The 144,179-nt window shown below is 38.5% G+C and overlaps 1 protein-coding gene and 1 pseudogene across 2 annotated transcripts; one reads left to right on the plus strand and one right to left on the minus strand.

Annotated features, from left to right (window-relative positions):
• The first annotated feature begins 46,018 nt into the window (after positions 1-46,018).
• LOC143631612 (prohibitin-3, mitochondrial-like) lies at positions 46,019-78,707 on the plus strand (annotated as a pseudogene). The gene is made up of 5 exons (XR_013153392.1): positions 46,019-46,210; positions 46,916-47,101; positions 47,179-47,440; positions 76,312-76,977; positions 78,361-78,707. The product of XR_013153392.1 is annotated as a prohibitin-3, mitochondrial-like (transcript).
• A 3,880-nt stretch (positions 78,708-82,587) lies between these two features.
• Positions 82,588-121,003, minus strand: LOC143631615 (glucose-6-phosphate 1-dehydrogenase, cytoplasmic isoform-like). Its single transcript, XM_077100322.1, has 14 exons — positions 120,744-121,003; positions 120,600-120,666; positions 120,301-120,487; positions 85,625-85,782; positions 85,471-85,539; positions 85,306-85,364; positions 84,642-84,678; positions 84,494-84,565; positions 84,262-84,409; positions 83,940-84,035; positions 83,782-83,852; positions 83,587-83,702; positions 83,377-83,422; positions 82,588-82,886 (listed from the first exon to the last, which is right to left on the minus strand). Exons 1-14 carry the CDS (start codon positions 121,001-121,003, stop codon positions 82,719-82,721), a joined length of 1,554 nt encoding a protein of 517 aa, XP_076956437.1. The 3' UTR covers positions 82,588-82,718.
• Between the last annotated feature and the right edge of the window lie 23,176 nt (positions 121,004-144,179).

Below are 144,179 nucleotides of genomic sequence, written 5' to 3' on the forward strand. Positions count from 1 at the left end.
GACCGCCATCACCACCAGTTTCCAAGTAGTATTAAAATATTTATATATGTTTTATTGGGTGAATTTTGACTTTTGAAGTTAAGCCAACAAGTTTAAAAAGAAGATAACTATTAATATAAATCTTGTTACTTAACTTCTAGAGTTCACATGATACTTTAATGAAGAAAATGATAATATAAGCTTTAACCTTGATGACTCCTCCTGTCACACCCCAACCTGAGTTGTTACACCTACTGCCAAATATGAAGATGAAATTATGACTCATTTATAAATAGCCCATTACAAAGCATGATCACCAAGAAATTGTGTATACCTGTTGTATCTTCTTTATCAGAAGAATTATATTTTGAGGATACAATGGAGCTAAAATAGCATTCATTTCTACCAAGGTATTCATAAAACTCTGTTAATGTTAGATCGGACTGCGCAAACCCATTAGTATGATTACAAAAACAAAATGCAATAAATTTTAGGTGACTTTTAACCCGTGTGACCCATATGACCCTTTTAGAATTATGTTTTATTCTCTCTTCTAGTAGTGTTAATTAGAGCTTGTAAATGTAGAAAGTTTTCTAAAAGTATTTTTATAAATATATCTATAATTACTACTCTAAAAATATACGCTATTTATTATAACTTCTAGATGTATTTCCAATCAGCTTACATGCTAATTTAAGCCTATAAAAGAACCGAACATTAACGAACTGTTCGGCTGGAAGTTCATCTTCGTTTATTTAAAAAAACGAAAAAACATGAACATGCATTTTGTTTGTTCATTTATGTTCGTGAGCATCACGTTATGTTCGCTTATTTATGTTGATGTATTTTCGTTCGTTTATGTTTTATAAACATCTAAGTAGTTATATATATATATATAAATATATATGTATATATATGTGTGTATATATACATATATATGAAAAAAGGGCTCGTTAAAATGAATGAGGTAAACTTAAGCCACTAATTTAGATGTGTTTTCCGGATAAATTTTGTTGTATTAAACTTGTTCAATTCCATTGCAAACTGTTCATTTAGATTTTAAATGAATGAACATGAATGGACACGGACATGCCCTTATTTTTTATGAATGAACATGAAAAAAGTAATGATAAGGTACCTTGGAATACCAAGGATTCCACTATGCCAATGGCCTAGTGTTTCCCATTTTTTGAAAAACAAAGCTAAATATTTTGGTCTAAATGTAAACAAAATATGTAACCTCCATTATGACTGAATCTCAATCAAATACGCTTCTTGTTAACACTGGGCCGTTTATGATTTATGACCCACATCAGTTGAGAAAGAAACCAACCCCTTAAACGTTAACTTTCTGAACTTGTTGTATTAGATATTTATTCCAGAATTGACCTTGTTTTCAACATGCTTGATATCTGATGATATAATATCAGTAGGTTGCTACTCGCTACCCAAAACAACAACACCAATGTTTTGAAATAATATTTTTTAATCATGTCAAATGCTTCAACATTTGGGATTCTTTTGCAATAGAAAGTTGGTATTACCTACAAGTGATTATTTTCTTTTTAATTTTTTAATAAATAGATTATGGTAGTGATCATACTATTGTTGTAACAAAAATATTTATCAAAGGTAAAACAAAGTTGCATACATTTCCTTTTTACCTAATTATAGATACTTCATTCTCGTCTCATAAAACATGTATTGTCTCAAAAAAATGTATTCTTTGCTCATTTTTGATGAATTTCTCCGAAGATAAAACACACGTTTGACACTACAATTATTAAAAGATTAACGTAAAAAAGGTTTTAAACTACATATTACCAACATGCAAAGGCACACACACACATACGCAAGAGCACATCATAAAAACATATTACATATAGAGTAGAAACAACTGACCTTGAGTATAGTACCAAGACACTCTCATAAGATTGTTACTTCAAAGAAATAGCACGCAACTCAAGCTGCAAGAAAACTTCTCCATTTGTAATATGAGAAATTATACTATTTTTTTATTTATGTGCAAAACTGCAGATAACATCTTCGTTAAAATTGGATACTTAAACTTACAAATAAGTAAAACATGTAGTAATATTGAGTTGAAAGTGAAGTTTCAAACACCAATAATATCGTTATCTAAAAAATATATTATTAATCAAAACCATATAAATACAAAAGACAAACAAACAAATGTGAAAAAAAAACAAAAACGTTGCAAATTAAATCAGCGTCTAAATTAAAGTGAGTTCTGATATGCAAATAAATCAGGAGACAAAACAATTTACAAATCCTTAAAATAAGTTATATCGAATCTGTATAAAAGAAATTAATTGACCATGAAACCCAAAGTTTAATGGAATACCTCATTGAAGTACTTAAGTAAATTAAAGTGAGTTATGTATGTATGTATGTTTAAAAGTATGAAACTATGTTTTTATCAAAAATAGTTATGATTTATAACTTGACTATAATAAATGATAATTAATAAAATGTGTAAGAGTTTTTTAAGACTTTGTAAAAAGCATGTTTATGGATAAATATTTATATTTACCAAAATCATTACAATATGAATATATAATTGTTGTGACATGATGTGGGAAAACCGTTAATAAATAATTCACAATTAAAACACGCAATTCACATAAAACTTTAAATTTATAAAACCAGAAAATTCTAACTTTACTTTCCACAAACGACAAGTGTACCGATCGCGTAACAACATCTTTTAATGGAAGTCTGGATGTCGAACACAAAGAGACGTAAAAACGGCTCAGATAATTAACCCTAATCTATGTTTTACCTAAAAATATTTAATAGACTTTATATTTATTTTAACTAATTTAACCTAAGTAACAAAATTAAGTAGAAAAATTAACGGGATTTAACGATAATGGGAAAACGAATCACCTAGGTAAGATGACTTAACGGGTATAGGATGGTTTAGGTGTTAACAAGAGTTTGAAACCGGCTTCTAAAGATGAACTAAGATAGATGCAATCAAATTAACTGGGTCCCCACGATCAGTTTTACCATAAAACCCTAACGACGTCTACTTAGCTTTTAATTCACGGTTGTTTATTTACGTACCTTAATGATTTATTACTTGGTCCGTATCAAAATCACAATCCTCACTAAGGCTCGAGCTAATAACAAACCTAGGAAGAAAGGGGTAATTCACTAACAAGGACAAAATAACTTAACATACAAACTATTTTAGCCGAAAGCTAGAAAACCGCACGTGGTTTCGCAACGGGTAACTAAATCAACTAAAGTAGAGAGATAAGCTAACCCCAAAGGTCTTGGTCCAACTCAAAGAGGATGATCCTGTTGACCCAAATGATTCAAGAAACACAAACCATAATGGCACACGTCTGCCACAATCAATCAACACACTCAGTATTAACCGAACTAGCAATTAACGATTGCACGAAACAAATTCATGAAATAATCAACTACCTGAAGTTCATGGAACCTAAAATACATCTAATGGCAGAAAGGTTCATGGAATAATGTCACTAGTTATGAACTTTACAATAACTAAAAAATCAAACACAAGATTAGCACCTAAAAATTAATAAAACCGTTAAACATCAAATCTAGGTGATTCAAACAAGTTTAGCCAAGCATAATGATAAAACAACAGATAAGATAGATAAATATGATAAACATGTTCATTAGAATCTGATTACAACTTGTTTGAATGCCTAAAACTCAAAAACGAACTCACAATCGTTAAAATACTCAAAGCCGACAACCGGGTGATGAAACTCGAAACCGGTAGCTCCTCCTCCTTGGTATTTCGTTTTGAACAAATCTCTGGTGGGTGGAATGTTGGGTCCATATTTGGTGGTTTGTACTTAGTTATATGTTTTGTGGGTTTCGTATTGGGCTATGAATGTAAACCGAGATCTTTATGGATCTCAGTGGGCTTTGGGCCTTACTTGGGCTTGGTTGTTAGCTTCCCTATATATAGAGAATATGTGTATAGGGTTTAGGTTGTTCACATTAAGAGAGTTGGTGAGTAGAAACTAGAGAGGGTTGTTAGTTCACTTGTTATTTTGAGTATCGTGTATTGTAAGTGCTTAAGCACCCGACGTATTTTAATATATGTGTGTTTTGATGCAATATCGTGTTACTACCTTGTGTTTACTCGTGTTCTTGAATCACCAATTATCGTTATTTCGCACCTATACTTGTTATATTGATATCATAATTGTAGTGATCCAAATTCGGGACTTACAATTGGTATCAGAGCCTTGGACGAATTCAGGCTCGTTGTTGTGATATTAACAGATTCAAGATCTTGATATTTTGGTGGTTTTAAATTGATTTTCGGCGAAGTATTGATCGGAGAAGAAGGAGTATTATTTTGGCTGTAGATCAGGTAACTTGGGAAAGAATTTGGATTGATTTTGGATTTAAATTCAAATCCCATAGATTTCGGATTTTATTTAGTTACCAAAATCAGCTGGTCAAACAAGTGTTCTCTGCCAAGAAAGAAGGATTTTCGGTCAACTGTAAAGGGTTTTCGGCCATTCTTAAGAGTTCTCGGTAATCAAGTGTTTTCGGCCAGCAAGGGTTCTCGGTCAGCATCTGTTCTCGGTCAACACCTGTTCTCGGTCAACATCTGTTTTCGGCCAAACTTAGTTCTCGGTTAAGGAGTATTGATAAAAAAAGGTATTTTGGCGGGAAAAATTTTCTTGAACGAAAATTTTTCTGAATACTCCTGATTAGCGAGACTTCATTCTTGAAAATTTTGGCGAAAACATTTTATTTCGGGTGATTTTCGGTGAATTTTTGGCGGGAAAATCGGAAAAATTTGTCTTGAACAAAATTTTTCCTAGACTCTTTCTTTAAGTGAGACATCTTTCTTGAGAATTTTTGCGATCATTTTTTTTTCTAAAAATTTTGGCGGGAAAATCATATTAATTACTCAATGGATTCTCCACAACTCGTCTTTAAACCATGTTCTTTAAATTGTGGTGAAAAAATAGAAATGTTTAAGCTTCATAACGATAGCCTAATTAGAGATATGGAGAGAATAAAATCAGAAAATTTCAAACTTAAGAAAAATGAAAAAGGTTTTTTAGATAAAATAGAAGCTCAGAAGAAGGACATTTCTAAGCTTAAGTCTGATTTTAGTGTAAAGTCTTGTCATCATCTTGATGCCAAACACGAAATCGTTGAATTGACTGCTAAACTGGAAGTCTCCAAGTTAGAAATTTTAAATCTAACTAGTTAATTTGAAAGGGCTTAACTAGATTTTAAAAAATTTGATGGCTCCAATAAAGTTGTCAACTCAATGATTGAAAATCAATTGTGGTGGAAAGAGAATGAAGGTGAGGGAATATGATTCAGTCAAGTTCCTCCACCCTACAACCACAATTATGTCCCTACCCCTGTTTCCAAAGAACAGGAGGAAAAGATAAAAGACATGAAGTATGGTAAACAGGTTCAATCTGAAACTGTTGGATCAGGATCCCTAGAGGAAATCAAGCATGCTTTTAAATGTGTGAACAATTTTGATGCTTCTACTTCATGTGCAGATATAGTAAGCGATGTTGCTTCTGATAGTAAAGGGGTTCCGGCTAGTGAAAATGAGTCTTATTCTAACGTGTCATCAAATTCAGATGACACCACAACTCAAAATTGTACTAATAATAATACACAAAGTTGTGGTAACAAAGGGAAGGCACATAAGAAATCAGCACAACAAGGACATTCTCGTCCTCATAGATCCTCCAGATGTCCATGTGTCGATAAATCATTGGGTGTTTTTTTTATATCAAGAGGCCAACATGTTACCATTGTGGCACGCCAGGACATATAGCCAGAAATTGTGTTCATCGTCTATATGTTCCCTATTACAAGCAAAACCAGAAGGCTGTGCCAAGGGGCAAGAAGAATGGAAAAACCTTTCTTAAGAAGGAATTCCAACATGAAGCAAGTGCTTCAATTGACATTAGAAGAAGGATGAAGGCGTGTTTCATCTGCGGGAACAGTGGGCATTTGGCAAATGAGTATCACTACCGTGCTGTTAATAGACAAGCTTCTCAAGTGAAAGGTAACAGGTTTCAACCGAATCCAGTGGTTAAACAAAATGCTTATTTTAGAAAACCACATGTATTTGTACAACGGGTCACAGATACTCAAGGATTCAAAGTTAATATGACAGGTTTACACTCAAATGATTTAGAAACTGTTAAAAGAAAAATAAATTTTCAGAAGTCAAAGAGTGTTGAGAGTTCTAAGAATTTGAACTTGAATTCTAATTACTCCACTCCAAAGTCTGTTCTTTCAAAATTCACTAAACAAAGACAGACTTGGAAACTTAAAACTCAGCAAACAGAATCTGTATTAACAAATGATTCTGTTAAAGATGGAAAAGATATGAGTTGGCAAGAGGTCACATATGTCGATGCTCAAGGAAACCCCAAGAAATTTATGACTTGGGTTCCTATGTCCAATTAATCCCTCTATGCGTGTAGGAACAACCACAAATTCATTGTTTATTAAATGGGTTGTTCCAGGCACATAACAGGGCAAATATCCTTTGTTTTTAAATCTTTAAACCATAAAATGGATTATTTGTTGCATGGACGGGATTTTGGAGTGATAGAACGTTTTTAATATGCTCTCTAAGTGTGTAGGAACAAATTAGGGAATACATTGCATATTAAAAGGTTTGTTCCAGACATTCAACTCGCAATGATGCAGAATCTCAAAACAAGCTTATTCCTAGGGGGAGATTCTCACAAATGAAAAATGATGTCTTGAAGATAAAAAGGTAACCGTATCACTTTGGTATGAAAGATTGATCAATCAAAAAGATTTCAAAATTTTAATTATTTTTTTAAATACAAAAATATGTTCACGTATAGTTTTTCAAGTATAGTGTATTTTGTTTCTCAAAAATTGAGAAAATGACTTGAACGTACATGAAAAATGATAGTACATCAGTTGGATGAATATCACACTTCTTTTTTATTAAATACTTCGTTTCGACGATTGAGTCTTTTTGAGGTTAAATTTGTACATAAAAGTTTTTGCACAAATTAAGGGGGAGAAAATTAAAAAAATCAAAAAGAGTGTGTGTGCGTTTAATAAAAAAAATTATAATATTTTTATTTTTAAAAGTTTTGTCTGTGTCTTTCAAACTTCACTCTCGCTTAAAATTATGTCGGTTGCTTTAGTTTGAAGAACATATACTTGTATATGTTTGATCCGATGATCTACTTGTAGATTCACAGAATATCCATTTATCTAAAGACTGAAAGCATCTGGGCGTTTGTGATGTGTTTTTATCTTTTGAATTCTTTCACTTAAAATTATGTCGGTAATTCCAAGTTGGAGGGATACGTATTCTCATATGTGTTTAGTCCTGTTAACCACTAGTGGTCATACGGGATAGCCATTTACCTAAAAACTGAAGAGTGATCGGGGTGACTGAGTTCTTAACATATGTGTCTTCTGTAATTTTCTGGGAAGTGATATATTTATTCAGTTAACAACTTTTTAGAAGCTTCAAAATATTTTCAAATGAAAATTGATCCAACCTTTGGAAAGTGATAGATAAATTGTTTCTGTGTGCCTAACGGGTGATGTTATTAAGCTTAAAAGGCTCTAGAACAGTCATTGATATTGTATGGTAGCTTTCCATGATGCGTAAAAGTTGAAGTGATATAAACTAAACTTGCTAAACTAAATGTGGAGAGTCATTTTGAAGACATGTGCATGTCTCCGGATACATCTCTCCGAATAATAGGCAGAAAAGCAATTACCCAGTCATACACGAGCCCGTTAGTGCGTTGATCACCAAAAATATTATGTTTCTAAGTTTTTGCTGAAAAAAGAGAAAAATATATAATATAAAATAAAAAAAGGGATTATTGTGAAGCAAAAAAAATAAAAAAATTTGTATTTCAAAAGCTTAAAGGGTCAAACTAGAACTACATAAATGGGGGCACAAAAGTAAGTCCTGTCATGTCTCGAATGAAAGGCCTGTAAGTCTGGATGGATTGTAAGTCCAACGTTCAACCTTAAAGCTTAAATTATTGTTTGTTTATCTATAAAAAATTTTGATCAAGCACTAGGGGGTTGGAGTTAAATTGGGGTGATCTGGGGAAAGCCAAATATGCTTTGAGAAGAGATAGGAGGCATCACAGGTCCATGAGTGATGTCCATCTAAGCTTTATGCTAAGTTTGTTATACCTGCTATTAACCTGTCTCTTCATGTCATAATAACGCTGAACATGAATCCTTGTGACAACACCTTAAATAATATGGTTCCATATTCGGATCTTTTCATAAAGGCGGCAGTTTTATCAAAAACTAAAATTTGATCCCAAATTTTTGCTAAATTACAAGAAGACCGGGTGATTAAATTTATCTTATTTGTTGTTTTTGGTTTATTTTATTTCATTTATTTTATTTTTACTTCTTTATTACTATTGTCGAAACAAATGTGTTAAGAAATCGTCTTAAATTTGTCTTCTGCTAATGAAATATGATTTCGGTTATTGTGTTATAGTTGGTTTAGCTGGTATGATCTCATTTCAAGTCTTTTAAAGAAAATCATAAGAACTAGAAAAATAAAAAATTAAAAAAAAATATGTCTGTCTTATTTTGTTTTATTTAATTATCTTCAAAATATTTTGGTTGATCCTTCTATCAAAGTTGATTGTTCTTTCAAGACTAATTTCTTGCAACGGAAGTATATGAAGTATCTGAGATTCAAATTGGATGATGCTATAAAAAACGGGGAGATGGTAGAGTACTGGATGCAGATGCTGATGTTGTTGATCATGTTCAAGTAAAGAGTCTAAAGGTTTTGAAAGCATCAGTCTAAGGGGGAGATTGTTGGGCCATAATTTGGTTAGACTGACGCATATCAAAAAGCCATGACATGATCAAGACTAAAGTGGCATAAACAAAGACGAGTTGAAGAATTGCATTGGTGTAATACCGAAATCCCTATGGATTTCGGTTAGGCTAGTCTGAAGTGAAATAAACAAGAACGAAGCTACAAACCAAGGGGGAGATTGTTGGATCCATATTTGGTGGTTTGTACTTAGTTATATGTTTATTGGGTTTCGTATTGGGCTATGAATGTTAACCGAGATCGGCCTTACTTGGGCTTGGTTGTTAGCTTCCCTATATATAGAGAATATGTTTATAGGGTTTAGGTTGTTCACATTAAGAGAGTTGGTTAGCAGAAACTAGAGAGGGTTGTTAGTTCACTTGTTATTTTGAGGATCATGTATTGTAAGTGCTTAAGCACCCGACGTATTTTAATATATGTGTGTTTTGAAGCAATCTCGTGTTACTACCTTGTGTTTACTCGTGTTCTTGAATCACCAAGTATCGGTATTCCGCACCTATACTTGTTATATTGATATCATAATTGTAGTGATCCAGATTCAAGACTTACATGGAACGGTCTCAATTTTGTTTGTAGGGTTAAAACCATTTATATATATGTTTAAACACCTCCTTCCTAATATAAAATAAGTTAAAACAAGCCCACAAGGCCCACTAGAAGACAAAATAGACGGGGTAGTTGAATTTTGAACATTCTTGGCAGTTTTGGGGACATGTGGGACGCCACCACATGTGGCCTGAATGGTCAGACCTGGTCGCGTAGCTCGGCCAGGTACTGGGTGCTCGTTTCTTCGTTTTCTGACTCGTTTATCTTATTACACGCATACCGGTTTCATTTGATTCCCGTTTGAGCTAATTTATTCTTCATTCAGACTCGTTTTTATCTCTCTTCTACCATTGAATATACACATATCACAAAAAATGTAATTTCATGCAAGAATAATCAATAATCATTAACGGTTTACCGACAAAACAACAAAAAAATTAACAAGAAAATATGTGTGTTTTACAACACATCAAACATCCTTACATTTAAACCTTTTTCATCCTTTAAAAAGTAAACTGCACAGGATCATACCCAAGAAGAAAATAACAACTCTCAGTCTATTTATTTATTTTATTTTATTAAAGTATCAGAAACAAATTAACGTATTAACCGCAGTTGCCAATATATTGATCAACTTTAAACCCAGCCACCAACCCATCGAGCCCCCAATCGTATTTAGCATTAAGTTTTAAGTAATCATTAGTAAACTAGTCACACTTAAGAGTGGCAGCTCAGGTTAACCGTATCTTAAACATACAGAGCTAGCTAGGCTAGAGTCGATGCAAAATGGTCCGACAAAGCACCATAAGAAAATGACTCTTTAATGGTAAGAAGAAAGTGCACTAGATGGAATTATGAATGATTAGTCATGTTATGGCCATACGAGCTGATCCTAGATATTATTGGCCTTTGTCCTATATAAACCTAAATTTTATTTATTGACTAAGAACTTTCAAGCCCCAATAGCGATAACGTCAGAGTCATTATCCCCTTGGCAACACGTAAATTCTCAGCCTTGTCTAGTATGGACAACTTTGGCCTCTTTTGCTATTTTTTGGATGTTTTTTGCATATTTTATTTGCACTTCTAGTTCTAAGCTTTTGAAAAGACGGACTTTTGGCGGGCACCACCACTCAATTTATTTTATAAAATGAATGATGTGCTAGATTTTAAATTCACACTATTCACACCACATTAAAGTAAAAAAAAATTACGGTAATCCTCCCTGTATCCTATTGAATTTTTTGCTTCGTCGCTTCCCCTCATATGAGAACCCATAAAGTTTATGAATTTTTTATAGTACAATTAAAAATATTAGTTGTACAATTGAAAATTTTCAGTATTAGTTGGTCCTACCGACACATCCCAAATTAGATACACAACTGTTCACATTTACTATTGTTATTATATATATACCAAGAGATTGTCAAGAACACTCGGTAATAATATCATTTCCTGCTTAATGCAAAAAAATTTGAAACAAGGGATAAAAAACTTAAAAATCTTTTTGGATTTTTGAACAATTTTTATATTTTTTATTATTATATCTAGAAGGTCAATTCCCCATCCACAAACTTAAATTTCACATTGCCCTCAATGTGAGACCGGAAAAAGACAAAAATAAAATAAGAAAAAATGGTACAGACTCCCCTTGTAAATAGCAGTGAACATTTGTCTTGAGTCATGTTCCATGCCCATCAATACGAAATCGTCATGTCAAATCATGAGGCATTTGGCATCCCCACACTTCCTTCAAACCCTAGCTCATCAACCATCTCATAACCAACCACGGAACCACCGGTTGCCTCCCGGACAACGATAAGTTTACACAAAAAGTCTTCAGCCAGACTTTCTCCCAATACCTCAATCAGGAGGCTTCTCCTCTATCTGCTTTCCATCAATACTTCTTAACACTTTCCTTTTACAATTGGTCGGGAATAAACCAACTGCACCGCTCTCTTGGGCCCAAACATACGACTTGAACTTGGCCCACCAACTCGTAGACTCCTCCAAAAATGATTCCCTGAAGTGAAACTGGAGTGACGAACTCTTCCGCACACCATGATCTCTGAGCCTAGATATCCTCCTTCCTTTCCTTTTCGTTAACTTTTTAAACCTCGACACGTCCCGAATGGATATTAATTGCAGTTCATGTTCTGGTTTTTCATAAGCGAGGTGTTTTTTCAGAAGGACTGAATCATCAACTACCTCATGGTTCTCCTCACAAAGTTTCTTCTCGATCCCCACACTTGGCTCGTAATATAGTAAAGCTTCAAGAAACTTCAAATCACCAAGTGGGTCAAACTCTCCTTCATCCATCACTGTTAAATCCACCAACTCGTCACCAAACTCACCCCTAAGCTCGTCTTCCCACGAGATAACACATTCCTATGACTACTTTTCCATCCCCGCATCCTCAAATTCGATAATCGGATCACTAAGTTGTGGCTGACTCATTAAACCAAGCCGAATTCCATCTAAAGCTTGTTGGGTTATAATTGGGGCATTTTGATTTGTATCATGGTGGATACGTAACCAATCAAACATTACCTCATCCGGATATGGTATTTGCTCAATGAATTCACCGGATGAGTTTTCATAACCCAGAAGATTCCCCCTTAAATCATACATCAAACGTAACCAAGGTTTCACTCAATTTTTTTATTTGCTATACAAAATCCTCTATATCTCCATCTGCCAAATGGTGTAACGATTTTGTTCTTTGAATCCATTTTCGTAAGTCTCCATTACTGCAAACTAAAACAGAAACAGATCACGGGCACCAGATAGTAGTTGCGAAAATTTATTAAAACTAAAATTTAACTAAAACTAGACAATTAATAATAAGATAAAATAAAAACTAAAATACCTATATTAATCTATATATATTCAAAAATACAAAAGGCAAATCCCCAAACTTGGGTCGTTCTCTAATCGCCTCAAATCGTGTCCCCGGAAACGGCGCCGAAAACTTGATCTGGGGAAAGCAGTTAATAAATAATGCACAATTAAAACACGAATTCACACAAGCTTTAAATTTATAAAACCAAACAATCATAACTAAGCTTTCCAAACGGCAAGTGTACCGATCGCGTAACAACATAGTCTAATAGAAGTCCGGATGTCGAACACAAAGACATGTTAGTGCACGGTTTTGTTGTCTCGAGTCTTTATAAATTATCGTCTGTAATTTATTATTATTTTAATATTAAGGGTATTTATGGAAATTAGGTTAGTTCGTTAATGTAAGGCTAATTCGTTAAGGATGTTTAACGAATTAGCTAGTTCGTTGTAAGGTCCATTCGTTAAGGATGTTTAAAGAATGGACTGTAATTCGTTATGTATGTTCCCATTCGTCATGGAATGTTGACGAATGGGGGCATTACGAATTAATGATTCGTTATGCTTTCCTTTTGAGTCTTGTAAGTTAATGAACTGGAGCCAATTCATTACGGGATGTGTAACGAATTGGTCTCCATTGTCTATATACAGGGTGTTCAGTCCCTCATAATTTATATTTTTAGTTTAACGTATCGAACCTCTGCCAGAATACTCTCTCGCTCAATTCTTCATTAATCTATTACTAATATACATACTACAATTACTAATACATATATATACACATAATTAATAGCATATCATAAACTAGATCCTTAAGGTATTAGATCTAATCCGATAATCAATATTGATTAGATCTAACGTATTTACAAGTGGTATCAGAGCTTTTAGGTGTTAGATTGCTCTTAATTTAGTTTTATTGAATAAGTAATTGATATTTATTTGATTAATTTTCGGTTTTATTAAGTATTAGTTGAATTTGGTATAATTGATAGTTGATACTGTTTATTATAGATTGAGTTTGATTTTGGATTGTGTTTAGGAAGGTTTGAGGAAAGTTTGTTAGAAATAGTTGTGAATTTAGATTGATTAGACTTGTTTTGGTTTGGATCTATAATTGTACGGAACAGTGGAAAGGTTTTGTATTAATTGATGTTTGTTTGATCGATTATAGGATACAAGATATGTGTAATTGGGTTAGTGAGTTGTTTACGAGTTGATCGAGCTGCGATTTGACTAATTTGGTGGTGATTGAAGTTGTATTACATATTTTTAATTTGGTTTTTGGTTGTTTGTGAATCTGGAAAATTTCCAGATTTCTAGAAAAATCGCTTAAAGATTTGATGATGGCTTTAATTCGTTATTGCTGATTCATTAAATACGTGTTTAATTCGTTATGTAAACCTTAACAGATTCGTGCCACGTGGCGAGTTTGTTACAACTGTCTAACAACCTTGTTCGTTATCAAGTGTAGCTGATTCGTGCTTACTGTTTCCAATTTGTGTTCACTAATTCGTTACCTTTAATCACCGATTCATTATCAATTCGCCTTTTGATTCGTTCAGTGATTCGTTACTAATTCGCTCTTGATTCGTCATCTCAATTCGTTCAACTATTATTTCTTAAGTCGCTATACTGATTCAACAGTGATTTGTTGGTAACGTGTCTTTGATTCGTTTTGATTCGTTACTAAGTTGTTATAATCTAATTCGTTACTAGTTAGTCAGAGTACTAGTCCTGATTCGTTACTGGACCTGATTCGTTACTAGTCCTGATTCGTTACTGTTCCTAATATGTTATTGTTCCTGATTCGTTACAGAATTTGCACTTTTAACCCTCAAGTTTGAGTTTTTGTTAAATTTGAATTTTTTTTTTAATTTCAATGGCTGATTTTACGCGTTGGCATCCCAGAACGTACTTATGCAACAGATGTTACACCTTGTTGCTAAATTGGATCCCATTCAAAATGCCCACGACTGATGAAATTCAGTGATTTTGCAAAGTGGGAACCACGGTTTCGAACACATCTTGGTTTTGTGCATCCCTATTATTCAAGATGTCTTGATGATGTCTACATTGTACCAATGCTTGGTTATGAGACTACGGGTTTTACTCTTAAAGCTTTTACACAGTATTCACAAGAATAGAAGAAAGCTTTAAAGATCGAGACGAAAGCATATTCAACTCTTACTATGGCTTTACCCGATAACATATTCCATCAAGTTGGGAGTATCAAGATTTGTGCTTCATTGTTTCAGCATATTAAAATGAGAAGCATGGGTAATACTGAAGAAAGTAAGAAACTAATGTTAAAGTTCCAATTCCGAAAATTTAACTTACCAAAAGGAGAAACTGTTAAGGAAATGCTTACTCGTTTCAATCACTTGATAGCTGAGATGAATAAGTTAAAGATGGAACCTTCTGAATCTAATAAGATGGATACGGTTAAAAATGGTTTACCAAGTTCATACTCAACATTCCTATTGTTGGTTTTTGTAATCAACCTTCGGTTGCACAAGTTTCTGCTAAAACGTCACGTGAAAGTGTTGACATGTGGACATGTTTTCTCTGTGGTGAACAAGGTCACGTAGTCAGAAACTGTGGTCTGAAGAAAGCCCAAAATCTTCATCCATTTATCAAGGAACAATCCAAACCCGTTTCTTTGATCAAGGAGATTTTGAGAATACCAATGTCTTTCGATGATGAAACTCATATTGTGTTTTCTGATGTGAATCCTCGAAAAGTGGTTCATGTTAGTGAAAATGTAAGTAATGTAAAACCCAAATTCGTTCCAACGAAACCAATTTGCAAGAACGTGAATACACATATAGTTCAAGCTACATACTTGAGACGAAAGTCGAAATGGCCTGTGACTTATTCACAAGCGACTAAACCACATTTGGATTCACTAAATGTTAAGACTTCAAGACAAACTCAAAAGGTGCCCAAGACTGAGGCCTGGGCTGCCTTTTTGAACTGATCATTTTTATTTCATGTGCAAAGTTCATCCAAGACAATTTCTGGTGAAAACTAAATAATGGATAGTGGATGCTCTCGTCACATTAATGGAAACATCAACCTCTTAACAAATGTAAAAAAAATATACAAGGAGGGTATGTGGCATTTGCTGGTAATTCGGGTGGAATGATCACTAAGGAAGGTGATGTGTCAAATGGGTGCATTACATTTGAAAAAGTTAATTATTGTGATAAAGTTGATCATAATTTATTGAGTGTGTCACAAATCTGTGATAAGAAATACACTACAATATTTAATGATAAGGAGTGCATAATACTGAAATCGGGATACGTCATTCCCGAGGATATGGTAGTTATGAGATCTCCTCGATCGAATGATATTTATGTATTGAACATGACTTCTAAGGTATCAACTTCTGTAGAAACGTGCTTTGTTTCTAAGGCAACTGAAAAAGACAAGATTTTGTGGCACAGAAGAATGCGTCATATTCATGTCAGGAAAATGAACTATTTAATGGCAGATGACCTGGTTGATGGTGTTTCCTTGAAACATTTTTAAGTTATCTGACCACTGTGTTGCTTGTAAAAAGTGCAAACAAAAGAAGAAGTCCCACCCTTCTAAGTTAATCAATACCATTAATACTCCACTAGAACGACTTCATATGGATTTGTTTGGTCGTGTGAATCGTGCGAGTATTGCTGGTGATTGGTATTGTCTAGTCGTCACTGATGACTATTTAAGATATTCATGGGTTTTCTATATGAGTTCAAAAGATCAAACACCCATTCATCGAGTATACAGTGTTCCTTACGTACCATAACAAAATGGGGTGGCTGAAAGGAAGAACATAACACTGTTTAAAGCTGCAAGAACAATTCTCGTAGGTTCTAAGCTTCCTGTTCAATTTTGGAACGAGGCTGTGAATACTGCTTGCTACACGCTCAATCGTGTCCTGACTGTGAAGAAGCTTCAAAAGAAAAGTTATGACTTCTAAACACGTGTAAACCTAACTTAAAGTACTTGAAACCTTTTGGGTGTCCTTGTACTATCTTGAAGAAAGATGCGGGAAAATTTGAACAAAAAATGTTTGAAGGCTGTTTCTTACGTTACGCATCACCTAAGAAACGAGTATTTAACTTTACCCCGGGTTGTGTAGAGGAGTGGTACCATGTTGATTGCCTAAGATATATCACACCTCCTCAAGGTAAATGACCTGATTGGATGTTCGACTATGAGAGTTTATTTAATTAATTCACTCAAATAGTTGACCAACCAGATGAAGACTTGGTGCGTGCGTCTTTAGAAGATCAATTCTTACCACCAAGATCTTCTGCTTCTAATTATGAAGATGCTCCACAAGATGATCTCCCTGATACATCCGATGTGATTTCTATCTCGTCGGATGATGGCCATTTTGTTGATTCCTCCTCGGCTCCATTTCTAGAAACACATGAGATCGGTGAATCATCTCATGATGTTGAGGAGAATCTTACTAATTTAACAGAAAATGTTGTTTTGGCTGAGAATCCTGCTCTTCGGATTCATACTTATCATCCACGGGACAAAATCATTGGTGACCTTGATGTAGGTGTGCAAACACGTCATCAAGTTGCTACTTCAAATGAATCTAACATATTGTGTGCATATGCGGATACGCATTCCTCGGGAATCATGAATCTCGCGAAATACACATGCTTTCTATCTCAAGTGGAACCAACGAATTCTCGTATGGCACTTGAAGATCCATCTTGGGTAGAAACTATGCCTGAAGAGTTGCAATAGTTTAACCAACTAGGTGTATGGGATCTCATTGATAAACCTGTCAGAGTGAAGAAACCAATTCCTACGAATTGGGTATTTAAGTGTAAGGAAGACGATCGTGGTGTGATCGTGAGAAACAAAGCAAGATTAGTAGTTCAAGGTTTCCACCAGCAAGAAGGCATAGATTGCACGAAAGTATATGCTCCAGTTTCACGATTGGAAGCTATTCGAATATTTTTGGCTTATACGGCTTACAAGAATATTAAGGTTTATCAGATGGATGTGAAATGTGCATTTCTCAACGGAGAATTACATGAAAAAGTGTTTGTTTTGCAACCTCCTGGTTTTGAAGATCCAGATTATTTGGACCGAGTTTACCGATTGAACAAGGCCTTGTATGGTCTACACCAAGCCCTGAGAGCTTGGTACGGCACACTTGCTGACCATCTTACTGATAATGGCTTCAAACGGGGAAATGTGGACTGCACTTTATTTTATAAGAATATTGGTGATGATTTGCTCCTTGTCCAGATATATGTCGATGACATCATATTTGGATCAACAAATGACAAGTTATGTAAGGAATTCGAGAAGTCAATGCAAACGAAGTTCGAAATGAGCTCGATGGGGGAGATGAACTTCTTTTTAGGGTTACAGGCTCATCAGTCTAACAACGGAATCTTCATTCATCAAACGAAGTACGTGAACGATGTCTTGAGCCGATTCAAGATAACTTCCAGAAAAATCACTTCAACACCTCTTCCCGTGGGTCACAATTTGTCACCAGACGAATTGGAGGATACCGTAGATCCTACCGAGCGATGATAGGTTCTTTAATGTATCTAACTGCTTCTCGGCCTGACATAATGTTTGCAGTTTGTTTGTTTGCTAGGTACCAATCTAGTCCCCGAGTGACTCACCTTGCTGCGGTAAAACGTATACTTCACAATCTGAGGGGTAATCCTGACACTGGGTTATGGTATCCCAAAGATGATAGTTTTTAATTCACTGCGTTTTCCGATTCAGATTATGGAGGATGCAAGATCAACTTTAAATCAACCACAACGGGTTGTCAATTCCTAGGAAGCCGGCTTGTTCCTGGTAGTGTAAGAAGCAGACAGCGGTCTCCACTTCAACCGCCGAAGTAGAATATGTGGCAGCCTCGAGTTATTGTTCACAGTTTCTTTGGATCCAGCAACACTGGCGGGATTACGGTTTGAAGTTTCTTACTACTCCCATCTATATTGATAATTCTGCTGCTATAATTATTACCAAGAATCCCGCGCGACACTTAAAACCGAAACATATCAAAATTAGATATCATTTTATACAGGATTGCTTTGAAAAAAATTAATCGATATTGAGAAAGTGCTAGTGATTTTCAAAAAGCCGATCTGTTTACCAAGGCATTTGATAAAACACGTTTTATTTTCTGCTTGGTCTTATTGGATTAAAAACTCTTGCTGAAGTCCTTAAATAAGGATAACTATCTTTATTGCATTTTTGTTTATTTTTATTTCATTTATTATTATGTTTTGGGTTTTAGGGGTTAAAAATGAAAATACAAAAACATTGCAATTTCTGTATGTATAGAGAAAATCCAAAAACATAGAAATATTTGAAAAATACAAAAATATTGTGATTTCTGTTTAAAATATTTTGAAAAATTCAAAAACATTGAAAAAGTTGAAAAATCAAATATATTGTGTATTAGTTTGTATAGAAAATTCTGAAAAGGCAAAAAGATTGTGTTTTTAAAGTATGTACAGATAAAAACCAAAAAGATTTTTGCATACTTTCGCTTAAAATTATGTCATTTACTCATATTTGAAGAACATTTACTTGTAGATGTTTGGTCCTCATATTTACTTGTAAATGTTCGGGATAGCCATTTACCTGATAATGGAAAGTAGTTGCGGCGACTGTTGGGCGTTTTTATGTAATTCTTTCGCTAAAAATTATTTTGGTTGTTTAAGTTTGTGGAACATGCTTGATTGTTTTGGTCTTGTTACCTACTTGTGGATTGATAGGATAGCCATTAGTCTATTGACTAAAAGTAACTAGAGCGATTGAATTTCTTTTTATGCACCTCAAAAAATTTTGAGTTTTGAAGCAAAAAGAGAAAATAATAGTACATTGATCATCTGGTTCCATATCCAGAAAAATAATAAGCTTAAAAGACTGAGTGCTTAATTGCATTGGTGCATTGATAGGTCTTAAAAAAGCCGTTAGAGTAAAGTATGTGATATAAACATAAAGAAACGCCAAATTGAAAGAGGTGTTAGACTCTATAAAAAATCTCGGTAATGATGGCAGAAATGTAATAGCCTGTCATACTCAAGCCTTATGTTTGTTTGATCACCAAAAACTCATAAGATTGAATAACAAGCATTCGGGTTCTTGAAACCGTGAGTCTTTATGTGGCTTAATCATCTGGGTATTCATATGCATGATTATTTCAAACGCTTTTAGAGCAAACCCAAAGTCATTAAACATTGATCATTGATGTACATCGTACAAATTGAATTACTGACTTGATCAAAATCCGTTGTTAGTCATACATTGCTCCTCCCTTGCGTGCCTCTTTATACCAATAAGAAACGGACCCCAGGGGACACAATGTACGTAAGCCGACATATGAACTCGTGCATACTCACTCATGGTAAAGGAATCTTGGTGCATCAATCAAAATTATCTTTAAATTTAAAATTTTGATCGACGGCATAATGGTTTAAATCAAGTTAGGGTGATACGGTAAAAATCAAATTAAGCTTTAACCGAGATTAGAGGTTGATAGTTTCTGATATTATGTGCTTTAATTGAACATTTAATCATAATCACAAAAATACTTGAAAGTTTGTTATAAGATTTAAGTGGACAACAATATCAATGACCGACTTAACACTAGTCATAATATCGCTGAAATATAATACTGCGATGGAAAGACAATTTGGTCAATATTCTTTGCTTAAACTCACAAAAAATACAAAAATATGTACTGCTTTTGAAAAACATACAAAAACAAAAAATATTTTGTTTTCTATTTTTATGTTTGCTTTTCAGGTTTAAATATAAATATTTGACAAGAAAATGAAAAATACCAAAAAGATTTTATTATTTTTATTTTACATATTATTCAATTAGTTTTAAGTTATGCGTTTTTAAGCTTAAAACACGTTAAGGTATTACATCTTACCACGCCGGGTAAGGTTCGTAAGGTATAAGGTCATCGGGACACGGGTTTCAATGATTTATTTATTCATTAATTATATTCTTTAATTATTAATTCTTTTAAAATTAAATTTTATTTTTATTTTGAAAGTTAAAATTGAAATTGTAAAGGACTTTAATGGTCAATTCCTTATCTTTGGATAACAAATGGGGTTATTCTAATAACGAATTACTTCAATTCGTTACCATTTAATTCACTTCCGCCACTCTGTAACGAATGACCCAAATCGTCATATAATAGTTAACGAATTAAGAATGAATTACCCTTAGTTCGTTATTACTTTGTGATAAGTTTTAACGAATTACTCATTTGTTGCCACGTGTTACGAATGAGATAACGAATTGGCTAATTCGTTAATTTTGAATTAACGAATCAGCTGATTCGTTGTCTTGGAAAATGTGCCTATTCGTCTTATATAAGGAACAGTGGAGAACGATTCAACTCATTCGTCCAATACTTTTTCTTCTTCCTTAAGCAAACCCTTGCCAAAATTTTCCACAAAAATCTATCATCACAAAACCATATTTTGTTCATCAATTAAGATTCGTAAGGTAATGAGGATCATAACGCAATACGTTTCGTTGGATTTCATAACCAATTGATGGGTCTTTTAATCGATTATCATGTCGGTTTTAACTTATAAATATAAACTTTAATAAACCTAACTTATACTGAGTTTTTGTCAAATAGGAATCATATATCGGTTATCAACGAGTTTCCGAGATGATTTGTGTAATTTGTAGATCATTACATCGTGTTACATGGTGTAATTGATTCTGGGTTGCATGTTTGACCTTCAAAGTTCATCCCAATTTTGACTTTGACTCCTGATTAGTCAAAATTGTAAATTATTGGTGACCATTTGTTATGTGCTAACGAATTGACACTCATTCGTGTTCAATTCGTTACAGATACCATAACGAATAAACTCTTTCGTGATTTTGATAACAAATTACCCCACATTCATTCTTTAACTCGTTATTCATTTAAGGGTGATTCGTTATGGCTAACGAATTAAGCAATTCATTATAACAAAGTACCTAATTCGTTATAACGAACCAATCACAAATTGTTAACGAATCACACTTAGAATTATTTTGAAAATTTAAATTAAAATTTATAAAAATATTTATTTTATTTGATTTTCGGTTTTACTAAATCTCGGGTGTTATGTATTCTCAGCTATGGCCGAAGAAGTTATCAGGAAGTTCCCGCTGCTGAGCAACAACAGGAGTTGGAAACCCCGTTGTTGTCGTTTGACAAAAAGCATAATATATGTGTTTTTGTTGGAACAAACTTTGCTGACGAAGATTTGTTTCACGATATGATAGCTTTTATACGCCGATCCTGTATAAGGTATGCCGTCACAGCAAACCCAGAGATGTGTTTCAGTATTATACGACCATTTAAGGAATTCAGCTCATTACATTGAGTCTGAAAACCACATTGTCTCCAAGGTGAACAAGAAGCCAGTTGTTATTACAACTGAGGTTATACGAAGGGTGCTGCGATTTGATAATAACATGGACAACTCGTGTGAGTTTGATAAGGGGTTGATCCGAGGCTTGTTTCGCCGTGTGTTTTATAATGGCGATCTTGAACGTTCCATGTACAACAAGGCTTGCATGTGCCCAACGTACAAGTATTTATTACATGTGCTTATACACAGCCTTGAGGTTGTAAAGGTGGATTCGAAGAGTGTCGTACCATGTTACAATAGGCATTTGTAGGATTGATTTTGAACAAACCGTTCAATTTCTTAGAGATGATCTTCTATCATCTTAAGGAAAATTACTTAGTTAAAAACCGACACAATAAATTCCTTATGTATCCACGGTTTATTCAATTAATCATTCAAGATGCCATTCCTGATTTGGCGATTGATTCGACGCTTCGCAACGACGTGTTGAAGCTGGAGCATATGACTACTGATACATTAAAAAGGATGAACCAGTATCGCCAAGAGACGTCGAGGACTAAACGTTTGATTGGTCATATCTTGAATCTGGCGTATGTATGTCCTTCTGATGATCGTCGGATCCACGATGATTCGGATTCCGAACGTGAAGAGGTTCCAGGTGGGAACGAAGGAGGTGATGATTGAGATGATGGTGGTGATGGTAGTCAATGAGGTGACCAACGACGTGTTGACATTGTGGCGGCAAGTTCGTCTGTTGCACAGCGAAAACATAAGGGCAAGGAACTTGCATCTGATCAACCGCCCAAGCGTCGTGTGGTTCATGGATCTGGGGTGGAAATAGGTCCACGTGAGCCTAGGTCGTCCGATCTTCAACGTACGGCAATGCTGCTTGCTACTAGCACCCCGTAATTAACATTGACGACTACACTTACGTGTGATCCTAGGCTTCGTATGATTCCTCAATCCGTTCTATCTTCTATACCAAGGCCTTCTGCTGCTACTTCGGTGGTTCCTCCAACACCAACCATGATGACGACTCTTCCCATGGACATCTCGTTCATGAGAATTAGTCGTCCTCAAGGTCCTGTGCAGCCGATACCTCAATCGTTTCATGCTTTACCCCCGAAAAATCAAATGAACATGCTCTTGAGTTTGCCCCCGGTACCTCAATCGTTTCATGTTCTGCATCATTAAGAGTTTTACTAGCATAGTAAATTGTGTGAAAATGTTTCTCTTTGCGTTGTCCGAGTACGACTCCAACTGTAAATTCACTTGCATCGCACATGATTTCGAATGCAAGGGTCCAATCGGGTGTAGTCATTATTGGTGCGTTGACAAGTTTGTCTTTTAATGTGTTGAATGATTCAACACATTCTGTTGGTGCATAAATGTCAGTAGTTCATAGTCTAGTGTCTGTAATCGAGTCTGTAATGTTATTTATGTTTTTGTTCAAGCGAAGTTGTCAACAAGTTCGCCTAGGCGAACTTGTTGAACAAGCGAAGTTATGGACAACTTCGCCTGAGGCGAAGTTGTCGTGTATTTATATTAGATGTTACGTCTTGTTTAAGAGAGATCGGTTTAGGTTGTTCGAGTGTTCGGTTGTTTGGTTATTCAGCTGTAACGTGTCTGTAACTGTGATATTCGTCACGTGTGTTTGAGCTAATATATAACGTGTGTTTGACATGTGTTCGTGTGATTTGTGTTCTACGTCCGTAACGATCTACACAGGGATTCCGCACCTGTGTATATCGAGATATCTCGTGAGATCCGTCCAGGGAACCATCAATTGGTATCAGAGCATTTGCTCGATTGTGTGGTTCGGGATATTCACGCGGGTGTAGAATTCGTCCCGTTTCGACTTTTCGCGGGACGTGTTTTCGGTGTTTTTGCTCATTCTAACCTCCTACCAGTGTGTTCAAGCCTTTAAACCGTCAAAAACCTCGTTAAAATCCGTTTTACAGATCTGCAGAAACTGTGTTGTTCGTCAGGCGAAGTTGTTGTTCATCAGGCGAAGTTGCCGTCAGGATACGTAGGGTTTCGGCGAAGATATAAGGAGAGGCGAAGTTATTCACAACTTCGCCTACTTTTTCAAGTTCGCCTAACTCAGCGAAGTTCTCTTCAAGTTCGCCTACTTCCTAAGTTCGCTCACCCTAAGCGAAGTTATTCTCAACTTCGCCCGGTCACGCGAATTTAAAAAAGATCCAGCGAAGTTATTACTTAAGCGAAGTTATTCTTAACTTCGCCTACAGTACTTTATTAAATAAAAAAAAAAAATTATTTTTCAGGTTTCTTCTCTTCAAGAAGGATGTCGTCGATCAACATCTCGGAGCTTGTAAAGATGGAAGTTGAAGCGGGGTCAGCTACAAAGTCCCCAAGGTTGCTGAAGGGAACCAATTTTGTCGCATGGAAGGATCGGTTCATCCAATATGTAAATTACTAGGATGCGAAAATGTGGGTGTGCATCCAAGATGGCTATATTCCACCTGTAATGGAGTACGAAGGTAGGGACCAGATCAAAAAGTACAGTAAGATGGAAGAGGAAGAGAAGAAGATGTATGAGGCCGAGAGCAAGGCCCATGCTGCAATCACAATGGCTCTTCCACAGGAGATCCTCCATACATTCAGAAAATACACATCAGCTAGAGAGCTTTGGGAAGCTCTTGAGAACAGATTTGAAGGGAATGTAGGAATTCGAGCTTCAAAAATCAAATTGCTCAAAACTCAGTTTTCCGTCTTCAAATTTTTGAAGAACGAATCTCTAGATGATATTATCACCCGATATTATCATCTAATGACTGAGCTGAGCAACTATTCTATTTCCTACCGAGAAGAAGAAATAGTTGAGAAGCTTCTCGATGCCCTCCCACCAAAATGGGAGATGTATACTGTACTGATGAGGGAAGACAAGGACTTCCCTACTTATGATCTTGAAACCACTGTCAACAAGCTCAGAAATTTTGAGCTTAATATGGTAAGAAAAGAAACATCTATGGATCAGGTTCAAGATCCAGGCATGTACGGTGCTAAAGTAAACTCCAATTCAAGTTCAAAGACTGATTCTGCCGCCTACTACACGAAGGGCGAGTCGAGTGCCAAGTCTTCACAGGAGGGGCATGTGTCAGTAAACTCAAATGGGGATGTTTGCTTTGTAGCCGGTGGATCAAGTGGTACTAAACAGACAGCAAGCCAGAGTAGTGGCTCTTCAAGTTCTTCAAGCAATAACTACTCTAAGATGCCAATGAGCGTCAAATCTGCTGAAGAGCAGTTTGGCCTCTATGCTTCGTTTATTGCTTCATATGAGAACTATATCCAAGGGAAGGTTGTTGATCCAGCGATGCTGGATGAAGACTATGACCAAATAGATGCTGATGATATGGAAGAGATGGATCTACAATGGCAGATGGCCATGATTGTGAGGAGGGTGAAGAGGTTTATGAGGAAGACAGGGAGAAAGTTTGTTGGTGGCAGGCCTGGGTTCGACAAGACTAAGGTGAGGTGCTATAACTGTCAACAAAACGGCCACTTTGCTAAAGAGTGCAGAAACGAGAGAGTTGAACGTGGTCAAGGCAGGTCTGCACAGTACAATGGGAGTAGTAAAGATTTCAGTGCCATGATGTCTAGAGAAGCAGGTGAATACAACTGGAACCTGCATTCGGATGGAACTTTTGAGCAGGCAAATATGGCTAAGGTTGAGAATGAAGAATGTGAGAAGGTCACCGGAGAAGTGAAAGCTACTGGAGAGGAAAAAGCTTTCATGGCAGATCTCAAGGACCAGTCCTCCGAGGTATGTTCTAAACCTATATGTACTAAATGTGAGAACTTGTCTGAGCAACTTGCTACCATAACTGATCAGTATGTTCGTTTAGATGCTGAATTTAAAACTCTTAATGAAGATCATCACTTTATGAAAGCAAGAGAGAACGGTTACAAAATTAAAATAAAAGCGTGTGAAAAAGATGTTAAAAGCTTAAAAACAAAACTTGCTGAAAAAATTGAAGTGATAGATCTAAGTTATGAGGTTTTGGAAGAAAAGACCAAACTTATTGCTGAACGAGAAAAACAGATTGCTGACCACCAGGTGAAAGTGGTGGAACTGAACCGAAAACTTGAGCAGTTCAGAAATTCCTCAGCTATTCTTGATCACCTTGTTAGTGATCAAGGTACCTCTGCGAAGAGGGGAGGAATTGGTTATCACGAGGTTCCACCACCTTATAACCACAATTATACTTATAACCCTAGTGTTCAGAAATCTGTTGATTTTGAAGTTCCTCAGACAGTTCCAATCAAGGTTTCGAGTAAAGAACCAATTGTTAGTAAAGGCGAAACAAGTTCGCCTGTTTCAAGTGTGAAAATTTCTGTTGCAAGTCCAGTCTCATCAGATTCGGAGAAGTCGTCCGAATCAGGTAAGACAAAAGAGGAGAATGTGTTACCCAATGGTGGAGAAAAAGATAAAACTAATAAGAAAAGTACTCCACTAAACCCGTACATCCCACCTTATGTGAAACGAACGGCCGGTAACACAGCCTCGAGATTCAAAACAACCTTTGAAAAGAAAGTGGAGCATAGGTGTTGTTTTAGGTGTAATAAATTAGGACATCTTGTTGCAGATTGCCCTCTGAAGCCGCGATTCAGAGGTGTGAGGCCTAATAAAACTGAGAATAAGACTAATACTATTAAAAATGAAAACCATTCAAAATTTCGAAATGTAACTAATTCAGGTTTTCACAGAAACAAACCTCAGTTTTACAATGCAAATAACCAAACCACAAGATATAATTCATTCAATTCACTTAGGTTTGGAAGGTCCCACACTCAATCTCCAAGGTGGTTTCCTAATAGGGCTTACAGAAATTTTGCGAATACTAACTGTGAAAAGCCAAAGTTCGGGATGTATAGATCCAAGACCAATTGGTCTTGGGTCCCAAAATTCTAATCTTTTGCTTTATTGTGCAGGAACAGTTGAACAGGGCTGCCCACAATCTTTGGGTTGTAGATAGCGGCTGTTCCCGGCACATGACGGGTAACAAATACTTGTTACACGATTTAAAACCTGTTCAAGGAGGGAGAGTTAGTTTTGCCGGTGAAAGTGGTGGCAAAATTACTGGAAGAGGAACGGTGTCGAATGGAAAGATGACTCTTGAGAATGTGAACTTTGTAGAAGAGTTGAAGCACAATCTGCTGAGTGTATCACAGATTTGTGATAAGGAGTATACCGTTCATTTCACGAAGAATGAGGCAATTGTGTTAAAGCCTGGTTTTCAGATACCAGAAGAGTGGATTTTGATGAAGGCTCCACGTGATAGAAATACTTATACTATGGATATGAGGTCTACTGAAACAGCCACGGAAGTTTCATGCCTTATGTCAAAAGCGAGCGAAACGGAGTCCGAACTGTAGCACAGGAGAATGGGACACATTCATCTTCGGAAGATGAACCACATTATCAGGAATGGGCTTGTGCTGGGTGTTCCCTTAAAAAGTTTCAATTTTGAAGACAAATGTATTGCGTGCAAAAAGGGAAAGCAGCACAAGAAATCCTATCTCACCAAGAAGGTCAACTCTATTGCCAGTACTCTAGAACTGCTTCACATGGATCTCTTCGGTCCCGTGAATGCAAAAAGTCTAGGAGGTACTTCTTATTGCTTAGTGATCACTGATGACTACTCACGATATTCGTGGGTGTATTTCCTGAAATCGAAAGATGAAACGGCTCAGATGGTGAAGAATTTGATTACCAAAGTTGAGAACGTTATGGATAAGAGGGTTAAGTTCATCAGAAGTGACAATGGAACGGAGTTCAAGAATTTTGAGATGGAGATCTTCTGCCTTCAGAGAGGGATTGAACACCAATACAGCGCTCCGTATACACCGCAACAGAATTGAGTGGCTGAAAGGAAGAATAGAACGTTAATAGAAGGAGCCAGAACAATGTTGGCTGACTCGAGGCTTCCTGTGGTGTTCTGGGCTGAAGCTGTTGCTACAGCCTGTTATGTCCTGAACAGAGTCTTAACGGTTAAGAGGCATAATAAAACGTGTTACGAGCTTATGCATGGGAGAAAGCCCAATTTGAGTGGTCTTGAACCATTCGGGTCCCCTTGTTCGATTTTGAAGACAAATTCTAAATTTGGTGAAGTAGCCGATGAAGGAATCTTAGTCGGTTATGTTGTTGGGACTCCTAACAGACGTGTCTTCAATACATCGACCAGCAAGGTTGAGGTGGTGTGTAACACCGACATCACAAGTTACTAACCGCCAAAACCAAGCAACGGACCTGCTGAGTTTTTCGACTATGTTAAACTCTTCAAGTCTTTTAACGTACCGTTTTTGGATATTGCTGAAGAAGAAGAGAGAGTTGCAACGAAGATGATCCTTGATGAGGAAGACATTCTATTACAAAGACAGCTGATTGATAAATGTCAACCTTCCTCATCAAACACTATCGGTACCCCTGCTGCCTCGACTGAAGAAGAATTTTTCAATCCATTTCACTCTCAGCATGAAACAACCATTGACGAGCTCTCTTCTAACTTGGAAGACAATTTGCATGTCGGTTCTGTACCAACCACGAGAATTCATAAAGATCACCCTTTGGAGAATGTGATTGGTGATGTGTCCTCCGGTGTACAAACTAGAAGTAGCTTGAATGAGCACACCTGTGTTTATATAAGCATTAAGGAGACAGGAATAATCAATGAATGCCTGTACACCTGCTTTATCAGCCAGATTGAACCGAAAAATTATCAAATGGCTTTAAAGGACAGCTCGTGGGTCGAAGCCATGCAAGAAGAGTTGGCTCAATTCGAGAAGATGGAAGTTTGGACTTTGGTTGAAAAACCAAAGAATGTGCATGCTATAGGCACAAAATGGGTGTTTAAGTGCAAGAGAGATGATAAGGGGATCATTATAAAGAATAAGGCGAGGCTAGTCGTTAAAGGTTTTAATCAACAAGAGGGGATTGATTATAATGAAGTGTTCGCTCCTGTCGCCAGGTTGGAAGCCATAAGATTGTTTTTGGCGTTTGCTGCTTATGAAAAGATGAAGGTATTTCAGCTAGATGTGAAGAGTGCGTTTTTGAATGGGAAAGTTGATGAGGTTGTGTATGTTGAGCAACCTCTGGGTTTTCCTGACCCAGACTTTCCAGATCACGTGTACAAATTGAGCAAGGCGTTATATGGATTACATCAGGCACCTCGTGCCTGGTATTCAACTTTATCTGATTACTTGCTCGAAAATGGTTTTGAAAGAGGGAAAATTGATAGCACGTTGTTCTTCAAAAGAGATGGAAGCGACTTCCTGCTGGTGCAAGTCTACGTGGATGACATTATATTTGCTGCATCAAAAATCTCCATGTGTCAAGATTTTGAGGCCGTCATGAAGAAAAGGTTTGAAATGAGTGCTATGGGTGAACTAACTTTCTTTCTAGGATTGCAGGTTGATCAGAAGAAGGACGGGATGTTCATTCATCAGACGAAGTATGTTCATGATGTGCTCAAACGCTTCAAGATGGAGGACAGTTCTCCATATGAAACTCCAATCTGCGTCAATCACAAATTGGGTGCTGAATCAGTCGGTGATGCAGATGTGGACCCAACTCAATATCGGGCTATAATAGGTTCTTTAATGTACTTAACTGCTTCTAGGCCTGATATAATGTTTGCTGTTTATCTTTGTGCACGTTTTCAGGCAAATCCAAAAGAATCTCATTTGAAGGGTACGAAGAGGATACTGCGGTATCTCAAGGGCAAGCCGAAGCTGGGGTTGTGGTACCCGAGAGGAGGAGACTTGGAGCTGGTCGCTTACACGGATTCTGATTATGGAGGGTGCAATCAGAGTCGGAAGTCTACAACTGGAGGATGTCAGTTTCTTGGTGGCAGATTGGTGTCGTGGCAATGCAAGAAGCAGACTTCAGTCGCAATTTCAACCTGTGAGGCAGAATACATGGCAGCATCCAACTGCTGCTCTCAGGTTCTTTGGATTCAACAACAGTTGCGCGACTATGGTCTGAATTTCTTACTTACTCCTATTTGCATTGATAACACAGCTGCTATCTCAGTAACTAACAATCCCGTGAAACACAGTAAAACTAAACATATTGACATACGTCATCATTTTATACGGGATTGTGCTGAGAAGAAACTGATTGTTCTTGAAAAGGTGGATACGCTTGATAATTTCGCTGATTTATATACTAAAGCATTTGACAAATCCAGATTTCAAAACCTTATTGAACTAAATGGGATGATCAATCCCGAGTAACCATGCTTTTTGTGCAAAAAAAAAAAAAAAAAAAAAAAACGTCACTATCGCTTAAAATTATGTCGGTTACCTCAGTTTGAAGGACATGTCTTAGGATATGTTTGGTCCTCATTTCTACTTGTAGAATATAAGGATAGCCATTAACCAGATGACTGACAGTGACCGGGGCGGTTTATGATGAGTTTTCATTCTTTCGCTGAAAAGTTAGTCGATCATACTTAGTTATAAGGACACATACTAGTATGTGGTCGGTCCAGCTGATCCATTGGATCTTCGGGATAGCCGTTTACCTGAAGACTTTGTTTTGGTCGGGGCGATTAATGTTAAATTTTTTTTTAAAAAGGGAAATGAAATTATTTTTCAAGTCTTCTACTTCGCAAGAAGTTCGTTTGCTATGTTTAACAGAAAATTGATCCAACCTTGGAAAATGATACATATACTGATTCTGTGTGCTTAACTAGTGAAGTTATTAGGCTTAAAAGGCTTTAGGACAGTCATTGTATGTCATGGTAACTTTTTATGGTGCGTAAAAGTAGATGTGATACAAACTAAATCTACTCGATTTTACGTGGAAACTCCTTAAGAGTTTTGCATGTCTTCATATATATCTTTCCGAATGATAGGCAGAAAAGCGATTACCCAGTCATACACGAGCCCATAAGTGTTCTGATTCCCGTGAAGATAGCGTTTCAAGAAACTGCAGTGATCCAGATTCGGGACTTGCAGTTGTTTACTACTCGGAAATCTACAAGAATGTTTGACGAAAAAAAAAAAAAATTATTATCAGTTATTGAGACATTCTAGAGTTAAAGATATCAAGACTTCTTAATCATGGAATAAGAAAGAGAACGGGAAGCAGATGAAGAGTAATTACAAACTAAGGATCGAAGTCAATTCGAGGTGACTTGGGGAAAGCCAAATACGCTTTGAGAATAGATAGGAGGCATCATAATCTCTGAGTTGTTGCCCACTTAAATTTTGAGGCTAAATTGAACTTAACTCGTATCACAGAAACGATGAAAACCATCTTAAGTTATTTACCTGCTTACAACCTGTTTCCTTATGTCATAATACAGCTAAACACGGATCTATGTGACAGTCACGTAGTTAGTATGATTCCTGTTCGGATCTTTTCTAAAACGTAGTAGTCCCTATCGAGACTGAAATTTGATCCCTTGTACTTTAATTCTTTAATTTTTTAAAGTTTTTCGTACTTAGGTAGTTTATGATTTTATAACTGGTTACTTGGACTTGATCGTGTTATTTAATTCTTAAAGGAAACCTTTAAAAGTTAAATGCAAAATGTTCAAATTTTAATGGTTGATTTTGTAAATATAGGCGATGTTGTTGAACAGGCGAACTTGTGAATAACTTCGCCTAGGCGAAGTTATCCGTAACTTCGCCTGTATAACTTCGCCCCTATATAAGGATTTTCAAGAGTCACAGTTCATATTTTTCAATTCAGCGAACTTATACCCAGCGAACTTATCCGGAATTTTTCATCCGATTATCCTTTTGTTTCCGATTTCATTCATTGTTCAAGGTGTGTTCGGGTTCTATATGTTATACTCGATGTTCGATGTCGTCATTCCTAGGTTGTTTCGACACCCGGTTAACGACCTCGGACGTTCGAAACCTATACCCGATTTCAAAACAAGCTTTTACGTGTTCATGAGCAAATTGATCGTCCAGATTGCCTTAATATCATGTAGTCTAGTCTACTTAATCATCTAAACTAGCCGAAACATCAGATACTCGATGTTCGATAACCTTACTGTCGCCGATTCAGTTTCAGGCGAAGTTAAGGTTTAGGCGAAGTTATCCGTAACTTCGCCTGATGCTCAACTTCGCCTGAGGTGATGTTGTGGTGAGGCGAAGTTGTCATTAACTTCGCCTGGACCTGTTAAAATTTTAAAATTATTAGACGAACTTAAAGATGAAGCGAAGTTGTTCCCAACTTCGCCTCAACTTTAACTTCACCTATACAGATTATCACAACTTCGCTCATGGTAACAAAGCGAACTTGTGCTATGTCTTTACGTTTATCTAACTTGGTTCGTTTGTTGCAGATATGGCTGCAGTAGCTGGTGCTGGAGGTGCAGGAGGAGACGATGGTGATAACCAACGGAAATTCTTCCCGGGTCACAATATGTACATTACCTTAGACCCGGAGGCAAGCGGTGTGGAAGATTACCGCGATATCATAACTTTCCTCATACGCTCGAGGATATTTCATGCTATCCCGACGACTCTGCCGATATCCTTACCGAATATCGAGGATTTCTGGCAGACGGTAGAATACGATTGTCGTGTTGAGCCCCCGGTCATGCGAGCGACTGTGAACAGTCAAGAGGTTCGGTTCAATTCTGAACAGATCCGAGTGGCGTTACGGTTTGGAGAAGAGACGAGGGACGACCCAACTGAGTTTGTGGCTCCGTTTCGTGATGGAGCGTTTCTCCGAATGGGCTATTCTGGTCCATTAGGCGATACACAGAGACGGAAGGGTTTTCTACTTGATCAGTGGCGCTTCCTTATGCACGTCATGATAGTTTGCATGTCAGGAAGGAAGGCGGGCACTGACGGTATGGGTGCGACCATGCAGTCCGCAATGACTGCACTGACTTACAATAAACGCTATAGTTATAGTCAGATGGTCTTTTACGAGATTGACAGACAGAGGAGGGCGATGGCTCGTGAGCGGTTCATTATGTATCCACGTTTCATCCAGATGATATTGAACCATGTGGCTCCGAATCTACCTCAGAGACGACCAATCAGATACGTGGAGTCTGTGAGCAAGCGTATCTTCGCTCAATGCCGCACTTCGAGTGCGAGGAGCAAGCCTGAGCTGCGTCCAAGGCATACTCCACTGTTTGGGTTTTTAATCAACCCAGAGTATGTTCCTGCTGCTGGGAACGAGTTCAGAGATCCTCAACCACGACAGGCAAGAGCAACTCAAGCTGCCCTTGCTGTGCCTGTTGTGTCGGCTACAGAGGATATAGATCTTGATGTTGTCTTTGGAGGTCAAGGTTATTTCAATATGGATCAATTTGATACACATGAAGAGGTGCAGGTCTCTGCTGCACAAGGTTCGGGTGTGAGTGTTACTAGAGCAGCTACGTCGATGGCTGACTCAGATTTGGATGAGATCATGGATGAGGGGAGACGGTTGATGGTGTCTCGAGAGAGAACTTTTGGGAAAAGAAAGAGGACGGAGGATGATGATGAGTCAGAAGAGGAAGAAGATATACATAAGCTGATACGACGTTCAAGACGGGAAAGGACAGGTGCATGTATGGGAGCTGGAGAGACTTCAAGGATGGTACATTTCGCTCCGGCTGCACTGTCTGGTATGTCTATCGTTCCTACTTCTGTACAGGTTACAAGTATAAGCACTGCGGATGTTCCCGTGGTGGCTACATCATCTGCTGGCATTCCATCTACCACTACTATCCAGATGTCGACTCCGGAGATTGTGTCTCTACCACCTCCAACGCTTACTCAGTCGGTGGTTGCTGCACGATTTGTAGAGTCAACGGTCGTCACTACTGCAGGGTTATCAGGTATGGTACCACCTGCGGTTACGCCTGCTTCTGATGTCTCGCCTACGCCTACTTCAGACTCAGAGAGAATAGCTTCACTAGAGCGGATCGTGGCAGAGCAATCTAAGACTATTCAACGCCTAGAAGAAGCAAATCAACTACAGTCATCCCTCCTGGTTGAGCATGGGAAAATTATAGATACCTTGAAGGAGTTCTTGGCATCTCAGGGGGAGATGAGCTGTAAAGGCGACGAGCTAAGGACGAAAAGAAGGAATGACAAAGACGATGATCCCAATGCATCGAAAGATGCAGGTGGTGAGTTGCCAAGAACTACTCTAGCTCTTGGTACTTCCACAGCTCAGGGGGAGTCTGCCGACGCGGCTGTTGGTTCTGGTGGTGATGATGTGGTGTTGGTTGATGATGAGAATATAGGTGATGACGTGATTGATGCGTTGAAAGAACTAGATGATGATATGTTCAGCAATGATATATTGTTTGATGAGGATGTGCTGCCGAGTGATGTGATTGAGAAGATATTTGAGCAGATTGAGATTGAGAATGAGATTGAGGAAGGAGAGATAGTAGAGGAAAATGTCGAACATGACATTCCAGAGGTTGAGAAGGCCGATATGGGTGATCAGACGGCAGTTGAAGATACTGAATGGGAAGAGCAGCCGAGGTGGAAGGAAGGATACGCTCAATGGTTCGTCAAAACGAAGAAACCGGCAGTCCCTACCATGTTCAAAAAGAGTTACAATATTAAGGGCTATGCTGAAGCAAAGAAAGGGATTATATGCTGGATTTATGATGAGCAGTTGCGGCTCTTCGTGATTAAACGATATGATGGAGTTCAGTACCTTAGAAGAATGTTGAGATCGTTAAACACACTGCCTGAGTGTGAGGTTAAAGACTTAGCCAGATTGGGGTTGATCAATCGAAGTGACGATAATATGGCTAGAGTCATAGGGAAAATCGTATGGAAAGAGAGCATAAAGGAAAAGAAGTTTGAGCTGTTGAAACCACAGAAAGGGAAACTTGTTGAAGACAAGGATAGAGGTTTGAGAGCTGATGGAAAGCCTTGGATGGTTATGAAGTATAAACCAATCCGGTGCCTTAAAGAAGTACCGATGAAGCTTATGCCCAAGGATGTGCTCAAAGACCTAAAGTGGTGGTTCGTTGATTGTGAGACAGCGGAGGCAGTGATGGAAGATGAGGATGAACAAGAGATTCTTAGAGTTTACGATCCGATGCATCCTGTTAACTTATCGCAAGCTGATCTGAAGGTGCTTAACGAGAAGAAAATCTTTTATATTCCAGCTTGGAAGGACGAAGCAAGAAAGTATCAACGAGTTGTGTCGGTGTGTGTTAGAGAAGGAGTGCACGCGTGAAGATACAGGATTACAAGACAGATGCTGAAAGATCAAGATATGAAGCTACTGCCAAGGGGGGAGTCTGTTGGTGCATAAATGTCAGTAGTTCATAGTCTAGTGTCTGTAATCGAGTCTGTAATGTTATTTATGTTTTTGTTCAAGCGAAGTTGTCAACAAGTTCGCCTAGGCGAACTTGTTGAACAAGCGAAGTTATGGACAACTTCGCCTGAGGCGAAGTTGTCGTGTATTTATATTAGATGTTACGGCTTGTTTAAGAGAGATCGGTTTAGGTTGTTCGAGTGTTCGGTTGTTTGGTTATTCAGCTGTAACGTGTCTGTAACTGTGATATTCGTCACGTGTGTTTGAGCTAATATATAACGTGTGTTTGACGTGTGTTCGTGTGATTTGTGTTCTACGTCCGTAACGATCTACACAGGGATTCCGCACCTGTGTATATCGAGATATCTCGTGAGATCCGTCCAGGGAACCATCACATTCTTTAGAGAAGACGAATGGTACATCTTTCTCTAGAAGTTTAGTCATAGTTCTAGCAATTTTGGAGAAGTCTTTATGAAACGACGATAGAATCCTGCATAACCTAGTGTTGAAACCTACCAAGGATCTAGCCGCGTCGATACTTCAATTAAACAATACGAACACGAGATCGATCAATTACGTTAAATACATACTTTATTGATAATTAGAGGATGAATACATTATGGTATAAATAATAACTTATGGCGAGCATAATTACTAACTTAGATCTCTCTCTATATATGTACATGTTAAAATATGAGCATGAGCAACATATATATAGGCCATATTCTCTAGTTCGTTAAGTTAAGTCTAATTCGTTATATCTTAGTAACGAATTAGACACCATTCGTTATGCTTCCATAACTAATGGGTAATAACTTAAAGAACTAGCCCTCATTCATTATGCCTCCATAACAAATGGGCTCATACCTTAACGAACTAGTCTAGTTTTACAATAAATAAACAACCTAGACTATCGATAACTTATTCGATTGCTACGGACACCAAAACCGTGCACTAACACCTAGAAAACTTTTAATGGCTTTGACTGAAGTTGGTGGCGAAAGTTTAGAGATGGTTTTTATTTTTATCCTATCAACTTCTAATCCTTCTTGAGATATCTTATGACCGAGAACAATGCCCTCTTTGACCATAAAGTGGCATTTTTCCTGTTGAGTACTAAATTTACTTCTTCACACCTAGCTAACATTCTGTCTAGTTTTTTAGACAATGATCAAACGAGTCTCCAAATACTGAGAAGTCGTCCATGAAAACTTCCATAGAGTGTTCGATCATTTCATGAAAGATGGCCACCATGCAACGTTGGAAGCTGGCCGGAACATTACATAGCCCAAATGGCATCTTCGGTAGGCGTAGGTTCCATACGGACATGTAAAGATAGTTTTTTCCTGATCTTCAGGAGCACTGGGGTTCTGAAAGTATCCGGAGAATCCATCAATAAAACTGTAGAACATTTTTCCAGATAAACGTTCAAGCATTTGATCGATAAAAGGAAGTGGAAAATGATCTTTTCTTGTGGTGTCATTAAGTTTTCGGTAATCAATGCAAACTCGCCAACCTGTGATGGTCCTCATCGGGATTAGCTCGTCCTTCTCGTTCATTACAACTTTCATTCCTCCCTTCTTGGGGACTACTTGAACTGGACTAACCCAAGGTGAATATAAGATTGGGTAGATTAATGCGGCATCAAGGAGTTTTATTACTCTTTTCTTCACCACATCTTGTATGCTGGGATTGAGACGTCTTTGATGTTGGACCACGGGTTTGTATTCTTCCTCTATGAGGATTTTGTGAGTACAAAAGGAAAGGCTGATGCCTTTGATATCCATGATCTTCCATGCGATGGCCTTCTTATGGTTTTTGAGAACCTTAAGAAGTTCGTCTCTCTCTTCTTTAGAAAGGTGAGATGAAATAATTACTGAGAGTTGAGAGTATTTTTCTAGAAAGGCATATTCGAGATGGTTTAGGAGTTATTTTAGTTCTAAGGCTGGTGGTTCTTCGATTTATGTTTTTGATTTTTCATTATGTTCGGTGATCTCAAATACTACTTCTAATGTTTCTTGATAGTTATTGATAGTATTGAGATTATCATGTTCTAAGGTGGGGTTAATGTTTACATCAGTTAAGATCTATGTTTCTAATGGGGTGTTGATGGAAGATTTCCGCACATAGCAACTCACGATGGAATCGATGATGTCGACACAATATAATGTGTCGTCATGATGTTGTGGATGTTGCATAGATTTTCCTATGTCAAAAGTGATAGCCTCTTCATTAACCCTGAGAGTGAGTTTGTCGGTGCAAATGTCAATAATAGCCTTTGTAATGGCAAAAAATGGTCTTCCTAAAATCAAAGGTACACTTTTGTCTTCTTCCATATCTAGAATTACAAAATCTACTGGGAAAACAAATGTGTAAATTTTGACAAGCATGTTTTCAAAAATGCCCCGAGGATATTTAACGGATCGGTCAGCTAACTGAATGCTCATGCGGGTGGGCTTTGGTTCTCCTATCCCTAGTTTTGCAAAAACCGCATAAGGCATTAAGTTAATACTAGCTCCTAGGTCGGCCATGGCATTGCTAACAGACAAATTTCCTATGAGACAAGGGATAGTAAAGCTCCCTGGATTGGTCATTTTCGGTGGCAGCTAGTTTTGGAGGACAGCTGAACATTCTTCACTCAGGGTGACATGTGATAGCTCCTCCAGCTTCCTTTTATTTGTCAGCACTTCTTTGAGAAACTTAGCATATTTTGGCATTTGAGCAATGGCTTCGATAAAAGGGATGTTGATGTGGAGTTGTTTGAAGAGTTCTAAAAACTTCCCGTACTGAGCTTCCAATCTTTCATTCTTCAGCCGTCCAGGGTATGGAATAGGTGGAACATAAGCTCGGACTAGTTCTTTAGGTTGTACGATGCATTTTGGAATCAGTACCTCATGTGTTTTGTAAGGGGTTTCATTCTCCATATCTGGTTCTGAATTTGGTGAAGCAACAATGGTTATGCCGCTTCTGAGTGTAACAGCATTAGCCGTCGAATTCGGATTGGTGATTGTGTTGCTTGGAAGAGCTCCAAGTGGTCTTTCAGATAATTGTTGGGCAATTTATCCAATTTGGGTTTCTAGATTTTGTAATGATGCTTGTTGACTTTTTAGGTCAGCTTCATGTTTCAACAATACTCCACTGATATCAACAGCTCTTGAGTCGGCCTTCTTTTCTGCTTCGTTTGTTTTGGTCATGATTTGGATCAGCATTTCTTTGACTTTAGTAGCTCGAATTTTTATGGCTACTGGAACTTTGGTCTTGGAATTGTGGTTTAGGCTGGAAGGATTGATTCATTGGTCTCTTTTCGAATCCGGGTAGGGTTTGAGTGTTACCTCCGTCCTTCCAACTGAAATTTGGGTGGTTTCTCCATCTTGGATTGTAGTTGTTGCTGAAAGTGTTGTTTTGACGAGAGATTAAATCGACTTCTTTCATGGCTATAACGAATTCTTTGCAGCCATTTGTCTTATGAGTTCCCCCACAGGTGTCACAGGTGATCTTGGTTTTAAATAGTTCGGCTTGAAGCTGTTCGAATTTTTTTAGAAAGGGCTTCAAGCTGTGCGGTGACAAGAGTGTTGGAATCAACGTGGTGCGATCCCTTATGTGTTGGTGTAGAACTTGGTGGGTTATGAGTGAAATTCTTCTTTGCTGCATTCTCCATGATTTCAAATGCTACATTAGGTGATTTGGATCCCAGGCCTCCACCGGCGACTTGGTCGATGGCCTGTTTGTTTTGACTGGATTGTTCGTCAAAGAAAGTGTGTACTTGCAACCATACGCTTAGTTCATGATGTGGGCATATTCTCAGTAGAATTTTGTATCTCTCCCATGTTTCGTGTGATGACTCATCATCATCGGCCCAGAATCCAGTGATGCTGACTCGGTATTTGGCAGTTTTATCAGGCAGAAAGTATCTGAGGAGAAACTGTTCAACCATCTGGTTCCAGTTGGTAATGGATTCAGAAGAAAGGGATTCTATCCATTCTAAGGCTTGACCCCTTAGAGAGAAAGGAAAGAGTTTGAGTTTGATCTGATCTTCTGAACAGTTTTGAGTTTTAAAGGTTCTGCAAATTCGAAAGAATCGAGATATATGAGAAAGAGGGTCTTCGTCGAGGAGACCATGAAATTGAACTGAAATTTCCATTATATTAATGGTGCTTGATTTGATTTCAAAATGTTCGGTGATGTCAGGTGGAGCCACTCCAGTGTCGTAGCCTTCGAGAGTTGGCTTGGCATACTGGCTCATGTTTGGTTCATTGATTTGTGCTCCCATCATTTCTTTGGTTTGATTTCCTCCTGATGTCGTGGTGTCTACTGACTCGTATTTGATAGTTTCGGCAGTTTTTCTAGTCCGTTTACGCATTGATCGACGAAAGAGTCGTTCCGATTCAAAAATTGAAAAAAAAGCACAGGTCCGAATATAGAGGACATACATGTTTGGTTCATTGTTTTGTGCTTCCATCAAAATTTAAACTATTTAGATTAAACTAAATGTTAGGCTAAAGTTAAGATAAAAGTTAGTCTAAACTATTATAAAACTAAACTACGGTATAAGTTAATTACTAAGAGTAAAGGTTAGGCTAACCTTCAAAATAATAAATTCTAATATAGTAGGTAAAAGAAAATAAAAGTAAAAAAAAATTTTTACTATTATGAACAATGATTAAATTAAAACTTGGATCATTCTTAGAAACGTACTGTTTCCCCGGCAACGGCACCAAAAATTTGATGTGTGCTGCGCGTGAGTGCTTAAATTGATAACGGATTGAAGATTTAAGCTTTGCACAAGATCGTGTTTTAAATTTATAAAAGTGATTTTAACTAAAACTAAACACACACAAAATAGGCAAGTGCACCTATCGTATATGTAGGATAGTATTGGTAAGAACCAAGTATCGATCCGTGGACACAAATGTTTCTAATAATGAATCTTCTTCTTACTTTAATCAAAGGGTTTAATCATTTTTTAGACTGATTTTTAAACTTTTTATAAAATAGAAATACTTATATATAATATATAGGTGACAAGAAGAGAATTTCTAAGTGAGTAATTCAATTATATGAAGGTTCACCATCTAATATCAAGAATCCACTCCATTATTCCTTAATGATTATTAAATAAACATGTGATAAACTTGTCTTAAGAATATATGATAGAATAGTCCCTCATCTCTAAGTGAACATATTCTATGACATAAAAGAAAGTAGCATGCGCATTTTAAAGTCTATCCTTTCCTAATGTCATACTACCACGAGAATGTCAATTTAAGTAAGCAGTTTGGTATAGTAGAACGATTAGGATTAACTTCGATTTCTCAAATACCAATCCTAACAACTTCGAGTGGTTGTAGTTAACTCACACAACCTCCCATTGGTTGATTTAATTAGATTATAATTACATATTCCATTAACATATGATTTCTTTAACTAGCATGATAACCTAAGCAATCGTGTTAACAATGTTATTTCAGACTTTATCAAAACTAGAGAAATAGATCATAGCGTATATCTCATCATTTCTAAGTACAACATAAGGATCCATGTTTTATCTTGAATAAGGTATCAAAGTATTCTTTTTACCATTTCTAGTTTCCAAGAACATGAGTTAACATGAATGATTATAAATCATCATCTTTGATGTATTGAGTTAAAGTGATAAAGCATTTCTTCATCTATGGATAATTGCATAATAACCATGTACTATACCAAACTAAACCACATGTTTCACATAATCATCAAGTAAAACAAAGCTTTTTCATAGATTACAGATGGTAATTGGAGTTTAGCTCATAATGAGCATTGTTATGAACATATAAAGAGATGATGATAACAAACACATGATTAAACTAGAACAATCTAACCAAATGTGGATGAATCTCCCTTCTTAATGATGATGGATTATGGTGATGTTGATGATGATAGATGATGATGATAACATACAAGCCTTCAACTCCTCACGAGATCTTCAATATGAGTGTAATGTGGGTGTTTTTATAAGAGAAAACCGTTTAGATATCTTCTTCGAGCACACCAAATGAGTGCAACTTGAGCCTCAATTTATAGGCTATCTGGAGAGAGGCGCATGGCCCCGTGAGTTAAGAGGCACGACCCCGTGTCCAGCTGTCCCAGTTGCATGTTGTCAAATCATACATGATAACTTACCACGTGGGCGTGCTTTTGAGGCACGGCCCCATGCTTTTTAACAACATGTGCTTAATTCCACGTTTTCTTATCTGAAGATGACCACGGCCCCGTGGTTGATTGGCACGGCCCCGTGCTTTTGTGTTCAATATTTGACTTTTCTTGTAGAAATTTGTCTTTCTTGTGTTCAAAAGCATGGGGGCGTGGTTTAAGGAGCATGGGGGCGTGGTTGAGGTATTTCTTGGGTTTTCTTTCGTTTTTCTTCGTCTTTTCACTTTTTTCTTAGTTTAAGGCTTGGATTTACCTGAAATTGCATTTTAGTGTGATAAGTAGCCTTCTAAGCTAGTTTATTTGATAGAAGTTGTAGTTTTTAGAGATTATTTGATGCTAAAAAGATGTATAATTTAATATACATCATATATTCATGGTGTTTGGTTAATAATAAAGCTAATAATCTGATAAATAAATGGTGAATAATAATATTGATTTCGCAATAACAACAACTGTAGAGATAAATCGTTCAATCAATAACATCTCAATCCCAAACATAACGCAAATCACATCGAAACTCTAATTCGTTATATGTGTCATATCATTTGTAATTTAACTCATAAAATTATCATTATTATTTAACTAGGAATCCTTGACGGTAAATCCAAAAGGTTCAACATTATCACACCATCTCTTGATCTTTTGTTCATCTAATCAGGTGAGTAATCACTCCCCTATTTTACTATGTTCAAATGCTTTTGAGGACTTATGCGTACCTTCTATCAAACTTTATTTTTACATTGCACTATTAAATGCAAACGGTTAATATTTGTGTTGGGTATCAACGATATCTAGTTCTCTATTTTATATGGCCATTAGTTGCGTAATTGAAGATCCGTAAATTTATTCTTTTGGTAATGTGTAGGAGATGAAATAATACATATAAGCTATCTTAAAACATCAGTGAGTAAATCTGAAATATGCAAGAAGTACCTCAAATGTCGTATGACAAAGCTGGTGACTTCATTGTTGTCGCTGATTTGATTTGTATCTCAAACAAAGCTTACAAAAGAAGTGAAATTCGTGAAATTGGTATGTTTACTATTTTTTTCTTGATTTTTTTGTCTCTTTTTTTTTTAATATGGTTTTTGTTTTTTTTTCCTTATTTTATACAATTTGTTTAAATATTTTGAATTTGTTAAATTTTTACATGAATCTTTAATAATTTTTCAAGATTTATATCTTAATGAGGAATTGCGAAAAAGTATTAGACAACTTGGAGGTTTATTCCCATGTATAGTTTCTTCTGTGTAATACCATTTAGTTAATTATTAATTAAATTATTAATTAAGGGAGAATTTCCTTTTCTTTTTTCAAAAAAAAATGATTTTGAATTTGGTTTGGATCATGTTTGAATAGAGATCTGAGAGGAAATAGATCTAAGGTCTTCGTCCATTGTAATGCTATTTGTGCTAATACAAATATTCGAAACTTCGATTATATTTAAGGTAAATGTCTTTAAATAAGTGCGTCTAAAATTATAAATAGAATTCTTTAAGGTTTGCGTAAGTCTTCACGTCTTAAGCATCTGGATCCACAAAAGATAACCCATTTCTACAGATTGATGCCTATTTGCCATCGAAGTGAAGAAATGTATGTTTTTTATTTTAGTTCTTTATGTACAATTTGGAATGACAAGTAAATTAAACTTAAGGATTTTAGATAATACTTTAAAAGATAGGGACAAACAGGTTAAAAGCCATTCAAAGTATATTTTTTGATAATAATAATATGTTTTTATGAATGTTCTTTTTTGGTAATTTAATATTTTTGGATCCATTGTAGCAACTTATACCACAGGCCTATATGTATACATCTCGGAATTATTTTTTCGTTCAGTAACTGAAGAAGCACGGATCTAAACCTGGATAGGCTAGACAGATGATTCCACATAATACGGGTCAAACAATAAGTAAATCAGTAGTACGGATAACAATTCAACAAGTCTGGTGACGGAAACCTGCAAAACAGAACACCGTGAGCTCGATACGGGAAGGACGAGAGTGGGGGTCTTCGCGTAACCAACCTCTGGCGTGATAATAAGTACGATTCTTAGATAGAGAAAGCACTTTAAGTGATTGATGTAATATGTGAAGTGTGAATGTCCACCTCATGATGATGGAGAGGGTATTTATAGCCGGTGGTTAGAGGGAATATTATTGGTAAACTGTCCTCTTCTAGAATATGCTTTTTGTAACAAACTAGACATGTGTCCGCACATGATAAGACAAGATAACTGGCCATGTGCACGGTTATAGCAACTTTGTCAGCTGTCCTTCCCTAATTTGTTGGTACATCACGTGCTTTCTAAGAAAGAATCTTCACGTAAATCTTCTATAAGAAAGTTGGTTACAACTGATCTACTAATGTCACTCTTCTGTCATCTCTTGTGTGACAGGAACCTCCTGCGAATGACTTCTGAGGGAGTCTTGAGTAGCCCGCGGATAGTCTTTTGGAGTTATTCGTTATTCTTCCTATGACTTTAGTTATGCGGGTGACGGGAATGTTTTGCGGGTGACTTCTGAGGAAGTCTTTAATGACCCGCGGATGATCCTTTATGGGTATTTGGGTCTCTTTATTACCCTATACCTCTATAGTAGCGTTTTGATATATCTACAAGCAAAAAGGTTTGCCAACATCTAAATATATATTTGACAATTATGCAGGTTTTGGTAATGATACCCTGTTTCAGCATGCCAGTTTTAAGCAATTATCTGCATTTACAGCCACGGGGTAAACATTTCTGATCGATCGTTTATAGCAAAAAGTAAGAAATTGGCTAGACTGCTAGAGGTTGTGAAATGGGTTGATTTGTGGTTGTGATATAAATTGATCAAATTGTGTTATAATTTGACATATTTTATGAGGTTTTTTAATGGATTCTTTATAAGTTTACAAGAAATGTCTATGGGTATTATGACAAAAACAAAAAAGGAAGAATCGCATTATTATTTTTTTAAATTCATAAACTCTTCGTCATTTGAGATTTACCGCCAGAAATGTTAGCTAAAGTTTAAGACTTTTGAAATGTAATGGCTTTTTGTAGTAGTTATTTTTACAATTACATGAAATAAGAGAGATAGGAATGACAAAAGGAGTGAATGTCAAACACTTCTTTCTGGAGACCAATGTTAACGGGCGTACATTGAGCTTGATAATACTAGAAAAAGCAATATTACATTAAGTAGTTACTTTTTATATTTTTAGTTGTTTTTAAATGCTATAGATACAAGTTGCTTAGTTTCAAATATTAAAAGTTATCCTTCTCACACTGTACTGCGCCAATTGGATATGTTTTTCCGGCATGCTCAACTTTGGTAAGGTCTAATTGTATGGTTATGCAATGCATTACCAGTTTGTTTGGATTGTTTCGTAAAAGAATAGTGTGCTTTTAGATTATTTGTTGCATTTGCATTTGAAATTCTCATAAATTGGATTAGTTATATTTAATTTGTATAAAGAACATGTAATATTGCTAATTTTTGAGGTTATTTGGACTCAGACAAGGAAACGTTATATAGGAGAATGGATAATGTTTTGAGCTTCTTTGCTATTTGGTTTCCATATATCAAGTCACAACCAACTTTTATTAATTTTAGGGCACTGATCAGCTTATCCCTTAAATTATGTGAGGGGAATTTGCAAATTATAGGGTGTGATGCGAGTGCAAATTATAAGACGGAGAGAGAAAATGTAGTGATTTTTTTTGTAAATTTGAGAAAACTTTGTTTGCCCTATGTATTTTTTAATATTTGTTGGTTTTGGTTGTGAAAAGAGAATAGAGAAACTATAATGCTAAATGTATAAATAAATATTATTTTATTAAACATGAAAGATAAATATAGTTTATTTTAGTGTAACTATAAAGATAGGGACGTGGGACGGGTTGGGAATGCTCTTAATCAATGTTTTTAAACCCGGCCCGGACGTTGACCCGGACGCCTTACCGGGTCAAAGGTCGGAACGATCCGGGAGGACAGACCGGTGTTTGACCCAGATGACGTCATAATAATTTATATATATATATATATATATACATATAAAATATAATAATTGTTTTGGTCAAAAATAGGCTAAGGATATATTGTAACCAAATTAGTTTTGTGAGGTTTAGTGCTAAGGTGACAATAATGAATATATGAGTAAAATAGAGATGAACACTGTGATTTGTTACGTGGAAAAACCCCTTGATCTTGATTAGATCAAAGGAAAAAAAAACCCCGGGTGATGACAAATCGTTTATCACCAATTTATTAATATCAAACTCGGGTTACAACGGGTGGAGTTTATGATCAACGAATACAATAAAGCTAAGTCTGTGTGGTTACAGAGAATTCTGAGCTAATGTATACGAGTGTAAGCAAGTAAGTGTGTGTGAAACCTAGTTGATCACAACTCGTTTATAAACAAAAATCACAACTAACTATAATTCCTATAATCACGTCACTCTTCCCACTAGTCGTTCCATCTCTTTTGACCACGTGCGGAAGTCGTCCTGTAGCATAAAAATAGAATGACCAGGTCGTCCAACCGTTATATCTATCAAACACAACACCATTCAAACACAATCATTAGTAAACAAATAATACCGAGAATCCTTGATCCTTTATAACCTGAAGCATATCCTAAGGATAATTGATCCATAAATTATTCAAGGATAGAGGATCCTCAGCATAAATTCTATGCCCTAACAATTGCCCTCAAAATGGCGGGTGATTGTGTAACACAGCTGTCATTTTGAAATTTGAAACCCTGCAAAAAGTAGATGATTAGACGGGTATCAGCGATAATTATGATCAAAACCCTTATTATCAACTATAGCCGCCTATATATGTGATCCCTTCAACCATTTTATAAACACATAATCCAGCAGTCAATAGGTATCCTTCTCTTTCTCTCTGTTTTTATAATATTCTTCTAGAGATGTCTGTCGCTTCTTCTTCTTCTCCTTCTAATCGTTCCAACCAGTCTGAGGACTCCGAGTTATCAGAGATGCCACCTCAGAATCTCATTGCCAATCCGTCCATGGAGATCTGCAAGTTCACCGACCTGGAGATTGACGAATTCCGGTCACTGTTCCCACCGGAAACCGTTTTCCGATCATACGACTCCTTGGTCCGATGCGATGTTTACTCGCAGACCTAGGTTTGTTTTCCGGCCTACCCTTTTCTCATCGGCTACACATACCCGTTTCCTCCTTTTACCCAGAGTTTCTTCGAATCCACTGGCATGTCTTATATTCAGGCCATGCCCATGGTTTGGAGGGGTTTAGGTACCATCAAAAGAATCATAGAAGAGGAAAAGATCGATTCCGGCGTCCAAGAGTTGTCACATCTTTATACCCTAACTACCCATGGTTCGAACCAATTTCTTTTGAAGTCTAAACCTCGACAACCCAATCCGATTTCAAAAGTAACCTTGAACGATCCTTTCGGAGGAATCAATTCTTCTTTGTGAATCGAAACTCCATACCTTGTGGGGCTGATTTGCCTCTAACTTGGGTTAAAAAGGGTAAGATCCCGAATCCTTAACAGAGAAACAATATGTGATACTGATCTAACTCTTAATATTTTTTCTTGTTTATAGTCGAAAATTTTGCTTCCCTAACCAAGCTACCTGGAACAGAAGAAAGAACAAAAAGATTTCTTGCCATGGATTCCGAAGTTAGGACCTTCCAAGCCAGATTCGTTGAGGCTTTTTGTGAAATTTCCTCAGACTCCGACATGTCAAGTAAGATATATATTTGTATATTAAATAAAATAAAAATAAAATAGAATACTTATCTGTTACTTGGTTTCTGTAGGTGCTCAAAAATCTTAGAAATCCGCCAACAAGTTTTCCTTAGAGGACATTGATAGTATGATCACTCCTCAAACTGTCAAGAAGGAAGCTTTGAAGGCAGCCACCACTTCCGAGCAAAGGACCACAACTACCAGGGCCAAGTCGGCAGCTTCCAAGAGAAAAAGATCTTCAGAGCCCGAAACCCACTTCGATATGATCCTCACTGTAAGTATCCTCTATCTTGATATTTAGAATTTTAGGATCCAGTATTCTAATAAACTTTACACATTTGTTGGTCATAGGCTGTGAATGCTTGCAAAGATCACTATGAGAAGATTGTGAGCCAAATCAGTGATAGCTTTTCAGGAATGGGAAGTGCAGCGGTCACCAAGGACAAAGCCATAGCCCAGCTCAGCAAAGACAAGAAGCGGTTGGAGGATCTGTTATCCACCACAGAAGCCCAACACCAAGAGGAAGTGAAGCAGGCCACTGAGGAAGCAAAGATGTGGGCTGCAAGATCAGTGTTGCAGGCCAGGATCAAGATGACGACAGAAACCAGTGATTGTAACATTCGTTACTTTTCAAACCCGAAAACCCGACCCATTTTAAATTTTCGGTTTTATTCTATTTAAGTTTATATATATATATCAAATTCGTTTATGTGTTTTATATTGATTCGTTAAACTGACCCGTTTCGTTGTTTCAATGTATTCGTAAATATCATCCGATAATTTAATAATAATTATGGCGTTTTATTGTCATTATTAACTCATTTTCTATTTCGTATAATTCATTAATGAAATTCCAAGTTCATCGATGCAAACTTAAACGAGTCCCGAACTATGAAGTATAATACGAAAAAAAATTTATTAAACTTATTTTTCCATTTCTAATACATTTTAAAGTTCAAGGTTTATTGTGTAAATATATTTTAAATTCTACTTAAAAGAAATATGAAACTTGGAGGGCCAAAGTGTAAAATACACTTAAATTAAAATAATAATAATAATAATAATAATAATAATAATAATACAGAACATGTAGCAGCAGCCTATCCCGTTCCCTGTTCCCGTTTTTCCGGCCAGCACACCTCCGGCGACCCCATGCCATCTCCGGCCAACCTTAAAAGCCGTTAAAAACGCGTATTAACCCATTTTAAATATCGTAACAGCCTAAGTCTTTAACGACAAGCCTTAATCATCAAATAATAACGTGTTTTAATGATTAAGCCGGGTTTAATTAGAGCCGTAATGGGCGGTTCTCTCCAAACGAATTCGTTTAATTAGAACCGGGACTGTGTCCCATGTACATGCCGAGTTTATTTGATGTTAAATTTTACACAAATTGTTTTGTTTATTCTTGTACTTCTCTTCCACACAATGTTTTATTTGAACCATTTTATTGTTCTTGATTTCATCAATTTAAGACAAATACTTTATTTTAATTTCGAAATTCTAATTATATACTTGATAAGCACAAAGTTACTATTGGAAAAAAAAATTTTCACAAACTTAATCGATTTCAATATTTTAATATTAAAATTTTTGTTTATCCATTTCATTTCAAGTTATTATCAAATTTACATTTTTGTAAGATATAATTGTTTATTCATCTCAACGTTGCCATTGGTCATGTCGATGTTTTATTGGAGATTTTCATTTTTTTTAACATCATGATATTTTGATACTTAAAGTTTCGTTCATTTAAGCAATTCTCGAACCCAGTGCGTTATCAATTCACATGTTCATATTTCGTTGGTAAAATGCTACGTTTACTTATCACTTTATTCTCAACCCCATTATTTCAAATACATGTTACGATATTCATAATTCAAATGTTTTCATTCTTTAATTTCATTACCTCATTTATTTTGTTTTGCAACCTCGTTTACCTGGTTCAGTCTACGATGATTTCATTTACTTGACTTAGTATTTTCGTCTTGCTATTGGCCTGAATGGTCAAACAATGTGTTTTGTAATGTTTTTACCATTTTAATACATTAGCTTTAATTTTCAACGTCCTATATGATAATTTTATTTATTTATCAAAGGTCTATGTCTTAAAACCACACAATAGAGCAAGTTATATGGACCATCCGACGATAGAGATAATTATGGGTCGACACATAATTATCGAAGTCCTCGCATGGAAAATATAATATGTTCGGTTGTGTGAAATAACTCGGAACTTGGAATAATTTTGAGGGAACGGGGCAAATACAATATGATAAGGGCATGGTGGATACGCCTCTGGTACATCCTATATATAAGTGTCATTGACATATTTCTTATTTGTGACGTTCTTTCGGGTCATTCAAAGATCAGCGTTATCTTATTTTAAATATGTATGTATAAAATTGTTAAAATTTCTAACAACTCCGTATATTATTGTTTTCTTTTAAAATATTTATTTTTATTTTAATTTCGGGACGAAATTTTTAAAAGTTGTAAGTCCTGTAACATTCGTTACTTTTCAAACCCGAAAACCCGACCCATTTTAAATTTTTGGTTTTTTTCTATTTAAGTTTATATATATATATATATATATAATATATATATCAAATTCGTTTATGTGTTTTATATTGATTCGTTAAACTGAACCGTTTCGTTGTTTCAATGTATTCGTAAATATCATCCGATAATTTAATAATAATTATGGCGTTTTATTGTCATTATTAACTCATGTTCTATTTCGTATAATTCATTAATGAAATTCCAAGTTCATCGATGCATACTTAAACGAGTCCCGAACTATGAAGTATAATACGAAAATAAATTTATTAAACTTATTTTTCTATTTCTAATACATTTTAAAGTTCAAGGTTTATTGTGTAAATATATTTTAAATTCAACTTAAAAGAAATATGAAACTTGGAGGGCCAAAGTGTAAAATACACTTAAATTAAAATAATAATAATAATAATAATAATAATAATAATAATAATACAGAACATGTAGCAGCAGCCTATCCCGTTCCCTGTTCCCGTTCCCTGTTCCCGTTTTTCCGGCCAGCACACCTCCGGCGACCCCATGCCATCTCCGGCCAACCTTAAAAGCCGTTAAAAACGCGTATTAACCCATTTTAAATATCGTAACAGCCTAAGTCTTTAACGAAAAGCCTTAATCATCTAATAATAACGTGTTTTAATGATTAAGCCGGGTTTAATTAGAGTCGTAATGGGCCGTTCTCTCCAAACGAATTCGTTTAATTAGAACCGGGACTGTGTCCCATGTACATGCCGAGTTTATTTGATGTTAAATTTTACACAAATTGTTTTGTTTATTCTTGTACTTCTCTTCCACACAATGTTTTATTTGAACCATTTTATTTTTCTTGATTTCATCAATCTAAGACAAATACTTTATTTTAATTTCGAAATTCTAATTATATACTTGAAAAGCACAATTTTACTATTGGAAAAAAAATTTTCACAAACTTAATCGATTTCAATATTTTAATATTAAAATTTTTGTTTATCCATTTCATTTCAAGTTATTATCAAATTTACATTTTTGTAAGATATAATTGTTTATTCATCTCAACGTTGCCATTGGTCATGTCGATGTTTTATTGGAGATTTTCATTTTTTTTAACATCATGATATTTTGATACTTAAAGTTTCGTTCATTTAAGCAATTCTCGAACCCAGTGCGTTATCAATTCACATGTTCATATTTCGTTGGTAAAATGCTACGTTTACTTATCACTTTATTCTCAACCCCAATATTTCAAATACATGTTACGATATTCATAATTCAAATGTTTTCATTCTTTAATTTCATTACCTCATTTATTTTGTTTTGCAACCTCGTTTACCTGGTTCAGTCTACGATGATTTCATTTACTTGACTTAGTATTTTCGTCTTGTTATTGGCCTGAATGGTCAAACAATGTGTTTTGTAATGTTTTTACCATTTTAATACATTAGCTTTAATTTTCAACGTCCTATATGATAATTTTATTTATTTATCAAAGGTCTATGTCATAAAACCACACAATAGAGCAAGTTATATGGACCATCCGACGATAGAGATAATTATGGGTCGACACATAATTATCGAAGTCCTCGCATGGAAAATATAATATGTTCGGTTGTGTGAAATAACTCGGAACTTGGAATAATTTTGAGGGAACGGGGCAAATACAATATGATAAGGGCATGGTGGATACGCCTCTGGTACATCCTATATATAAGTGTCATTGACATATTTCTTATTTGTGACGTTCTTTCGGGTCATTCAAAGATCAGCGTTATCTTATTTTAAATATGTATGTATAAAATTGTTTAAAATTTCTACAACTCCGTATATTATTGTTTTCTTTTAAAATATTTATTTTTATTTTAATTTCGGGACGAAATTTTTAAAAGTTGTAAGTCCTGTAACATTCGTTACTTTTCAAACCCGAAAACCCGACCCATTTTAAATTTTTGGTTTTTTTTTCTATTTAAGTTATATATATATATATATATATATCAAATTCGTTTATGTGTTTTATATTGATTCGTTAAACTGACCCGTTTCGTTGTTTCAATGTATTCGTAAATATCATCCGATAATTTAATAATAATTATGGCGTTTTATTGTCATTATTAACTCATGTTCTATTTCGTATAATTCATTAATGAAATTCCAAGTTCATCGATGCATACTTAAACGAGTCCCGAACTATGAAGTATAATACGAAAATAAATTTATTAAACTTATTTTTCTATTTCTAATACATTTTAAAGTTCAAGGTTTATTGTGTAAATATATTTTAAATTCAACTTAAAAGAAATATGAAACTTGGAGGGCCAAAGTGTAAAATACACTTAATTAAAATAATAATAATAATAATAATAATACAGAACATGTAGCAGCAGCCTATCCCGTTCCCTGTTCCCGTTCCCTGTTCCCGTTTTTCCGGCCAGCACACCTCCGGCGACCCCATGCCATCTCCGGCCAACCTTAAAAGCCGTTAAAAACGCGTATTAACCCATTTTAAATATCGTAACAGCCTAAGTCTTTAACGAAAAGCCTTAATCATCTAATAATAACGTGTTTTAATGATTAAGCCGGGTTTAATTAGAGTCGTAATGGGCCGTTCTCTCCAAACGAATTCGTTTAATTAGAACCGGGACTGTGTCCCATGTACATGCCGAGTTTATTTGATGTTAAATTTTACACAAATTGTTTTGTTTATTCTTGTACTTCTCTTCCACACAATGTTTTATTTGAACCATTTTATTTTTCTTGATTTCATCAATCTAAGACAAATACTTTATTTTAATTTCGAAATTCTAATTATATACTTGAAAAGCACAATTTTACTATTGGAAAAAAAATTTTCACAAACTTAATCGATTTCAATATTTTAATATTAAAATTTTTGTTTATCCATTTCATTTCAAGTTATTATCAAATTTACATTTTTGTAAGATATAATTGTTTATTCATCTCAACGTTGCCATTGGTCATGTCGATGTTTTATTGGAGATTTTCATTTTTTTTAACATCATGATATTTTGATACTTAAAGTTTCGTTCATTTAAGCAATTCTCGAACCCAGTGCGTTATCAATTCACATGTTCATATTTCGTTGGTAAAATGCTACGTTTACTTATCACTTTATTCTCAACCCCATTATTTCAAATACATGTTACGATATTCATAATTCAAATGTTTTCATTCTTTAATTTCATTACCTCATTTATTTTGTTTTGCAACCTCGTTTACCTGGTTCAGTCTACGATGATTTCATTTACTTGACTTAGTATTTTCGTCTTGTTATTGGCCTGAATGGTCAAACAATGTGTTTTGTAATGTTTTTACCATTTTAATACATTAGCTTTAATTTTCAACGTCCTATATGATAATTTTATTTATTTATCAAAGGTCTATGTCTTAAAACCACACAATAGAGCAAGTTATATGGACCATCCGACGATAGAGATAATTATGGGTCGACACATAATTATCGAAGTCCTCGCATGGAAAATATAATATGTTCGGTTGTGTGAAATAACTCGGAACTTGGAATAATTTTGAGGGAACGGGGCAAATACAATATGATAAGGGCATGGTGGATACGCCTCTGGTACATCCTATATATAAGTGTCATTGACATATTTCTTATTTGTGACGTTCTTTCGGGTCATTCAAAGATCAGCGTTATCTTATTTTAAATATGTATGTATAAAATTGTTAAAATTTCTAACAACTCCGTATATTATTGTTTTCTTTTAAAATATTTATTTTTATTTTAATTTCGGGACGAAATTTTTAAAAGTTGTAAGTCCTATAACATTCGTTACTTTTCAAACCCGAAAACCCGACCCATTTTAAAATTTTGGTTTTTTTCTATTTAAGTTTATATATATATATATATATATATATATATATATCAAATTCGTTTATGTGTTTTATATTGATTCGTTAAACTGACCCGTTTCGTTGTTTCAATGTATTCGTAAATATCATCCGATAATTTAATAATAATTATGGCGTTTTATTGTCATTATTAACTCATGTTCTATTTCGTATAATTCATTAATGAAATTCCAAGTTCATCGATGCATACTTAAACGAGTCCCGAACTATGAAGTATAATACGAAAATAAATTTATTAAACTTATTTTTCTATTTCTAATACATTTTAAAGTTCAAGGTTTATTGTGTAAATATATTTTAAATTCAACTTAAAAGAAATATGAAACTTGGAGGGCCAAAGTGTAAAATACACTTAAATTAAAATAATAATAATAATAATAATAATAATAATACAGAACATGTAGCAGCAGCCTATCCCGTTCCCTGTTCCCGTTCCCTGTTCCTGTTTTTCCGGCCAGCACACCTCCGGCGACCCCATGCCATCTCCGGCCAACCTTAAAAGCCGTTAAAAACGCGTATTAACCCATTTTAAATATCGTAACAGCCTAAGTCTTTAACGAAAAGCCTTAATCATCTAATAATAACGTGTTTTAATGATTAAGCCGGGTTTAATTAGAGTCGTAATGGGCCGTTCTCTCCAAACGAATTCGTTTAATTAGAACCGGGACTGTGTCCCATGTACATGCCGAGTTTATTTGATGTTAAATTTTACACAAATTGTTTTGTTTATTCTTGTACTTCTCTTCCACACAATGTTTTATTTGAACCATTTTATTTTTCTTGATTTCATCAATCTAAGACAAATACTTTATTTTAATTTCGAAATTCTAATTATATACTTGAAAAGCACAATTTTACTATTGGAAAAAAAATTTTCACAAACTTAATCGATTTCAATATTTTAATATTAAAATTTTTGTTTATCCATTTCATTTCAAGTTATTATCAAATTTACATTTTTGTAAGATATAATTGTTTATTCATCTCAACGTTGCCATTTGGTCATGTCGATGTTTTATTGGAGATTTTCATTTTTTTAACATCATGATATTTTGATACTTAAAGTTTCGTTCATTTAAGCAATTCTCGAACCCAGTGCGTTATCAATTCACATGTTCATATTTCGTTGGTAAAATGCTACGTTTACTTATCACTTTATTCTCAACCCCATTATTTCAAATACATGTTACGATATTCATAATTCAAATGTTTTCATTCTTTAATTTCATTACCTCATTTATTTTGTTTTGCAACCTCGTTTACCTGGTTCAGTCTACGATGATTTCATTTACTTGACTTAGTATTTTCGTCTTGTTATTGGCCTGAATGGTCAAACAATGTGTTTTGTAATGTTTTTACCATTTTAATACATTAGCTTTAATTTTCAACGTCCTATATGATAATTTTATTTATTTATCAAAGGTCTATGTCTTAAAACCACACAATAGAGCAAGTTATATGGACCATCCGACGATAGAGATAATTATGGGTCGACACATAATTATCGAAGTCCTCGCATGGAAAATATAATATGTTCGGTTGTGTGAAATAACTCGGAACTTGGAATAATTTTGAGGGAACGGGGCAAATACAATATGATAAGGGCATGGTGGATACGCCTCTGGTACATCCTATATATAAGTGTCATTGACATATTTCTTATTTGTGACGTTCTTTCGGGTCATTCAAAGATCAGCGTTATCTTATTTTAAATATGTATGTATAAAATTGTTAAAATTTCTAACAACTCCGTATATTATTGTTTTCTTTTAAAATATTTATTTTTATTTTAATTTCGGGACGAAATTTTTAAAAGTTGTAAGTCCTGTAACATTCGTTACTTTTCAAACCCGAAAACCCGACCCATTTTAAATTTTTGGTTTTTTTCTATTTAAGTTTATATATATATATATATATATATCAAATTCGTTTATGTGTTTTATATTGATTCGTTAAACTGACCCGTTTCGTTGTTTCAATGTATTCGTAAATATCATCCGATAATTTAATAATAATTATGGCGTTTTATTGTCATTATTAACTCATGTTCTATTTCGTATAATTCATTAATGAAATTCCAAGTTCATCGATGCATACTTAAACGAGTCCCGAACTATGAAGTATAATACGAAAATAAATTTATTAAACTTATTTTTCTATTTCTAATACATTTTAAAGTTCAAGGTTTATTGTGTAAATATATTTTAAATTCAACTTAAAAGAAATATGAAACTTGGAGGGCCAAAGTGTAAAATACACTTAAATTAAAATAATAATAATAATAATAATAATACAGAACATGTAGCAGCAGCCTATCCCGTTCCCTGTTCCCGTTCCCTGTTCCCGTTTTTCCGGCCAGCACACCTCCGGCGACCCCATGCCATCTCCGGCCAACCTTAAAAGCCGTTAAAAACGCGTATTAACCCATTTTAAATATCGTAACAGCCTAAGTCTTTAACGAAAAGCCTTAATCATCTAATAATAACGTGTTTTAATGATTAAGCCGGGTTTAATTAGAGTCGTAATGGGCCGTTCTCTCCAAACGAATTCGTTTAATTAGAACCGGGACTGTGTCCCATGTACATGCCGAGTTTATTTGATGTTAAATTTTACACAAATTGTTTTGTTTATTCTTGTACTTCTCTTCCACACAATGTTTTATTTGAACCATTTTATTTTTCTTGATTTCATCAATCTAAGACAAATACTTTATTTTAATTTCGAAATTCTAATTATATACTTGAAAAGCACAATTTTACTATTGGAAAAAAAATTTTCACAAACTTAATCGATTTCAATATTTTAATATTAAAATTTTTGTTTATCCATTTCATTTCAAGTTATTATCAAATTTACATTTTTGTAAGATATAATTGTTTATTCATCTCAACGTTGCCATTGGTCATGTCGATGTTTTATTGGAGATTTTCATTTTTTTTTAACATCATGATATTTTGATACTTAAAGTTTCGTTCATTTATGCAATTCTCGAACCCAGTGCGTTATCAATTCACATGTTCATATTTCGTTGGTTAAATGCTACGTTTACTTATCACTTTATTCTCAACCCCATTATTTCAAATACATGTTACGATATTCATAATTCAAATGTTTTCATTCTTTAATTTCATTACCTTATTTATTTTGTTTTGCAACCTCGTTTACCTGGTTCAGTCTACGATGATTTCATTTACTTGACTTAGTATTTTCGTCTTGTTATTGGCCTGAATGGTCAAACAATGTGTTTTGTAATGTTTTTACCATTTTAATACATTAGCTTTAATTTTCAAAGTCCTATATGATAATTTTATTTATTTATCAAAGGTCTATGTCTTAAAATCACACAATAGAGCAAGTTATATGGACCATCCGGCGATAGAGATAATTATGGGTCGACACATAATTATCAAAGTCCTCGCATGGAAAATATAATATGTTCGGTTGTGTGAAATAACTCGGAACTTGGAATAATTTTGAGGGAACGGGGCAAATACAATATGATAAGGGCATGGTGGATACGCCTCTGGTACATCCTATATATAAGTGTCATTGTCATATTTCTTATTTGTGGCGTTCTTTCGGGTCATTCAATGATCAGCGTTATCTTATTTTAAATATGTATGTATAAAATTGTTAAAATTTCTAACAACTCCGTATATTAGTTGTTCTCTTTTGAAATATTTATTTTTATTTTAATTTCGGGACGAAATTTTTAAAAGTTGTAAGTCCTGTAACATTCGTTACTTTTCAAACCCGAAAACCCGACCAATTTTAAATTTTTGGTTTTGTTCTATTTAAGTTTATATATATATATATATATATATATATATATCAAATTCGTTTATGTGTTTTATGTTGATTCGTTAAAGTGACCCGTTTCGTTGTTTCAATGTATTCGTAAATATCATCCGATAATTTAATAATAATTATGGAATTTTATTGTCATTATTAACGCGTGTTCTATTTCGTATAATTCATTAATGAAATTCCAAGTTCATCCATGCATACTTAAACGAGTCCCGAACTATGAAGTATAATACGAAAATAAATTTATTAAACTTATATTTCCATTTCTAATACATTTTAAAGTTCAAGGTTTATTGTGTAAATATATTTTAAATTCTACTTAAAAGAAATATGAAACTTGGAGGGCCAAAGTGTAGAACACACTTAAATTAAAATAATAATAATGATAATAATAAAAATAATAATAATAAAGAACATGTAGCAGCAGCCTATCCCGTTCCATGTTTCCGTTTTTCCGGCCAGCACACCTCCGGCGACCTAAGGCCATCTCCGGCCAACCTTAAAAGCCGTTAAAAACGCGTATTAACCCATTTTAAATATCGTAACAGCCTAAGTCTTTAACGACAAGCCTTAATCATCTAATAATAACGTGTTTTAATGATTAAGCCGGGTTTAATTAGAGCCGTAATGGGCCGTTCTCTCCAAACGAATTCGTTTAATTAGAACCGGGACTGTGTCCCATGTACATGCCGAGTTTATTTGATGTTAAATTTTACACAAATTGTTTTGTTTATTCTTGTACTTCTCTTCCACACAATGTTTTATTTGAACCATTTTATTTTTCTTGATTTCATCAATCTAAGACAAATACTTTATTTTAATTTCGAAATTCTAATTATATACTTGATAAGCACAATGTTACTATTGGAAAAAAAAATTTTCACAAACTTAATCGATTTCAATATTTTAATATTAAAATTTTTGTTTATCCATTTCATTTCAAGTTATTATCAAATTTACATTTTTGTAAGATATAATTGTTTATTCATCTCAACGTTGCCATTGGTTATGTCGATGTTTTATTGGAGATTTTCATTTTTTTAACATCATGATATTTTGATACTTAAAGTTTCGTTCATTTAAGCAATTCTCGAACCCAGTGCGTTATCAATTCACATGTTCATATTTCGTTGGTTAAATGATACGTTTACTTATCACTTTATTCTCAACCCCATTATTTCAAATACATGTTACGATATTCATAATTCAAATGTTTTCATTCTTTAATTTCATTACCTTATTTATTTTGTTTTGCAACCTCGTTTACCTGGTTCAGTCTACGATGATTTCATTTACTTGACTTAGTATTTTCGTCTTGTTATTGGCCTGAATGGTCAAACAATGTGTTTTGTAATGTTTTTACCATTTTAATACATTAGCTTTAATTTTCAACGTCCTATATGATAATTTTATTTATTTATCAAAGGTCTATGTCTTAAAACCACACAATAGAGCAAGTTATATGGACCATCCGACGATAGAGATAATTATGGGTCGACACATAATTATCAAAGTCCTCGCATGGAAAATATAATATGTTCGGTTGTGTGAAATAACTCGGAACTTGGAATAATTTTGAGGGAACGGGGCAAATACAATATGATAAGGGCATGGTGGATACGCCTCTGGTACATCCTATATATAAAGTGTCATTGTCATATTTCTTATTTGTGGCGTTCTTTCGGGTCATTCAAAGATCAGCGTTATCTTATTTTAAATATGTATGTATAAAATTGTTAAAATTTCTAACAACTCCGTATACTTGTTGTTCTCTTTTAAACTATTTATTTTTATTTTAATTTCGGGACGAAATTTTTAAAAGTTGTAAGTCCTGTAACATTCGTTACTTTTCAAACCCGAAAACCCGACCAATTTTAAATTTTTGGTTTTGTTCTATTTAAGTTTATATATATATATATATATATATATCAAATTCTTTTATGTGTTTTATATTGATTCGTTAAATTGACCCGTTTCGTTGTTTCAATGTATTCGTAAATATCATCCGATAATTTAATAATAATTATGGCATTTTATTGTCATTATTAACGCGTGTTCTATTTCGTATAATTCATTAATGAAATTCCAAGTTCATCCATGCATACTTAAACGAGTCCCGAACTATGAAGTATAATACGAAAATAAATTTATTAAACTTATTTTACCATTTCTAATACATTTTAAAGTTCAAGGGTTATTGTGTAAATATATTTTAAATTCTACTTAAAAGAAATATGAAACTTGGAGGGCCAAAGTGTAGAACACACTTAAATTAAAATAATAATAATGATAATAATAAAAATAATAATAATAAGGAACATGTAGCAGCAGCCTATCCCGTTCCATGTTTCCGTTTTTCCGGCCAGCACACCTCCGGCGACCTCAGGCCATCTCCGGCCAACCTTAAAAGCCGTTAAAAACGCGTATTAACCCATTTTAAATATCGTAACAGCCTAAGTCTTTAACGACAAGCCTTAATCATCTAATAATAACGTGTTTTAATGATTAAGCCGGGTTTAATTAGAGCCGTAATGGGCGGTTCTCTCCAAACGAATTCGTTTAATTAGAACCGGGACTGTGTCCCATGTACATGCCGAGTTTATTTGATGTTAAATTTTACACAAATTGTTTTGTTTATTCTTGTACTTCTCTTCCACAATTTTTTTTTAAACCATTTTATTGTTCTTGATTTCATCAATCTAAGACAAATACTTTATTTTAATTTCGAAATTCTAATTATATACTTGATAAGCACAAAGTTACTATTGGAAAAAAAATTTTCACAAACTTAATCGATTTCAATATTTTAATATTAAAATTTTTGTTTATCCATTTCATTTCAAGTTATTATCAAATTTACATTTTTGTAAGATATAATTGTTTATTCATCTCAACGTTGCCATTGGTCATGTCGATGTTTTATTGGAGATTTTCATTTTTTTTAACATCATGATATTTTGATACTTAAAGTTTCGTTCATTTAAGCAATTCTCGAACCCAGTACGTTATCAATTCACATGTTCATATTTCGTTGGTTAAATGCTACGTTTACTTATCACTTTATTCTCAACCCCATTATTTCAAATACATGTTACGATATTCATAATTCAAATGTTTTCATTCTTTAATTTCATTACCTCATTTATTTTGTTTTGCAACCTCGTTTACCTGGTTCAGTCTACGATGATTTCATTTACTTGACTTAGTATTTTCGTCTTGTTATTGGCCTGAATGGTCAAACAATGTGTTTTGTAATGTTTTTACCATTTTAATACATTAGCTTTAATTTTCAACGTCCTATATGATAATTTTATTTATTTATCAAAGGTCTATGTCTTAAAACCACACAATAGAGCAAGTTATATGGACCATCCGACGATAGAGATAATTATGGGTCGACACATAATTATCAAAGTCCTCGCATGGAAAATATAATATGTTCGGTTGTGTGAAATAACTCGGAACTTGGAATAATTTTGAGGGAACGGGGCAAATACAATATGATAAGGGCATGGTGGATACGCCTCTGGTACATCCTATATATAAGTGTCATTGTCATATTTCTTATTTGTGGCGTTCTTTCGGGTCATTCAAAGATCAGCGTTATCTTATTTTAAATATGTATGTATAAAATTGTTAAAATTTCTAACAACTCCGTATATTAGTTGTTCTCTTTTAAAATATTTATTTTTATTTTAATTTCGAGACGAAATTTTTAAAAGTTGTAAGTCCTGTAACATTCGTTACTTTTCAAACCCGAAAACCCGACCAATTTTAAATTTTTGGTTTTGTTCTATTTAAGTTTATATATATATATATATATATATATATATATATATATATATCAAATTCGTTTATGTGTTTTATATTGATTCGTTAAATTGACCCGTTTCGTTGTTTCAATGTATTCGTAAATATCATCCGATAATTTAATAATAATTATGGCATTTTATTGTCATTATTAACGCGTGTTCTATTTCGTATAATTCATTAATGAAATTCCAAGTTCATCCATGCATACTTAAACGAGTCCCGAACTATGAAGTATATACGAAAATAAATTTATTAAACTTATTTTTCCATTTCTAATACATTTTAAAGTTCAAGGTTTATTGTGTAAATATATTTTAAATTCTACTTAAAAGAAATATGAAACTTGGAGGGCCAAAGTGTAGAACACACTTAAATTATAATAATAATAATAATAATAATAATAATAATAATAATAATAAAAATAATAATAATAATAATAATAATAAGGAACATGTAGCAGCAGCCTATCCCGTTCCATGTTTCCGTTTTTCCGGCCAGCACACCTCCGGCGACCTCCGGCCATCTCCGGCCAACCTTAAAAGCCGTTAAAAACGCGTATTAACCCATTTTAAATATCGTAACAGCCTAAGTTTTTAACGACAAGCCGTAACCAATAAATAATAACGTGTTTTAATGATTAAGCCGGGTTTAATTTGAGCCGTAACGACCGGAATATTTTTAAATCGCAATAACAATCATTAACGCTTAAATCCAATTGATTGTATAAATAGGACCATAGACCTCGACTAAACATGCGAAAATCATCAAAACACTTTAAGTTGCACTCTGAAATATTAATCCGCTCGTCCAAGTTTCCTTGCTTCGGCCGCCGTCGTTCTTCGTCAAACATTAACATCTACAGGTAATTATTATGTGTATTATGATTGTTTTTAACCGATTAACAAAACCCCTAACCTAATTCGACCAAAGATGGAACCAATTAAAGGATTTCAATCTAGGGCTTATTTGAGGATGATGATGAGCATGCGATATAATATTTAATTAACTGTTTTCGTATATTAATCAAATATCAAGCTAGTCTAGATGGTTAGTTCTTGTGGGTGTGGGCAGAAGGACCCGGGTTCGAACCCGGGTCAGCCCGTTTTCTTTTTCTTTTTATTATCTTTTTTTAATAAGCACTTTCTTTATATATTGAACTAAATAAAATTTATAAAAAAACTATATTAAATCAATAAAAATTATGTTAAGCTAAATAAAAATAGTTATGATCTCTTTTCACCTATAAACCCGTCTTTCGTTTTTGTTAAGTTTTCATTAGAACCCGATTAATATTAAATTAATAAATATTATGTCGGTAACTTTATATCACCCTAATATACATATTTTTCAAAGCTAAATTACGTGAAGACCCATAATGCATAAACGTTATAGATCTCAAACCTGTCAAGTTAGTTTAAAACTAGATTAACTTATATATATGTATACATTTGTTTCCCGTTCGTTAGACTTTAAAAATGGTTAAAGTTTTCACTTTCAAAATAAAATATACTAATAATACTCAAAAACTCCGTACCGTCCTAACTTGATATTAATCTCGTAATGTAAACTAATATTAAATTAATAATTAATAAATTCGTTAAAATTCATTAATGTATAAAATCATATTATAATATCCAACTCCATAATAAAATATACATTCAACACTTCTAAATACCGACAATCCGAGTTCTTTACTTTTTATATGTCGATAGTTAATATTGATTTTGTACTTTTAATTCTAGTTCGTGACGTTCAATTGCTTCGGTTTCATTTACGTATTTTGGTTTTATTTCGAGTTGTCTTCAACTTCAAGGTCAGTTTCTCACACCCCCTTTTTAACGCTTTCACATATTTTGGGGGTAGCATATATATCCTATCAACATTACGATTTCGTTTATTCATTATTTACAAACTACAATTTGTTACATGGACTTGTGTGTTGATTTGCTTACTTGCTCAAAGATTACGTGCTCATGGTTTCCTCATTAAGTATGATCATACGCCCCCCTATGCACTCAGGACCTCGATGTTATGAGTGGAATAGGGACCCTCGATCCGAGTACGTTGGTTGTTACCAACAGAAATGACACTTACTTGCGCTATTATCCGAGTACATTAGTGCACAATCCCAACTGGAAAGGACCTTACTTGCTCATTTACACGTGTTCATGGAATTGTGGATTTTTATGTACTTATATCAAAACTTGTGTGAACTCACCAACTTTTCATATAGTTGACATTATTTTATATATATGCTACAGGTACATCTATTCGAAGTTGACACATGAAGAAGATATTAGAACTTAGGGAATATCAATAAATGGATAAGTTGTGAAATTGGTCTTGTAATTTTCCATGTATTTATTGTTACAAGCTTGTGTACTTGATGTTTAAATCAATTAATGATAATATTGTCACTTAATAGTGTCACTGTGTTTTGGGCAATCTGTACGTCACACTCAGGCGTTTCCGCTTTAGCCGGGGTGTTACAGTGATCCTGCTTTTGACAAGGCTGCTTGGGATGTGAAGAACTGGAAGATGGCTCTGGTGGCTCTCAATGGTGAAGAGGATGTGGTGATGACAGATGGGAATGAAGCTGGAACCAGCGGAGCAAAGGAGGTGGTCGAGACTTAGGAAGGAAAGGGTGCCGCATATGGTGAAGAGGCTGCTTGAATGGGAAATGAAGGATATCAAAGACATGGCCAGAGCCCGTTTTTTATTTTTGCTTTGATTATGTTTTTATGGATAATGGTATGTAATAGACAATAGTAATTAGGGGAAGGTTCAGTGATCCTTAAGACAATTTCAAGGGGTAGCAAAGGTGGATGGATCCTCTGTTTGTGGGGATGAAGCCTTTGATGCCAGTGACTTTTATTTTCCTGCACTCAGTGAAATTGTTAGTAACAACTTACTTTAACCCGGATGGATGGTCCATGTTTTAAATGGTGAATTCCGGGTTAACTTTTGGTGATCTTAAGTTAGTTTTTAATAAATATTATCTTTTGATTATTTACATGTTATCATCTGTTATTCTCAAATTAAGTTTAATATAATTTTAAGCTTTATTGAGAATTTTAAGAAATATCTTTGAATAAAAATTTTAGGATAGAATATCCTTGTAAAAATAGACTAAGAATTTTATATCACACAAATTTTAACCAAATAAATGTAAATTGATAGGTGGAAATCATACCATGAGATCTGATTAGACCTATGTTATCATAAATAATGATCCTTCTGTGATCCTTGTAGAAATATTTTAAGGATTTTGAATCCATAAGTGTTGATCCTCGTAGTTGAACTTAGGACATCTGTTGCAAATGACTTATAAGATCGATTGGGATTAGACCCATCAAACTGGGGACAAGCTCATAAATAAACTGGGGACAAGCTCGTGCAATTGGGGACAAGCCCGTGAACTGGGGACTAGCCCGTGTAACTGGGGACAAGCCCAAACTAGGGACAAGCCCAAACTGGGGACTGGCTCAAAGATACGGATGTCAACTGGAGAGTCGCCCAAACCGGCATTTAGCCCAAACGTAAGATAACATGAAAATGTTACAAACGGTGTTATGGTACGTCTACCACAAATCGTAGGATCCTCCATATAGCCGAAGACAATGAAATTGTCAGCCACTAAGCGTGTACTAGTCCCGCTGCCTCGAACTATACGTTGGATAGCGTGCGCTCCAGGCGAGAGTGTAGAAACTCTAATTTATAAGAAAGGTGAAAACCTTTAAACCTTGGAAGATATGACCATCGGGGTCATAGCTTAATTGTGGGCTAGGCCAAAGGAAATAGTAATATACCTTAAATGCGAAGGAGAGGTGGCCAACCTCTTAGACATTAATCCTCTAACTAGAATCCTGCACAGTTATTTGATACTTGGAAAAGGCAACTGTTAAGATTATATTATCCTTAAATTAATAAAAAATCTCAATTAAATAAGTGATCAGATAGATATTACCAATTTTGGGATCCTTGATCCTTTAAGGATACTCGATCCTCATAGGATACTTGATCCTGATTAGAAAATAGTACTTCTTGAGGTGGATAGCATTCCATGATCTTGGTAACCTGTTGCCTTCCATAGTGAGCAAATGATATGCCCCCTTTCCTTCTTCTGACTCGACCAGATTAGGACCTTCCCACTTGGGTGCTAGCTTCCCATTTGCCGGATTGGTTGTGTTTTGGAAGGCTTTCCTCAATACCAGATCTCCTTCTTGAAATCTTATGATCCTTATACTTTTGTTGTATGCCCCAGCTACCCTTTGTTGATATGCCGCCATCCTGATCTTGGCTAGATCCCTCAGTTCTTCAACAGTGTCCAAATCTTCAAAAAGGATTCCACTATTGGCTTCAGGATCACGGATGCTTGTTCTGGCTGTGGGAACCTTCACTGTAGGGATTACCGCTTCTGATCCAAATACCAATGAGAAGGGTGTTTGGCCTGTTGCATTCTTGGGTGTTGTCCTACCAGCCCAAAAAATATAAGGTAGCTCTTTGCCCCACTTGCCTTTCTTGGATCCTAATTTCTTCTTCAAATTGTTGATGATTATCTTGTTACTTGATTCCGCTTAGCCATTAGCTTGAGGATGCACTGGATTAAAGGTAATCATCTTGATGCCCCAACTGTCACAAAGTTAGTGGTTCTTTTCCCGATAAACTGGGAACCATTATCACAAATAATTTCTGAAGGTATACCAAATCTAGTATTAATATTTCTTTTAATGAAAGATATCACCTCTTTTTCGCGGACTTGAACAAAAGCTTCTTCTTCTATCCATTTTTAAAAGTAGTCAGTCATTGCAAGCATGAATACTTTAAATCCTGGCGCTTTAGGTAGCTTGCCAACAATATCCATTTCCCATTTCATGAAAGGCCATGAAGAGGATATAGGATACATAGGTTCTGCTGGTTGATGTAGGATGTTTCCATGCCTTTGGTAAGCATCACACTTCTTTGAGTACTCCATGGCGTCTCTCTTCATGGTTGGCCAGAAATATCCTGTTCTTAGAATCCTAGAAAATAGAGCTCTGTGATTACCACCATCTCCTTCGTGAAAGTCCTTGAGCACCTCCTGAATTTTAGGATCTTCGATACACCTCAAGTATGGACCTGCAAGAGATTTCCTATACATAATATCATGTAATAAAATGTATTGTGATAGCTTAAGTTTGAAGGACTTCGGATTCTCTGTGGCTGGAATTTCTCCATCTTGAATGTATTCTAAATTGGGAGGATCCAGGATCCTTGATTATTTGAGGATGATGGATCCCAAAGTACAATTTGTTTGTCAGTTGTTATCTCCTCAACTTCTTGTTCTCCTATTGCTGGCGAGGGTATATGGATGATTGGGATCTTCGTGTCTTCTGGATTTTTCAAAGATGAGGCTAAATTTGACAAAGCATCTGCCCCAGCATTCTCTTCCCTTGGTACCTGAGCAATACTAAACAATTCGAAGGATTTTGCTAATTCTTTCACAACATCTAGATATTTGATTAGTTTTTTTACCTTTAACAGCATATGAGCCATTAAAGTGGTTAGCTATCAACAATGATTCTATATATACTTGAAGATACTTGATCCTCATGTGTTTAGCTAATTGCAAACCTGCGATTAGAGCTTCATATTCTGCCTCATTATTTGTCGCTTAGAACTCACAGGCTATAGACTGGAGTAATATGTCCTCTTGTGGCGATTTCAGTAGGATACCTAATCCTGTTCCTCTTACATTGGAAGCTCCATTTGTGAAGAGGATCCAAGGATCCTTAGTTTCTTCTAATTTTTGAACCTCCAAGTCAGCATCCTTTTGCATGTCACTGCTGAAATCAGCCACAAAGTCTGCTAGTGCTTGCGATTGATGGTTGTTCTAGGCTCATACTGAATATCATATGCACTCAGCTTCACACCCACTTGGCCATCCTTTCTGACAATTCTGGCTTTCTAAAAACATTCTTAACAGGATAATTAGTTCTCAAAATAATAGTATGCATTTCAAAGTAATGTTTCAATTTAGTAGAAGCCATAATAAGTGCAAAAATTAATTTTTCTAAATGAGAATACCTGGCTTCTTCATCTAAAAGACTTTTACTTACATAATAAACGGGATGCTATTCACCTTTGTGATCCTTCATGAGGACGGCACTTACTGCATTTCCTGAGACAGCTAGGTACAGATATAAGGATTCTCCATCCACAGGCTTCATCAAAGCTGGTGTTGAGGATAAGTAATCCTTTACGGCTTTCAGTGCAACTTCATGCTTCTCCGTTCACTCGAACTTCTTATTTTTCCTTAGGATGTCATAGAAATCTTTGCACTTCTCGAAGGATCTGGAAATGAATCTATTTAGCGCAGCTATTCTTCCCGTCAGCCTCTGGACATCCTTAGCATTCACAGGAGACTTTAAATTGATGATTGATTCTATCTATTCGGGGCTCGCTTCTATTCCTCTCTTGGTCACCATGTATCCTAGGAACTTCCCAGCTTTGACACCAAAATGGCATTTTGATGGATTCAGCTTCATATTGTATTGATCCAGGATATTGAAAGCTTCTTCAAGATCTATGAGGTGATCCTCTGCCCTTTTTGATTTCACCGCCATGTCATTTATGTAGACCTCCATAGTCTTGCCTAATTGATCTTTGAACATCATGTTGACTAATCTTTGATATGTTGCCCTGCATTTCTTAGTCCGAATGGCATAGCAGTATAACAGTATATGTCGGTAGGAGTCATGAATGTTGTATCCTCATGATCATATGGTTCCATATGAATTTTTTAAAATCCAGAGGAAGCATCCATAAAGGTAAGCATCTCATGTCCTACCGTTGCATCCACCATGGATTCTATATGTGGTAATGGGAAAGGATCCTTGGGGCATGCCTTGTTTAAATCAGTAAAATCAACACACACCCTCCACTTTCCATTCTTTTTAGAAACAACAACCACATTAGCTAACCATCGAGGATACTTAACCTCTCTGATCATATCGGCCTTAAGAAGTTTTTCAAATTCTTCTTGTATGATCATGTTCCTCTCAGGAGAGAATTTCCTTTGCTTCTGATGGACGGGTTTAACAGATAAATCAAGGCCTAACTTGTGAGTAATTACCTCCTTAGAAATACTTGTCATGTCTGAAGGCAAATATGGACTTTCTTCGCTTTAGGAAGGATATTAGATCCTCCTCGAACTCACTAGAGATACTGGATCCTAGGAACACTTTCATATCTGGATCCTCAGGATTCAAGGATACTTCCTTTATGTCTCGCTCCCGAGCTTCCAGCACGTCCCTAGGATGTTGCTGTGGTTGCTATGCTATCGTTTGTTTAGTTGTTGGCTTCATCAATGAAGAATAGTAATTCTTGGCTTCGACTTGATCACCATCTATCCTTACTACTCCCCAAGGATTCGGAAGTTTAATGCATTGATGGTAAGTAGAGGCCACCGCCTTCATCCCATGTAGCCAAGGCCTGCCCAAAATAACATTGCAACAAGAAAGGTTATCAATAACACAGAATTTCTGGTAAGAATTTAACCCTTCGATGTATATTGGAAGTTTGATGTCCCCCAATGTTTTCTTGGTTTCGCCACTGAAATCAACTAACACCGACGTCCTTGGGATGATCTCCGAGTATGGGATATTCATCTTCTGAAGTACATCGTGTTGGATGATATTGACCGAGCTTCCACCATCGACTAGGATCCTGCGTACATAACGGTTAGCAATAAACAAAGTAACAATCAAACCGTCATGATGAGGATCTTGGATTTTTGATTTATCTTCTTCATCGAAGAAGGTCCTTTTGCCAGTCATCAAAGTGGTGGATATAACCGGTCGTTCCCCGCTATCCAACTTGGTTTCCTTGGCGAACCTTTTAGCTGCGGAAAAGGAAGTTCCACATATGTCTGAGCCGCCAGAAATGAAGTTGATCACTTGAGCATCTGGTGGGGGCGGAGTAGCTTTTTGAGGAACCTCTTCAGGATCCTGGATCCTCGACTTTTTTCTTCCCAACAGTTTCTTAAAATGGCCTTTGCTTAGGAGGTATCCAATTTCCCTCCTCGAACCAATGCAATCATCCGTCATATGGCCAAAATCCTCATGGAAGGCGCACCATTTGGAATTGTCTCTGAAGGCCGTTGACTTCTCGTTATTTCAGGGCCACCTTGCCTTCTCTCCTAGATCCTTCATGGCACAAATCAAGCCATCAGTATCCACAGAGAAGCAGTATTCTTAGATGTTGTGGTAATCTTCATCATCATCATCTCCTTCTTCAACTGTTCGGACATTTTGATTATTGAATTTGGAGTATGGCTTCGAGTTATTGTTTCTGAACGAGGATCCTTGTTTCTTGTCAAGAGATTCTTGCTTCATTTGAGCCCCTAACCGTTCTTGGATCCTTTTGTCATCTTCCAGCCGTATGAATCTTAGTTCTCTGTTCCTTACTTCATCTAAAGACCTGCAAGGAGTCATCATAAAATCATCATAAAAAGGGGAGCCCCTCTGAAGTCTCATCTTGAATGCTTTAACAGCGTTAGCCATGTCAAGATTGGGGATTTACAGGGCTTCCCTGCCAAACATTGTAACAAAATCCCTAAGGGATTCATCATAAGGTTGGATAACTCGGTACAAATCACTAGTTAACTTCTCAAATTTCCTACTACAAGAAAATTGACTGTTGAACAAGTTAACTAAATGAGAAAATGAAGTAACAGAGTAAGGAGGGAGACTTAGCAGCCATTTGAGTGTAGATCCTATTTGTGTGGATCTGAAACCTTTGCATAGACAAGCCTCCTTGAGTCTTTCAGGGATTAGATTAATTTCCATCCTTTCCCTATATTGAGCAACATGCTCCTCAGGATCAGTGGTCCCATCATAAGTCTTCATGTCGGGGGTCTGAAATCGCTTTGGGAATTCAGCATCACAAATAGGTGGAGTAAATCTGGATAGCTTATGACTCCCTTAGGGTATTTCAGGGATCGGTCGGACCACCCCTGGTACGCTGGATATCATATCCTTAAGCTTTTGCAGTTCCTTAGCCATAGCTTGGTTAATACCTGCATCCTGCATGGAACCATGGTTAGCATTTATAGAAATAGGATCATGCGTGTTACCTCCTTGTTGTGTGAAGGTTGGTATTCCATAAGAGTAACTGAAGTATGAAGTGTCCGCTATAGGAGTTGGTCCACCAGTAGCGATAGTTTGCATGGGGATAATATATCCTTCATGAACTTCCGAAGATCTCTGATGCTGAATTCCGGAGGATCCCTGATTCTGGAGGAAGGATCCTTGAGGCTAGAAGTTATAGGACCCTTGGTAGCATAACCCAGAGGATTGTGGTTGAAGGATCGATGATCCTTGATGAAACATTGAGGATCCTTGAACTTGTTGACCCATGGACCCCGAGTTAAGGATAGATGATCCTTGTTGGAAAAAAATTGAGGATTCTTGAGTTTGTAGATTCATAACTCCCGGTTGAAGGATGGATGATCCTTGAGTAGGTTGAGCCAATGATACTGGAGTGGTAAAATCCAGCATCCTAGGTATAAGACGAGTTTGATCCTCCGCCGGCCTCTTAGTCTTCTTCAAGTATTCTATCTCTCGAAGGATCCTTTGGTTAGTTTTGTTCTGCTGCTCCATGTATGCTTTGACCTGTGAAAACTTAACAGAAACATCATTGTTAGTATTGACCACCGAAGTGGCAGCAGAGGTTTTCGAGCTCTGGAAGACTGGTAGTTGAGTCTTGTTTCCAGCCGCGGTCGTTCTTGGAGTTGTTGCTAGCGAGAGAGGCATCGGTGGTAAGGTCCTTGATGAGTGAGAAATGGATGAAGGCATGGTTGATGAAGCAGAAGATAGTTGAGAGGCCATTGAGAGTGGTATTGATAGAAAAGGTTGAAAATTGATTGGGTATTTTCTTGATTATAGCACCAATTGCCCCACGGTGGATGCCAAATTGTTTTGGTCAACAATCGGCTAAGGATATTGTAACCAAATTAGTTTTGTGAGGTTTAGTGCTAAGGTGACAATAATGAATATATGAGTAAAATGGAGATGAACACTGTGATTTGATGCGAGGAAAAACCCCTTGATCATGATTAGGTCAAAGGAAAAAAATCTCGGGTGATGACAAATCGTCTATCACCAATTTATTAATATCAAACTCGGGTTACAACGGGTGGAGTTTATGATCAACGAATACAATAAAGCTAAGTGTGTATGGTTACAGAGAATTCTGAGCTAACGTATACGAGTGTAAGCTAGTAAGTGTGTGTGAAACCTAGTTGATCACAACTCGTTTATAAACAAAAATCACAACTAACTATAATTCCTATAATCACGCCACTCTTCCTAGTAGCTGTTCCATCTCTTTTAACCACGTGCGGAAGTCGTCCAGTAGCGTAAAAATAGGATGACCAGGTCGTCCAACCGTTATATCTATCAAACACAACACCATTCAAACACAATCATTAGTAAACAAATAATACCGAGAATCCTTGATCCTTTATAACCTGGAGCATATCCTAAGGATAATTGACCTATAAATTATTCAAGGATAGAGGATCCTCAGCATAAATTCTATGCCCTAACAATAATAACCAAAAATAATAATTATAACAAACTTTAATGTTTATATTTGTTTTATACACCACTTTTTAAATATATATGATTTATGTTTGATCAACAGAGACATCAATGAAGTTTGGTTGGTTGGCTAATGAGGTCATTATTAAAGCTTATATCTCCAAAATGACTCAAGTTCAAATCCCGGCATGCACATTTCATTTTGGATTTAATGAAAAAATGGGTTTTGCCGGTCCACCCGACGGGTCAACCGGTCCGGGCCGACCGCCACCCGCAAAACCCGGCCAGGTTTTTCGAAACGACCCAAATACACTGACCCGACCCGGTATGGGGACCGGGTTCCGGTTGGACCAGTGGCCAGCCACACGTATATAAACAACTAAACAATGATACAAAAAACATATGTTTTATGTGTTTTAAGTTGTTTGGTATATCAAAAGGTGATGCTCTAAATAAGTAACTATATCAAATATGTGCTCCATAAAAGATCCTTTATAGAACGACTATAGATCTGTGGGCAGCCACACAAAAACATGCGCACAGACATTAATATCCGGGTATGCGAAAAACCCGGGTTTCGGGTATACCTAGAACCGGGTTTCGGGTATTATAGAGTTTAGATCGGGTACGGGCTCGGGTTCGGGTTTCAACATTGAAAGTCATACCCTATCCGTACCCTACGGGTAGGGTCGGGTATTAGAAACCTAGGTTTGAAAATAACCTATTTCGGGTTTTTTTTCGGGTCCAATTCCGGATTCGTTTTTTTTTTCACCTCTACACACGCAACTAGAGGTGCACAAAATCAGTTATTCTTAAAACCCGGAACCGGTTTTTTTTAAAACCTGGGTACAAAGTGTGACCGGTTCCAGTCAGGAACCGGGTCGGTTCCGTACCCGACCCGATGGACTAAAATGAGAACTTAGTGGAACCGGTTCCGGTAGGAACCGGGACCGGATTTTACGTAAAAACCAGTTTTACCGGGTTTTTTTTTTTTGAATTTTAAACTAACTAGCCGTTAGAAACCGGTTCCAACGGCTATATAGCCGTTTTTGACCGTTGGAACCGGTTTTTTTAACTATAAATAGGTTACCAACATTCTATAAATAGCAAGGTATTGTGTGTACTTGTTAAACCACTTTCAAAACTCTAAAACACACTCTAAATCACAATTAAGCTTAAACGAAAACAAATGGCAACTAACGACGACGTTGTTATGGTGATCGAAACAACACGATGCTCCGATGTTTGGGTTCATTACGATTTGTGTGTCATGACCGACTCACAAGAGATAGCACGGTGCAAGTACTGCTCAAAGTTTCTGAAAGCGGGGTCGAACTCGACCTTACGCAAGCATACCAATAAGTATTGTAGTGAGAAAAAAATATTGGATGCCAAGAAAGCGGAAGCGGGAGAGTCGTCCGACTCTACAACTCAAGCACCTACCGCTTAATCGTTGTAGAACGCCGGATTAAAACGACGGATGTTGTTTTTTAGTTTAAGTTGTTTTTTAGTTTAATAGTTTAAGTTGTTTTTTAGTTTAGTATCGTCATGTTTTAATAATGTTTGTAATATTTTGTTGTTTATATAATTAAGTGTTCGTCGTTATTATAATAATAAATAAAACTCTACTAGTAATAAGCAAAACAATAGTAGTTAATAAACAAAACTAAATATTACTTGAAATTTGATCGTGTTACAAATGATTTTACTAAAACAAATAAAAATTACAAGTTTTTTTATTCTTCACCACCCAAATTCCCGGAAGAAAGCCCTTCCTCCACCTCCTCTTCATGAATAGGTCGCTCTATTGGTATTTCGTCTTCAAAGTTTGCTTTGTGTTGTACACGATCCACCGCATCCAAATGATCCTTTAGGCAAATGCAAACCTCTAAAGACTCAAGACTTAGTTTTGTTCTTCGCATTGATAGTACCCTCCCACCAAGTGAAAAATCCTATTCGGAAGCAACCGTTGAGGCTTGTACGCTAAGCAAGTCACGAGCCATGGCAGATAAAATAGGAAATTCGTTTTGTTTTCCTTTCCACCAAGCCAACAAATCAATATTGCGAATTTCATCGACCGATGCGCTCTCAACATAGTTTGCTCCACTACATCGACCAAGTTCACTAGTTGGTGTGTTTCCTCTTTGCCTCTTAGAGGCCGATTCACGAACCGCATTCATCAAGTATATAAGTTTGTCCTTGCACGGCTTACTAGCCGTTGCTTGCCTCACAAAATACGACTTCGTGCTTGGACCATAAATTTTAAAATAATGGTCATAAAGGTCTTGAATGTGTTTGTTAAACTTTTCCATCGCTTTGATCGAGAAGTTCGGGTCGGTCTCGTGCATACCCATGTTGTCGCATATTTCCTCGATCAACGTCTCAACCCCATGAACATTCCAATAGGGGTTTAAAGTGGCGGCACAAGTAAAGACCGGCGGTATGTCTTCAAAATATTTTAAGAACTTTGTGTTCATTACGGCAACAATATCCTTGAAGATTTGGTTCTTATCCTCAAACTCTCTAAAAGTTGAAGACATGTTGTACTTGCAAAACCCAACAACTAGTAGGATAATAAACTCCCGATAACTTAGTTGTTGCGGTTTTGAACACATCAAGATATTCCAACAAATAACCGACATGGACCCAAACACTTTCGGGAAGCATATCGGCCTCGCGTACATCAACAAGATTATTATGAAAAGATTGTAAAGTTTGGCGTTGGGCAAAAGCGCACTTTAGCATATGACAAGTTGAGTTCCAATGTGTTGGAACGTTCCAATTCGGCCCCAAATACTTTCTTTCAACCGACTTGCAATAGTTCTTATATTCAAGATGTCTTCTTTTACCACTTTTGAAAGTATCTTGTAACCTAAGTCTAAAGAAAGTTAAATCTTGACGAATGTTTCCATTGTCGAGACCTTGTTGAACAACCAAGTTGATGATATGTGCAACACATCGAACATGAAAAAAATTCCTGAAACTAGGTGGTGAATATTTTATTATAAATTTTTCGGCCGCCTTTGTATTGTTTGATGCGTTGTCAAAGGAAATCGAAAATATTTTATGTTTCAAGTTGTAAGTCGTTATAACTTCATCAACCAATTCAAACAATTTTTCGGCCGTATGTGGGTACGGGAAGTTTTCAAAGGCGATGGTGCGTTTCATCAATTGCCATGTCACCGGATCAACCCAATGCATGGTGACACAAATGTATGAGTCGGGTAACCCGTGTGGTGCCGACCATACATCGCTATTTAAACTCACCATCGATTCTAAAGTATGAAAAAACTCGATTAACTCTTTTTTTGCACACTCCCACAACTTGATACAATGACGTCTTATGGTAGTACGACTTACATGTGTGTATCGCGGTTGTAGAGTTTCTCGAATCAACGAAGTCAACTCCGGGTCGTCAAAGTGGTTAAACGGCAAACCTCGTTGAATAACAAACTTTGTCATTCTATCTTGAACATGGTTCGTGTTGTAACGAAATAGTGTACCATCTTTACCCAAGTCCACTTGATCGGTTGAGCGAACGCCTTTCAAGGCCTTGCAAAATGGCCTCTCAATATGCTTTCTCAAAGTCGAGTTTGAATCGTGCATTAAGAAAGTTCCACAAAGTTTGCATCGAGCTTTTTGATCACCTTCAACATTCACAACCAAATCCCAATTCTTCCAAACTTCTTTATTGCGGTTATGATCGACGACCGCAAGAACTAGTGGGTCATCTATCGCACGAACCGATTCAATAAAAACGTCCTTGTTATGGTGGGTGCCATAATATTTTTGAGTCGGATGGTCGGGTTTGTAAACGAGAAGTATATTAGATTGTTTTTGAGGTTGGTGGTGAAACAAATGGTGAAAAAACGATTTATATAAAGGATTTTGGCAAGAAAAACCGGTTCCAACGGCTATAATATCACTTACAAACCGGTTTCAACGGCTATATAACCGTTGGAACACTAGTTTGACCTACAGTTGACTATTTTAAAAAAAAAACCGACGGAACCGGTTTTTCCGGGTAGGAAACAGAACCGGGTACAAATTGGATCCGGTTCCGGGTCGGGTACGAACCGATTAAGGGTATAAAATGTGGAACCGGGTACGGATTTCGGGTATATAAATACCCAAACCGGGTACGAACTGGAACCGGTTCCGGGTCGGGTACACCGGTTCGGGGGTCAACTTGTTTCAATTTCATCTCTATTGAATTTGAATATCAGAATAGCGGATATGGTCATAATTCAATGGGTCATGTCCACTTATTTTTCCTTTATTGATTTCTAATCTTTACAATGGATTTCATTGGCCTAATTGAAAATAGGAATTTTTGGTAATTAAACAGATGACTTATCATAATTTGTGATAACTAATCTATACTATATATAAAACATGAGTGAGAGACCTCTTAATTTTTAAGAGGTACCAAACTTGTTGCTTTTAGTACAAACTATAATACATAAGTTTAAGATACTTTATGGGCAATTTTGTCTTTTGACAATTTTGTCTTTTAGTAAAAGCAAAATCTTATGGTTTATTTTTAATTTATTTAATAATATTACATGTTTGATCCTTTAACTTTAATCACATTTTGTTGATTTATATAATAGTTACATATATAACCCTTATTTTAAACCAACTACCCCAACGACGTTTAAACATTTATAACTTTTTCACACGCTAATATTTTTTTAAAAGCATCGTACCATAAAAAAAAGTATTTTATTCTCTTTAATTTGAGTATGGTGTTACTATATTTTTTTCATTTAAAAAACTTAGCGTGTTACGTGATTACCATTAAAGACTGGCAAACGAATCGGGCGGGTTCGGCCGTTCGGGTCATGGGGGTTGGAATGAGTGACCGTGGGCGAGGGCACTCACTTCCTTGTTCCATGGCTCCAGAAACCCTACATCTTCGACATCCGCACGAAGCCCTCGGTGTTCTCCTACATGTCCGGCACCAAGGACCTCCAGATGGTCAGCCTCTCCTTGCGCGTCATGTCTCGCCCCAACGTCGCCAGCCTGCCCTCCATCTTCAAGACCCTGGGCCTCGAGTACGACGACAAGGTCCTGCCCTCCATCGGCAACGAGGTCCTCAAGGCCGTCGTTGCCCAGTTCAACGCCGACCAGCTCCTCACCGAGCGCCCCCAGGTCTCCGCCCTCGTCTGCGAGAGCTTGGTCAAGCGCGCCAGGGACTTCAACATCGTGCTCGATGACGTCGCAGAGTTCTCCAAGGCCGTCTAGCAGAAGCAGGTGGCGCAGCAGGAGGCCGAGAGGTCTAAGTTTGTCGTCACCAAGGCCGAGCAGGAAAGGCGCGCCGCCATCATCAGGGCCGAAGGGGAGAGCGAGTCCGCTAAGCTCATTTCGGATGCCACTGCGGCTGCCGGGATGGGGCTGATTGAGCTTAGGAGGATCGAGGCGTCCAGGGAGATTAGTTCCACTTTGGCTAGGAGTAATAATGTGACTTACCTTCCGGGAAGTGGTAGCCAGATGCTTCTCGGCCTCAATCCTGCTCGCTAGGCTGGTAATTTACGCCCGTTTTGGTTTACTTTTGCACTATGTATTTGCATAATTGCTCCTCGTTTGTTCCATGATGCATACATGTTCTGTTACTTCATAGTTTGTGGAAGATCGTGTTTAAAACAGCATATTGCTTTGAATGTGGTACATGACACTGTTTTGTATACGCCTATGTTTTTTCAGCATATTATTGGTTCTATTTCTAGTTATGCACAAAGATGAACATCTTATTGTGTGTTATTGCTTGGTTTGAAGACACTTTTGGACTGTATTATTCAATTGCTTCATCAGCTTGTCTTAATTATGTTTTTAAGTAACTTAGTTTCATCATTAATGTGTCTGTTAACCATGCCTGTATATCTTATTATTTTATTTGTTGCTGTATTTTAGGAAAGATCACTTTTTCACTTGTTTGACTGCTAAAATGACTAAATCAATCATGTTTTCATTACAATAATCACTAAATATACTTTTGTGATAGATCTACTACCAGAGTTTAACTCATATTGGTTTCTTAATAGTTGTAAGCAATATATACAGTTATAAGATATCAGAATCGGCGATATGTTGAGAACAGTGAGAATCACATAATCTGTTTGTACCTATTGCTTTGTATTTGATACACAAGACTGTTATATAAGTGTCTCTGTTTTTTTCTCTTATGCTTTTAGTTATAATAATTCATGCACTATGTACAACTGTACAAGTGCAGTATGTGACTTGAATTCTGCACAAAGTTGAACATCTTATTGTATGTTATTGCTTGATATGGAGTCACTTTGGACTGTTTGATCCAGTTGTTGCATCAGCTTACTTTGATTATGTTTTCTAGTAACTTTAGTATCATCATTTATGTGTGTCAAATAACCATTCCTGTATATCAATTATCAATTAGTTTGTGATTTATACATGGCCTCTTATTTCATAGTTTGCTATGGCTATATTCCAAATTATATTGTGAGAAAGATGACTTATTCAGTTTTTTGAATGCTAGATGACTAAATGAGCCACACTCTCATTTGAATGACCATCTAGGTTTCTTAATAGTTGTAAGCAACAAATGTCAAATACTAGTATACTATAATCATTTTAGAACTAATAATATGTTGATAACCACATAATGCATTGTACTTATTGCTTTGAATGTGATACACGACATAGTTATGTATTCATTTGTGTTTGCACAAGCGTGTTATGCAGTTCTCAACATGTTATTGGCACTAAATCTGCACAAAGTTGAACATCTTATTGCATGATGTGAAGCCACTTTGGACTGTTTGATTCAATTGCTACATCAGCTTATGTTGATTGTGGTTTTTCGTGACTTTATTTTCAATATTATGTGTGTTTATTCTCTCATTTGCTGCTTATTTTTTTGTGCCAGCAGGACTGGTTAGCTTCAAACTTCAACGTCATCTGCTGCGTTATATACTTTTGCTTATTTTTCAAGTTAGAAATATGCTGCTTATCTTTTGAGGAAGAATAACTGTAAAAAACTTTTCTGACTTGCCAAAACTTCATTTCTGAGTTAGTATTTTAATATACCAAGTGATTGGTGTATTATGAACTATTTTCTGTTTCATTCACGTTTATAATGCAAGGTCACTTTATTAGGATTTCTATGCTGATCTATTATTACTCAAGCATTTGGGTTTGTGGTTTCTATCATTAGGAGTACGATAAGGGCAATTTTGGTTTTAAAATGCATCACATGATGCAGTAATGAGATTGCATCGCATAATGTGATTCTATGATGTGGTCTCTGTTATGCATGATGCGATGCTTATGCAGGTTACCAGAATTTGAACAAGTTGGAATATCGATTGCAATGATTGAATTTTTCAAATTTAATTGAACAAAAGTAACTCGATATAGAATGTGTTTTGAGTATTTGAGAGTTATTTAATGATTACGTCTTTCATAGATTTTTATATGATATTTCAAAGTGCAGTAGCGTGGTTTAATGCTCATTAGCTTTTACAATCTTTAAAATTCTTTAACTAAAACCCAACCTTGTCCCCAGTATTATCTCGTTTACTTTATATAGACCAGACACGAATCATCTAAACTTATTATACATAATATGATTAAAGGTTTTGAGCTCTTTACTAACTAAAACAATATAACCTAACAATGGCTAGTCACCTCGTAAGAAACGATGATCGGGGCAGGTCACCGAGTCCATATAAGAGAGAATGGGCCAGACAGAGGTGGGGCTGGAGGGCGGCGTCGGAGGTGCGGGTGGAGGGCGGCGCCGGAGGTGGGGAGAGGAGGTGACGTGAAGAGGGGTGGGAGATATGGGGGCTAGGGCTTGTGGAGATAAATGTCTGATGTTATTGTGAACAGGTGAAAGAGTTTAGAGGAAGTGAGAAGTGAGTGGTCCATGTCTGCGCCAAGAAGAGCGCAGACCTTTTTTAATGAATTGTCTTCTGAAAAAGAGGCCAGGAAGCTCTTTTAGGGGAAAAAAAAGCAAACAAACACCCCCTTAGGGCTGCTTGTTTACATCTGAATGGAACCATTTAGATGTAAACATCTGATTCATTCAGACTTCAAACTGTTCGGTTCAAAACAGAAAAAACATCTGAATAGTTAAAATTAAGTCTGAATCATTCAGACTTATTGTTGTTGCTGAATGAGGCATATGTTCATTCAGATCTGAATGAACCAAACAGTCCCTTAGTGTTTAAAAGTTAAGGAGCTCAAACATCATCTAATAATAATTTAGTATGTTTCTAATAAGAAATACCCTGCATGTGTTTCGTGCATCTCACATTGGATTTTGTTTTCGGATCAAAATGCGTTGGATAGCCTTTTGAAACCACGGGAATAATGTATAGAAAGTAGGTTGTTTGGCGAGCCATTCTCATGCTAAATTAAGAATAACAAAAACCATTTATGCCCGGATCAAATCATTTACCCAAAATTGTGAGCAATGGAGAGCCAAGAAAACAAAAACCAAAGTAATTAGACAATTAGTATTTAGTTCTTCCTCAAAACAACTCCAAAACCAGGAAGCTGAATCTATCCGTGCACATTGCAAATATGACTGAAATATTGTCTTCAAGGTTTGGCCATATGACGGATCAAGTCAACAACGCGGTTACTGCAACATGCATCCAATAATAATCAACTTATGTCTGAATATATTCACAATAAAACAAATTCAAAATAAGAAAGGTACTTGTATAGTTGTATCCTCATTCGTTGTCATACCAAGAGACAATTTTCACAAAATTGTTGTTGAGGGCAATACCGGCCTTTGCATCAAATATGCTAGAGCTGCAATCGCCCACAAAGTCGGTTGACACAACATCATCCTCGGTGTAACCTGGGATTCCCTTTAAACTTCCCTACACAACAATTATCCCAACAAAACACAAATCAGTCTGCAACCTTATATTACTTATAATGTTTAAATGGTTGGTGTTCTCAAAAAATTACTATTCATAATGTTTGAAGCACTTAGAACATCTACAACAACAAACCGCCACGTCAATGACACATCATATTTTAATCTTTTCTCAAAAACCTCACTTTATTCTACAACAACAAAATTCCACAAACTCATCACATAATATTAAAGAATTAAGAAATATATATATATACATGTTATATATATGTGTGTGTGATTGAGAGTCCCCCCCCCCCCCTCCCCCTCAGTTTTTGACACATATGATGTTTGGATGAAGTTTGTAGTCACAAACTTTGTGAAGCAAACTTTTAGCCCACAATAATAAAAGTTGGTGTCCCTCTTATTTGAAGTCATTCACATCATTCAAACATTGGGTTCCACACCCCGTTGTACAAGTGATTTTAGGATGATTTTTTTTCCAATGTGTGTACAAAATATAGAATTCAAGTTAAAATATGACCATCTTAAGTGTTTACACTCTATACTCTATACAGTACCCTTTGTTTTTATTTTATTTCTCTAACCAGGTTTTTGACACGTGGCACGAGCTTACATGCTGTCAAAATTGTATAAGGTTTTTATTTATTAACTAGGTTAGAACCTGTGTAACATACATGGTGGTACAAAAATAAAAAAAATAAAAGCAAATAATATTATAATATAAATAATTTAAAATGATTAGCATCTTTGTATACTACATGAGCTGAACCAAAACGAATGTGTGTTTGTACAACTGAATAACAAATTCATCATTTACTTTTTTGTCACTAAAGTAATAACATTCTATATTGAAAAACATTGATCTCATATTAAAACGTCTACAACTGTTGCAAAAATCAATACAATAGTAAACTAATAACATTTATATTCTTAAATTAATACTATTAAAGTGTAAAACTTGCTAATAACTAACTCATCTGAATACAACATTGGTGTATCTTCTATGTAATCCTTTGTTAAGTTTCTTCCATACTTTCGAACAACATGCATGATGTTGTAATACATATAATTACAAACCATTAGCATCCACGTATACTACACGCACTAATATTATGGGAAAAAAAAACATCCACATCTGAGTTAGCTAACATGGTTGTGGCTTTTAAATCATCTCGGATATCAGAAGTCGACACTCCACCATTATCTTCTGCTTGCTTTTTTGTAGTGCAAGTTCTTTAATTATCTTAATTGCTTTAATAGCTTCAATAATAATCGTTCCTACAAAACGGCAAATCATGAAAATGGAAAGTTAGTAAATGATGTTTTATACATATATATTGCATAGATAAACAATGAAAAGCTACATTACAAGTATACAACTCACTTTTACATGTCTAAAAATATAATTTTATATATTTAAATCACCCAAAATGCCCTTTATTGTAGCAGTGTCTTCTATTAATGTAAAGAAAATGGTAAAAGTAAAACTTCATCAAGGTTTTTTCAAGAAAGATGGGAAACTAACAAAAAAACAGAAAAAAAATAGCAGGTCACTCAACCCGCCCCGTTGTGCAGTATTTTTAAAATTCAAAGAAAATTGAGGAAGGTGTTGACGGATCAATAGTTTGCAAGTACTTAAGGTAGCAGTAATAAAAAGAAAAAAAATTAGCAAGTCACTCACAACATATATGCAAATATAAATACGATTTATGACTTATTCAATTATAATAAAAAAAATAATTTGACAATACTTTTCTTCTCTATATGAAAAAGTATTTGAACACTTAAATGAAAATAACGATTAGTATCATACATTACTATTTGTTTTTTAAGAACAAAATTATGTATTTCAAAATAGTAATCGTTTTAAATTTAAACTTTGCCCCCCCCACCCCGAGGGCCATTTTGGATGTCAACGTTTTATATACAATGTGAGGCTGACTCGAATTTGAGGATTTTATTGTGAGAGGGGGAGGAGAAAGAGGCGTTTTGGATTTTCCCACTACACTCACTTTTTGCAGAATGCCCAAAAGTTACACCACATTGCCAAAACTGCACATGTATGCATAGTTTTAACTACACATGGTCTAATAATGAAAGACAATTCATAAAGAATACAAATGCTATCGATTATGATACCTCGCAACTCGCGAGGCAAGTTAATCATTGGGTCTCAGCCTGCCAACCAGCGATTGCCAATGGCTATAACCAACTTTTATTGTGAACATGCTGATATAACATTATACTTAATTGTCGTCACAATATACTTTTATTACACCCCATAGTGATGGGTACAAAACCATTCTGTCCAAATGTTACAAAAAACAGCAAATGGCACACACATAATACATCAAACATCATGACATACAGTCACCAGGTGGATTATCGATACCCTACAAGGTTGGAGGTATCCATATGTATCCATGAGTTTGAACATATCCCACATTTTCAGCCAGCTTATCCGCTGCCTCCGGGCCTCTGCTTCCGGGCTTGTATGGAAGCGGTTTCATTTCACCTCTATCGATTCTGTGCAGAAGCGGTGTAAAAATCTCCCAAGCCGCCTGCCCATTCGATTAACATTAGTTTCAATTTTAAATTTAGTAGAGCTGTCAAAATGGCATCATCGAGATATAATAAATCAATAACTCATAAGAATGTGAACAAAGAGGACGTTATATTTGACATTACAATTATTAAGCAAAACAAAGAAGGTAATGTTTACTACAAAATGAAAAAGTATAATACTTTTCATGAATTATGATATGAAATATTGAACTTTTAAGAGGATGCATATGACCGAAATTAATCCTTTAAAAAATTTGTATAAATTGTGATGCAATAAATATAATTACCATAATATAGTATTGTAACATTAATGATCCTCTATTTAAAAAAACAAAGTGATTGAAGAGAGTGTGTATGTAAGAAATACGCTTTGGTCAGCTTTCAACTAGTTTGACTTGTACCATTTTAAGTCGAGTTTTTTTTATGTCCTTTCACATAATCTAAATCGACCCATTTGAAAGTTAATTGGTTTATTCGTATTTGTACCTTCAACTCATCTCTGCGGACAAAATGTTGTTGGTCGCCTCTTATCCTGTAAATCCAAATAAATACTTTGTTAAACTTCTACCAACAAACAAAATATATAACTTTCTAATTGTGTGTATATAATTTTCTTGTCCTATTTAAGACGCATAAAGGACCTAGCTTTTTTATAACTACTTCAGCAATTAGATTTGTATGCATAGATATACTTACGTGTCAAGAATCAGACGTTCATAAGCCTCGGGAATTATGGTTCCTTGATACCGCTGCCTATACGACAAATCCAATTCACTCTGAACCGTCTTCATTTCAAGCCCGGGTTGCTTAACCTAAATAAGAAATTTATGCTTAACACCCACTGTCAAATGTCTAAAATGCCCTTTACAGTGATGACAAGAGGATACTTACAGTTAGCTTCATGTACATGGCCTCTGAAGGTTGAAGTCTAATCACAAACTCGTTTCTGCCTTGTTTTTGACCTGAACATATATACAAATATTGTTTGAAACTTTAATCTCCTTTTTTAAAAAAAAATCATTTGTTTTTAATTAAAAATGATAACACACATTTATATATGTCACCAGGAACATCCTTAAACTGCACCCGGATTTCTGCCTTTCTTGAATTCAAAGCTTTCCCTGCCTTAATAATAAAAGGAACACCTACAACACATCAAATATTACATATCAGTGACATTTAATTAAAAAACCATCTCAATGTAGAATCGGAAAGATGTTACATTTTACGTCATATTATTATCTCAAACGGGTTAAATTATAAAACTTTGCTCAAAAGTCAAAGCAGGTCAAATGAGTTGAAAGCCAACTAAAGTATATTTCTAATCTATTCAAATTTGAACTTCGATAATATTAAATATTAAAGTCACACCTTCCCATCTTTCATTATGAATTCTGAGAATCATGGTTGCAAAAGTGGGAGTATTTGAGTTATCGGGAACCGTTGGATCATCTGTATATCCATCATATTGCCCAAGCACAACTTCACTGTCTTCAATTGGAAGAACAGATTGGAGAACCTAAATCATAAAAGCATCAGTCACTGAGTAGACTTTTTCGAGTCAACTGGTCAATGTGAATTACAAGAAAAGCCAAAGTATCACCTTCACTTTCTCGTCTCGAACATTCTCTGGTTTTAAAGAAACAGGCTTCTCCATAGCAACCAGGCAAAGGACCTGCAATGCGAAGGGCGTTTTAGTCATTTCAAATGGGATATAGAAAAATTATATTGGAAAAATGATTTTTTCTTACTTGTAACAGATGATTTTGGATGATGTCACTGATGATTCTGTTTTAAGAAAAAACACACGAAAGTCAATGATTAGTCAACAAGAATGTCATAGATAACCGCTGATTTAGGCCTGTAAACTAATCAAACGTTCTGTGACTCGTTTATTTAATAAACCAACGAACAAGAACATGTCTCGTTCATTCATTTATGCTCGTAAATATTCGTTTACGCTTGTTTATATTCATTTAAACTTTTAGGCCCATTACAACTTAGTCTAGTTTTAATAACTCTGTAGATCCAACACATAGTTCTTTAATTTAGTTTTATTTGGTTACATTCGTCCATTTACATTTGTGAATCGTTTGTTTATGCTGGTAACAAACAAACATATACTAACACAAGCACACTCGTTTTCTTAACGAACAAGAACAACCCCGTACGTTAATTGTTCGTGTTCGCTTGTTTGTTCGGTTAAAGTTAAACAAACGACGTTCCTTTTGTTAAGGAACGGACATGAACAAGAAAACCCAGTTCGTTTAATTGTTCGTGTCCAATTGCTTGTTCGGTTAAATTCCAACGAACAGACACGAATATGACCTCTCGTGTTGGTTCGATTTGTTTACAAGCATACGCTAATTATTATATTTATAACATCATAGATATATAAATAATAACATAAATTACCCGTATTGATCAAAGTACCCTCCACGGCCATCAGTTCCAAAATCCTCTCTAAACACAATCTGAAAAGAGTTTCAAAAAGATAAGATAAAATAAAGTAAAACAAAAGCATATCAAGTGATCAACTATAAAGTTAATGAAGTAACAGAATTCATGTAAAATTATCACCTGTATATTAGAGATGTTGTCACGGTTCCATAGTGGCAAGAAGAAACGATTCGCAAAACGAAGTACCATCTGCTTATCATTAATAAACAAAAGTTACGCGGGAAACTCTATTCGAAAAAACTCCAGAAAACTAGGTAGTTAGTGCTGTTATTACCAGGTTTTGCACCAATTCTTTTCCTAAATAATGATCAATACGGTAAATTTGCGGTTCATCAAATAATTCTCCAATTTGAGAGCTGAGTTCTTCAGCAGAATCCAAATCCTTACCAAACGGTTTCTCAACAACAATCCGAGTCCAACCACCAAGATCCGCTATAATAATAGCTTAAGTTATATAAATCTGGTTGACACGTATATATAACAAGCATAAAAGCTAAATAACATATAACATATATTTTCTCATATAGGATCCTGAAAGAGGCCAGTTAAGATGTTCTTTTTTTTTTGGAAATGGGTAAGGTTGAAATATGCAGGGGAGGCTCAAACCGAACCAAATTCAGTTTTTGAGTTGTTGAAAACCGTTCAGTTTCGGTTTAGTTCAGCTTCAGCTTTTTCAGTTTTACAATATAGCTTGATAATTTTGGGGTGAGAAAAGCATGGTTTCTGAGAAACAAAACTTAAATTAAATGTCAGAAAACTGAAAAATGAGAAGTAAAACTAAAACTTGTTTGTGTTAAAATTTTCAAATTCACACACCCAAGTAATTAGACTATAAAAAAAAGTTAGATTAAAAAAAAATTGGACATGAGGCATTGAAGAAACACTAATCGACCCCGGCAGATTACGGATAATCTGGGGGTTAAATAGATGTTTCCCACGAGGGTTAGGTCCGGCAAAGATGGTTATTCTTCTAATGATCTGCAAAACAGACACCGTGAGCTCGTCACTGAGAAGGGGGGGGGGTTCCTCCTTGTGACCACCCTCCGGCGTGAGAATCAGACTAGATTGCTCTGAATATGTGTATATATTGAGAGAGATTGCTAGAGAAGATGAGATACCGTTCCAAGGTGTTGGGGTATTTATAGCCGAAGGTAGGTTTCCAAGCAGGTACAGCCAGCTGTATAATATTCCTTTTCTACCAACTGTGGGCTACGCACGTGCCATGCTGGTAGTTGGTGGTTAGGCAGCGGCTGATAGTGACATGGCCGGCTGTGTACTATTCCTTTTCCGCCGGCTGTGTACCATTCCTTTTCCACCAACTGCAGGCTATGTACGTGCCACGACAAGGGTTGGTGAGTAGGCAGCGGCTGATAGTGACATTTTGTACTAAAGCGTGCTCCTCGTACTGTTGTCGGTGAGCTGTCACCCTGTGATTGGTTCATGGGCTGCTTTGGTCAGATCTTGTCTATTTTGTCCATACCTTGGCAGGTATAGTACAAAAGATCTTGCAGAAGCGTACGGACTGGCTCATTTGGGCGGGAGTATTCCCGCCTTGCTCATTCCTTCAGGTGACACTGAATTATTTAGTTAGTGCCTTGTGCGTGTAGCCTTGCTATTAGTGCGGGTAGCCTTCCCTGATGGCTTGTATCCGCAACTGCGGGAACAGGCGGGGTACTTTACCATTGGGAGGATTTTCCTGCGGGAACAGCTGGCGTACTGCGCGTAAGGTCTTCTCTGAGCATGGTTGGTCCTGCGGAACCAGTTGGTCCTTGCGCAGACGTCCCTCTTCAAGGTGAGTCTTGCGGGTCCAACTGGGCTCTGCTGGGACCTACCTCTTCAAGTCCCCCCAGTCCAATGTTCTTCTCATGAATTGTTAATGAGGTGAACTTTTGGACTTAAGCAAGGGGTTTTGAAAAGGGTTTTTAGTTTTAAGGTTTTCCGTGGGGATTCTTCCCGCGGTTTTCCTAATGTCACGCAGAATTTCCCACTTTTTTGCTTGATCTTTGGGTATGATGCGGGTAGGTGTGTAACCTCCTCGCAAGTCAGGAGCGTTGAGTTTCAGTTGTATATGTTCTCCACGAGGTTTTGGTAGTTTGACATAGTGATCAATTATGTTTAAACAACCAATTCCATCTTGGAGCATCAAACAATCTAGTTCTCAATGTTCTCGCTATGCGGGGATGTTATATCCCTTTCCACAAGCATGGCCCAGAAGATCCTTCTTGGTTTCAATTCCCTGCGAGTGCTAAGTATGTGAAGGTTTTCGCCTTGACACTGTACCCGCACTCGTCTTATAGTTACTTGACTTCCAAGGTATTCTTGGCTTCAATTCCCTGCGGGTGCTAAGTATGTGAAGGGTTTTGCCTTGACACTGTACCCGCACCCGTCTTATGGTTACTTGGTTGCCAAGGTATTCTTGGCTTCAATTCCCTACGGGTGCTAAGTATGTGAAGGGTTTTGCCTTGACACTGTACCCGCACCCGTCTTATGGTTACTTGGTTGCCAAGGTAAGGGGGTGTATTCCCTCTTATTTTTGAATCTTTTTGAAATTCGAAGAGTTGGTGAAAGGATAAGAACAGTCCAAACTGTTGAAGGGACGTTAGCGTCGTCCGACGGTTTCTTCTGACAGTTTCAGGACGTGCAAGAAGTTATGGTGACGTGACGGTATATGGTCATTCCAGACGCTTTTTTAGGCGCGTGGGCGCGAGTTTTCGGGCGCGTGGGCGCGAATTTTACGGCACGCGTCCTTTCAACAGCTGTTGCCAGCTTGCTCTTTCCACGTGTCATAGTTTCATTGCACCTGCGCTCTCTCTCCTCCGCATTAAATTCATCGCATTCATTGCGATGAGTATATAAAGGGGGAGAGGGTGCATCTTAATCCACACCTTCACTTCACTCTTCTTCTAAACGATTTCCGGCGAATACTCTTAACTTTTGTCGAGCATTCTCCTGAAATCGTTCATTCTTTGCATCCAAAACATGTCTACTCATGATCTCGAGGCTACCGCCGAGGAGTCTGACGTGTATGCCGAGAACCCATCGTCCACTTCTGACAAGGACGATAAGAGTACTGCTGGCGAGTGCCAGTGTGCTCTTCCCCTCTACCTCTATCAGTACATCGTCAGGAAGTTCATGCTCGAACCTTTCGAGCCTGAGTTTCCTGCGTCTCATCCGACGGTGTACGATGCCCCCAAAGGCAAGATAGGGGTATATGCTGCATTCTTCGTCTATGGGAATCTCAGGTTCCCATTGACGAAGTTTGTATACCGTGTTTTAAAGAGACACGGTGTGCACCTGACGGAGGTACACCCAATGACGATCGCCAAGATCCGCCATTTTGAATGGGTGTGCCTCATTCTGGGTGTGGAGCCCCATGTCGACCGCCTGATGACCTTCTACTCCTGGAGGTGCATCCAAGGCTGGTACACCTTGGTCACCCGGATCAAGGGTTTGAAGATTTGTGCTACCGAGCGCAGTCTTCGGTCTTGGAAGCGGGAGTTCTTCTACATCTCTGCCCGTGTCGTCCCTATTGCGATGACATTCAAGAACGGGAGAGCACTCCCCAGCCTTCACGCCTCCAACTACCAGGAGGCGGAATGGTTTGCCAAGATATCCCGGATCCAGACTCCGGTTTACCGCTTCGCGGAGTCTGGGATGGTGATGCTCGGTATGAGCCGGGTGTGGAAAGATGCCGGGGTGGAAGCGCCACAGATTCCCATCGTCCTCGAATACGGTTTGAACTCTATCCCTTACGGTATGCTTCATATTGTTTGCTAATTTAGGGTTTTTGTTCTAACCAGTTCTCTTTATTTTCAGAGGGAAACAACTTGCAGTCTCTTCTACAGCCGCGGGAGAGCGGTGGTCCCGCTCGGTTGGGTACTCGTGCTCTTGACGAGAACGAGTTGCCCATCCTTGAGCAGACGGCGGATCGGTTTGTGGAGGCCTATCCGCCAGGCCACGAGATACTGAGCGCCACGCGGCCAGGTAAAAGATTATTTAACCCTCGCCCTCTCAATGCTGAAACCTCTGCTGGAATTCCTCTAATTTTGTCATCTTCTGATGAGGAATCCGCAGATGGTCCTTTCTTCGCGAGGAATAAGAAGGCTGCTGGCGGGAAGGGCAAGGCGAAGGTTGCCTCCACTGCCGATCAGGGGAACCGGTCTGAGTCGGAGACCGAAAGTGAAGAGGCGGCGTGTCACACCCCGACTAGGTAGTTGCGGAAGCGTAATACGGGAATGTAACAGATAACACTGGTATCAACCACATTGTTTATAAAAAAATTCAACAGCTAAATTACATCATATTACATTGGTAGGTACTAGGTTTACAAACTAGGTGAAAAACACATAACCGGTTTATGAGCTTCTTATTCAGTATTATATCAGCGTCTATTCACAGCTATTCAACTTTCTTTCTAACACCAAGCATGTAAGCAAATCATTCCACTTTTGCTTTACCTGAAAAGCATGTTAAAACGGGTCAACTACGTCTAGTTGGTGAGTTTCAAGTTTCACGAGTATCAATGAAATCAGTACACGAGTTCGTAAAGTTTACAGTGTGTATGTATATATGTCTGTGTATGATGTATTATACTAAGCCACAAGTGAAACCGAAACGAGCTAAAACACATGGCCTCCACTGCCCATGCACTCCCGTTGGCATTTAACAGCCACTTTGCCTCAAGTATGTACTATGTCTAAAACCACATAGCAGTATGTAAAAATATAATGACAATGTGCAACTGGGTTTACATATGTTCCGGCATACCCCTCCGGCTCTGTCAGTTGGGTTTGTCAAACCGATAGTACTATCCACACGTCACCGGCACGAAGTTAATCACTTGTGTTTGTGGGGACTTGTCAAGTATTAGTACTTAGATAATCCACATCATCACACGTTTTCAAGTATATCAGTATATGTAAACATGCTTTTCACCCCAAAAGTTCGTAAAACAGTTTAGAAAGTGAGGGTCATGAAACTCACCTTATCGTAGTTCGCACAGAAATCACGTATCAATAAGTCAGATGCCTCGTTTATAGCCTGATTCCTATAAACGGTATCGTATCGTTAATACTAGTACAGTGTTCAAGCTAAATTGGGCTGTATAGATAATCTGGGTATAGCTGTTAGGCCCAGAACATGACCATAGTCTTAGATTGTGACGTTGTATACTATGAAATGTTTAAAACTGGATTTGGCTCAGTTTCACCGTTTCCCGAGCCTAGCTCAGTTGATCGTTTATACGTTTCGGGATTAGGTATGATCACATAAAACTTAAGTAAATACATTGATTGATAAAATGATTTGATTTATGAAAGAATTTTAAGGTTTCGGTGTCTGGTTTGATCGCAGGGTTCGTTTCCGTTTTCACACGGGTTTGATTATACAAAACGCGCACAATCCACCCGATTTGTCCGGAATTCTCGTAAAAAGTTCGTTTTTATCAATATCATTCAAAAATATGATATTTGACCACGTTTGACATTTTGACATACCAGTCAGTCCGTTAAACACAAAACTGCCGGTTTCGTTAAAACAATTATAATTTAAATCTTTGATTAATCATAACTAAATATGTACTTATATATAAATTATGTAAATTTTTGTAAAAATACATTAAGACATGGAGAATTTTATAAAAATATTTTCAGAAATTTTATGATTAATTATTTATTTATAAAAATTCATTTAATAGGTTATAATCGTGTAATAAATGGCCCGTTTATATCAAACGACCTCCGAAAAATCCGATAATTTTTAAAAATGGCCTCAATGTTATTACATAGCCCCTGTAAAATTTCCAGAACCTAACTCTTTTGACAAAATGCCTTTTTGTGCATTTTTCGGCTGTTAAAATTCGGTTAAACCATGATCGCACAAACCATACTTAGGCATTTCAAATGATTCCCAAACTTTACCAGTGATCTTAACATCACATATTAAACTCGAAAACCAAGTTTCATAATTTTTCAATATGTTTAGCTATTTTTCCCAAATAAACGCTCATAAACGGAAATAAATTCACTAAATATTCTCCGTTTATCGAAAAATTACCAAATTTGAACAGGGACTCATTTATATGATCCCTAATGTCCCTGCAAGTTTTCACAAGCTAACAACAAGCACGTCACAACCTAATACTAAACAGCCCCTAAACGAGTGTTACAGGTTTACCTTGTCGGTTTTCGATGAATTTTGCTAGCTTAAACGACTTTCCGGGTCTCGGGTTGCAAACTCAGTATATCTAAATATCATATAACATCAAACCAAGCATAAATAATCCATGTAACAGCCTTGATAATTAGGGTTTCGGTTTTGGGTTCAAACCGAACTTTCTAACCATAAAAACGTTGTATTCATGTTCTAATCCGCGTTTTTGACCAAAAAAGTATATGTTCCTGGTTTGTAAACATGTTTAACATCAAAACATGGTTTTACTTGATTTTTAGGGTTTTTGGATGGTTAAACATGTTTAAAACTAATCAAGGAGTAATTTTTCATGGTTAAACTATGTTAATCATGGTTAAAACTCAAAGAAAATCACTAATTACCTTAGGTTTTTGAAAGTTCCTGGAGTTTTACTTTGCAGCTGCTTGGACTTCAAAATTTTGAGAGTTGAAATGAATAAGAATACTTAAGATGTAAGTTATATAAAAAGGATGTGGTGTTTGGTGGGTGTTCCGATCGGAAATCTTGGAGGGCCCTTAATGGGCTGTTTTGGCCCATTACTCTAATCATACAAGCCCAAACATGAAAAGCCCACTTTAAATTTAGTTCGGGTTCGGTTTTTCGCAAGAAAATTAATTCGGGTGTGAGAAATAGCGCAAAAACGAGTGTTTTTCAGCTTATTTTTGTAAAATAAGAAAAACGTACTGACTCGTTGTAAAATTCCAAAATATTTTCACGGATTGCTTAGAACATGTCATATAAGTGTTTTATAAATCTTTTTCGGCTTAACGGATGCTACAATTCTTGTTTTGATATTAACGATTGCTTTTAAGCTTATAGCGTATCGATAAACGAAACCTTTTTCGTTTAAAGAGTTTTAAACGTACCTGGGCCTAAATATCAATATGTTAGCCTCTATAACATATATATAACTCGTATATGACCCCTCAGTATGTATACGGGTCATAATTAGTATCGGTCGGTTACTCGTTTAAGCACTACGAATTAACCGATTTATCGTTTACTTGTTACGTAATGAATATAGTGTACCTCGTTTTGTCATGAATGTCACATTCTCCCCCCGTTAAGAAATTTCGTCCTCGAAATTTAATGTGTCATCGGTTTTCTAGGGAACAGGTGTGGGTATTTCTTTCGGAATTCGTCCTTTCGTTCCCAAGTATATTCGGGTCCTTGTTTTGAATTCCACCGAACTTTTACTAATGAAATTTTGTTGTGTCGTAACTGTTTGGTTTTCCCGTCTACAATTTCTACCGGTTCCTCTACGAAGTTGAGTTTTTCGTTGATCTGAACATCTTCCAGTGGTACTATTGTCGTTTCATCAGTCAAACACTTTTTCAGATTCGATACATGAAACACGTCGTGAATAGTGCTCAGTTCTAAGGGTAGTTTTAATCGGTAAGCTACGGGACCAATTTTTGCGACAATCTCAAAAGGTCCGATGTATCTCGGGGCTAGTTTACCAGTCTTTCCAAATCTTATAACACCTTTCCATGGCGATACTTTTAAAAATACCTTATCACCTATTTCAAAAGATAACGGTTTTCTGCGAACATCGGCATAACTCTTTTGTCGGTCACGGGCAGCTTTCAATTTTTGTTTAACCTGGTGAATCTTATCGGTGGTTTCCTGAATTAAATCGGATCTTGAAATTTGAGTATCACCCACTTCTGTCCAACATAGTGGTGATCTACATTTTCGCCCGTATAGAGCTTCATAAGGTGCTGCTTGTATACTACTGTGATAACTGTTATTGTAAGAGAATTCAATGAGCGGGAGGTGTTGATCCCAATTCCCTTTGAAGTCCAGTACACAAGCACGAAGTAAATCTTCTAAAGTTTGGATGGTTCGTTCGGATTGACCATCAGTTTGGGGATGGTAAGCCGTACTTAGGTCAATTCGGGTTCCCAAGGCTTCTTGTACTGCTTGCCAGAAATGTGAAGTAAAGTGACTGTCTCGATCGGAAATAATCGAAAGAGGTACTCCGTGTCGAGATACTATTTCATCGATATAAATTTGAGCGAGTTTTTCGGTGGTGTAGTTGTTACGGATGGGAATAAAGTGTGCGGATTTGGTTAATCGGTCCACAATTACCCAAATTGCGTTGTGTCCTCGAGAGGTTTTAGGAAGGTGTGTCACAAAGTCCGTGGTAATTTGTTCCCATTTCCATTGTGGGATTTCAGGTTGTTGTAACATTCCCGAAGGTTTTTGGTATTCCGCCTTTACCCTTGCACATGTTGCACATTTACTTACATACACGGCTATATCCTTTTTCATACCAGGCCACCAGTAAAATTCTTTAACATCCTTATACATCTTATCAGTACCTGGATGAATAGAATATTTGGATTTGTGTGCTTCATCAAGAATCAGCTTTCGGAGTTTATGAAGTGTTGGAATCCAGACCCGGTTTTTGTAATAATATACTTCATCAATTTTCTTCTCAAAATTCCTTTCATTTCCGTGTAGTTCTTCTTTTTCTAGCTGATCTGCCTTCAAGGCCTCATCTTGTGCAACGCGAACTTGTTCGGTTAGGCTACTTTGAACAATCATTCCGAGTGCTCGTACCCTTAATGGTCTGATTCTGTCTTTTCAACTTAAAGCATCAGCTACTACGTTGGCCTTACCCGGATGGTATTTAATCTCACAATCATAATCATTTAACAGTTCTACCCATCTCCTTTGTCTCATGTTTAGCTCTTTCTGATCGAATATGTGTTGTAGGCTTTTGTGATCAGTATAGATGGTACATTTGGTGCCATACAAGTAATATCTCCAAATCTTCAATGCAAAGATAACTGCTCCCAATTCCAAATCATGGGTCGTATAATTCTTTTCATGTACTTTTAATTGTCGGGAAGCATATGCTATTACTTTCTTTCTTTGCATCAGTACGCATCCTAAACCTTTACGAGATGCGTCACAATATACCACCAATTCATCAGTTCCATCTGGAAGGCTTAATATTGGAGCCTCACATAACTTCTGTTTTAACGTTTGGAAGGCCATTTCTTGTTCTTCTCCCCATTCATATGCTCGATCTTTTTGAGTTAGGAGGGTTAGAGGTTGTGCAATACTTGAAAAGTTTTCAATGAATCTTCTATAATACCCGGATAGTCCTAAGAATTGACGAATTTCTCTTGGTGACTTAGGCACTTGCCAATTTTTAATGGCCTCAATTTTACTTGGGTCTACTTGGATCCCTTGATGGTTCACAATGTGTCCCAAAAACTGTACTTCTTGTAGCCAAAACTCACATTTGGACAACTTTGCGTATAACTTCTCTTGCCTCAATAATTTTAAGATTTCCCGCAAATGTTGTTCGTGTTCCTCCTTACTTCTCGAATATATCAAAATGTCATCGATAAACACTATCACGAACTTGTCAAGGTAAGGTTTGCAAACTCGGTTCATGAGGTCCATAAACACTGCAGGTGCATTTGTCAACCCAAACGGCATAACCAAAAATTCATAGTGACCATACCGAGTTCGGAAAGCTGTTTTTGGTACGTCTTCTTCCTGAATTCTTATTTGATGATAACCAGATCTAAGATCAATTTTTGTAAAATACTTCGCACCTTGGAGCTGATCAAACAAGTCATCAATTCGAGGTAAGGGGTATCTATTCTTTATAGTCACTTTATTCAATTCCCGATAATCAATACACATTCGAAAACTCCCATCTTTCTTCTTTACAAACAACACTGGTGCTCCCCACGGTGAGTAACTAGGGCGAATAAAACCCCTGTCCAGTAATTCTTGTAACTGGTTGGACAGTTCTTGCATTTCAGAAGGTGCAAGTCGATAAGGTGCCTTAGCAATGGGTGCTGCTCCTGGTATCAAGTCAATAAGGAATTCAACTTGTCGGGTCGGTGGTAAACCAGGCAACTCATCGGGGAATACATCTGAATACTCGTGTACCACTGGGATGTCTTCCGTTCGTTTTTCCTCGGGTTCCTTAACTGTTACACTCGCCAAGTATAAAGTACAACCTTGGCGTAAATATCTCAATGCCTTAAGTTGAGATATGAGAGGCAGTACCGTACCAGATTTCTCACCTTGAACAATCATAGCTTCATCATTCGAAAGAGGTATTCTAACGGTCTTATCCTTACAGACAATTTCAGCTTTATACTTAGATAGCCAGTCCATACCGACTATAACATCGAAACTTCCCAATTCCACTGGAAGTAAATCAATAAGGAATGGGTGGTCGTTTAGGATAAGGGAACAGTTTCGGGCTATTCGGTTAACAAGTATAGACTTACCGTTAGCGAGTTCTATAGTATATGGTTTTGTTAGTTCACTAACCGGCATATTTTCTAAAGGTAAGAAATTAACGGATACGAAACTTCTATCGGCGCCCGTATCAAACAAAACTGAAGCATACTGACCCGAAACTAAGAATGTACCTGTCACCACATTCGGATCATGACGCGCTTCACCCGGTCCTAATACAAACGCGCGTCCCTTAGCTGCGTTGGAGGTTGATGCTTGTGCTTGGTTCTGCCTTCTCACTGTACCCGGGTTCAAATTGGGGCAGTATCTCCGAAAATGTTCCGTACTGCCACATTCATAGCAGGCACGGAGGTTCGTGGTAGGTGGGGTTTGTTGGTTGAGTTGTGGGCGGGTTGGTTGAGGTCGAGGTAGTTGAGTTGATTGCGGTGGACGGTTAACAGTGTTGGTGGGGGTTCTACAGTTGGGGGCATAGTGTCCCGTTCTTCCACACTTTTGACAAATGATCGGTTTGCAATCACCCACATGATGAAAGTTACATCTTCTGCACTTCGGTAACGTCCCTTTATAGGTCTCTTGTTTTACATTAGAACTGGTTATGGCATATCTTCGGGTATTCAGACGAGCCCGCTTGTTTTGAGGGTTTCCTTGCATTCTTGTCCCATAATCAGTTCGTTTTAAACTTGTTGTTTCACCTGGCATCCTTATCACTCCACTTCTCATCAGATCAAAAGTAACGACACCCGTTTGAGATACAGCACTTTCTAATGTCGGGTGGGCAACTGAATTCACTATACTTCTCACAGCAGGGGTCAGTCCCCAGATATAACGTTCAATTCGCTTCGCTTCCGGTGTAACTAACCATGGAACTAAGCGGGACAGTTCGTTAAAATGATTTGTGTATCCCACATGGTCCGCTCCTTTCATTTCCAGATTCCATAACTCGTGTTCCAACCTCTGAATCTCACTTTTAGGACAAAAATGCTCTAGCATGAGGGTTTTTAATTCAGTCCATGACATACGATTAATAGCATCTTGTCCCCTTATTTGGACTACCGTGTTCCACCACATCAGCGCTTGGTCTAGAAACATACTGGTAGCAAATTTGACCACGCGGTTTGGTGGACACTCACTGATATTAATTACTGATTCGGTCTTTTCTATCCATTTAACCAGCCCGCTAGGTCCTTCAATACCCTTAAAATCAACCGGTTTACATGATGTAAATTGTTTGTATGAGTACTCCTGACGCGGGGGTTCTCGGTTATTATTATTATTATTATCGGTATTGGTCCGAGTATTATCATTATTAGTTGTGTTAACAACCGGTACAGGGTTCGGGATATTATCAGGGTGCACAACAGGTTCTGGGTTCCCAGTGACATTCATAGTTGGGAGAGTGTTATTATTATTTATGACATTATCAGTATTCACCGGGGTAGTAACACCCGGGGCTACATTAGTGTCCGGCGGAAGTGTATTAACAGTGGCCGTGGTGGTGCTCGTAGGTTGATTAACAGTATTGTTAGCACGTATGCCTGCAGTGACTTGTGTTACAATTGTTGGTATCACTGCTTGTAGTTGACGAGCAATCATTGCGGCCACTTCCGCCTCAGACAAAGGGTTTGCTTTCTTCGGGGCCATTCTATAAATTAATCAGTTATATAATAATCAATATCATTTCACTATGACCAGCACAACTTTACGATATTACACTTTCACAACACATAACTATGCCAAAGAAAACACGTTTGTATTAATTATAATCATTACTGTACATATGCATCCAAAATTAGCGCATAGGCTTAACCTGGTATAGGCCAGCGCTTGTATATGCGTATCAAAATTTGTCACCAAGTGACATGTAGACTTAACCCGATAAGGGCCAGTGCTTGAAATAGTACTAAACCACAAACAACTCCCAAGTCAGCCCAACACGCTGTAACAAAATGCTGCTTGGGATATCAAAAGACTATATATACGGCTAGACTACTATGTCCTATCCATTCTTGGTAACATGAAGCCACAACCAAACAACAGCAGCCACTAGGGCCGCATTAACTGCTAAGCATACCCCCAGTAGTATCATCGCTCGATCCTGACGCCCGTGGCTGTGAGCACTGGATCTTTGCACAATTCTGATTTCTTGCTGTATGTACCGCATGTGATCTTGCATATCATGTCTATGCAGGTTTAGGTTATTTATAGAATGTGATTGGTCTAAAAGCTGATCAGTTGCTAAACCAAACCATGCTGAATCAGAATAACGAGGTGGCTCGGGTACCTGGGCGGGTAAACCCCAAGTAGGAATAGGTATCTCAGTGACCTGGACACGTGATGTTTCTCCCCTATGGTATGTAGATCGAGGTGGGGAAAAGGTGTGCTCAGGTGGACGCACTGAAATGCGAGCGGTCTGACGGTTTCTAATGGTGGGTGGGGGTACTGGTGTATGCTGTACAGGTGGAGTAGGGGATCTGGGTGCTCTAACAGGTGAATGATAAGCACTAGTAGCTCCCTGTCCTGCAACATTCCTAGGGGATTCCCTAGGGGGGTAGGTGTCACAACGATAACCCGATAAGTCGGGTTGATCTGCGGGTACCTCGTGAGGAATTACCGCATCTGCACCTTCTTTCATTTCCTCTGGTTCCTCCTCAGTTTCCTCTTCCGGATCCTCCTCTTCCTCCTTAGGCCCTGTTGGTAGGGTATTAGGTAAACGATCAGTAGATCTTGACATATTCCTGCACAATTGTTAGTGATAAGAATAATATCCTTCTATATTAATCATAGTAAAATACATGCAGGTATTTATACACATAAGCACAAATAATCGTTTATATACACAGATATTTATCTATTATTATATTTTATACACATATGTTGCTGTTTGTACCTATTCGATTGTTTATCGACTTCTTCTCGAATTTCCTCGTACAAACAAGTCTATTATTACGTTCCGGACCATAATAACCCACTTGTCCATTCGCGTTCATCACGAGAATCATTCGTGTATATTATTTAATATTATTTTATTCCCAGAGTTAATCGAGCCTACGGTTATCTTAGGGTATCCTAAGGGACATCCTAATTCTTTATAACCAATGGCTCTGATACCAACTTCTGTCACACCCCGACTAGGTAGTTGCGGAAGCGTAATACGGGAATGTAACAGATAACACTGGTATCAACCACATTGTTTATAAAGAAATTCAACAGCTAAATTACATCATATTACATTGGTAGGTACTAGGTTTACAAACTAGGTGAAAAACACATAACCGGTTTATGAGCTTCTTATTCAGTATTATATCAGCGTCAATTCACAGCTATTCAACATTTCTTTCTAACACCAAGCATGTAAGCAAATCATTCCACTTTTGCTTTACCTGAAAAGCATGTTAAAACGGGTCAACTACGTCTAGTTGGTGAGTTTCAAGTTTCACGAGTATCAATGAAATCAGTACACGAGTTCGTAAAGTTTACAGTGTGTATGTATATATGTCTGTGTATGATGTATTATACTAAGCAACAAGTGAAACCGAAACGAGCTAAAACACATGGCCTCCACTGCTCATGCACTCCCGTTGGCATTTAACAGCCACTTTGCCCCAAGTATGTACTATGTCTAACACCACATAGCAGTATGTGTAACACCCCGACCAAAGGCGGATTATACATCGGGGCGCCACATATTGTTTCATTACTCGTGACACTATTTGGGTGTCAATATTTAATAAATACATTCATTCGCGCACGCGCAAAGTAAACACAAGTTAACATAAAGCAACATAATTCATTATATTATAAGGCAAAATATTCGAACAACAATAACTTGTCTTGATACATTTTAATCTAGGTCCAAAAGTAAAAACGTCCTACGTGTCCACAAGCTCCAAATGTAGCTACAGCAAACCTGAACATGTGTTAAAATAAAACGTAAAACACTTGCGTGTTGGTGAGAAATCAAGTTTAATACAATACATAGATAACAATAAATCTGCGCGCAACACGTGTATGTCTGGTGTTTAACAAGGGTGCAATCAGATTGTGATCAAGCCTAAATAGATCATAGCTCATAGTTCATAGTTCAATCCGTGCTCCCAATTGAGCACAAAAACAAGAAAACATCTGTGTAAGTGTAAACAAAGAAAACCGTAAACGATAGGTCTCCCGTGTTCATCTAATGGATCCATGAAAACTTCGGAATAGGCCGAACAAAGCGGTTAATGATACACACATACAAATAAACAGCCAAGTAAACGTCCTCAACACATGGGATACTGCGCGACTAAAGTTCATAAACAAGTTTAAGACTCTAAGTTTGTATGAACACATGAACATCCCAAAACATTAAAAATAAAAAGGGATTAGGTACGAGATTACTCACTTGATAAACGGTGCGGTGAAAGATAAAGCAAGAATCAACTTTAAACAAGCACAAGTTAACCTATAAATAAGATTATTGTTTTAATGATTTGTTTTAAGTCTTGATTATAAGTTAGCATAATTAATAAGTAAATTATTATATATAATATATATTACCGGAAAAGCAGGGCAGAACAGGGAGGAAGACGGAGGCAGAGAGGGAGGCGGCTGAGGAAGAACAACGGCAAGGAGCAAGAGAGAACAGGAGAGTTTAAGTGCTTTGTGTGTGTAGTGTTAGGAAAATAGCATTATTATTTATAGGGAAACCCTAGGGAACACAATCCCTAGAAAAGGGGAAAAGATCTCCAAAAAGTAAAAGATTCCAAAAGCAAAAGATATCAAAAGATATGGCAGCTGCAGGGGACAAGGGAAAAGCTGACAGGTAACAGTAAAAGCATGGGCGGTTCAGATAAAGGTACTGGTCAAGCATGGAAAAAGCAGATCTCAAAAGATAATGTCAGTCACTTTTTCTGCCAACCAATGGGGTTGGTGCGCATGCTGCGCCGAAAGTAACTTTTCAGACATAAGGCAGGTTAGGTCAACAGCACAGAAGATAAGACAACATAAAAGCAAACGGCTAGATTAAACAGAAGGAAACTCAAAGGGTTTAGCGCGAGAAGGCTCGAGCGCACGCGCGAGGGCGAAGGCTGACAGAACAAACCTTAGCGCGCCGCGGGAAGAACTATTATCCTTAGCGCGCCGCGGGAAGAACTACCGTTCTTAGCGCGCTGCGAGAAGAACTACAATTCTTAGCGCGCTGCGGGAACAGTTCGCCTCGCGTATCGCAGGAACAACTGGTCTTCGCGCAGGCTTCCTTGCAAGGAGTCTGGCGCGTGGAGCTGCGCAGACAACCTTAGGCGGGAAGAAACAAAGGACAAACAAAAAGAGAAGGGGGGGGGGGGTTCAAGGCTAAAGGGCGGAACAACGACAAGAGAGAGAAAGAGACGGGACGGCAACAAGAGGGAAAAGAAGGCGGATAGAGAGAAGAAGAGGGACGGGATGGCGGAAAGGAAAAGAGAGGAAGAGGCGGGAAGGAAAACATTATTATTAAAAATAAAGTATAAGTATAAATAAATATTAAATCATAAAAGAAAGAGATCGGATAAGGGAAACGGGTACCTGGGTCGGGTCGGATCGGGTCAGATGTCACAGTCTCCCCTACTTTAAGAAATTTCGTCCCGAAATTTATCTCGAAGTAGGTTGCGCAGAGAACAGGTGCGGGTACTTGATCTTCATTTGATCTTCCCTTTCCCATGTAAACTCGGCTCCGCGCTTGGACTCCCAACGAACTTTCACGATAGGGATGCGACTGCGCTTGGTTTGCTTAACCTCGTGATCCATAATCTCAACAGGCTTCTCAACGAAATGCATGGATTCGTCAACTTGAACTTCATCAAGTGGAATGTGAAGGTTCTCGTCAGCTAAACATTTCTTGAGATTGGATACATGGAACGTTGGATGCACATTACTGAGCGCGGGCGGCAGGTCAAGTCTGTAGGCAACTTTTCCCACACGCGCGAGAATCTTAAATGGTCCAACATATCGAGGAGCAAGCTTACCTTTCTTCCCAAAGCGGACAACACCTTTCCAAGGCGACACTTTGAGGAGAACAAGATCACCAACTTGAAATTCGAGAGGCTTTCGCCTGCGATCTGCGTAACTCTTCTGTCGGCTTCTAGCAGTCAGCAGATGATCACGGATCTTGGCGATTTTATCGGTTGTCTCTTGAACAAGTTCGGGTCCTGTGATTTGAGTTTCACCCACTTCGCTCCAACAAATCGGGGAGCAACACTTACGACCTTAAAGTGCTTCAAATGGGGCCATACCAATACTGGAATGATAGCTGTTATTATAAGAGAACTCGATCAAAGGCAGGTGCGAATCCCAATTACCTCCAAAATCAAGAACACAAGATCGGAGCATATCCTCAAGAGTTTGAATAGTTCGCTCAGACTGTCCGTCAGTCTGAGGATGATATGCAGTACTCATGTCCAAGCGAGTTCCTAGCGCAGATTGGAGAGATTTCCAAAAGCGGGATATAAAACGGCCATCGCGATCGGATATGATGCTCAAAGGAGTACCATGGCGGTAGACAATCTCTTTGACATAAAGCTGCGCGAGTTGCTCAACACGGTAGTTTTCACGAATGGGCAGAAAGTGAGCAGACTTAGTCAAATGATCCACTATTACCCAAATGCTATCATGTTTGCTTGCTGTCAAAGGTAACTTGGTAATAAGGTCCATCGCTATACCTTCCCATTTCCACATAGGAATTTCTGGTTGTTCGAGCAAACCAGATGGGCGTTGGTGTTCAGCTTTTACTTTAGAACAAGTCAGGCATCTAGCTACGAACACAGCAATATCCTTCTTCATACCGGGCCACCAATAAGTAATGCGCAAATCCTTGTACATTTTATCGGCGCCAGGATGAACGGAATATCGAGATTTATGCGCTTCACTCAGGATATCAGCGCGAAGATTCTCATCAAAGGGAATCCAGATGCGATTGAGATAGCAGAGAATTCCACTCAGATTAGGGACAAAGTGCGCTTCCGCGCCACACGCTAACTCGGCGCGAAGGTTACCATTACTGATGGATGCGTGCTGCGCGTCGCGAATGCGTGATTCAAGATTGCTCTGAATCGGCGCAAAGTGAAGCTGCGTGCACGGCAAGATACAGTTAAGCTGGCAGGGTCTTCGGCTGAGCGCATCGGCTACCACATTAGCCTTACCAGGATGATACCGGATCTCACAATCGTAATCGCTGATGAGTTCGTTCCATCGGCGTTGCCTCATGTTGAGTTCCTTTTGATCAAAGATATGCTGAAGGCTTTTATGGTCAGTGTAGAGGATACACTTAGTACCATAAAGGTAGTGTCTCCAGATCTTCAAGGCAAAAACAACTGCGCCTAGTTCGAGGTCGTGAGTTGTATAATTCTTTTCATGAACCTTGAGTTGCCTTGATGCGTAAGCGATAACCTTGCCTCGTTGCATAAGAACACAACCGAGACCTTGGTTGGATGCATCGCAATACACGACAAAATCTTCATTACCCTCAGGTAGCGCAAGAACAGGAGCTTCACACAACAAACGCTTGAGCGTCAGAAAGGCTTCTTCTTGCTTCGAGCCCCAAATATACGGTTTACCTTTGTGCGTTAGAGCTGTTAAAGGCAATGCGATCTTTGAGAAGTTCGAAATGAAGCGCCGGTAATAACCAGCTAAGCCCAGAAAGGAACGGATTTCGGTAGGAGTGGATGGCGTAATCCAGTTCTTGATTGCTTCAATTTTGGTTGGGTCGACATGGATACACATCTTGTTAACAACATGGCCAAGGAACTGTACTTCATCCGACCAAAATTCACACTTGGAGAGCTTAGCATATAGCTGCTCGGTTCGAAGCTTTTGCAACACCAACCGAAGATGTTGCTCATGCTCGGCCTTGGTCTTAGAATAAATCAGAACGTCATCGATAAACACAATCACGAATTTATCCAAGAAAGGCCTACACACCCGATTCATTAGATCCATGAAAACGGCGGGTGCGTTGGTTAAACCGAAGGACATGACCAAGAATTCAAAATGGCCATAACGAGTTCGAAAAGCAGTCTTCGGAACATCTTCATCGCGGATGCGCAACTGGTGATAGCCAGAGCGGAGATCAATCTTGGAGAAACAAGAGGCACCTTGGAGTTGATCGAAGAGGTCGTCAATACGCGGTAAGGGATACCGGTTCTTAATGGTGAGTTTGTTCAACTCGCGGTAATCAATACACATGCGAAACGATCCATCTTTCTTTTTAACGAACAACACCGGAGCACCCCAGGGCGAAGAGCTAGGGCGAATGAATCCTTTAGCAGTCAACTCTTGAAGTTGGCTTGCCAATTCTTGCATCTCAGCGGGTGCAAGACGGTAAGGAGATTTGGCTACGGGGGAAGCACCAGGGACAAGATCAATACGGAACTCGACTTCACGAGCGGGAGGGATACCAGGAAGATCATCAGGAAAAACTTCAGGAAAGTCACGCACGATGGGGATTTCGCGAAGTTTCTTCTTTCCTTCATCGGGTTTAACCACATGGGCTAAAAATGCAATACACTTCTTCCGCATGAGTCTTTGGGCTTCGGCGCAAGACATAAGTTTAAGACCACGGGAGGGTTTTTCGCCGTAGATATGAAGATCACCATTTTCTCGAGGAATGCGAATCAACTTCTTGGCGCAAATAACTTCGGCGCGATTATTCGAGAGCCAGTCCATACCAATGATAACATCAAAGCTTCCAAGAGGCATGGGGATGAGGTCGATCAGGAAATCATTTTCGTTAAAGTTAAGCGTGCAATCTTTAATCACTGAGTTAATTAAAACAGTTTCGCCATTAGCCAATTCAACTGAAAAATTTTCTTTTAAATCGCTGCGCGGTCGCGCAAGCTTCTGCTCAAACGCGCGAGAAATAAAACTTCGATCGGCGCCAGTATCAAAAAGTACAGAAGCATAATATCCGTTAAGCAAAAATGTACCATTAACTACGTCATTATTCGCTTGCGCTTGGTGCGCGGTTATGTTAAAAGCTCGTCCGCGCGTCACTTGGTTCGAAATCTGGTTCACCGGATTCGCTTGCGTAATCTGAACTTGTAGTCTCGGGCACGCGTTCCGGAAATGACTGGGATCACCGCAGTTAAAGCACGATCTGGGTCGTGGGTTTTGGTAGGTTGGTTGTGGGTTCTGCAGGTAGACTGGTGGTATTGGCGCAAATGGATTGGCGGGAGGGACTCTACAGTATTCGGCTGAGTGACCAACGCGGCCACATCGGTTACATTGTCGACACGGGGTCTGAGTTGGGTGGTGAAGTCTACAGGTTCGGCAAAAGGGTTGGTTTCCTGTGTAAGGTTTCTTAGTTGGCGGGGCAGGGAGTGCGGGATTGGTTAAGGCATAGTTGTGGACTATAGGAGGTGTTGGGTAGGTCGACAGTGGGTTAGGCGCGTAAACTGGAGGTTGGTAGGTGGGTTGCTGGACTATGGGCGGGTTGGTAAGCGCGTAAGCTTTGCGCCTGCGCTTGAGGTTGTTACGGTTCGAAGGTTCTGGTTTGGTTTCTGTTGGTTCAGGGACAGTTTTGGTGGGTTTGGTCTTCTCAGTTCCCCGCAGGAACAGAGTTCCTGCTCTGACATGGTTGTCGCTGAGCACAGCGGCCAACTCGATGGCGTCAGAGAGGGTTGCTGGGTTTCTGGCCCATACAGAATCTTGAATTTCCATGGGGAGACCCCCAAGGAATTTCTCTATGGCTCGGCGGGAAGGGGTAACAAGGTGAGGGACAAGCAGGCTTAGTTCATGGAAGCGCGTCGCGTACTCGCGCGCTTCACCGCTGTATTGCTTAAGATTCCAAAATTCCTCCTCCAGGCGCTTAACTTCGTTGGGAGGGCAGAATTCTCGCGTCAGAATTTCCTTGAATTCCTCCCATGTCATGCTAGAAGCAGCTTCTGCGCCACGCGCATGAGCTACTCCATTCCACCATGTAAGCGCTCTGGATTCCAGGACACTGGAGGCATATAGGGTTCGTCTGTCTGAGGGGCATTGGGTATGGAGGAAAGTGTTTTCAATTTTCTCAAGCCACTGGAGCATCACGGTGGCTCCTTCAAGACCTGTGAACTTCGGAGGTTTACCCGCATTGAAGGATTTAATGTTGTAACCGGAGGTGTTGGTATTGTTTTGGCTCAAAGCTTGGGCTATTGCGGCGGCCATTTCCTGGGAACGTTGCAGCGAACGTCTGCGCGAGGCTTCTCTCCTCTGATGACGGCGAGATAGCGGAGGCATTCTATAAAAGTTTTAATTTTTGTTAATATCTTGGTTTTATCGCAAAGTATAACCTTATAAAGCTTGGTTTCGCGGGATTAGATACCATCAACAGTTAAAGTAAAACATGAATATGAATGCAAACTTAATACAGATAACAAATTCGAATCGAGAATCGACAATTCATGTACCACCATGACTTTCCGAATTCTCAATTTAAAATATACGAGCAAACGAGTATTGGAGATTGACGATTCATGTATCACCATGACTTTTCAATCCTCAATATAAAATAATACAAGAAAATGAGTATTGGAGGTTGACAATTCATGTATCACCATAACTTTTCAATCCTCAATATAAAATATACAAGAAAATGAGTATTGGAGGTTGACAATTCATGTATCACCATAACTTTTCAAGTCTCCAACCTCAGAACATAATCGTAATGAAAATTGAAAATCAACCATTCATGTATCACCATGACTTTTCGGATTTTCAATCCCAACAAACGAATATGTAAGTAAAATCAATAAAAATCGAAATATCGCGGAATAAAACATAAAACCATACGCTGCGTCTGCGCAAGCATATTTATAAATAACGAGTAATTAACAATAAGCGCGCAAACATGAGATTTCTCTCATGCGCGAGAAGGGACTCTTAGGTATTCTAGGCCGTTACGTCTAACCACCTATCCTAAAGTCAACGGGCTCTGATACCAATCTGTAACACCCCGACCAAAGGCGGATTATACATCGGGGCGCCACATATTGTTTCATTACTCGTGACACTATTTGGGTGTCAATATTTAATAAATACATTCATTCGCGCACGCGCAAAGTAAACACAAGATAACATAAAGCAACATAATTCATTATATTATAAGGCAAAATATTCGAACAACAATAACTTGTCTTGATACATTTTAATCTAGGTCCAAAAGTAAAAACGTCCTACGTGTCCACAAGCTCCAAATGTAGCTACAGCAAACCTGAACATGTGTTAAAATAAAACGTCAAACACTTGCGTGTTGGTGAGAAATCAAGTTTAATACAATACATAGATAACAATAAATCTGCGCGCAACACGTGTATGTCTGGTGTTTAACAAGGGTGCAATCAGATTGTGATCAAGCCTAAATAGATCATAGCTCATAGTTCATAGTTCAATCCGTGCTCCCAATTGAGCACAAAAACAAGAAAACATCTGTGCAAGTGTAAACAAAGAAAACCGTAAACGATAGGTCTCCCGTGTTCATCTAATGGATCCATGAAAACTTCGGAATAGGCCGAACAAAGTGGTTAATGATACACACATACAAATAAACAGCCAAGTAAACGTCCTCAACACATGGGATACTGCGCGACTAAAGTTCATAAACAAGTTTAAGACTCTAAGTTTGTATGAACACATGAACATCCCAAAACATTAAAAATAAAAAGGGATTAGGTACGAGATTACTCACTTGATAAACGGTGCGGTGAAAGATAAAGCAAGAATCAACTTTAAACAAGCACAAGTTAACCTATAAATAAGATTATTGTTTTAATGATTTGTTTTAAGTCTTGATTATAAGTTAGCATAATTAATAAGTAAATTATTATATATAATATATATTACCGGAAAAGCAGGGCAGAACAGGGAGGAAGACGGAGGCAGAGAGGGAGGCGGCTGAGGAAGAACAACGGCAAGGAGCAAGAGAGAACAGGAGAGTTTAAGTGCTTTGTGTGTGTAGTGTTAGGAAAATAGCATTATTATTTATAGGGAAACCCTAGGGAACACAATCCCTAGAAAAGGGGAAAAGATCTCCAAAAAGTAAAAGATTCCAAAAGCAAAAGATATCAAAAGATATGGCAGCTGCAGGGGACAAGGGAAAAGCTGACAGGTAACAGTAAAAGCATGGGCGGTTCAGATAAAGGTACTGGTCAAGCATGGAAAAAGCAGATCTCAAAAGATAATGTCAGTCACTTTTTCTGCCAACCAATGGGGTTGGTGCGCATGCTGCGCCGAAAGTAACTTTTCAGACATAAGGCAGGTTAGGTCAACAACACAGAAGATAAGACAACATAAAAGCAAACGGCTAGATTAAACAGAAGGAAACTCAAAGGGTTTAGCGCGAGAAGGCTCGAGCGCACGCGCGAGGGCGAAGGCTGACAGAACAAACCTTAGCGCGCCGCGGGAAGAACTATTATCCTTAGCGCGCCGCGGGAAGAACTACCGTTCTTAGCGCGCTGCGAGAAGAACTACAATTCTTAGCGCGCTGCGGGAACAGTTCGCCTCGCGTATCGCAGGAACAACTGGTCTTCGCGCAGGCTTCCTTGCAAGGAGTCTGGCGCGTGGAGCTGCGCAGACAACCTTAGGCGGGAAGAAACAAAGGACAAACAAAAAGAGAAGGGGGGGGGGGGTTCAAGGCTAAAGGGCGGAACAACGACAAGAGAGAGAAAGAGACGGGACGGCAACAAGAGGGAAAAGAAGGCGGATAGAGAGAAGAAGAGGGACGGGACGGCGGAAAGGAAAAGAGAGGAAGAGGCGGGAAGGAAAACATTATTATTAAAAATAAAGTATAAGTATAAATAAATATTAAATCATAAAAGAAAGAGATCGGATAAGGGAAACGGGTACCTGGGTCGGGTCGGATCGGGTCAGATGTCACAGTATGTAAAAATATAATGACAATGTGCAACTGGGTTTACATATGTTCCGGCATACCCCTCCGGCTCTGTCAGTTGGGTTTGTCAAACCGATAGTACTATCCACACGTCACCGGCACGAAGTTAATCACTTGTGTTTGTGGGGACTTGTCAAGTGTTAGTACTTAGATAATCCACATCATCACACGTTTTCAAGTATATCAGTATATGTAAACATGCTTTTCACCCCAAAAGTTCGTAAAACAGTTTAGAAAGTTGGGGTCGTGAAACTCACCTTATCGTAGTTCGCACAGAAATCACGTATCAATATGTCAGATGCCTCGTTTATAGCCTGATTCCTATAAACGGTATCGTATCGTTAATACTAGTACAGTGTTCAAGCTAAATTGGGCTGTATAGATAATCTGGGTATAGCTGTTAGGCCCAGAACATGACCACAGTCTTAAATTGTGACGTTGTATATTATGAAATGTTTAAAACTGGATTTGGCTCAGTTTCACCGTTTCCCGAGCCTAGCTCAGTTGATCGTTTATACGTTTCGGGATTAGGTAAGATCACATAAAAATTAAGTAAATACATTGATTGATAAAATGATTTGATTTATGAAAGAATTTTAAGGTTTCGGTGTCTGGTTTGATCGCAGGGTTCGTTTCCGTTTTCACACGGGTTTGATTATACAAAACGCGCACAATCCACCCGATTTGTCCGGAATTCTCGTAAAAAGTTCGTTTTTATCAATATCATTCAAAAATATGATATTTGACCACGTTTGACATTTTGACATAACAGTCAGTCCGTTAAACACAAAACTGCCGGTTTCGTTAAAACAATTATAATTTAAATCTTTGATTAATCATAACATAATATGTACTTATATATAAATTATGTAAATTTTTGTAAAAATACATTAAGACATGGAGAATTTTATAAAAATATTTTCAGAAATTTTATGATTAATTATTTATTTATAAAAATTCATTTAATAGGTTATAATCGTGTAATAAATGGCCCGTTTATATCAAACGACCTCCAAAAAATCCGATAATTTTTACAAATGGCCTCAATGTTATTACATAGCCCCTGTAAAATTTCCAGAACCTAACTCTTTTGACAAAATGCTTTTTTGTGCGTTTTTCGGCTGTTAAAATTCGGTTAAACCATGATCGCACAAACCATACTTAGGCATTTCAAATGATTCCCAAACTTTACCAGTGATCTTACCATCACATATTAAACTCCAAAACCAAGTTTCATAATTTTTCTATATGTTTAGCTATTTTTCCCAAATAAACGCTCATAAACGGAAATAAATTCACCAAATATTCTCCGTTTATCGAAAAATTACCAAATTTGAACAGGGACTCATTTATATGATCCCTAATGTCCCTGCAAGTTTTCAAAAGCTAACAACAAGCACGTCACAACCTAATACTAAACAGCCCCTAAACGAGTGTTACAGGTTTACCTTGTCGGTTTTCGATGAATTTTGCTAGCTTAAACGACTCTCCGGGTCTCGGGTTGCAAACTCAGTATATCTACATATCATATAACATCAAACCAAGCATAAATCATCCATGTAACAGCCTTGATAATTAGGGTTTCGGTTTTGGGTTCAAACCGAACTTTCTAACCGTAAAAACATTGTATTCATGTTCTAATCCGCGTTTTTGACCAAAAAAGTATATGTTCCTGGTTTGTAAACATGTTTAACATCAAAACATGGTTTTACTTGATTTTTAGGGTTTTTGGATGGTTAAACATGTTTAAAACTAATCAAGGAGTAATTTTTCATGGTTAAACTATGTTAATCATGGTTAAAACTCAAAGAAAATCACTAATTACTTTAGGTTTTTGAAAGTTCCTGGAGTTTTACTTTGCAGCTGCTTGGACTTCAAAATTTTGAGAGTTGAAATGAATAAGAATACTTAAGATGTAAGTTATATAAAAAGGATGTGGTGTTTGGTGGGTGTTCCGATTGGAAATCTTGGAGGGCCCTTAATGGGCTGTTTTGGCCCATTACTCTAATCATACAAGCCCAAACATGAAAAGCCCACTTTAAATTTAGTTCGGGTTCGGTTTTTCGCAAGAAAATTAATTCGGGTGTGAGAAATAGCGCAAAAACGAGTGTTTTTCAGCTTATTTTTGTAAAATAAGAAAAACGTACTGACTCGTTGTAAAATTCCAAAATATTTTCACGGATTGCTTAGAACATGTCATATAAGTGTTTTATAAATCTTTTTCGGCTTAACGGATGCTACAATGCTTGTTTTGATATTAACGATTGCGTTTAAGCTTATAGCGTATCGATAAACGAAACCTTTTTCGTTTAAAGAGTTTTAAACGTACCGGGGCCTAAATATCAATATGTTAGCCTCTATAACATATATATAACTCGTATATGACCCCTCACTATGTATACGGGTCATAATTAGTATCGGTCGGTTACTCGTTTAAGCACTACGAATTAACCGATTTATCGTTTACTTGTTACGTAATGAATATAGTGTACCTCGTTTTGTCATGAATGTCACACGGCGGGGAACCCTGGTGGTGGTGAGACCACTGCTTCGGAGGTTGAGACAGCTGTCACCTCCGGGCAGCCCAGTACAACGACGGTGACCGGCGTGAAGAGGCCAGCTCCATCGGGTTCGTCCCCGCCTGTTCGCACCTTCAAGCTCAAGAGGACTCGTAAGTATAAACTTCATTTACTTTAACTTCATATCTTTCCGCCATTATATTTAAATATGTTTTCATGCAGGCGTGGATGCAACCGCATTCCAGAGTGGAACGGGAAGGAGCAGCTCTGGACCCACGACGGTAGGTTTGGTCAACCTACCCGAGGCGATGACCCAGGCGGCTACGCCTGTTTGCAGTATTGGTTCAGTTGCTCATCCCGTTGAGGCAACTGTTCCAACTGTAACATCATCCCCGCCGGCTGTCAGTGCCATCTTCATGGAATCCTTCACTGAGCCGGCGGTGGTTTCTTCTGCGGGTTCTTCCGCGGCGACGGCCACGGTTGTGAGTTCACCTCCGTTGGTTTCTACCACGGCAGCCTCCACCATGTCTCCTCTGGCGCCGGCGACCGCGGCCGGTCCTTCAGGTATGTTCGGGGTTGGGACGTCTAGCCAATCTTTGCCTCTTTCCCATCTCCTTGACCTTTTGGATGGATATCCCTTAGGTTCAGGTGATGGGTTTGGTGGCTATCGACCTGTTGTCGACCCTACAGGTGCGTGGGGTTATCTTGGCCTTATATCCCTTTTATCCATTTTTTTTTATCATCTTTTCCTTACTGTTTTTTGTTTTGTACAGTGTCGGATTCCAATGAGGTGTATGTTCCACGGTGGAACATCCGCCGGGGAACAACCCTTCGGACGGCTGTGGACTGCGTCGAGTGGGCGCGCCACGCCGCCCCGAGTGGTGCACTGGGGGAAGCTATGTCAAGCTACCAGGAGGGTAGGCTGACAAACGAGCTTCGGATTCTTCTTGCCCGGATGCAGCCGCGCGTCGAGTTGCTTTGTCGTGAAAACGACAAGTTAAAGGCGGCGCGTATCCAAGAAGTAGCTCAGGCGCGGGCTATCCGGGAGGAGAACAGGAGACTCTCCGCCGTTGCTGCGGAGAAGGAAAAGGCCTTCAAGGCCCTCGAGGTTGAAGTTCAGGCCCGTCTCGAGGCCCATTCCAAGGCTACCCAAGCTGTTAACGAACAGCTTCGGTTGGCTAAGGAAACTGCGCGGAACGCGACCGAGAGGGCCACCAAGGCTGAAGCTGTTGCTGAGCCTCTGCGCGTCGAGAATGAGGAGCTTAAAGCCTAACTAGAGAGGCTCCAGCAGGCTCATGATGCCTTGGCCACGGAAGACGCCAAGAAGCTCCAAGAGATCTTGGACCAGAGGGGCATGCTTGACCATACTGAGCGTAAGCTGAAGGGCGTTGAAGAGGCTGCAGCTAAAGATGTGTTGCTTGCCAACCTTACTAAAAACGAAGCCGACGCGCCTGAGATGAAGCTCAAGCTGCCCTCCAGGAGGCTCTGGTTACCAAGGAATGGCTTCTTCGAGAAGCGTTGTCTCAGGTATGCGCAGTTTCACAATTTCTTTACGCTTTTCCTTTGAAGAGTTTTTGATATACTTTTTTGTAGGTTGTGCATCGGGTTCTTACGAACACATCATATGACGATGCCATGAGCGCAGCCCTCAACGCTTCCCATGAGGATGGGGAAAAGGCTGGCTTCTTGCTTGGTCTAGGGTTTGTTGAGAAGGGCATCCCGCCTTCCAACTTCCATCTATATGATGTGGATACTGAAGCTGCTTATGACCAAGCAGTGAACCAGTACGCTGCCTTCCCGCATCCGGTGGTGGAGAAGGTGAAGGAGATTACTGCTGCTGATGATGGGCTAGCTATCCTCAAGGCTTTCCTTGAACCTCCACACTCTACTGATGGTGCGGGTTCAAGTGGGAGTGGTCCTGAAGCTTGATCCATTAGATCCCTTCCCACTGTTAGAACAGATTTTTATTTTTGTATAGATTTATATTCTTGTACGCGGGTATGTGCCCAGCTATTCTTGTAATACTTGAATTTTTATGGAATATAAATCTTTTGTTAATGCCTTGCCTTGTAAACCTTATATGTTTTGCTCATGCATATTCTAGTTTAACTTGGCAATTTCCTAAGTACTTTGGATAAGTTAACCTTTCAACGTGGCTGATAATAGGTTAAAGTTCTGCTTCCTCTTTCGTGATTGTGCGGGTAAGACCATCACTTTCACTTAGTAGGATGGCTAAACTTTACCTCTATCTGACCTGCGTGGAGGTTTTCCACATCTTTTCCTTAGAAATTTTCTAAGTGTTTTGAATAAGTTAACCTTTCGACGCGCGGTTGTTAATAGGTTAATGTTTAGTTTCCACTATCATGATTGTGCGGGTAGGACCGTCACTTTCATTTAGTGGGATGACCAAACTTCACCTATAACTGACCTGCGTGAAGGTTTTCCTTATCTTTTCCTTAGAAATTTTTACCGTTTTTTGTGTTTATGCGGGTTTTGCCGCCTTCCACACGCAACGACTTACTTCTTCCCATATTTATGCGGTGAATACCGGCATATCAGTGTGGGAAGTTCATAAGTATAAAGGTAAGGCTATCAACACAATGTGATAAAGGAGAATCATTTCCATTAGAAGTGGCTCTAGGCCTTTTCTTTACAAGTTTGGAATTGATCTACATGTAACATTTGCGTAATTGAGCTCCATTCCATGTTCTTGGGATGGGGGTGCCATCGAGCCTTTCGAGCCGGTATGCGCCCTTTCCCAAAACTTCTTTGATAATGTATGGCCCTTCCCAGACCGGGGCCAGCTTTCCTGGGCGCTCTTCGTTCGAAGCCTCGTTGTTACGCAATATGTAGTCACCCACATTGAAGTTGCATAGTTTACCCGCGTGTTGTAGTACTTTTGCATTTGTCGCTTGTAATTCTCTTCACGCACTGCGGCTAAGTCTCTGCGTTCTTCGGTTAGCATAAGGTCTAACCGTCTTTCCGCATCATTGTCTTCTGGCTGAATCAAGACCCTTGGTGAGGGTAGACCGATTTCGACCGGGACCATGGCTTCAGTGCCATAAGTGAGGCTGAACGGGGTTTCTCCCGTACTGGCCTTTTTCAGCGTTCTGTTTGCCCAAAGGACGCGTGGAACTTCGTCCACCCAGCCGGATCTGTGTTCCAAGAGTCTTTTCTTTATGCCGTCGACGATGCTCTTATTTGCTCTTTCCACCTCACCATTACCCTGCGGGTGCGCCACTGAGGTAAAGGTGTGGGTGATTTGAAGTTCTTCCAGCCACTTTTGTAGCTTCTTGTCAGCAAAGTTGGTGCCGTTATCGCTCACCAAAGTCTGTGGAAGTCCAAAACGACAAATATTAAATTCCCAAATAAATTTTTTGACATTTTTTGCGGTTGTTTGGGCTAACGGTTTTGCTTCTATCCACTTGGTGAAGTAGTCGATGGCTACCACTAGAAACTGAACGTTCCCTGCTGCTGTGGGAAATGGGCCTGTCACATCGATGGCCCACTTCTGAAATGGCCATGAAGAGGTAACTGGAACAAGTTCATTCTTTGGGCGATGCGTATTGGGTGCGTAGAGCTGGCAAGACTTACACTTTCTGATGTATGCCAGCGCATCCGTATGCATCCCTGGCCAAAAGTATCCCGCGTTGTTTAGCTTAGCTACAACAGCGCGTGGACCTGCGTGTACTCCACAGATGCCCTCGTGTACTTCCTTTAAGAGGTAGCCGGCATCTTGGTTGTCCACGCATCTTAGGAGTGGACCAAGAAAGTTACGTCTGTAAAGGATGTTATCTATGAGTTGATAGTTCAGTGCTTTACAGCGTATTTTTCTTGCCTGTGTTTTTGACTCTGGTAGTATACCCGCCGCAAGGTAATTTATTATGGGTGTCATCCACGTTTCTGTACCGGTTTGGATGACACAGATTTCCTTGTGCGGGACTGATGGTGCTCCAAGGAGTTCAATGCGGATGTCCTTTCCTAAGTGGGTGAAGGCTAACGATGCAAGCTTGCTTAACGCATCCGCAGATTTGTTTTCGCTACGCTTGACGTGTATTACTTTACAATCGTTAAACTCGCGCATAAGGGTTTTTGCTTGTGCGAGGTACAGGGCCATTGTGTCGTTCACGGCCGTGTACGTCCCGTTTATTTGGTTGGCTACTAACATGGAATCCACGTGGGCTTCCAAGTTTTTCACTCCCATCTTACGCGCAATTCTCAGCCCGGCCAAGAATGCTTCATACTCCGCTTCGTTATTCGTACTTGGAAAATCCAGTCGAATAGCGTAAGTGTATTCCTGGCCTGCTGGGTTGGTTAGTTTCAACCCTGCGCCTGAACCCTCGTTGCTGGCTGCTCCATCAGTGTAGAGTCGCCAGACATCATCGATGTCCTGTGTTGGGGAAGGTTGAGCCTCCTCCTGGCACTCTTTCTCCCGCGAAGCGGGGACTTCTGCAATAAAGTCGGCCAAAACCTGGCCTTTAATGGCTGGCCTCGGCTTGTACTTTATCGCGTATTCTTCCAATTCTATTGCCCATTTGGCTAGGCGTCCCGATAATTCGGGTTTACCTAGAACGTTTGCAAGTTTGAAGTTGGTGAGAACGGTGATTGGGTGACCTTGGAAATATCGTCTTAGCCTGTGTGAAGCCTGTACAAGTGCTAAGACTAATTTTTCTAGGGTAGAGTACCGGGTTTCTACGTCTGTTAGGACACGGCTAACATAGTAGATTGGCATCTGGATGCCTTTTCGCTCTACTAGCAGGACTGCCCCGGTTGCTCTATCTGTGGCGGAGAGGTATAGGATTAATTCCTCCCCCGCTTCTGGTGCCGTGAGCGTTGGGAGTTCGATCAAGCGTGACCGAATTTCCTGAAAAGCTGCTTCCGCTTCTGGTGTCCAGTGGAAGTGCGTTTTCTTTAAGCAGTTTCTCAATGTTGACACGAATGGAAACGACCTTTCCGCATTGTTTGCCAAAAAGCGGTTAAGTGCGACTAGTCGTCCATTCAGTGTCTGAGCTTGCTTGATGGTAGTAGGTGATTCCATTTTGATAATGGCTTCGACCTTTTCAGGGTTCGCTCGGAAGCCATCTTTAGTAACGATGACTCCTAAGAACTTCCCTTCTTCCATCCCAAAGGAACACTTGCTCGGATTGAGCTTCATGTTTATCTTCCTGAGCGTGTTGAAAGTTTCTTCGATGTCTTTCAACATCGCTTCTGGGTCAGGGCTTTTGACGACCAAGTCATCCATGTAGACTTCCAAGTTCCTCCCAATTTGGGCATGGAACTCTTTGTCCATCAGGCGTTGGTATGTGGACCCGACATTCTTAAGTCCGAATGGCATCATTTGATAACAAAATGTGCCATCGGGCGTCCGAAAAGCGGTTTTGTCCTGATCGTCAACGGCCATGTGAATTTGATGGTATCCCTTATACGCATCGAGGAAGCATTTAAGGCGAAACGGTGCTAACAAATCTACCTTAAGATCAATTTCGGGTAACGGGTAACAATCTTTGGGGCATGCTTTGTTTAAGTCTTTAATTTCTATGCACATGCGCCATTGTTTGTTAGACTTCGGTACCATAACGGGATTTGCAACCCATGTTTGATATCTGCTAACGCGTACGATGCCCGCGTCAAGGAGTTCCTTAACTTGGGTTCTACACGCGTTAGCTTGTTCCGCCCCCATTACTCTGCGCTTTTGTATGACTGGCGTAAAAGCCGGGTCACACTTGAGCTTATGCTCTGCCTTACTTCGAGGTACACCAGTCATGTCAGCTGGTGTCCACGCGAAGATGTCAGCATTTTTCTGTAGTAAGCGTTTGAGTAAGGTGCGCGTAGGATCTGTGACTGTTGGGCCAATGGTAACGGCCTGGTCAGGGTATTTGCCATTGAGGGCCCATTTTTCTGGTTCGGTGATGGTTGGTTTAGCCATCTTTGGTTTGGGTTTAGATGAGACAGATGCGATACATACCTGGGGAATACCGGTGATCATCGCTACACCCTCAGCTGTTGGCCATCCCATCATGCCGTGGACTAAAGATACCACGGCATTGAATCTTGCCATCCCGTCTCTACCGAAGAGAATGTCGTATGTGTGGTGTGGCTTCCTCATCACGACAAAGTCCACGTCTTCTGTGCGGGAGTGTTTCCCGTATGTGAGAATGACGGGGAAAGATAGGATACCCAGGGGGTGTTTGTGCTGCTGTCGATCCCTTCCATCGAGGCGTAAACCGTTTCCAGGTGTTCCTTGTCTTCGTCGTCTAGCTTGTCGAAGAACTGCCTGTACATAACCGTTGACGAGGCGCCGTTGTCAGCAAGAGTGCGGGAAGTGATGTAGTGTCCCAGCTGGCTTTTGATGACGATAGGGCCTTCTTTGCTGGGTCCTCCTGGCACTCGCGGGAAGCGCACCTCAGCTTCCTTCCACGCGCATGGTTCTGTCGTTCGTCTTTTTCTTCCTCTGATGTTACTATGAACCATGTGGATGCTGATGTCAACGGGCTTTCGTCCGTTGCCTTTGTATCGGTTATCATTCCTCCCTCCATTCTTGATTGATGCCACAAGGTGTGTAAGTCTTCCATCCTTGACGAATGTTTCAACAATATCTTTCAAGGATGTACACTCCTCAGTGTTGTGACCCTTTGTCCCGTGGAAGTCACAGGATTTGCTCTGATCCGCATTAGGTCGCTGCCGGATCATTGGAGCTTTCGGCCATGAGAGTTTTTCGGTGGCAAATATCTCCGTGACGCTTTTGGTGAGTGGCGTCCACCGGTGTTTTCGGCTTGATGGGTGCGTGTTATCCCTTCCGCCTACTAGAGGGCGAGAGCTGGATGAGGTGTCAAAGTTTACCCTTGACTGCCAAATACCTAGCTTCCTCTTTTTGTTTTGCCGGGCGGTCCGAACGTTGTTTTCTCTAGTCCTCTGCGTGTAGAGGTGTGTATTCTGGGGAAGATCCCTACCCAGTTGCTTCTCCGTTTCGGCAAAGCGCTTGGCCGCCGTCATGATGGCATCCCATGTGGATGGCATGCCGTCCTTACCCGTCAACGTGCGGATAAGCTCTGGGTATTCGGCGCCCTGGATGAAAGCGGCGCGAACAAGATCTTCGCTTATGGTGCCCAGACTCAGCTTTTTGGAGTTGAAGCGAGTGATGAAGTCTAGTAAAGATTCATCTTCCTCTCTAACGCAGTTGAGGATCGTCCACTGCTCTTCAGTATATTTCCTCTGTTGACTGAAGTGTTGGCTGAACTTGTGTTGAAAGTCCGCCCAATCATAGATGTGGTGGACCGGTAAACGATCAAACCATGCCCTGGCCGCTCCAACCAGCGTCATCTGGAACATATAACACTACGTGGGTTCCGTCCAGTTGCTGACGGTTGCCCCCGCTATGAATCTGTTCAAGTGATCGTCTGGGTCGGATATACCGTCATAAGTGCTTATGTTGGACATTTGTTTGGCACTCTTCGGGGCGATTGCTTCCGCAATGTCCCTTGCAAACTTGGATGTTCCCGCATTTGCGACAGTTGGTCTAAAGGTTTTGGAGAAGTCACGTGGGTTTCCACCCGCGTTTTTTGGTTTGAAGGTTTCTCCAAAATTCCTTCTCGGTTGGAAGTCCGTTTCTTTACGCTTCCCTTTCGCCCTATGGCGAGGGTTTGCGTCGCTGTCGGACTCCTCCCAATCATCGTCCAAGTACTCGCACTCATTGCTCATGTTGAGCTGCTGTCGAGTGCTTCCGAATTCGTCAGCCTGTTGGAGTGAACGTAAGCGTTCATCCAACTCAGCTTGGAATTCCTTTTGACGTGCTTCCGCCCACGCTTTAACTTGATCAAGTTTTTGGCGGGGGAGCCTCGTCTGTTGTCTTTCCACCTGGGTATCAATGAATCCCAGGTGAGGATTGTTTACTGCACTTGCCCCGGCTTGGGTAGCCGGGGTAGTGTTCGTAAAATGTGTGTACTCGCCGGTGTTCCCCCCAGTAGCTGGGGTTGTAGTTACCGGGGTCTCTTGGTCACTCGCTGGCCTTGGCACCAGAGTAACCTTAACCATTTTTCCAGAAGTTTTGAAAAAACTGAGAATTAGTTCTAGCTTTTATGCACGGATGGCGCCAATGAAGAGACACTAATCGACCCCGGCAGATTACGGATAATCTGGGGGTTAAATAGATGTTTCCCACGAGGGTTAGGTTCGTCAAAGATGGTTATTCTTCTAATGACCTGCAAAACAGACACCGTGAGCTCGTCACTGAGAAGGGGGGGGGGCGGGTTCCTCCTTGTGACCACCCTCCGGTGTGAGAATCAGACTAGATTGCTCTGAATATGTGTATATATTGAGAGAGATTGCTAGAGAAGATGAGATACCGTTCCAAGGTGTTGGGGTATTTATAGCCGAAGGTAGGTTTCCAAGCAGGTACAGCCAGCTGTATAATATTCCTTTTCTACCAACTGTGGGCTACGCACGTGCCATGCTGGTAGTTGGTGGTTAGGCAGCGGCTGATAGTCACATGGCCGGCTGTGTACTATTCCTTTTCCGCCGGCTGTGTACTATTCCTTTTCCGCCGGCTGTGTACCATTCCTTTTCCACCAACTGCAGGCTATGTACGTGCCACGATAAGGGTTGGTGAGTAGGCAGCGGCTGATAGTGACATTTTGTACTAGAGCGTGCTCTTCGTACTGTTGTCGGTGAGCTGTCACCCTGTGATTGGTTCATGGGCTGCTTTGGTCAGATCTTGTCTATTTTGTCCATACCTTGGCAGGTATAGTACAAAAGATCTTCAAGAAGCGTACGGACTGGCTCATTTGGGCGGGAGTATTCCCACCTTGCTCATTCCTTCAGGTGACACTGAATTATTTAGTTAGTGCCTTGTGCGTGTAGCCTTGCTATTAGTGCGGGTAGCCTTCCCTGATGGCTTGTATCCGCAACTGCGGGAACAGGCAGGGTACTTCACCATTGGGAGGCTTTTCCTGCGGGAACAGCTGGCGTACTGCGCGTAAGGTCTTCTCTGAGCATGGTTGGTCCTGCGGAACCAGTTGGTCCTTGCGCAGACGTCCCTCTTCAAGGTGAGTCTTGCGGGTCCAACTGGGCTCGGCTGGGACCTACCTCTTCAGGCATGAAAAAAATGAAGCTGAAATTAGGGTCATGAATGCATACATCTATTCATGCAATAATTTCTTATCATTTTGCAGACGGATGGATACACAGACGGAGGGAGAGCAAGGTAGAAGAGTCTTCTAGAAGATCCTTCACTAGTGTTTTTTGACAGCTCATACTCAGATATCTCCTTGTCTAACAAACGAAATCCCACCTCGATATCATAAGCACCAGCTACGTATTTGATCTACACAAGTGAGAATGCAGCATAAAACACTATTATTATATTAAATGACAAGGCAGATGACTGAACTTCAAAAGACAGATTTAAGGTAAGAAACGGCTATATAAGTGTTTACCAATTGCAGAAACTGAGTTACGGCTTCCTGGTGTGTCTCCTCAAAACCTTTGCATGGTGTAAGATATCTGTAAATTGGTTTTTGTTTGAGTCAAGTCAAATGAATGATCTGGTTTTCTAAAGTAAAAAAATGATTGATACCGACCCTTGAATACGATCTCTCAAATCCTGGTCTGAAATCTTGGTCCTGGCGTAGCCGAAGATATGAACATCGTGGGACTGAATGAAGCCCTGGCGATAAAGATGAAAGAGTGCAGGGAAGGTCTTCTTCTTGGCGAGATCACCAGAAGCACCCAGGACAACGATCGAAAGGCACCCGGTCTCAGGTTCTGCGAACTCACTCACCACCACCGATGATGATGATGATGATTCATTCCTCAACGACCATTCACCCGGTGATCCCATCCTCCTCAACCCCTCAATTATTTAATACTAACAGATCGGAGCTAAGTTAAATGATTGGAGAAGTATAGACCAACCAGCCGCCGACTGTTGAACAGAGCAAAGGATCGTTGAATTTAATTGGATCCTGCTTTGACTTCACTACCCGTCAGGCCGTCACTCACCAACTGCAATTATTTTCACCATATATATATATAGTTATAGAGGTAGGGTTAAAAAAAACCCAAATACCCTTAAGTACCACTCGCGGGTCACAGGGGAGCTCCTCATATGCCACCCGCAGGACATATGGATCACCCGCATATCACGGTAGAAGAAGAACGTCCTCATACCACCCGCGGAAGCATCCTGGAACACTCAGAAGTCATCCGCAGGACAGGACATCTGCCCGCTAAAACGACCGGAAGGCAATGCCAGCGGGACAATTGTCACCGATTAACTATCCTCTAGAAGAATGTCCACGATTGTTACTTGAAGAATACGTGACCTACTAACCAATGAGCAAAGGACACCTGGCCAGGTTGTTATAACCGTGCACATGGCCATGGGATAATTTGTCCTATCACTGGGTGACGCGTGTCAAGATTGTTATACCCATGCATATGGGACGTATAGCTCAACCTGTCATAAGAGGACACCCGTCCAGGCAGTTATCAAAGATTTATAGAAGAGGACAATTGGCCCAATCGTCTTCCTACATCCTTCGGCTATAAATACCTTGTCAACCGGCATGAGGTATTCATATTCATCCACTCACTGGTATTCTGACCTACATATACTCTGACTACTCTTAGTCTGTTTACTTCAGTACTTTCCCCTTTACGAACGTTCCTGATTCTCACGCCGGAGGGTGGTTACAGGAAGACCCCCCTCTTGTCCTTCCTGTAACGAGACTCACGGTGTTTGTTTTGCAGGTTCCAGTCATTGGGCTTTGGGAAGTTGTACTCATACCGTGTTAGTAGTTATCCGTATTTTACCCTGTGGACTCATTGGATCCAGGATCCATAACAGGGGATTGGATCCGTGTTTCTTCATTGGCGCCATCCGTTTTGGTGTTAGAACAACATAAATTTTTTCTTCGTTGGTTTTTTGGTTCGTTTAAAGTATGAGTAAACTTCCTGAGGGGCCGACGGGAACTCCTATACAAACACCACGTATCGATAATACTGAAGCACCTGAGGGTTTTGTTTCCAGTATTTTTGCACGTGGCATAGCTTCGGGTTCACGAGCCACCAGTGCAACACCGGAAGGTCGTACCCTTGAGCGTATCGTTGCACCAACCAAACCCACTCCCACCGATTTGGGATGTGTCACGGCTCCGGAGGGTTCCAATTTGGTTGGTCAAGGACGAATTTCGAGAGAGACTCGCCGTACTAAATCAGTTCTGGATCTGGAAGATGATTCCGGAGATTCTGAACTAGCGAGGTCTCATCGTCATGAGTCCAGATCTAGAGGATTATTGTCTCCGGAAGAATGGTTCCGCGTACAACAAGAAAGTTTGGTGGCTGAATACGAACGCATGGTGCGTAATGAACGATATCATTCCCGTACCTTGACTTACGAAGAGTCTCCTTAGAGATCTCTTTCTCCTCCTACAATGGTGAGAGGAAGTCAAATTCGTTACAGCTAACAAACTGATCAAGAATTCATTGAACCACGAAGGTTACATCCCCGTCCTCACATAGACATGCGGATGCCTTCTTACCTAGACGAATATGACAGCTATGACTCAACCTATCACCCGGAAGATAGTTTCTATATGGGTAACAGCAGGATGAGTTCAAGGGAAAGAAGCAGTCGTCCGCGTGACGTCGTCCGACATACCGAGTATCACAACGATGCTGAGGAAGATTTCACCAAGCCATACCGTCCGACAGCCTTTGCCGAAAAGTCAAAGTTTATAGCTAGCATTGCGACAACACCCTTTCCTGTCAATGCTAAGATACCTACAACGGTGGGTAGATACGATGGCATGACTGATCCAAGCGATCATCTGCAGAACTTTGTGGTGGTAGGTGGTGTGAGCTGATGGACGCCCCCTATTGGTGTCATATGTTCGCATTAACATTAACAGGGGCAGCGAGGGAATGGTTCGAAAAACTCCCTGATGGTCAGATATCTAGTTGGGATGATCTAGTGAAGAAGTTCTCACAATAGTTCAGCCAACAAAAGAAGCCACATGTGACCAATCAGAGATTCTGGATGTTATCCGTCGGGATAATGAATCCATTGAAGAGTTTATTGCCAGATTCAATGACGAAAGTTTGAACATTGGTGGGATAAGCAAAGATATGCTTCGTGGTGCCTTTTGCAAGAATGTTAAGTGTGACGAGTTGATCCGCACACTTACTGGTAAAGATGGAATGCCGAAGGAATGGGACGATCTTATGACCGCGGCGAAGTTATTTGCTAATACCGAAAAAACATTGGGGAACAACAGTTCAAGACAAAAGTTCAAAGTCGAGTTCCAAACCCCGCGACCCAACAAACTGGCAAAGGGACCAATCTGGTCAAGACTTCAGCCGAATACGGAGGCATCAAAGCCGTTTGATGCAAGGTCCCTCATCGGCAATAAGAACAAAACAGGACCCTTAAATCGAGGTCCTCACAAGTGAGCTCCTCTTTCAAAAACTCCCGCTGAAATTCTCACCACAGAGAACGTGAATTTCCTGAAGCCACAGCCACTCACAAGGTGGTCGTTCCTTGATCCCAAGAAACATTGTTCGTTTCATAATGACATTGGTCATAAAACGAATGAATGTAATGCTTTAAAGAGCGAAATTGACTTGGCTGTGAAGTCCGGGAAACTTGGACACCTGGTGAAAGATGGAAAGCCCGGGACTGGTAATGCTCCCATACGGGATAACCAGGGCCCATCCAAAAAGCAAGTCAAGGACTTGAATGTCCATATGATCCAGGGCGGACGAAAGACGGGAGGAAAGAGAAGGGAATATGATGAAGAGGAGTGGAAAAATGAACCAGTAATTTTTCCACGAGTAAAGGGCGGACCCAGTAACAAAAACCCCTAATTATTACAGCCCTCTTCGATCATTACCGTTCTCAATATGTGTTCTTTGACACTGGAAGTACATCGGATATCATGTACGAACAGTGCTTTGAGCAATTGGATGACGAAGATAAAGAAAGGTTGAAACCCATCCATGCTCCGGTATCAGGATTTGGAGGGGAAATAATGCATCCGCGTGGGGTGATTTCTAACCCGGTCACCCTGAGCGATGGAGTTCACTCAAGGACTGAGGAGGTTGAATTTTTATTTCTTCCAGCAACGTCAAAACATGACATCATCCTCAGACGAGAAGCCATTGGTGACTTTAATGCTCATCCATCCACAGCTCACGGCGTGGTAGGGGTTCCAACCAGCTCCGATGTAGCAATAATTCATGTCAATCGACATTGCTTCGCTACCGAAAGCTCAAAACCCAGCAGATTCCAAAACAATCTCTGAGGACCGAACCAGAGAAATGGGTTTTGAACAAGAAGTTTCCTGATCAAACTTTAACAATTGGACCTGCTATCTCTGAGATAGTAAGGATTTTTTTGAAACAGTTGCTATCAAAAAATATCGACGTCTTCGCATGGCAACCCGCGGACATGACTGGTGTCCTGCGGAGCATTGCGGAGCACAAATTGAGGGTAAACCCTATGTTTACACCGATTGTTCAAAAACAACGTAAGATGGGTCCGGAACAAAGAAAAGCAATGAATGAGCAAGTACAAGACCTCTTACAGGCTGGAATCATCCGACCAATTCAATATCAGACCTGGGTCGCCAATCCGGTTATTGTTCCCAAAAGCAATGGAACATGGCAGATGTGTATAGTTTTCAAAGATCTAAACAAGGCGTGTCCCAAGGACTGTTATCCATTGCCTGAAATAGACCTCAAGGTCGATGCTGTGGCACCGTTCAAATTCAAATGCTTCCTGGATGCCTACAAAGGCTACCATCAGATCCGCATGGCTGCTGGTGATGAAGATAAAACAACATTTCGTACCGATCAAGGTACCTTTTGTTACAAGATGATGCCTTTCGGACTGAAGAATGCGAGAGCCACATATCAACGGTTAATGTACATAGCATTTAAAGGTCAAATTGGTCGAAATTTGGAGGTTTATATGGACGATCTCGTGATTAAAAGTGTTGAGGAAGATCAGATGCTGAGGGATATTGAAGAGACATTCGAAACCTTGAAAAGTGTCAACATGAAGCTAAAATCAGCTAAATGTTCGTTCGGGATGGAGGAAGGAAAATTCCTTGGAGTAATTGTCACGGATGCGGGTTTCAAAGCTAATCCGGATAAAGTCCAAGCTGTAGCCCGCATGCCTTCTCCCTCATCCCTCAAGGAAGTTCAGACACTCAATGGTCGCTTGGTTGATTTGAATCGATTTTTGGCAAATCATGCAGCCAAGTCTTATCCTTTTGTCTCAACACTACGGAATTGCCTCAAGAAAGCACAATTCAGATGGACTGCGGAAGCAGAGCAAGCTTTCTTGGAGGTTAAAAAATATCTGATGGAATTGCCTACATTGACAGCACCTCATGCGAGAGAACCTTTAACGATGTACTTGTCAGTATCAGACATTGCTATCGGGGCTGTCCTCCTGACGGATAGAAAAAATGTTCAAACACCGATCTACTACGTCAGCAGAACATTGTCAGATCCAGAGACAAGATATTCTATGTTAGAAAACTTGTTCTAGCATTGGTCTACGCTGCCCGACGCCTCCGCAGGCACTTCCAGAGACATCCCATCAAAGTTTTGACCGGATATAAGCTCAAGAACGTTCTCAGTAAGCCAGAATTATCTGGACGATTGGCAAAGTGGGCCATCGAACTAGGTGAACACCCGATAGAATACAAACCTAGGCCAGCAATCAAGGGGCAGGTGTTGGCGGACTTCGTCACTGAAGTCCCGCAACACAAAGAGATGGAATGTTTAATCGAACAACAACCCCAAGCACCTCCTGAACAAGGATAGATTTGGTCTTTATTCACGGACGGGGCTTCAAGCAGTGAGGGATGTGGTGCAGGCCTCAGGCTAGTCAATCCCGAAGGCCATGAGTTCACATACGCCATAAAGTTAGACTTCAAGAGCACTAACAACGAGGTGGAATATGAGGCCTTCCTGGCAGGCTTATGAATAGTCAAAAAGCTTGGGGTTAAACATTTGGAAGCCCGCGTAGATTCCATGTTGATTGCGGGGCAGATCAACGGCACATATGAAGCAAAGAATGACATCATGGCTTCATATGTGTCACAGGCGAAAGATTTGATGCTTCAGTTCTCCTCATGCAAGGTCATCCACATAAAAAGAAGCGAGAACAAATCAGCAGATGCTCTTAATAAATTGGCTTCAACAAACTTCGAACACTTTGCCAAAGACATCCGAATCGAAATATTGGACCGCCCTTCTTTTCCGCAACACCAAGTTTTAGTGATCCAAACGGGAGTGGAATCTTGGATGACACCCATTACAGCATACCTGTCATCTGGAGTCCTCCCGGAAGGAAAAGCCGCGGCCCGAAAGATAAAGCACAAAGCCTTGAACTATCAGATACACGATGGTGTTTTATACCGACGTTCCTTCTTCAGACCACTACTTCGATGTGTGGATGCCGAGGACGTGAACTATCTAATCAGAGAAGTTCATGAAGGCATATGTGGTCTTCACGCTGGGCCGCGCATGGTCGTAGCAAATTTAATAAACGCCGGATATTATTGGCCAGGAATGCATCTGGATGCTGTGCACGAAATCAAAAAGTGTGATTCATGCCAGTGTCATGCTCCTAACACGCTACAACCAAAGAACGAGCTCATTCCAGTCACTTCAGCTTGGCTGTTCCAGAAATGGGCTATCGACATAATAGGACCTTTACCTGAAGCCCCTGGACGCGTCAAATTCTTGCTAGTAGCCATCGACTACTTCACGAAGTGGGTGGAAGCCAAACCGGTTGCTTACATAACAACAAGTGTCAAGAAATTCCTGTGGGAATTCATAATATGCCGGTTTGGCCTTCCATTGGAGCTCGTTAGCGATAACGGAACTCAGTTCGCGGACAGTGGGCTACAAGAGTGGTTAAAAGAGTTACACATTTCTCAAATTTTCACATCTGTAGCCCACCCGCAAGCAAATGGTCAGGTTGAGAGAACCAATCGGACCATCAAGGAAGGAATCAAAAAAAGGTTAGGAACTAAACGGACGGGTTGGGTGGACGAATTACCCCATGTACTATGGGCCTTCCGCACTCAAAAGAATTCCAGCAATTCTGAGACCCCCTTTAGTCTAACCTACGGCACAGAGGCCATGATTCCGGCCGAGATTGGGATTCCATCCGCCAGAGTTCTATTGATCGATGATAATGATCGTGAACTCCGGATGAACCTGGACCTCCTTGAGGAGAGGAGAGAATTAGCAACAATCCTCGAGAACAATTACAAACGCCAGTTGCAAAAGTATTATAACTCGCGGGTCCAGATATGTGAATTCAATGCGGAAGACTTTGTCTTCCGCAATAATGCAGCCTCCGGGCAAGTTGGCCCAAACTTGGGAAGGACCTTATAGAATTCAGAAAGTCTAATCTAAAGGTGCCTACAAGTTAGAAAATTTGGATGGGACTGAGATCCCTAGAACTTGGATTGGGGCCCAACTAAAGAAATGTCATATGTAGTATGTTTTTCTTTTTTGGCCTGCGTGCCTAACTAGATAGTCACAAGCTATGTACTTTCATTTTGCGTAATTCGGCTTATGCCTTGTTTATGGAAATTTTCATTTAAGTCATTTACGACTTGTATTGTTATGTAATCTTTTATTGGCATACAAAGAAGATCCTACAAACACTTATATTATGAAAATAAAACAAAGTGTATCGGATACAACAAAAAACTTCTCCATTCACGCAAAAGAGATTACAACAAGAAGTGATTAATTACAAGACAAAATCAACCTATGGCACGACATTATTATGTCCCGCACTTTTGTCTTCCGCATCATCAACATCTTCTTCATCTTCCTCACCAAGGTCAAGAAGAACTTTTAGTTGCTCCATGCTGTCCTCTTTATCTGCAAGCTCGGATATCTGCTCCGCCAGGGAAAATTTTAAGGAATCAAAATCCTTTGTCTTCTGAATGAGGATGGCATCAGTATCTTGGTCAGCCAAAATATACTCCTCAGGAAGCTTGGAAGTTGTGCCAAACTTATAGCCTTCCCGGAAGCCTAGCTGGCGGCCAGCTTGCTTAGAAGCTTTGAGGAGGACAGCAACGCAGTTCCCAAGTTCATCACTCGCTCGGACATCAGTGATGACCTGTTGCAATAATTACATATAAGTAACTTCAAACACTTAGATTATTTACAAATAAGGAAAGGATTTTTACCTTGGGAATCCCCTCCGCTAGCAGCCAGATCTGGTCCGCCTTGGCCCGGGCAAGCTCCATCTTGTGGCCGGCGCACTCCAAGGCTTGCTCTCGGTTTTTAGCAGCAAGATTACTCAAGCGCTCTTACTTAGCCACTGATTCAGCCTGCAGATTTTTTATCAACTCGGCTTGTTCATCCAGTTGCTTTTGGAGAACAGCTTTGGCTTCCTCAGCATTGGCGCGAGCAACTTTTTCCGCTTCTAGCGCTTGACTGCTCTTCTTGGCTTCATTAATGGCCTTGAGAGCCTCTGCCTTGGCATCGGAAGCAGAGGCCGCCAACTCATCCCACTCCTCATTCATCGCCAACCAGTCCCGGGCTATTTCTTGACTGGTGGAGATCCTATTCGCCATATGATAAGAACTGGAGTTTAATAACTCTTTGCGAATACGACGATGATGAAGCTCCTTCTCGGCGGAAGGAAGACTCTCCCGCAGATATTCAAAGCATAAGTCCACGTCGCGGAACGTTGAGTCTCGACGTAAAGACCAACGTGGACGATGCGGAGTAGGATCCTCCTCTTGAGGAGCCGGGAGAGGTCTGAGGAGCATGGGGAAACATGCTCACACCTCCTTGATCTCTAAAATGATGAACATTATACGAAGGTGACATACTGACATGATCAGTATTGTCAATCTCCTTGTCCTTCAACGGAGAGTCATCACCCACAAAGATTGGATCTTTGGCAGCGTTGGGAGTTGGAGATGGTGGTGGAGGAAGAGGAGTCGAACTCTTCAAACCTGAAACACCTATAGTAAGGTCATTCAGGTCCATTGAATAAACATTAACAGCTGGTTAGAAATATATCTAAATTATCACAGTTAACAAATGTGAGAAATATTTAACTTACCCAAGGAAGCATCTTCCACGTCAAGTTGGTTCAGACTCGCTTCCAAGACAGCAGGTTTTGCCTTCTTGGACTTCTTCTTTGAAGCGGCTTTAGCAGGATTAACCTTGCGCTTGCCAGCTAACTTTGAAGCCCCTGTATCAGCAGCTTGATGCTCACCCTCAGTGGTGGCATCATCAGGTGTGGGACGGTCCTTTCCCACTGCAGGGTCAACATCGTCTTGACCCGCCGCCTGGTTGGTAGTGGCTCTTTGGTGGGTGAGACCTGCAGTTGAGTTCACAACGTTGTTAGCATCAGTTGGAAAACTTCCTCCGCAGACTGACGACTCTTCGCTGGATGAAAAGAGTACAATCACTCCGCTGGAGGTAATAGCAGTCACAGGTCGGGGTTGTAGAATGCCCTCACCTTTCTGGATGCATTCCTTAACATACTCCTCACCTTGAGCGTACATCGCCTCGGAAACCACTGGTTCCGAGCGAAACGTAGTGGGAAAAAGGAAGTTAGAACTGGTGCGCTCTAAAAAGGGCACATCCCTTGGATCAATTGGGCGGCGCACCATCATTCCTCCTTCCTGATCTAACAAAGTATCGAAGGCGGAACTCTCACCTGCACAAATAACGATAAAAGTCAGAAACAAAACATTTGATTAAAATAAAAGCAAGAGTGTTATCAGACTTACTTTTGTCAGTCCTCTCGTAGTAGGGCTCCAACTCTAGGAACGGCCATAGTCGGCTCATCTTCGCACTCACCATCGCCCCCTCATGGATTGGGCGCATGGGAGTCAGAGTGGCAGTCAGGGCTGTAAACCAGGCAAGCCTCTCATATGCAGCAGCCAGAACCACCGGCATGGCTTCTTCCGCCTTCCGACGGATCATCGAGAACGGGATAACCTCCTCCCTGATCCAGAAAAACTTTGGCTTCCAGCCATGTAGGCTACGGATATATTCCGTGCCAATACCACTCTTCAGAACGGAAGCAAAACTGTACCATCCATCGCAGAAGGTCATTTTGTAGAATACGAAAAACATGCCGACAAACGGTTCGAAATCTCGAACTTGACAACATAATTCGAAGTGTCGAATGCTCAACATCCCAAAAGGATGGACCTGAGATATATGAATCCCATACGTTGTCAAGATAGATTGGACAAATTTCGTCACTGGGATCCGGAAGTTCCCCGTTGTAAAGTGGTCTATGTATACAGCCATCTTCTTCGGTGGTGGATTGGTGGCAACGGAACCCTTCACTGGAAGTTCTGGCTCCCATTCAGAGGCCAGACCGTACACGTTAATGACGTCATCAAAATCATTCTGTTTAAGATTTACAACGACATCCTGAATGGTGGGAGTACCATTTTTCTCTCCAGCCATTTATGAAAAAGAAGCAAAGAAATCTCAGAGGGTTTGAGACTTGAATATTTGAAAGAAGGAGAATTCGAAAGTGATAAGAGTTGAATGGAATCACAAGTAATCTATTTATACTAATCGCAATTTATGCGACTGATGGAGTGCCAGAGGAGAGAGAAACCGCGGACCGCCAGATGATTGACACGTCAGGCGGGAGATTCAAGAAATTGAAAACAGGCTATCAAAGGCGTCATATACGTCTTGTCAGTTGTCCCCAAGAAGTTTCTCTCCCCGCCACGTCATCATGATTATCTAACTTTCAAAAGTTTTAAAATTAAAAAAAAATCTTCTAAGGATATTTTCTTTAGACAGTTGAATATTCACAAAGGATAAAAAAGTTCATTTCCATTTAATGATCAAAAGATGGTTACAAAATACAGGGAAGAACAATTACAAAACTTGAAAACCTAGTCTACCCTAGTCTACGGCTTTAAGCTGCTGTATCTTCCGGAGCCTTTGATGAAGTGTCCTCAGAAGAATCCTCCTTGGACCCATCACCCAGGTAACTCTTCAATTGCTGCACACCATCAGCAGAGAAAGCAAACTCCAGAAGCATATTTTGAAGTGGGAAGACCAAATCATCATGTTCTTTAATCCATATGGCACGTTCCTGCTTGACATCAAGTCCATGAAGAGGATGATCTTTAAATGTGCGATTACTCTGAGCATAGGCCACCCCTTCATTGAAACCTCTCATGCGTCCAAGCGAAGAAGAGGCAACCATCAGATTAGCAAAGCTGTCAGTTACCTCCGCACTTCCCTTGATGTGGCGGATGACCTGTCAGAAATAAAACATAAGTATTTAATAGGAAAGTGCGAGATGGGAAATGATCATCAAAGTGGGAAAACTTACAGCATCAACTCCCCGAGTGAGGAATCACTGACGGTCCTATTCCGCGCGCTCAGCTCGCATCCTGGACGGTTGGGATTCCACAGTTGTTTCCTCTCGAGCGTGCAGGAGGGAGTCATAAGCAGCCTGCATCTCTGCAGCACTTTTTTCTTTGAGTTCAGCGTTCTCCTTCTGCAATTTCAGCTCCGCCTCAAGCTCTTGGATTCGAGTGCCTTGAAGGGTCACTTGATTTTCCAAGGCCGAGTTTGCTTCTTGAGCCCGAGCCAAATCATCTTTTTCTTTTTGAGCCTTTGCCCGAGCAGCCTCAAGAAGGGAGTTCTGCTTTTCACAGGCTTCCTTCCATCGACGAGCAGCGGTAGCGTTACGATCCTGCTCACTCTTGAGGGCGTTTTCCGCGTCCGTTTGCTTCCATTTAGCCGTATTGGCCGCAACATGGTGCTCCTTAGCTTCCTTTTTCGCAGCCTCAGTGGCTCGATAAGCATCTCCTAGCTTCCCGCCCATGGTATGCCATTCATGTAAGATTTCCTGTCTACCGCTAAAGCATTAGCCAGATGATAAGATACGTTCGTATGAAGGTCGTGGCGGGAGAGGTCATGTTGATACACCATCTCAGGGGGTGGCGCACAATGTTTGACAAAGCTCAAACAGGTCCCGGGATCAGAAAACCGGGACCCATTAGTAATATCCCAAGGAGGGACAAACAAATCAAACCTATCTCCCAAGTTCGCATCCCCATAATAACGGGAACCTGAAGGTTCAAGACGAACCGGGATGGAGGATGATTTTTGTGGAGGAGGACGAAAAGGAGACTCGTCAGTTCGGAAACCCTCCGCATTCACGGTGGGGTTGTCCTCCGGGCCACCAGTAGCACTTCCAGTTTGAAAAAGATAGTCATAACGACTATCAGTTCCAGACTGGATGTTGGGCTCCTCGAATGTAGTAATAACCGGAGGAGTCGATATCCTTTCTTCTGTTGCCACCTCAACCAGAGGGGATGGTGGCCGATCTTCCGTAATTCTCTCTGAAAGAGAAGATGGCTGCTCCTCAGTTTGTGGGGTCGGAGTGGGCAACCTTTCAGACACATCGTCCGAAAAGATCAACGGATCTGTATAAAAAGCTACACTTAGCTAACACCCCAAATTAGTAAAGTACTTAAAGGGTAATACATACCTTCTACTGTATCAATGCATTCGGCAAGACTGTACTGTGGCTTCTTGGGACGAAGTTTTTCGTTTTTTCTTCGAAGGTCCCACCTCAGTTTCCGCAGTCTTTGCGTCCACTTGACTTTCCTGAAAAGCCATGAAAGCTCTCTTCTTCTTTAACTCTACCAGTAAGTGCGAGACTGAAGAAAATTCAGAAGTATCGACATTAGAGTTTCCTTCCTCTTGAGAGGTGGAGAATTCAGAGTTGTCGTCATCATCATCGCTTGATGATAGAGTGGCGATCATCCCATCAGCAGTAATGGCATTAAGTGGAGGAGGGTTTAGAACATACGCACCTGTTTGAAAGGTGGCGTCCGAAATCATAGGCTTAGCACGCACCTTCTTCGGAAAAAGGAATCGGGACTTGGTTTTTTCAAGAATAGGTTGTTCCCCTGCTCCGCGGATGCTTTTGCGGACACAACCTCTATCCTCAAAGAGGGCGTTAAGCATAGAACTCCGACCTGAAAAGATAGAAAATCAGTCTTAAAAAGAGTCAAGGAAAAGAAAAGGCAAAAATGCAACTTACTTTCATTCAAGTCAACAAAAATAGGTTCCAAAAACTCTAAAGGCCATAAGCGGCTCATGCCTGCCCACACCAGGGCTTCCTCAGGCAGCGCCCGCATTGACGTTGGTTCCGCCATAAGGACACGATACCACTCACGATCTTCATGAGCGGCTGTGATAACGTCCGAAAGAGTACTATTAACCGGGCGACGGACCATGGTAATAGGTACCACGTCCTCAGAGATCCAGAAAAACTTATTGCACCAATTGGCGGACCCCTTCTCAACTTCATAGCCAAGACTCTTATTGGAGAAGCCATGACACGTAAACCAATCGTCACGGTTGGCAAGACGGTAAAACACCGAAAATCGATCAACATGTGGCACCATGTCACGTGCTATACATACAAATTCATAATGTGGTGCAATTGGGATAAATGGATCCTGTAAGCAGTTAGCACCTTCATAAAAAATTTCGTTATGGGAAAACGGAAATTCCCATAAACAAAATAATCGGAATAAACAGCCATTTTACCAGGCGGTGGTAGACTGGCTATAGAGCCCTGAGAAGGAAACTCCGGCTCCCACTCCGGTGGAATGCCATAAGTCTCCAGCAGCTTCTCGTACTCAGAATAATCCCACGAGATTTCTATTTCGTCAACTTCAGTCTGCACGTTCGACATTATAGTGGAATTCAGCAAGATAGAAAGAAGATATCTGTAAAAGTTCAGAGAAAAACAACAAGATAATCAGATATCAAAAGACGATAAAACTTCGAATAGAAGATATCTCCTACTATTTATACCCATCGCAATTAATGCGATGGGATATGAACAATGGAGAGAGAAACTCATCGTCCAATCAGCAACCGCCACGTCACGTGGGAAATTCAAAAAAGAGAGAAAGTTGCACTGCCGGGTACAGTGACAACCATCATAAACGTTCCATCATCTGTTCACACGCTTGCGATTGGCCAACTTGTCATTTTTTCATAATTATCTATACCAACAGAAGATATTTTCTACCTAACTTCAAAAATTCAAAAACCCCCAACATACATTAAGTCCAAAATTTCATCCGCATAAAGACTTCACACGGAAGAAACACTGGACTAGGGGACGTATAGAGGTAGGGTACCAAAAAGACCCAAATACCCTTAAGTACCACCCGCGGGTCACATATGAGCTCCTCATATGCCACCCGTGGGACATATGGATCACCCGCATATCACGGCTGAGGAAGAACGTCCTCATACCATGCGCGGAAGCATCCTGGAACCCTCAGAAGTCATCCACAGGACAGGACATCTGCCCGCTAAAACGACCGGAAGGCAATGCCAGCAGGACAGTTGTCACCAATTAACTATCCTCTAGAAGAATGTCCACGATTGTTACTTGAAGAATACGTGACCTACCAACCAATGAGCAAAGGACACCTGGCCAGGTTGTTATAACCGTGCACATGGCCAGGGGATAATTTGTCCTATCATTGGGCGACGCGTGTCGAGGTTGTTATACCCATGCACATGGGACGTATAGCTCAACCTGTCATAAGAGGACACGCGTCCAGGCGGTTATCAAAGATCTTCTAGAAGAGGACAGTTGGCCCAATCGTCTTCCTACATCCTTCGGCTATAAATACCTTGTCAACCGGCATGAGGTATTCACATTCATCCACTCACTGGTATTCTGACCCACATATACTCTGACTACTCTTAGTCTGTTTACTTCAGTACTTTCCCCTTTACGAACGTTACTGATTCTCACGCCGAAGGGTGGTTACAGGAAGACCCCCCTCTTGTCCTTCCTGTAACGAGACTCACGGTGTTTGTTTTGCAAGTTCCAGTCATTGGACATTGGGAAGTTGTACTCATACCGTGTTAGTAGTTATCTGTATTTTACCCTGTGGACTCATTGGATCCAGGACCCATAACAGGGGATTGGATCCGTGTTTCTTCAATAGTTTTTATCCCCCGTATTACGGAGGCTGTTTTACATTACTCGTTTTAATATTCATATACTTTTTTGGGTTTGATATAATTTATTTTAATGAAAATTTATAATCTACTTAGAGTTTGATGCTAAAAAGATTTCACAAATAACTAAAATGTTATAACCCGGTTTAAAAGTTATCTAGGATTGGTAAGACCCAAGACCCGATTATTTTTTTTTACTATAAAATTGTTTGTTAATTATAAATAATATTTTTTTTTAAAAAATCATATAATAATTTTTAGTACATCCTATTTTATAGGATTTTCACATCAATAATTTGGTGAGAATAATTTTTAATTTAATGAGATGTTATAACCCGTTTAAGAAATATCTGGGTTTGATAAGACCCATACCCGTGAGTTCGGGTCAAATGCATGAGAAGCCTCCATTTGAAAATCAAGCAAATCTGATGACTCCAAAAAAAAAGGGTGCGACCACATCACGACACGTAGGATTTTTATGTTTTCGTTTATATATTATATATATATATATTATGTATATGTTGTTTAACGCTTGATGTTAAGGGAAAACACTCTTAACCGAAAGGTTGTCGGTTCTGGTCTCAAATGAGTCATGTTTAAGCATTTTTTTATACAAAAGTTTTTTACACAACAAAATATTTCATTTTTCTCCTTCGGTTCAAAATATTTTTCAAATTCTCGGACCCGGCCCTGACTACTGGCAAAATTAATGACATTATGATACACTTGTTTTTCAATCCGGGAAAAACCCTCACCTAATGCCAACATCCGTGAACACTCGCCCCCAAAGGCATGACAATGCGGTGAGATAAAATGGGCTCACTTCAAGAATCCAACTAGTCGACTCGCCTAGTCTCTCATCATCACCTGGTGTCGTCAAAATCTAAATAATGAAGGCATGAATCGAATCTGGATCACATGAAACACCAAGTCTCTTCCTTACATCTCCACCACACACTCATTGGCTATTTTCGACATATATACTTGTCGGAAAATGTAATTTCTATTGATTATACAAATATATAGGAATTTTTAATATTATGATTTTTTAAAACTAGCTTAAAAGAGCTTTAAAGTTTTAACTCGAGCGGAATTGATTTGGTTTGTAAATGGGGAGACATTGAATCAAGGTCAGTTGTTCGTTTTACACGCTTAGATTAGTATCAGTTTTCGTTTTCTACGGTTTAAGTAAAAGATATTCAATCTGTCATTGATCTAATTCACATCAATACATTTGTTTATTATAAGTTTTAACAACCTAATTGAACCAAAACAAGCCGAAGTTGGCCTGGGCACATTTTCATACGAGTCGAGCTCAATATTAAGTATATAGCTTGGTTAAGAGTTTAAGTGGAGCTTAATTTTGACGTGTCTAAGTTCCGCTTGTGAACAATGATATATGAATGTAGAGTTATTTTGAAAATTTTAGTCAATGATTTCCATGCATTACACATAAATAACGTTATGGGCGTTGGAAAATCGTACAAAAAGGTATGTTCACTTTAAAGTATCAAATAACATTGTGCCGTGTTTAGATTTTTTTTACATATTCATAGTTTCGTTTCAGTTTCTCCAACAATAAATATTACCAAAGAGATAGGGTCTCAAACCTACCCACGAATCCAAATACACCACAAGATGGTTTTTGTTATCTCCAGCGGGTCAACCCTCATTGTACGCAATACAACCCTTATCACCCGCTATGTCCTTATCAACTCGTAAGCAGCCCGCGGGCAAGAGACCCCAGTCGTTGAGGAGACAAACAATACATACAGGCCGCTCCAATAGCCAATCACAGTCCAAGATTCCCTAAGGACGAAGGACAATCACGATTGCATGATGGACCAATAACAAAACACCAACACTGTACCTCCCACCAACGGCTCCTCCCATAGCTAGCTGTTACGCCCAATCAGAAACCTTGTACATGCTTCTCCACAAGAATATAAGGTTCTACTGATAGTGACAGTCCGACCAATCCTTCTCCACTAGCAATAAATACTGCACTTGGACCAACTATCTAAGGATCATCACTCTCTTACTCTTAAGATTACTCTCTAAGAGATTATACTAATTGACACACTGGAGGGTGGTTACGATAATAATCCCCCCCCACCAATTCCCTTTTTCGTAACAATCTCACGGTGTTCTGTTTTGCAGGCTTGACGAGTAAGAACTCATGGAGATCAGACTTAACCCTAAACTCGGTTGAAACATAAGCTAAACCTTTAGGTTAGACATAGGTTTAACCTTTAGGTTGAACCAGCTTTTCTTCAATTACTCATATGTTAATATTCTTTTTTTACCATTAGCTTTTTATAAATGTTAACACTAACATTTCAAGCCCCACCCCTTGTAGTGTGGTGGTAAATGTGTTGGTGTTATTTAGAAAAGGCTAATATTCGAGCCTCACAAGAGGCCTAAGGTGGCGGAATTAGTTAAAAAAAGGTATTCAAAGGAGAGAATATATGGAAATTGTTACCCATTTGATGATTATTGTTTTGTTTTAACCTAAATTTTGAGGTAATTATATATATATATATATAAGGGAATGTTAATGTACATTTTAATCTTAACATGATAACGTAAGAAATAATACCAATTTATAAATAAATGAGAACGTAAGAAACAATACCGACTACAATACCAATCTACATAAACAATGATTTATAATAACAAAGAAAAAAACCTAAAAATTACAACAAAAGAATCAAAATCAAGAACAAAGTAATAACAACAAATACCAGCAAATACTTAAAACAACAAAATAAAAAATCTAATAATAACAACAAAATATAAATCAAAAAATACTTATAACGTCTCATAATCGAAAATTAGCAAATAAGAACAAAAAATAACAACAAACACCTATAAAAATAAACTTAATCAATCAATCAATCAATCAATCATACCCAGTGAACTCCCACCAATAGCATAGCTCAAGTAGGGTCTGGGGAGGGTTGGATGTAGGCACACCGTACGTCTATCCACATGGATAAAGAGGTGGCTTCCAGAGAGACCCTCAGCTCTAAAATATATATGTATGAAGCAATACAAAGGAAATCAGAGTTCAATAGTAGTAGTAGTAGTAGTAATAATAATAATAATAATAATAATAATAATAATAATAATAATAATAATAATAATAATATTAATACTATTTATGTAGAGAGGATATTATTATGGTGTGTAGAGAGGATAAAAATAAACTTAATAATAATAACAAATTAGTTCTCATTGTTTTCATGTTAAGAATAAAATGTATTTTATCCTGTTTATATATATATATATATGTATGTATATAGGTATTGGATCATTTCAGAAGTTTTTTTACAACGATAAGTGCGAGAAGTGAAGGTGTAACTCCATTAATCCCTAATTTCACTCCATTTCTTATGTGTAGGTGCATTGTGTAGGTGCATATGTATGTGTGTAGGTACGCATGTTTGTATATGTGTACGCATGTTTGTATATGTATATGTATGTTTGTATGTGTGTAGGTACATAGGATTAAATGTGGCTCGGTACATTTATATGTTTGTAGGTTGGTTTGAATATGTAATTAAGACATAAATACAACCAACCTACATATATGTATGTAACATCATATGAAAGGGAGTGAAATTAGGGATTAATGGAGTTATACATTCACTTCTCGCACTTCTCGCACTTCTCGCTGTAATATCACTTCTCGCAAAATCTATATATATATATATATATATATATATATATATATATATATATATATATATATATATATATATATATATATGGTGGGGTTAAAATAAGAAGTGAAATGTGTCTAAAAAGTGTAATAAGTAATCGGGTGTGTTAGATATGTTGATCTGACAGTGGATATGGAAAGTGTGTTTATTGTGCGGTGTGTTTTAGATTCAATGGTGAAAACACACTTTCTACACTTTTTAGGAAAAATCTGCTTCTTATTATAACCTTGCTCTCTCTCTCTCTCTCTATATATATATATATAGGGAAAAGATCAAGAGATAACTCTTTCTTAAAGAGAAAACTAGAGAACTAATAATGAAGTATTTTTATTTTAATTAAAAAAATTATTTTTAATTTTTTCTTTCATCCTTCTTATACGTTGTTATTCTTCACCAAAAAAAATATAAAAATAAAAAAAAAAGAATAAAAAAATAAAAATAAAACTTGTTGTAATATATATACGCAATACATCGACCTTTTTATAATGCATAAGTACAATAGTGTGCATTTTGATATTTGAAATAGTGTTGAATAGCATATATGCAGTTGTTTGAATTGTATATTTGCAATAATGTTATATTATATACAAAAATAAAAAATAATCAATATAGTGCATATGTGCATTAGTGTTGTATTTGCATATATTCAATAGTGTGTATTAAATAATGCATTTGTGTTGTATTATATGCAATAACACACTATATTATATATGAAATACACATTAATGCACATATGCATTACATCGACGGTTTTTTTTTTTACTTTTTTTATTTTATTTTATTTTATTTAGGAACAATATCATCTTTTTAGAAGGAGGAAAGAAAAAAATCGCAAAATATTATTTTAAAAAAAGTTAAAAATAATTCTTTATTAGTTATCTAGTTTTCTCTTTAAAAAGAGTTCTTTCCAGATCTCACCCATATATATATATATATGGAGATGATCTTTTGAGATCTTGATGAGTTGTAAGAAATTTAAAAACTCAATATGAACCACACAATCAATTAAATGAGTATTGAATTTGTGGCTGAAAATAAATATTATAAAAAATTAATCTGGAGGGAGATAAATTTTTTTTAATGATTACACAAGTTTAAATGTTAGTTACACATGCATAATAAGTCGATTCGGTGTGTAAAAAAATACTGTAATTTCTTTACGTTAGTTACAATTACATATTACATATGAGTAAAAAGAAATTCAAAATTTTTTTTATTACGTTGAATTCTTTCGAGTTCTTAAAACTCAAAGTGGTTCTCATAAGAAATCAATCATATATATATATATATATATATAGGATTGATTTCTTTTGAGAACCATTTTGAGTTCTAAGAACTCGAAAGAACTCAACGTAACAATTTTTTTTTCGAATTTTTTTTACACATTGTAATACGTAAGTGTAAGTAATGTATAAAAAATTACAGTATTTTTTTACACACCGAATCGACTTTTTACACATGTGTAACTAACGTTTAAACTTGTGTAATTATCAAAAATACTTATTCTCTTTCTTGCTTCATTTTTTAATTAGATTTAATCTCAGCCACATATTTCATATCATTTAATTAAATGTGTGGTTCAAAATTGAGTTCTTAAAGTTCTTAAAACTCACCATGGTTCTCAAAATAACCCTCCCCTATATATATATATATATATATATATATATATAGAGAGAGAGAGAGAGAGAGAGAAAATAGTTCAAATAAGAATAAGAAGTTTCCTAGGAATGGTAAGAACCAACAAATTTTTGACATTTGGCATTACAAATGATGGTAAAAGAACAATTCTAGGAAATTATGTCGGCTATAATTATGAAAGAGTAATTTTAGGAAACTATGTCGGTTACTGGTAATTTTAAATAAATTCCATTGATTAACATGATCCAATGGCTATGATTTATTCCTAGGCTTCCTAGAAAACTATTTATATTTAGGATAACCCTCCCATATATATAAATATATATATATAGCAAGATTATAGTAAGAAGTCTATTATTTTTAAAAAGTGTAGGAAATGTTTTTTCACCATTTTACTATTAAAAAGCAAAATCTCTTTATCTCATAACTTTAACTATTCATGAATTGTATAAGGTTTTAGGCGTAAGTTACACCTCTTCCATGCACATGGTGCTTGCTACGTGTCAGGCTCTTTCAAGCTTCAACACACAGGTGTGCCTCTTGAAAACAGAAAAGGACGGCTTCGATCAAATAACTTTCTCTCTTTTTTGTTGTTTTTTTGATCTTTATCATTGACGATAAAGATGATCTAGACAAATAGCAGGTATGTATGTGAATAGACTTAATCGACAAATTTGCGTGGCCTGTTTGTTTCGGTTATGCCATTGGGAACATGTATTGGCAAAGCAAACAGATGCTTGAAAGAAAGATTTGGGATTTAGGGTTTTAAGAGAAACACAAAATTAGGATTTATGGTTATACATTTTGGGCTTCTACCATGGCCGGCTCTTGGGGTGTGCAAAGGGGGCGACCGGCCGGGGCACGTTTTTCTTTGGGGGCACAAATTTTTTAAAAATTACCGATGTTATATATGTAGAATACCCGAATGTTTATAATCATTATTTTATATTACTCAAACGCCTTTTAGACCCCATATTTTTGGATTAACCGAAGACTTATAGGCTCACTAAAATTTGAAAAATGTCAAGTACTTTTAATTAACCAATATAAGTTAAATAAATAGAAGAAACGAATAGGCGCGATAATAGCAAAATTGAATTCGACGACCAGCAATCACGTCGACTTCGAACACCAGCAGTCATGGTAGCATATGAAAATATGAGTTTTTGAAAATTATAGTTATTGAAATCCTATTTTCAACCCAAAGTGCCTAAAGAAAGACTTAACGGGTTGACGATGAAAGTTATCAAGAACGGAACATTAGAGAGCATAAACTGCGAAAAGTTAATTCACCAATTTGCTATTTAAAATGTTATGAGAGCTTCGCAAATCCTCAATTAGCTATTAATTTATTAAGTGTGTCATAAACTCATTATATTATCATGATTTTCTATTTTTTATGTTAATCGCTATAATTTTAATCGGCGTATAAAAATGTGTTTACATTATTTAGTATGTTAAGGTTTAAGGGGCTTATTTTTTTCGGCTCGGCCGAGGCACGTGAATTTTCAGAGCCGGCCCTGTTCTACTTCCAGTACAACCAACGTAACACTTATCTTCATCTTATTCTGATCTTATATCTTTTTTCTTTTGATTGATTTCAACGCTGCAATCAATTACTCTAATAAAACTAAAATTTTGGCTAGCTCATCAGGATCCTTCGTTTAGGGTTTATATTTCATATGTTAGAAACTCTATTGATAAGCAACATAAATTTAGTTGAATCTTTGAATCTAATTAACCAATTAGAGTTTAAATTTATGTGAAACTATTGTTTTGTGTATCTATATATGTGTTTATCATAATATTAGTTTGGTGGGATGTATATATATTGTATGCCAGTAGATAAGAAGCTTTTTTTGCAACTAATTAAATATCCCATTGAACACAGGATGATCTGAAAATTGGAATATTGTTTACTCGATCGATCCAAAATTGTAATGTGGCTAGCTCTAGAGGAAGGCCTAAGTGTGCTCACTGATGCTGAAAGTGGTTCGGTTTCAACAGGTCGTGGTCGCCCTCCGAGGAACAACTAAGAATTCCTTTGGCACACCGATGCTGAAAGTGGTTCGGTTTTACCGTTGCCAAAATAGGTTGATTTAATGTGCATAACAAACTCTGTTAACAAACAATTGTTCAAATTGGTGTCACCATCAATTCTTGGGATTAGGGCTTTTTGGAACCTCAATGTGACTGGGAAGCAAACTGCATAATCCAATGTGATGACTACATGTATTCTAACTCACAATAGGGTTTGAGGATTTACACTACTTGGCATTTTTGTAGCATGGCGAACACCGAAATTAAATACAACACCCAAATAACGGATAACTCATGCGCTTGGCGGAACACTTGGCGCCCTAACATCAGCGGGCATACTATACGCCAAACATACTGCATGGTGCCAAGGTTGTAGCCTAATATAATAAACATTCCATGACACCTACGGAATGGTAGGGCAAAAGTTTCCACCAGCATGGGATAAAAAGGTACAACTTACATGGGAAATAACACCCAACCAATGGGGATTGGACAACACATAAAGGGCAGTACGAAATAGTACAACACGTCTATGTCAAAAGGCCATGATGCCCACCAACCTCCACGACTGCACGGGTGGAGAATATAATTGGTGGAAATCCTAACAAAGTGGTTGACCATACTCTCTCTCCTCCGGCTATAAATACCAATGGATCTCCAAACGGTAAAGGAGATACACACTCCAATATTACTACTCTCAATACATTCTATTTATACGATCAAGTACTGATTATCACACCGGAGGGTGGTTACGAGAGAATCCCCCCCATTCCTCGTAGCGAGCTCACGGTGTTCTGTTTTGCAGGATACACTCGTCTGCGCCAAGAAGATTTTATAACCCATCGTGGGGAATACTTAACCATATTCCTGGGACTAACGTGTTAGACCTAGTGGGGTGGATTTGTATTTCTTCATTGGCGTCATCCGTGCATATTGCTAGAATAGTTACTCAAAGATCACTCCATTCTTGATTCAGATGAGTGGCAAAACTACACCGAAAGTGGTTGGCCAACAGTCAAAGGCCAACCAAGAAGGAAATTTTGAAATTCTAGACATCATTAGTATTGGTGAAGGCATCGCTAACGCGTCCACCCTCCACCCTAATGTTACAGAAAAAGCAACAACGAAACCACGTTCGCAAGTAACCTTGCCACAAGATATAATGGCGGAAGTCGTTCGACCCCGAATGCTATTCGATGTGGAAGCCAGCAGCAATGGCGAAGAAGAAGAGTAAGAAGAATACTCAATGCCAATCGTACAAAAACACCAACCGCAAAATCACCACCTGCTCGGCCAAACAGCAAAGAAAAATCACATTGGTCGCGTCTAGAAGCCAACTCACGCTAGACGATCCCGATTACGAAGCAAGTTGGAGAGGTCTAGACACCACCAAAAAGCTGGTAAAATATCATCCAGACGCAGCAGAAGATTTATCCAAGCCATACCGGCCAACAACATCGGAGGGAAAATCAAAATTCGTCGCAAAAATCGCCGAGGCGGAACTACCTGAAAATCGTAAAATACCGCCAACGGTAGGCCAGTATGACGGCATATCAGATCCGGACG

This window comes from Bidens hawaiensis, unplaced genomic scaffold, assembly GCF_021521415.1.
Source record: "Bidens hawaiensis isolate Kalapana, Puna unplaced genomic scaffold, B.hawaiensis_p1.1 tig00006131_1, whole genome shotgun sequence".
Taxonomy (NCBI): Eukaryota; Viridiplantae; Streptophyta; class Magnoliopsida; order Asterales; family Asteraceae; genus Bidens; species Bidens hawaiensis.

Coding starts and splice junctions, on each gene's coding strand:
- LOC143631615 (XM_077100322.1), bottom strand. CDS start 121,003: ATGGGATCACCGGGTGAATGGTCGTTGAGGAATGAATCATCATCATCA. Junction 84,410..84,493: donor TTCGAGACGAGAAAGTGAAG/GTGATACTTTGG, acceptor TTTATGATTTAG/GTTCTCCAATCTGTTCTTCC. Junction 83,853..83,939: donor TCCTGGTGACATATATAAAT/GTGTGTTATCAT, acceptor ATATATGTTCAG/GTCAAAAACAAGGCAGAAAC.